The 112399-nt window shown below is 38.8% G+C and overlaps 3 protein-coding genes across 5 annotated transcripts; 1 reads left to right on the top strand and 2 right to left on the bottom strand.

Annotated features, from left to right (window-relative positions):
• The first annotated feature begins 23554 nt into the window (after positions 1-23554).
• shha (sonic hedgehog signaling molecule a) lies at positions 23555-31959 on the top strand. The gene is made up of 3 exons (XM_030123155.1): positions 23555-24194; positions 28005-28266; positions 30153-31959. The coding sequence occupies exons 1-3, from the start codon at positions 23895-23897 to the stop codon at positions 30836-30838; spliced, it is 1248 nt and encodes a 415-aa protein (XP_029979015.1). The 5' UTR covers positions 23555-23894; the 3' UTR covers positions 30839-31959.
• Positions 31960-36441: 4482 nt separating this feature from the next.
• rbm33a (RNA binding motif protein 33a) lies at positions 36442-69018 on the bottom strand. 3 transcript variants are annotated; one of them, XM_030123107.1, is made up of 19 exons: positions 68821-69018; positions 60376-60454; positions 58639-58687; positions 58184-58257; positions 57728-58037; positions 55910-56068; positions 55613-55781; positions 55279-55499; positions 54086-54419; positions 52484-52545; positions 49214-49343; positions 48467-48825; positions 47591-47815; positions 47058-47360; positions 45905-46645; positions 43040-43216; positions 42057-42242; positions 41569-41657; positions 36442-41440 (listed from the first exon to the last, which is right to left on the bottom strand). In XM_030123107.1, exons 1-19 carry the CDS (start codon positions 68837-68839, stop codon positions 41392-41394), a joined length of 3735 nt encoding a protein of 1244 aa, XP_029978967.1. In that variant the 5' UTR covers positions 68840-69018; the 3' UTR covers positions 36442-41391. The 3 variants fall into 3 exon arrangements, with proteins under 3 accessions (XP_029978967.1, XP_029978968.1, XP_029978969.1); XM_030123108.1 differs by having other exon boundaries at positions 48479-48825; XM_030123109.1 differs by having other exon boundaries at positions 55928-56068.
• Positions 69019-95116: 26098 nt separating this feature from the next.
• en2a (engrailed homeobox 2a) lies at positions 95117-97902 on the bottom strand. Its single transcript, XM_030123171.1, has 2 exons — positions 97416-97902; positions 95117-95436 (listed from the first exon to the last, which is right to left on the bottom strand). The coding sequence occupies exons 1-2, from the start codon at positions 97900-97902 to the stop codon at positions 95117-95119; spliced, it is 807 nt and encodes a 268-aa protein (XP_029979031.1).
• Positions 97903-112399: the final 14497 nt, after the last annotated feature.

Raw genomic sequence — 112399 nt, 5'->3', positions numbered from 1 at the left:
TTGTGAATGCATTAATATAGATGGTTGTCGACCCCGAGTGCATCAGCGCAGACCGTAAACAAGCCCGGTCCTGCGTCTGAGCTCAAACCTACAGGAATTATGAGGGGCAGAACTTAAAATGTGCTGCCACGCTTATACCCACAGACACCATCAACCACACAGGCATAATTAATACTGTATTCCCAAGCAGCTGCCTTTATGAGGAGCAGATGCAGGCAAGATGACCCGATATTGGGAAACCACATGTGAAGAGGCAGCATGGAAGTGCAGTATCATGTTTACTTTCATAAATATGGCAATCCCCCCCAACTCAGCCCCCACCCCAACACACACACACACACACCTACACACACACACACACACACACCCATTCTCCACCTAGCAATTAAATCCAGTTAGAGCTTACGAGAGCTCTCAGCTGCATCCCGGTCTTCACAGGAGTCTCAGCCTCCAGCCTGGACTGATAATAACTATGGTCTGCCGTGTTTCAGCCATTCATTTGATAAAGTGCTTTTCACCTTGCAGCTTTCATTACCCACACACCAGAAAGTGTGCGCATACATATCAGTGTGTGTCTGTGTGAGTGAGCGTGTGTACGTGTGCTTTTTATTTGCATGGTTCTGAGTAAGTTGATTAAACAGGTGTCATGTCATTATTCTATAATCAGTTTTTCAATTATGATTCAAGCCTTGTGTTGCAGTAATGGAAGGTTAACTCACATCTATACCAGAGGACCGAGGTGATTAGACATTGCTGGAAGCTATCCAGAGGAGAAAAAAAGGGAGAGGGAGAGACTTTTTTTTTTTTTTCTGAGTTAGATCGATCCTGTTGACTGAAATGGCCTTGGTTCATAACACACCATGTCTGCTAGCAACAGCTTAGCTGCTCCACTGAGGCGTCTGTCCACACATCTTTTGGGGGTTTCTTTAAAGAAGGTGAGTAAAGAAGTCTCTCTGAGAAAGAAGGAGAAAAAGATGTTTATTGTGATGACCCCGCTTGACACGGTGAAGCTGCTTCCAGGGTGTAAAAACATGCTACTCCAGAGCTTGACTTTCAGACAAACTACACACACATACTTTAGGAATCTTATCAATGTGTCGTATTCATGGTTCACTACATGACAAATCCTTTAATACTAAACTTCAAATCAAGAGCAACAATAACAGGAGTGTTATAGTGATATAGTGATATACCAGAATATAGGTGTCAAACATGCGGCCCGGGGGCCAAATCCGGCCCACTAAAGGGTCCAGTCCGGCCCTTTGGATGAATTTGTCAAATGCAAAAATTACACTGAGATATTAATAATCCTTTTAGTTCAGGTTCCACATTCAGACTAAATGAATCTCAAGTGGGCAGGATTTAGTAAAATACTATCATAATAACATATAGATAATGACAAATCAAATTTTTCTCTTTCTAAATGTAAATATTTTCATGTATTTACGCTAAAACAAAGTATAATTTTACAAAAAATGTGAATAACCACAACAAATATGAACAACCTGAAATGTCTTAAGAGAGGTCAGTACAATTTTAACAATATTCTGCCTGTTACTAAATGTTTTGTGTGTTTGTAGATCCACTGTAATCTGTTAGTTATAATGTACATGTGTAAATGATAAACTGAGGCCTAATATTGTTAAAATTACACAGATTTTTTCAGTTTGTTCATGTTATTCACATTGTTTGAAAGGATAGTTTGTAGATGTAAACCTGTTCATAACGTAAATGCAGTTTTTTTACTTTAAAACATAGAGAAAAGTTTGGAGATTACATTATTTCTATATTATTATATTATAATTTTACTGGTTCAGCTCACTTCAGATCAAATTTATCTGAATGTGGCCCCTGAACTAAGATGAGTTTGACACCCCTGTACCAGAACAAGGCAATATATTTACAGTATTGTACAGGAAGATGTTTAGAGTAAGTTTTTTTAGCAGTAAATTTTCTATCAAGAGTGTATACTGACCTTAATTTCAATGTTAATCTGGTTACTAACCTGCCTGTTATGTTTTGTCTTCTTGTGCTGTATGCAAAGCTGCTGAATACTTGAATTTCCCCCGGGATTAATAAATCTATCTATCTATCTATCTATCTATCTATCTATCTATCTATCTATCTACACTGTAAAAAAAATCTGTAATTTAACAGAATTTTCACTGTTTATTTTACAGATTTTTCCTGTATTTTTAAGATACAGGAAAATATCATTGAAATGACAAAAATAGACTGTGATTTTACATGTCAAATGGAAAATAACACGAAAAAACTGTAACTGTGAATAACCAAAAAATTTCAATTTTTTTAAAGAATTTTTTTTCTTTTTTCACAGAAAATACAGTTAAAATACATTTGCAAATGTATCATAATTTCACAAATATTTCTTTTCTATATATGAGAATAAACTGTTAATTTAAAGTTTAATACTGTAAAAAAAAAAAATAATAAAATGAGATAAAATTACTGACAAGTAACCGTAAAAGACGTATTTGTTCTGTAAGTTTAACAAGACTTGTTTGTTAATTGACAAATATCTTGTGTAATTACGGGAGGTTTCACTACAAAAATGTTGAATAAGTGTATTTTTGTGAGTGTATAACATGTATAAGCGCTGATAAACTGTCCAAATACAGTTTTTATCAGTGGATTGTACAACTTAGTCTCATTGGAAATTATTTATATGTATATATTTATAGGTAATTTGATTGTTTTAATACATGGAAATATTCTTTATTAAACATTAAAAAGTCAAAAAATATGCAAAATCTGATGTTAAGTTAGGGCAAAAAACTGTATTTTAATTATGGAAAATTACTGTATTTTTATGAGATGGTTATTTTCGGTTATTTTACAGTATTTTTTTTGGCACCCCTGCTGCCAGAATATTACCGGTTTTTTTTTACGAGGTTTTTTTTTTTTTTTTTTTTTTACAGTGTATCTATCTATCTGTCTATCTATCTGTCTGTCTGTCTGTCTACTGAATATACTTTAGGTACTGCTGTCTGTTTATTCTTTATGAATAAGGTGTATACACTGTCACATTATTTTTTAAGACAACAGGATGAGTCTTACTGTGCTGTTGTACTGTTCATGCCCACAAAACAATGGATTGTGGGTAATTTGTTTTATTATTGTTGCTACCAAGTGTATTTAATCCATAAAGATCTAAACATCCACCACTGAACAAAATCATCAAAAATGTATAATAACTGTTGATCCACCAATCTTATCAATAGATGAAAATGATTGGTGTAAAATGCAGTTTTTCATCTTTTCATGGTCATCAGATATGACCCATTTAGACATTCAGAGGCTCCGTAGTGAACGTGGAAACACCATCATCTTCTACAACATTGATTCATCGGTAAAACCCATGGAGTTTGATCAATGACAGTAGATGAACACACTTGGTTTATGTTCAGTTATTGATATTTTTGCTGAAAAAGTCACTTTTTCTTCAGTTTTCTCTGTTTTTGAAATAATAACCCTCAACTTTGATCTGAGTTTTCATGAACATCTACATCAGGGGTGTCAAACTCAGTTTAGTTCAGGCGCCACATTCAGCCTAATATGATCTAAAGTGGGCCGGACCAGTAAAATAATATAAATAATAGGTTAAGACCTTAAAAATAATGTCCACACTAAAGTTTTCTCTATGTTTTTGAGTGAAAAAAGTAAAATTCTGTAATGAAAATGTTCACATCTACAAACCGTACTTGAACATAACATGAAAAAATATGAACAACCTGAAAATTCTTAAGAAAAATAAGTGCAATTTTAACATTATGCCTTAGTTTATCATTTATACATGTGCATCACAACTTGCAGATCACAGTGGATCTACAAATACACAAAATATTTAGTAACAGGCAGAATATTGGTAAAATTCTACATGCGTCTCTTAAGAAATTTCATATTGTTCATATTTGTTCAGGTTATTCACATTTTTTGTAAAAGGATAGTCAGTAAATATGAACATTTTTGTGCACTAAAAAAAGGACAAAAATTTATGTTTTTCATTATTTATAGGTTGTTAGGATTGTATTTTACTGGTCTGACCCACTTCAGATTGAATTGACCTAAAATGATTTTCACATCCTTGATTGTTAATATCTTCATTATAATTTTTGCATTTCACAGATTCATCCGAGGGGCTGGATTGGACCCTGTGGGGAGCCGGTTTTGGCCCCCGGGCCACATGTTTGACACCTGTGATCTACATGATCAGAAAATTAAATATTAAAAAATTCATGATTTTCACACAAAAAATAATGCAAAGTACAGAGGATGACATTATAATAAACGGTGATAAATCATCATAAATCTCTCAAATATAGAGAAAAAAATCACCTCGGAACTGTCATAAAAGTAGCACTGGGTCTTTACGGGTTAAGCCTGATTACATTGATTCTTTAGTCTTTCAGCACTTAAAATTTTGATTGGTTCATTTTTATCAGCAGGAGATTGAGTGAAAAAATATCAGACTGTGTACATTTATGTTTAGGACGAATTTGTTAAGATTAGAGCTGGTCCCTTGCTGATAATTAAGAGTGAATATGCAAAGCTTTGTATAAAAGGTAATTCATATTACAGTGGAATGTAAGTACTGCAGTGAATGTATTTGTGGTGACAGGGCTTCATCAATCCAGTGTACATCTATATAACATTGTAAGGTGAATGGTAATGATAATAAAACAGACCATAGAACCACATAAAGTGGCAAAATGAGTAATACTTTAATCTCCACAGCTTGTTGATGCGCTTCGTAAACCGCTATGTCTTTGACACACCCACTGGAGATCAGATGGTCACTCATCTGCAGTTGACTGTCATCCAAATGTGTTTTAAGTCCGACATCATGACTTCACAATGGCATCAAACACTTTACACAAATGTCTACAGGTGAAGGTGGATGAACTCAACCAACACTTTTAGTGCTGACAGACTCTTAAGAATGACTATAAACCTGGTAGCCTGGACACAGTGGTGCAGTGAAGTCTAGACATGAGTGGAAAGTACTGGGCTGAAGATGATGAAGATGAAGATGTGGGAGGCAAAATGCACCATGTGTTGTTTAACTTAAACACTAGTATGAAAATATCTAGAGGTGACTTCTGCACAAAGTAAATGTTTGAATATTTAAATGTCTACCTGCCAAATAAGTACCTCAACAGTCAAACATTTGGGTCCAGCTTTAACCCTTTCCTGCATAATGGTCACTACAGTGGACTGCTATTCTATAGCTGTTCTTTTGTATATTCTTGGATTTTGTTGTTTTATTGCATATCAGCCACCACAGTGGACTTATTGGTCAAAACACAGTAATATCTGGTCAGAGAGCAAACTTTAATTGACTGCCATTCCAACATTTATTTCAACAGTTCCTTGTTTTCAATAATCCCTTATGGTCCAACTAAAGGAAAAATGAATTTAAAAGTAAAACTGTGGGTCATTTAGCAACACTAATCTGTCAAATTGTCTCTAAAATGTCCCGTCAGAGAGATTTCGAATTCTGTGTTTTGACCCTTATGCACCATCCCATACACTGTAATTCATACCATTACTATAACTTTCCTGTTCTCGATAAACCTGATCTGCAGAAACAAATTTGAGTGTAAATAAATTGCTAATTGTTATTAGACTGTAATTTTTTTTTGAACACTTTTTTTTGTTGTATATTATCTTAGTGAGTAATAACTAGTATTATGTTTAAAATGTGAGAAAACATCAGATTTGCAGCATTTAAAAAAAAAATATTTCATGGTTTCAGTCAGTAAATGCATGCTTTTTTGCTACAAGAGTTTAACACATGGCGTCCAGCTGAATGGACATTTTTGTAACTCCATGAAAAATAGGTTCATAGAAAAAAATTCAATCACATTGTTTTTTTTATGCATAAAGAGCAATAAAATTACTCAGGAAAAAAAATCTTGAATGAGATTCTCATAATTCATGCATGAAAGGGTTAATTGAGATTTGATTAATTTGTCCATATCAGCCCCACACAGTAGGAAGGAAGCAGTGAGTTCGCAGTAGAGCTGTCTCAGTGATTTGCTCTCTCAGAGGGGGGTTCATATATATGGACAGAGGCACAAACTGCAACATAAAAAAGAAAAAAAATGCAGCTCAGTACTTTCTGCGACTACACTGTAATTCTTCTGAACAGCAGTGATTAGGAAGTACAAAGGTGCAAACAGATGTCAGGACAGTCAAATAACTTTTCCCGTTATCATTTATAACTCTATTAACCCCCTGAACAGACACACACATCCACCTCACACGTAACAAGTTTCTCCTGAGATATATTGCTCACTGTACTGGCATGAGTTAGCAAATAATTGCTAGTCAGGGGAGGAGGTAGCTTATAATATGCAATGGGAATTTTAATCTTGACTTTTAATAAGCTTTTGACCTTCTTGCGTCTGCAGCCTATAATTAGAAATTCTGGCTGGGCTAGATTGACAGAATACTGTGTCTTAGGGAGGTAAAACCTTGTGCAACTGCGGTCAGCAGACCTTCTAAATCATGTGGCTGCATGAGATATGTTTAATCTAACAAATTGGTTTCTGTTTCCGCTCCTTTTTTTATTCTTTCATGCAGTAGGTATTCTGAATATGGAGGTGATGTCATCGTCTCATCCTTTTAAGAGTGACTGTGGACCATATATTCTGAGGGGGAGGCAGAGAATCAGGACCTAATGGTTTCTCCTCCTTCAGCCAAATCTAATTGTGCCCTTATCTTCTTCAAGTTTAACTGCCCCATTGAAGACGGTCGAGTTGTCTGGACTTAACTGTTGACTTGCCTATGTGTGTTTTTACATCCTGGATATTTCTGCTATTGGCAGCACACATTTTACTGGACTTGAACCTCCACAAACTGCAGCAGTGGTGTTCTTTCTGCATCTCTTCCTGTATCCTCTCTCTTCTTCTTCTTCTTCTTCTTCTTCTTCTTCTTCTTCTTCTTCGGGTCTTTGCATCTGTCAGGCAGCACTAAATTTAGCGGCTGGCGTTTATTTACTTTATGTCCTTGCTGGTGTGTCCTTGCTAAATGAAGGCGAACAGGACTGTCACCATCCAGAGGACAGCAGTGCCCAGCCCCTCGGGAGTTGATGGATAACGTGGGGATACGCACGCCTGTGTATGTGTATGTGTGTGTGTGTGTGTGTGTGTGTGTGTGTGTGTGTGTATGTGTGTGTGTGTGTAGGTGTGTGTGTATGTGTGTGTGTGTGTGAGAGAGAGAGATAGTACACAGGTGCCTATATATGAATGCACACAAAACAGACCTACTTAAGCAGAAGTGCTGGTTGCAGAAATCCACTCAGATCATACAGTGCAGGACGGTGTGTGCATGACCAGCCATCATAATGTTACTTTGAACAACAGGCCTGTGTGCCTGCAGTCATACAGGTATTTGAGTTTGCAGCCTGTGAAGGTATTTGGGCTTCTATGTGGCATAGTGGTATTTGCACCTTTGCTGTTTCAGTGTGTCAGTGTTGAGCGCTACACAGTCCTATGGATCAGTGCCTCTGTATGGATCCCCTGGAGCAGCCTCTTGTTCCTTTAACATTCCAGGTACATCCACACCAGCTCCTTCCTGTCGCTCCCCTTGTGTGGCGCTGATTGACAAGCGTCCGCTTCTCTCAGGCGCGTAATCAATCTGCTAATTGGTGTCGGAGGGTCGGTTGCTGTTGAAGCATCCCCCGTTCTTTCTTTGGCTAATTTATCTTTGTCACCACAGACTCACAAGGTACATTAGTTGGGAAAGCTCAGTCTCTGCAGAGCCTCCCTCTCTCTCTCTCTCTCTCTCTCACAGACACAGAGTATGCTACTGTGCTTTGTTCATCTATTTTTTGCTGCAATACATCACACAAAAGAGTGAGGGTAAATGTTAGCCTTGCACTGTTTCCATTGGTAACCACAGCTCAGGAGGTAGAGAAGGAGAGCAGGTCAGTCTCTCTGTGCAGGATAATTGGCAACAACAATGTACTTTATCATAATTCACTACAGGAGAAAAGCAGGATTGCAATTAGTAAGATCTTCTCAAAGTTGTAAAATCTGTTAAGTACTATATGATAATGAATAGACAAAAAATGTTCAACTGCATGCATGTTGAAAATGAGTATGAAAACGCACTGAATGCATGTGATTCCTGCCACACTTGCAGGGAAGCAGACTGAGCCCTTGAAAACAGCACTTCACATCTGATTGATTTACAGGCCGTTTCAACCCAGGGTGCCAATCAAGCTCTGATTAGACATGACTGACTCGCTGATGATGTTTCAGACAGCAGCCTTGTCCGTGGTCTCACCGAGAACACAAGATTGATTGCATGAGGCTTTTTTAACCCAGATTAATCTCAAATAGCAAATAACACAAGAGTCATAAAGTTTCTATCTCTCCCAGTTCACAGTCTTTTCAGTGTAGTAACAGCGGTGAAGAGAAACATGTGCTTGCTCCCAAACTTGTGGATTAGGCCCCCAGTGCCCCCTATTGGCCCCCAAATCATCTGTTGATCCTTTCATACACTTATTCTCCACTCATTATACAAGGAACACCCAGGAGTTAACGGAGAAAATGTATATTTAATGCTCATAACTCCTTTGGTTTTTACACCAGTATAAAATACATTAAGAAAGAGTATTGCTTTTATCTATTCTTGTCTTTTACAGCTGCATCTGTACTGTTTCACTCCCTTTCTACCTTTTTTTCCTTTTTCCTCTTCTGTTCCACTCTCTTTTTTCCAGTATATAGGTGCAGACGTGCAGTAAGGTGTTCTGATGAGGAGAAATTATGGCGAGCAGCCGGGGAGAAGTCCATATTCTAGCCATATTCAACCTGCTCGCTCACTCCCTACACGACAAGAACAGCGGCTGCACACTGATCATACCCTCATTAAAGTTGTTCTCTTTCTCCTTTTTCACACTTTTTTTTTTTTTTTCTTTGATGCACTCACTGCTCTTTAAGTGCTTTAAGCACCGTGGCAGCCTTCTCTGGAAAAGTCTGTCTCTCGGCTGTTAACAACCACCTTTTCAACAATGACAGAACTATCAAAAAGTAATTTTATGCAAACTTCTTCTGAGATCGATCCACCTCCATTACATCCACTTTTATTCATTTACTACTTTTACATTAGTGCCGTAATGTCTTTTCAATGCAAAATAAGGCTTTTAACATAGTTCAGAGATCAGAACAGAGACGAGGAACATTATTCGTTGTCTGATCTTTGCATTATTATTCACTGCTGTCTTTGAAAAGTCTTCTCTCCAATTTTCAGTTTTCATTTTCAGGTTTTAATTCAATTCTAAACCTAATCATAAACTCTTATATAATCTATAAAACAAATTAATGTAGTTACAAATAGTTACTAAATAAAGAGACTGTGATTTTTCTAGTTAAATTACTGCTATACAATAATCTGATGGCATAAGATAACAGCAGTTTTATGTTTTACTGCCAAACCTTAAAGTACAGAGTACAATAAGATAAGGCTGAAAATAGCCTCAGATTCTATCTCTGATTTCTGATGAGTTCTCTGTCTTTTTAATGAGTTTTACAGATTAGATTTTAGAAGGAAGTCGAGGTGCTTCTTGTTCGATCAAAGGAATGGGACACAAACCACCTGAGACCCCCACAGGTCACGACCAACGTCATGAGACCGGATCGCTTCAACACACCTTCTAATCAGTCCATCTGTGATGTTGCTCACTACACTGGCCTGCTGTGCGTCACACTGCACGTTGTTTCAACCCTGACCCAGACATGCAGCCGGACAAACACTCTGACAGATACAAAACAAGTGGATGATCTGAATGAAGCTCAAGCACCACTTTTTTTTTTACAAATCAGTTTGTGTTCACTTTTTGTTCTTTTCACGATGTTCTTCTTATTCACATTAACTTTGCTGACACTTAGAACTTTGCAGTCAGTGTCATTATAACATAAGAGAAGCATCTAAAGAGTCTGAGTGGCTGTTTAGATGATTTCTGCTTTTCCTCTCTGTCTCTGACTTTCTATATTTGTAAAAGAAAAGCTTTAAGGGTTGTAAATTCAACACATTTTTGAGTGCTGAGCTCCAGTCTGGTCGGCAGCTTACTTGACAATATAGCGGCTGGGTGAGCTTTTACACACTGCCCTGTCAGTTTTCAGGGATCTTTGCAAGCAGAGGATGTGGTGAAGTCTCACATCGGACCCGACCTTCCAAAAAACTCCAGCGGTGGAGGCCGGCTTCTGATAGTTTGGTGAGATTATAGAGAAACAGAACAGGGCCTACACTGAATAAAACATTAAAGAGGCAATGACTAAATGGAACTACTGAAAAAAACAGTAGGATAGGATAATAATGTGAAATTTCCTTCGGTGAAATGGCGTGAGGTGAGGCTGTTCAAGAAACAAAACAGGATCTCAGGTGGGAAAACACCCTCTCTGCAGGAACAGAGTATAAACATCAATTTGAGCACCGCTAAACAATAATCAATCGGTGCTACTATTAAATAATAGGAGCCTTGAGTGAGATAATCTCTGTGAGATTGGCTGTGCAGCAAAGTGTAACCATCGTCCCCACTGTGAGCCAGTCCGTTTCCTGTGCTTTTGATCTGTTGATAGAACACGTCTTCACAAAGCCGAAAGATAATGTACGATATGATATTATGTTCATATGTACTCTGCGCTAAAACAGCCTTCAGTAAAGTGCTCAAACACCTGCACAGTCTCCTCTGTGATCCCCTCACCTGTGATCTAAGCCTTTTATAAACCTCTCCACCCTGCAGTAGCACAGTCAAAAAAAAAAAAAAAAACCCTTCAACTCATAAACTCCTCCCTCTGCCTCTGACGGGGCAGCCATTCTCTGAGGTTGTAAAGATAAAGGACGAGGAGTTTCCCACCTGAAGGGAGGAAGTAGGGATAAGGTCAATGGCAAGTGCAGCTGACAATCTGGCTCTTGACTCCACATTTTAACCCAGTACACATACCCAAATCAACCCCTAAAACAGCTGTTTGACCCACGATGAAGAGTGACATCCCTGATAACAGAAATATGGTGAATTGGACTACTGACGTGTTCTGACATGTCCACGCAGCCCCTTCCTCTGCGTGTTTTGCGTGTGTGCCAACTACAGCAATCTCTCATTTTTTGGATTGTGTTGTCTGAATATATTTAGTGCTTAGTGTTCTGTTTGCAGGAGCAGGATAAGATTAGTCCCAGCTGACAAAGATAACCCCTACAACCTCAATTCAAAAACGTTGGAAATATGTGTAGATTTATGAGATTTGCAAATCTCATAAATCTGCATGTAATTCACAATAAAACTGAAAATGTTTAATCAGAGAAAATGTTGATGACAGTAAACCATTTCCAAACTGTAAGGACAGGGGAAACAAAAAGCTGAAAAAGAAAAAAAGAAAGAGATGGATGAATATTTTGTGACTAATAAGATGAAAGGGTAACAGATCAGTAATATGATTGGGTGTAAACATCACCTTAGAGAGGCAGAGTCCCACAAAAGTATGCAGAGGTTCACCAGTCTATGAAATATTGTCTAAAAATAGTGGAACAATTTAAGAACAAGAGTTCAGAAAACGCAAACCTCCGCCAAGCACCCCGAACGGTGTGCACGTGTGGATCGACTATTTCTTTTTAAACTAGGTCATCCGAGGTCAACAAAAATGGCGCCATATGAAAGCTCATATACGACTTCCTATATGTCGATAATGTAACTGTGTTGGCTGACTGGTGTCATTTTTGAGTTATTACTTAGCATTTGAATGTAAGAGAAAACAAATTGTGACCCCCCAGAAATTCCCTGTGTAACTGCTTCCATAATTTTCATTGAACAGCAAAATCTGGACTTTATGTCATAGAACATATGTCTGTGGATGTGCAAAACAAATTTCATAATGATATTTCACAAATTGCATTTTTTATGAATTTTTGAAAATGGTGCATAAAAAATAAAAGTCAACAGAACATAACAGAAGAGAAATGGAGCGGAACGATATTTCGTACAAAGTTGAAGCTTGGTACCAGTCATGTTTATGTCAAATTATTTTAAATTCCAATCAATATTTGTTGAGTTATAATGAAAAATGTGTGGTAAATGGGATTTTCAATGTTAAATTGAAATGTCCACAGAGTCCACATTCCACAGTGAATTTTGTGCCAGATACAAGATATTGTTATAACGTGTATCAAATTGGAGGCTAATCTGAGTAGTTTTGAATTTTTTATGAATTTTCAAAAATTGCTCAATGATGAGAGATAGGATAATTTGAGATTTTGTGACCTTGCTGTGAAGCTCTATCATGCAAAGAAGCAGCCCATTGCATAAGCACTAATGCACCCCCATAACATCGCACATGCATCGTGAGCCACTTATACACAGAGATCCTGGAAAAAAGGTGAGATGGTGATTGCACCTTTTTGCCACCACTGAGCGATTTCCACAGCCAAGACAAAGGAATAGCAGAGGTGAAACAGACTGGACTTTTACACAGTGGACCTGTGTTATGGATTCAAAGGGGCGGTGACGCGGCGCAGTGTTTAGTGTGACGTATAACTGAGCATAGTGGTGTTGGCTCTCAAAACAACAATGGAAGACTTTCACTGTTCCACAAATGTTAGCATGGATAGATTCCTCCACCCAATGTGACAACAGCTCGACGTCTCCCCAATTCTACATCTTTCTGGTTGCGTTGATATGTTTGTTGACTGTACACTCATTTTTAAATCCTCCAAAACGTCACACCTTGTTTGCGTAACAAGAGGTGTTCCTTTTACACAGCGTTCCAGAGTCATGATTCCACCTTTATCACAGCTCTGTTACTACCTCCAGAGGTGTTACAGAGCCGTGACAGTGGTGGGACCAAATGATCCCACCATTTCATTTACATAAACGTTGTTCCAGAATAAAGGTGAAATGTTCCCGGAACAGAAGGGTTGTGTAACAGGGGCTAGGGTCATATACGGCTTTAACCACCATTTGTGAATTATCCAATTTAATTCAATTCAGTTTTATTTGTAGAGCCCTATATCACAACAAGGTTACCTCACAGGGCTTTACAGAATTAGCTGGATATGAAAACAAACAACAGTCAAATAAACAGTAGATGAAGGAAATGATTTAATGTCCCTGGCATCCCTTGTCCTTAGACCAGGGGTGTCAAACTCATTTTAGTTCCACATTCAGCTAAATTCGATCTGAAATGGGCCAAACCAGTAAAATAATAATATATAAATAATGTCAACTCCAAACTTTTCTGTACGTTTTAGAGCGAAAAAAGTAAATTTACATTATGAAAAGGTTTACATCTACAAACTACCCTTTCAACAGATGCAAATAACATGAACAAACTGAAAAAATAAGTGTAATTTTAACAATATCATGCCTCAGTTTATCATTTACACATGTACATTATAACTTCCAGATCACAGTGGATCTACAAATACACAAAACATTTAATAGCAGGCAGAATATTGTTTAAATTGTATTTACTTCTCTTAAGACATTTCAGGTTGTTCATATTTGTTCAGGTTATTCACATTTTTTGTGAAATTATACTTTGTTTTGGTGTAAATGCATAAAAATATTTACATTTACAAAGAGAAAAAATTGGAGTTGTCATTATTTATATGTTATTATGATAGTATTTAACTGGTCCTGCCCACTTGAGATTGAATTGGTCTGAATGTGGAACCTAAACTAAAAGGATTGTTAATATCTTAGTGTAATTTTTGCATTTCACAAATTCATCCCAAGGGCCGGACTGGATCCTTTGGCGGGCCAGATTTGGCCCCCGGGCCACATGTTTGACACCTGTGCCTTAGACCGTCCTTCTCAGCAAGGAAAAACTCCAAAAACCCAGTGGGAGAAGAGAAACGTCGGGGAGAACCACAGTGAAGTGATCCACTCCCATGGATCCACATACCTGTATTTCTGTCCGTCTGTCTGTCTATAGTCTGTCAGTGTAATCTGTCCGTCCAGACATCAAAAGACTTTTAATGCAGGTCACATTTTCTCTCAGGGGACACAAACAGAAGCCTCTGCCTTGGAAGACAATGAAACCAGAGCACACGTAACTACAATGGCCAAACAAATCATAAAAATAAGAGATGAGAGCCCGGCGGCCGATGAAGGCGTTCAGTCAGTCTGTGATTCATGTGAAGTATTTGGAGTGAGTTTCTGTCTGAGTGGGGATGTCTCAAGGTGGATTTTGTCATTCTGGATGTCGGCTGAGGAGGAGTGGGTGAGTGAGTGAGTGGCAGGGGTCATCAGCGAGGTGTGAGCGGGCGGGCGCTGCAGTGCAGTATGGGTGCTTATCAGACTGGTCCTCCGGAGCAGCTTTTGACATTTCTAATCAACACGGGGCTCCCGGCTGGCTCACTCCTCACCTGGCCTCTCAGATCCTCTCAGCTCCCAAACCAGACTGTCTTCCATAGTGTGTTGACACAGGCAGCCTGCTCCGTCAGTCACTCGCCTCATTAACTCCTGTTGGGCTGTTATTCCCACTGCTACACTCATAAACACACGTGCCCTTGCATATGCACACTCGTATACATCCACTGAGTCAAAGCTTTTCCTGTTTGTCAGTCTGTGCATTTTTCGCATGTTTTTGACATTTTTTTGTGAATTACTACAGCTGTCTGTCTGATCAAATGAATTGATTTGGAGTGCTGGCAGGATAACTGTTTACTTTTTTCTTGCCTGTGCCTGTATGGATTAAAACTCAATAGATACATCACTTTTCACTGTCACTTAGATTCAGTAGCTGAAGCCTGTTGAGCAGCAAGTTCAGACTGAGGTTTGGGTCATATTTATATAAAAGAAACTGCCAAAGCATGAGTGCATTAGCAGTAAACCATTGGTTTGACTCACGGGATGTGAGTAATACACACACAATAACTCAACAGGTATAATTTGCAAACTATACTGATGGTCAATAGAAACTTTGAGGTAGAAATGTCTGCATCTTTCTACTTGTAGGGGGGTTGTAATTATTCATTGTGGATTTATTGATGACTTAGTGCTCGGTTCATTGAGATAATGATGAGTTGTCATGTTGTCACAGTTCATTGCACATAGGTTGGTCTCTTTGCAAAAGTGGACCAAATACACATTGAGCAATACTCAGTGGGTATCTGCACAATTTGAGGATTGGTTTTGAAGGCCTATATAAAGGCCCAAAAAAGGCCACCATTATTAGTCCAGTGAACGGCATCATGCCACGTCTATCACATGAACAACATCTCCGGGTACTGGGTATGGTGGAGGCCGGTTTGAGCTACAGTGATAGAGCCTGGTGTATGTATGGGCTGTTCCCAACCCACAATCAGAAACCTGGTTGAACACCACAACACCACAGGCTCTGTTGACCATAGACCGCATCCAGGGCGAGAGAGAGTGACAACTGCAGACCAGGACCTCTACTGTTGTGACTTTGTGTTTGGCAGGTGCCATTTTCTTTTGTTAAGTTTTTTGTTTTGAAATTATTCTTGAAACTTTAGATTTTTGTTTCTGTATGCCAATATCCTAAACAAATGATTCATATGAAAAAATTCCAGTTTAGGATTTCAAAATAAAAATTATGTCAAAAAATATGGTCTCAAAGTTTTCATTGACTGTGAGTGTAGAAGAAAATATTTGCATTGTAGGTTTCTCATCTTTGCTTATCATTTCTTACTCACAGAGAGCATTGGTCACTGCAGCGCCTGTTGGACGCTAAATTTATTACTGCTTTCACTCTGATACGCTATCAAACATCCAGCTGACAAAGATCTGTATCCATCTAAGGCCACAACTCATAATAAGATATGAGGCAGTGTCACTTTTTTCCAGCTTCCTCGTTCCTTCCAGGCAATAACTTTGATCAGTGGCTGCAATTTCCTGGATTGGTTAAGTTTGAATGAAGGCGAAAAGCGGGAAGGAGATAGAAGCTGAGCTGGAACTGATCATTATCGACTCTGATTTAAACACAAACTCTGACACCACAGACCGTGACGGCACTTCCTCTTTTTGATAAATTAGGATGTCGCTGTCAAGATCAACCTGGAAACTGGCGTAGATAAAAAAAAAAAAAAAAAAGTGTAATGTCACAAAGAGGAAATGATGTTGAACTATCACTGAAGAAATGTGAAATAAACTTCATTTAGACATCCAGACTGACAAATACACTGAAGTCACTCTGATGACAGATGCAGTGTTTTGCAGATATCATTAAAGCAGATGAGAAAGAGCTGATTGAGGAGAGGCAGCCTGAGCAATAAGTTAGCATATCATAACTGACTATGAGACACACTGGTGGTTAGTGTGGTCGCCATGGGTAGTGTAGTAGCCTGCTTGGTGGGCGTGGTTAAGTTTTTCGGCTGTTTGTTGTGTTCCTGCGCCTCATTTTAGTCACAGGGAAATTATAACCTGCATTTTTGTAGCCTGAGGTGAAATGGCACACACTCTAAGCACTCAGGGCTCATTAGAGAGATAGAATCAGTGTCCTCCCCTCAGTTTAATAGCAACACTGAAGAGTTCATGTTGAAGCAGATTACTTGTCTCTTAGAAGAATATTTGCATAGAATTGAATGTTTCAGTCAGTTGTGGACCGTTTCACAATGTTGTTTCTTTGAATCACTGCTGGTTTGTGTTTTGACTGAAAGAAGCAACTGAACTCATACTCTACTTCCACAAATAATGTAGACACTGTATTATGAGATTAAGCAACATGATTTGAGATCAGTTCCAACACTACCACATTAGGCCCATGGGCCACATTTGGTTGATTTCTATGCTCTCATTATAGCAAATGTTTCTAGAGAATTATGGCATTATGTTCAATGTAACGGCACATTTCATTTGCTCACCTGTCAATGGCATCAACAAAACTTCAATCCATGTATATTCTGTAATGAGTACTATGTGTAAAAAAAAAAAAAAAAAAAAAAAAAAGTGTAGGTTTCTGTTGATGATGATGTCACCAGAGTGAACATCAGACTGGATCAAGCTTGGGAGAAACAACACTTGAGGCATTGAAACCAGGAAATCAAAATATGGAGGACCAAGGAGACATATGTGGAATTCCTGGCAGATTTTTGAGTCTGTAAGTCACAATTTTGTTGTGTTCCAGGCATATCACGCCAAATTACCTGAGGGCAAGGAATTGTGGTAGTTAGGTGTAAACACACCAGCATGGCGGCCCATACGGGGTTTATGAACATTTACAATAATTTCTATCGCCAGAGGTGCTTGTTCCTTGTTTTTTTGAGGGAAACAGAGGACAAAAGATAAGATAAGATAAGATAAGATAAGATAAGATAAGATAAGATAAGATAAGATAAGATAAGATAAGATAAGATAAGATAAGATAAGATAAGATAAGATAAGATAAGATAAGACTGGTCTACAAGGAAAATGCTTCCAGAATAAAAGTAATGAAATTTTACCACATGAGAGTCACTGATGAAGAAAAATCAAGTAAAAAATGCTGGTTGGCTGAACTTTCCAAGATACAGCCTTGGGTCAAAATGTGAAATTCAAGAATTAACGAGAGAATGGGTTTGACTCAAAAGGAATATTTGTCTCAGAGTTACGAGATCTACTTCAAAACACAGTCTGCACATTAGAATACATTCACTTTACAGGTTCTATTTAGTGGAAGATTTATAAAACTATTATATAAATGTACATAAACCAATATATATGTGTAATAACACTTTATCATATACCTTGAAAACATCAGCAAACCGGCACTTTTGTCATTTATTTTCCAATTAATCTTATTAAAATACGGAACATTTAGCACATTTAATCTCTGAAGCAAATAATTTCTAAAAAATTGAAGACCAGTGTATTCTGTTACGAGTACTATGTGTAAAAAAAAAAATTTTTAAAGTGTGTGGGTTTCTGTTGATGATGATGTCACCAGAGTGATCGTCAGCCTGGATCAGGCTTGGGAGAAACACCACTTGAGGCATTGAAACCAGGAAATCAAAATATGAAGGACCAAGGAGACACATGTGGCATTCCTGGCAGATTTTTGAGCCCGTAAGTCACGATTTTGTAGTGTTCCAGGCAAGTCACGCCAAAGTACCTGAGGGCAAGGAATTGTGGTAGCTAGATGTAAACACACCAGCATGGCGGCCCATACAGGACTTACGAACATTTCCAATCATTTCTATCGCCAGAGGTGCTTGTTCCTTGCTTTTTTGAGGGGAACAGAGAACGAAAGATAAGATAAGATAAGATAAGATAAGATAAGATAAGATAAGATAAGATAAGATAAGATAAGATAAGATAAGATAAGATAAGATAAGACAATAATCCAATCCAACTTTATTTATAAAGCACGTTAAAACAACCACAGTGGACCAAAGTGCTGTACAGAAGACTAAAAGCACAATCAAAATTACTAAAAGCATTGAAAAAAACAAACAAACATACAAGATAACAAGAGCAAGATATAATAGCAAATAAAAAGATAAGATAAGATATGCCTTTATTAATCCCACAAGGGGGAATTCCAGATGGCCCATAAGGCAACAGAAGCTGTTATACCTTTTATGTGGCCTTATTTGTATACTTGGATACGTATTTGGTATTAACCCAGCTAGCATTCCCACAATTTTGGCAAATATTCCCTGTAAGTTCTGTTAACAGTTTAAAGAAAACATTTTCATGCAATGTTAAAAGATCATTTTTAGAAAGTTTGCAGGGAATGTTATCCAGCATAAAAAAATTTCCTGCTCAGAACGTTTTTAAGAACATTAGGGCATAATGTTCTAACAATGTTGTCCCCAAACATGTTAAGAAGCATATCACCAAACATTTTTAGAATGTTTTGAGAGAACGTTATCCTGGAACATCCTGGGAACTTAAAGAAAACTTACCACTGAAAGCATTATGAGAACATTCTTGGCCACATTTTCAGTTTTCAGAACAAAAGATTGCTCACTGGGAATTTATTCTTGAACTTAATGGACTGAAAACTAACTAACCCTAGAGTAACTGCTGATTTTGCATGACATTTGCAGATAAATAATGTTAGAGCAATAAAAATTTGCATAAACACTGCATCCATGGGGGCCGCCATTGTTGTTTCACGGGCTATATGTGACGTCAGAGCGCGGAACTGGGAGTACATCGATCTAGTACAGCTTCACCGGTGGGAAGTCACAGGTTTGACTGCCATTCCAGTGCATGTTCACCAGTAGAAGGTTGGAAAAGCATGGGTTACAGGTTGCCTGGAATGCAGCAACAGTCTATTGGAAGATAATACTAAGTAGCATTATGGGAAATGTAGTGTTTAGTGTTTGTGGAGAATGGTGCGTGTTTGATGTTGTCAGGAAATATGTCTCCTGTGACATCTCCAACGCAAAACCATTTAGGAAAGTAAGTTTTTTACAGCTTAAATAATAGAAAAAACACCCCTTTAAGGTGTAGAATTCATTCATTCAGGTATCCTCAGTGGCACCAATGTTTACTTTCAACCTGCATTTAGAAATTAATGACTATCCTGATTCTCCGTAACAGAAGAAAACACTTGTTAAGATGTTGATTTCACATGCCAACAAGGCCCCTCCCTTCTCCGTCACCATTGCTTCAGACTGTGATGGTGTTGCACTGCACGGCGGCCGGCGCTGACTCACCTATATCACACACACACACACACACACACACACACACACACACACACATGCACACGCATATACACACATATACACGCCAGCCCCCTGCTCTTCACTCACTCACCTCCTTCCCCTCCCACTGTGTTCACCCTGCACTGCAGTACAAAGTGGTTTTGCCTGTCTAGCCTTGGCGTTTAATGTTTAAGTATTGGGAGCGGCTGGAGAGTGCAAATAAAATGCCTTTACAGACTCCGGGGCACGCTGAGGGCTGTGATTCCAGATACTGTATTGTGAAATTTCCATTGTGCTTGACAGTGTAGCCTCAGGGCACCTGAATCTGTTGAGCTGAATTCTGACTCTTTACTTGTTCATAATGCTTGATGCGTGCGGCTTAGATAAACCATTTAGACGAAGATTGTTCCAACTTTATTACACAAACAAAAGAGGACACATGTTCACGGGTTAGACGGCAACATGTCCGTGCTATAAAGTGTTTGTCAAAAGTTCAGAACAGGATAAAGGTTTGAATGCAGACCCCACCTGCAAGAGAAAACCACAAACTGCACAATGAGTTTGTGGTAGGGCTGGCTTACTGTTGGCTGGAAGAAAGGAAACCCTATTTGCTGCAAAGGAAAACAACAAGGAAAGCCTGACACTACTTATATGTTTGTGCGTGATTATTCTGTAGTCCTAATCCGTCTAACAATGTTACAAAACATTCAGACAGGAGGAGGCTTTAAAGCAGTAATTGGGGGGACTTAACACTGGTAAAACTCTGCTCAACCGCTTCTAGTTGCATCTCGCTCGTGCTTGATCGAGACTGTGGCACAAGAAATCAAACATGGGTGTGGGTTTAGTCTGATTCTGAGCAACATCTTTTAATTTCTTTGGAACTCAACAGGGGCATTTCATGCAAAAGACAGTGGTCTACGTGTGGGGAGAAGGTAGAAGGGTGTAAAGTATGTGTAGTATGGAGAACAGGTTTGAATACAACATCAAAAAAGCTGATGACTCATTGGCCATTTTTATGCCTCACATTGGATTAGCCATCACATGCAACAGGCTCCTTAATATGAATTGTGCAATGCCCTCAATCCCTCCAGAATTATTTCATAAAATCTGCTCCTGTTTTGCTGTGTCACCGTCATATGCAAAGACAGAGTCAGTGACAATGAAGAAACAGCTGAGCGTCACATAATGGTTCACATTTGACATTTCAGGAGCTTTTAATTATGAGAAAGTCTTTACAGAGTCATGTATTTGAGTAAGCTGTCAGGCCAAAGGCGTCTAATAAGGCTTTATGATAGTATTGTCTGGGGAAAACATCCAGTTTGACTCTGAAATTACATTAATGGGTCTATAAAATCCCATTTGGCAAACTGAAAACTGTTTTTTAAAGCAGAGGTACTAATACTAAATGGAATATAAGTGCATGGGATTCGTGCCTGTATATCAGATCTACACCGAACTGGAAACCATCCAGGGTGTTTACATCTCAGTCTGCAGGAATATCCCCAGGTAGGTCCCCAAACACAGTCGACAAACACCACGAGCATAATTTTTTAGTGTTTGCTTTGTGATGTTTTGCATTTTTCAGACGTGTCAAATAACTTTTTAATCACAAGTATATACACTCAATTGACCTTTAGACAATGCTTTGATTAATTGTCTAAACTGTCTGCTGTGATTTCCATTGCCTTAAGTGTCAAACTCCACCCATCTGGCACCGAAGGAGGCCAAAACCAAACAATGAAGTGTAATGTTTGCGAATGCTATTTGCCCCAGGTCTGGCTGATAGATGGTTGGTTACCTCTGTGGGAGAAACTCAAGTTCAAATCCAGTCTGTCACATCAGCACACCTTGCTCTTTAGTCTGCATTATTCATCACACTCTCTGCATTATTCATTTCTCTTGCCATTGCATTTTGTCACTTGGTTTTATTACAAGAACCTCCTCATAACCACTTTTTTATCATAATTATTATTTATTTTTCTTCCGCCTTGTATTCTGTGAAGCATGGGGGCGAACTCGGTGAACTCTGTATCTCCACGTCCTCTGTGGTTTTGAGGTGTTTGTGTGGGATGCCAAGTTTTATCTCAGAGCTGTGACACCTGAACCAAAGCTCTGACCTGGAGGCCAAACAGTTCCTCTGGTGTCCCTCAAGGCATCACCGCTGCTGTCAGTTCTGTGTTTGGACAGTGGTTTCCCTAAAAAAAAAAATGACATCCTCAGAGTCTCCATGACATTTAGCAAAAAACAGATGAAATTCAGTGATGTAGACTGAAAGCTGTCAGTGGCTGTGGAGGGTTTTGGTCAGCCTGCCATGTACAGAAGCCATCTTTTGGCCAAGACTAGACGTTCACGGTTACAGTGAGCGGCAGGTAGTCTCACCTGCCCTGGTTGCTGTGCCACGAGTCTGGCATAGACAGTGAATGCCAGACTGGAGGTCAGCCAGAGCGAGGTTTTAATGAGACTGAAGCCACACCAAAGGCTGGCATATCTGTCCTCACTTCAGAGCACCTGTGCCACACTGTCAGTGTGATTAGAGTTGCCTCAAAACAGCCCCTCTTCCTGTAATTACTCTAACAGTTGGTTTGTTATCCCACAAATAATTTGCCTTCCTGAAACATTTAAAATATGTTTTTGTCTGAGCTGATGTGCCTTGAATGTGGATTTCAGTGCTGTTTAATGTGTCACAGTGCCATGCAGTTTGTAATCAACACAACACATTACTAATACATCATAATTGACTCTAATCACAGGAATACAAATAATCTGTGTCAGGCTGAAAACAACACAGGAAGTTTGATGATGGAAACGTCTTTTTTTTTAAGCCAAAGAATTCTGGGATTGGAGAAATCGTTAGTTTAGGTAGATAATTAATGACAGAATACTTTATATAAATCCCTTCCTCCTTCCGTTCTAATGCCAGTGAATGGTGGCAGTGGTGGTGGTGGTGGGGGGGGGGGGCGTTGACTGTTGAATATGTCCATTAAGGGGACTGTGAGAGGGTAAAAGGTTCAGGGGACTCCACGGGTGATCCTTGGCTCTAAACACACACGCAGTCCATTTTACGCACCGAATAAGCTGGTTCCAATTAGAAAAAATGCCTGGGATGAGTCGGACAGGCCTGGGAAACACCTTCTTAAACCTCATCTGCTACTTTACGGCCTGTCCCGTTCACAACCTCAGAGACACTTCATGACCGTGACAGATGAAACAATACACGACGTGCTACTTATAAGCTGAATATGGGCCTTGACGTGGAAAGGTTATGCTTGTGCGCTGTTACGCGCAAAGACAGAGAGCGCAACAAGGGAGCACGGTGCACTGCAAACGCGCACAATATCTGTTATTAAAGTTTGGTAAAGTTTCAGACAGTTTGATGGTTTTATATTATCTCTGTGTTATGCTTTCTCCAAAAAAAAAAAAAAAAAAAAAAGTCCAAGAGTTTGTTTAATCTACATAGTGAAAAATTATTCCAAATCCAATCTTGTGCGTATACAGTCCCGTTTATCAAAGAGACAATGCCCACAACTAGAGACTGCATTTTCAGATATAATAGGAAGGATACTGAGTAAAATGTGGATAATGTTTATTTATTGGATGTATGTATCTTCACACAGAAATCATCCAAGACGTGCGTGCGCAATGCGGGCACATGAGCTCCATTATTCTCTTGGGAAAAGCTTTTTGTGCCAAAGTTATCCCAGACGCACTCCAATAACGGCTCACGTACTGAAATCACTTCACCTAACTACACTGCTTCAGATTTGAGCCCCGCACTGTGCAAGTGCTCCTGTCTGTCCTGAGTTTCCTGTGAAATCTGGAAAATGGGAGGGAGAAAAAAAAACCGACGGTGTATAATTGATGTTTTCCCATGGAACAGCCCCTCCTCCCTGCAACACAAGCTAACCCTCAGGTGGAAGAAATCTTTTAAGATTTTTTTGTGGGATAACAGGAGGGTTTGTCTAAGCGAACCAATCAAGTCCCTCCCCTGCTATAGATCGGTGCTATAATACAAAGCAGTAAAAGCGGTCGCCTCACACAAGCGGCTGCAGCTCGACTAGAGATCCCGTGGCTTTTAATTCCCTCACTACTTTTTTTTAACCCTCATTCGATGTGCCCCGTTATTACCATTTGTCCGAGGCGTTCATTTCCGCACCTGCCACGGTAGAGACCAGGCGAAGGCGAAGTAGAGGAGGAGACAAGGACATTGCGAGAGCCGGGAGAGGCAGACGGCAGAGATAGCAGCGGCGACTCGTTGAGATCTTAAAGGACAAAAAATGCTGCTCTGGACCAGAATCGTATTGGTCGGTCTCATCTGCTTGTCCTTGGTGTCCTCTGGGATGGGATGCGGACCCGGCAGGGGCTACGGCAGGAGAAGACACCCGAAAAAGCTGACACCTCTTGCGTATAAGCAGTTCATCCCCAACGTGGCGGAGAAGACCCTTGGGGCAAGCGGCAGATACGAAGGCAAGATCACAAGAAACTCCGAGCGATTTAAAGAACTGACTCCCAACTATAACACAGACATCATATTCAAGGATGAGGAGAACACCGGTGCCGACAGGCTAATGACTCAGGTAAGGAGACAGAAAAGCCCTTTTCCCCTCATGCCCGTCTCCTAACGCACCATCACTGCGCACTGCAACAACCTCCTTGTCAGACTGTGATTGCGCACCTTAAGCCAAGTCTGTTTTAGCCGCTGCTGAACTCTTCACACTGAGCCTTTTTAACTTCACTGTAAAAGCAGATGCGCTTTATGCACCAGGATAAGACTTTTTTTAAAAAAAAAGGCTGTAGGCTTGAAGCGAATGTAGAAATCCAGCTGGAGAAGTGATGTGCAAGCGGACAGTCAGGACACTCGGCCTTCATGATTGTGACAGTATATTTAAAATATTAATGTGGCCCCGTCCTCATATCTATATTTGTATCTTTGTGATGCTCTATTTGTTGTTTTACAGGCGCACTTTCATGGTACCTTTAATTTCATGAAGGCTTGCAGTATTTCTTGTCTATTCCAGATTTAGATTGATTGAAGCGCCTTTTTTTTTTTTTTTTTTTTTTTTTTTTTTTTTTTTTTTAATTCTAGCTCTGAATTCAGAGCTGGGGATGCGCACCGTTTCAAACAGCCGGGCTTATTCAGGCATGATGTGGCTCATTCAGACATTTTCTCGCACAGGCTGCTGTAATTTAGCCGTTTGCATGGTCTGCATCAGTGCATGAAACAGTGACATTTCTCTGAGAGTCTTCTGAACATTACCAAGGACTTGATACTTGGGTGGAACTCGGTCATTTACATATTCGGTCTAATACAAACGTTGCTTGCATGGAAGATGACATCCTTTTTAAATAGTCCATGCTCATGTAGGCAGTTATCAAGCATCACAGCTCGTTCTGTGCACATAAGACGAGCCTCACAATACGTCGGAGAGATGCCTTGGTGTCTCTCCAAGAGGCTGCAGGATGCCACGTCTCTTCAGCATGACTTTTAGCACTCAGATGTTGGTGAATTATTAAAAGCGCTTGGGTGATATTGGCTCAGTAATAATAAAATGCCGGTGGTGATGGTGGTGATGGTGGTGGTGGTGGTGATGAAGCCAGGCGCGCGCAGGAGTCCCTGAACCCGTGCCTCGCACCAAGGGTGAGCACGAGCTCCGATGAAATATTCACTGTGCGTGCGGTCTCGGTGTCCCTCTCAACCCCCCCCCCCCCTCCCCATCCCCTCTGTCATACACTTATAGGGTCTCAAACACTAACATCCCATCATTTCTGTCTCGTGGTGCTGGTTCTGCAGAATGCACACAGGCTTCAGCCCAAACAGAAGCAGGAACAGTTGAATTTCAAGACTCATCTGAAGTAAAATGCCCCACCTGCTGTAAGCTGTGTTTACAGGTCTGCATAGGGGGGTTGGGGGGGTGGGAGGTCATCACACAGAATAGGATTCATTGTTACATCAGTGGTCTAGGTTTGTCTAATTCAGTGTTGTATGAAGAAGAATATTGGCTTCCGTTTGTCTTATTCTCTAGTTTTGGCTTCGTTTCTCATTCTGCATCCAAGCCTTTACAGAAAACACTACAGGATCTAAGTGTGAATTGTACATGAAAGGGCTTTTAGGCACCTCTCACCGGGCTCGAAACGCAATGTGAACTTATGACCCCTGGTCAGCGGGAGACCACAGTAAGTTAAAACAGGTGAGGTGGTCTTCATATATGACAGTGCAGATTCAAGGATGAACATCCAAGACAGCAGGACTGTGACTGTTAGCCTTTTCTGCCGGTTGCATAAGCGTTATCACATGGGCATATACGCTGTGTCGACGCTCCTCAGGCAGTACCACGGCTTTACGCATAAACCCAGTAAGCTTTTACGCACAGGTTTTACGCATGGACGCAGTGGATTTTACTCATTATCTTACCTTTTAAAACACAGATGTTGTATTTACACACGAATCAAAGCACATGTCTGTGTTGTAGCTTCAGTGGGTGTGTGAAATAAATGAATTAATCAATTAATTCTTTCAGTGAAGTCTAGCAAAGACGAAAATACTCAATATTTTTGATTTGATGGCGCGCTCGATCCAGTAACTACTTCTGAGACAGAGCTGGAAAGTTTCCAAAAGCTGCGTTTGTATGAATTATCATAAACTGGGGTTTTCTGAAGTAACGGGACCTGGTGAGAACAGGAGCATCTCTCTGTTTAAGTGTCGTTTGGGTGAATAAATATTAGCCCTTTTAACTCACAAAGTAATGTTTGTCATTAAATAATTGGACTTTACCGCATGTGGAGGAAGATAAATCTGCGTTTACTTTGATTTATTGCGATAATTAAAGTCCAAAACTTCCACAACAGAATAGACTATCTATATTTTTAAACTATACAACTTACAGTAACCAGGATAGAAGATGTATGATGTACTTTTAAGGAAAAAAATGTTAAGACCCAACACTTATTAAAGGCTTTAAAGTGATTTTTTCACGGTTAGGGGATTGCAGTCTCAGCCCGCAGTGCAAACGAGTTGGAAAAGCGATGAGCTGGCAGCTGTTTGCACTGACAGGTAGCTGATAAGTGTTTCCTCTAACCAAATCATTTGTGAAAAGATTAAGAGGGAGGCTGTTGAACAACTTTACCCCGAGCACAAAGCGCCGGTCCAGGGCGCCCTGCTGGGCTTCACGGTGGCTGAGCAGAATTTGGCTTGATTTGCGGCACACGACCTAATGAATTAATAAATAGGTTAAGCTTTACGGCTCTTGACTCTGACAATCCCACTCAGAATGTGGGAGGTTTTGGGGAGGTTTTATTCACTACATTCTACAAGTGTGATATCCTCATAAAACAGCCACTAATATATGTGAATCCTCCCTTTTTTTTTCTTTTTGGGTTATACGAGTTTTTTAGGTGTATGTGAACATTCCAGCTTTAGGACACATGACAGGAGAGGACAGTGGGTCACACACAGACGCTCCTCTGTACCCGGACCATCCGTGGATATTTCACAAGTCTGTCCGTCAGCAACTAAAACACCTCGACTTAAGGAGGCATGTCACGTTTCCAAGACTTTGCAGCAGAAGAATAATGAAAGTTTCCCTCCGCGGTTGGACTGAAAAGACTCTTTGTGATGTTTTATTTGACATATTGCTTGAGTGTTGAGAATAGTTGTCTTGGAGAAGGCCAAGCATCTTCATTGAGAGCGCAGAGAGGTTGGGGTGCGACGATTTATTTATAGGACAAACTCCAGATATTTTAAGGCAGCAGCTGCTCTTGAAGATCATCTTCATATCATCTGCATATCAATTATTTATTTAAAGAAAACAGACAACTTGCAACCAACAAAAGGACTCGCTCATTTCATGGCCTAATACAAGCTCATGAATTTATGATGCACGCATGTTGGGCTCGACGCCGCACTATTTGATAGAAAGGAACGCTGCTCGCACCTTTCATAGACGAAAAGACCCCATACTGTATGTTATAGGCCAGTGAAGCGAATGCGGTGCCTTATCAATATTTCATCAGCAGCTTTCTTATCCGAGATGTGCCCTCTGACGCTGCTGCTCAACACTGAGAAATGCAAGCTCACATACAGGATCAGGAGCTGCAGTGTTTCACCTCAGCTGAGAGGAATCAAGGGGCGTCGAGTGGGGGTGGGGGTAGAGAGGTGTGGGCAAGGGTCACATCTGATCTGGACATTTGTATCACTGTAATGGACTGAAGAGATTAGGTACATGAAAGAGGGATCCATCAGGGAGTGGGGTAAAAACTCGAACTTGTCTGGATTTACAGGGAGATGTGAGCGCGTCATGCGTAAATGTTGCTCCAATTACTATTAATGAGCCATAGAACAACCAATATGAGAATCCACGTGACTAACCGGTCCATTTGTCCTTCCACAGAGATGTAAAGACAAGTTAAACTCTCTGGCCATCTCCGTGATGAACCAGTGGCCCGGGGTGAAGCTGCGGGTCACCGAGGGCTGGGATGAGGACGGGCACCACTTCGAGGAGTCGCTTCATTACGAAGGCAGAGCTGTGGACATCACCACCTCCGACAGGGACAAAAGCAAATACGGCACTTTGTCCAGACTGGCGGTGGAAGCCGGATTCGACTGGGTCTATTACGAATCCAAAGCCCACATCCACTGCTCCGTGAAAGCAGGTATGGATGCGAACAAAGAGAGGAAAGTCTGCACTGTTGTACCTGCAGAAAAGAGCAGGTGCAGGTCAGAGAAGGCCTGGTTTGGGTATGAAAAGTAGGAGATTAGGCAGGGAAAAAGAGAGAAATAATAGAGGGAAATGTGAGAAATCTATATACCATGAGGCCAAAACCTAATATCAATGGTTTAAATGAGCTGCAACATAGAATAAAGTATAAGAGGTTCAATAGACATTCAACTGATTTAACTCAAACTGTTCATTTTGACTGATTCAATGATGAGACCTGATGGAAGTTTCTCCTCCAATTAGTGATTAATCACAAGAATAGGCTCCAAATGCCGATCTAATAACTGCACAGACCACCTGCTGGTTCATCTTTTGATGAGATAAAATGGAAAATATACATTTGTGCGCCTGACGCAGGGGCTCATCTCAGCCTGTGGCGGTGTGAGCATTTCCCATGCAGCGTATTTCTTGATCTTACATCGCCCCACACCGTCTCCTGGTGGGAAACACGACCATAATCCAACAAAGATCCTTGATGTGATCATCTAGGAATGGAAAACATATGGGATTTACAGTGTTTTTTACGCACATTGAGAAGACAAAAAATAAAATACAGTAAGTTCTACCTTTTATGAGGTTTCATTCTGTATTTCTGGGCTTAACAGAAACACACACTAGTATCTTATCCTTTATTTTATCCATATTTCACTCATTTTAACTTTCGTGTTTAATTATTTCGTTTTTATTGCTGCTTATTTTTAGTTTAAATTCTTCTCCTCACAGGCCTCCAAAACAGGAGGACACCTATCTCGGAAAAAAAAAAAAAAAAAAGATTTGTCCACAAATGATTGATGAACCATGGCTGTTGTTTCTGGACCGAAAGTTTATTGATAAATCCCTCATTTGTCATTCAACACACACTTTTTGAGATCACAGCGTAGGCCGGGCTGACGTGTCATTAGGGGTCATGCGACTTTACCAAAAGGATTTGGCGGAACAATGTTGAATTGGTTGGGGTAAATCTGGTTTTCAGTTGTCACCTTATTTCATGCTCGGGAATCTTAAAAGAAGATTAAAAGCCCCAAATTCTGAGGAGCCCACCCCCACCCCCCTTCCAACCCTCCTCCTCCTCCTTTCTGTGTGCAGGACAGTGTGATCCCAGAGACTGGTATGTGAAGAGCTCCACCAAGGCCAAAATTATTGTCATCAAGACGGACAACAAAGCAGGGAGAGGTGGTAGAAAGAGGGACATTGATGTTGCACAACAGAAAGCATTTAAGAGTCCGGGCCCTCATTTATATTCAAATCTACAACTCGAGAGGCTTGGAAAAGTGGCTCCACTGGGTAAATAGTAGTTGTGAGTCGCCTATTTGTGTGAATTGTCACATAGAGGTTTCTGCACCTGAGTAAATATGGGAAGAGTAGCTGGGAAAGGCGTAAGTGTTCTTTACCAAGAGTAGCTCGATCCACAAGCTGATTTAGAATAACAATGCCTGCTCTTTATTGGGTTTTTTAATTAAGAATAGATGAGCCAAGGCTTTCAGTTCTCTCGCCTCAGACAACGTGGGCCAAGCCAATACGCATTTGGCATGGAGGAGACGACAGGCATCATTATGCAAAATGCATATGGCCCACCATGATGTGGAGGAAGGAAAAATACAAATACACGCAAAAAAAACAGAAGAGTTGTTGAATGGTTTTTCAATGAGACGCTGGTTTTGATGCGTAAAGACGCAAAGCGCGTAAAGTTTATTATTGAAAAGTTCAAACATTGTTGGATGTCAGATATTTAAAAGCCCGCACAAGTATTTTATTCCCCACTGTGTATGTTCTGATGATGTAAAAAGATGTTTTCTAAAGGGTTTTAATTTATTTCAACAGAAAACTCTGTGGCGGCAAAGTCAGGCGGATGCTTCCCGGGCTCCTCCACGGTCACCCTCCAGGACGGAACCAAGAAGGCGGTCCAAGATCTCCGAACCGGCGACCGGATCCTGGCAGCGGATGACGACGGACACCCCATTTTCACCGACTTCATCATGTTCATCGATCAAGACTCGACGACCAGACGGATGTTTTACGTGATCGAAACAGATTGGGGCCAGAAAATCACCCTGACCGCCGCGCATCTCCTCTTCGTGGGCCACAACTCCACAGAGGAAGAGGAGGGGCTGATGTCTGCGGTGTTCGCCAGCCAAGTCCGACCTGGACAAAAGGTGTTGGTCTTTGACGAGAGGCGACGTGGACTCGAGCCCGTGACCGTAAAACGGATTTACACGCAAGAGCACGAGGGCTCCTTTGCGCCGGTGACCGTGCAGGGGACCGTGGTGGTGGATGAGGTCCTTGCGTCCTGTTACGCAGTGATCCAAGACCACGACCTGGCGCACTGGGCCCTGGCACCTGTCAGGCTCGCCTACTGGGTGTCCACGTTGTTTTCCAGTTCTCCGCCTCCAGTCAGTGCACAGAAGGACGGGGTGCACTGGTACTCCAAGATCCTTTATCAATTAGGAACATGGCTCTTGGACAGCCACTCGATCCATCCACTGGGGATGTCAGTATCCCCGAGTTGAAACCTCTACCACAGGAGCAGAATGAGACTAAATGTAGGAAACACGAACTGTTCAGTAGATTAAAAATAAAAATAAAAAATAATAATAATGAAAAAAACAAACAAACAAACAAACAAACAAAACGAACAAACAGACAGACAAAGGCCCCAGCGGAGTTGGGATATTTATTTCAGTGACTTTTCCATGATGTGTCCCCTTTCAAAGAATGAATGGAGCCTTAAAAAGTTTCTCTTTGAATAATTTATTCTCATGTGAACTCGCTGCTGTCACACAAATGGATTCTCAAATGGTGTGACCAGCAAATTGTGCATAATCTATTTTTGTATATCTCAAATGCAAAAAAACACAAAACAACACAAACATACAAAAAAAAAGAACAAAGAAAAAAAAAAGAAAAAAAGAAAAGAAAAACAGCGCAAAGAGAAAGAAGACCATGTAGAAAGGAGCTAACTTTGACAGGTTGTAATGTTCATATGTGCATATATGTGCAACTGACTGTTATATTTTGGGGAGAACAAACTTCGCGGGGTTCCATAAATTATATTTTTATACACAGAATTGTAAATTAGATTTTGACAGATCGCTACCGAATCACATTTCGTTATTTGAAATAGTGTAAGATATGAGAATATATTTTAATTTAAATACAGTAGTTGGGAAAGTATTGGAAAATCTTGTACTGCTTGGTTTATTAAGAATTTTATTATTTTGGAAACTGTTCGTTTAAGTTGTCGGAGAGGGACAGATATTCTGCCTCATGTCTGCATTCTCTGCTTTTTTTTTTTTTTTTTTGTGTTTCTACTTTTGTTTTCTTTTGAGAAAAATATTAAATGCAGATTCTGACAATTCAGTAACAGTAAAAGTAGTACTGAAAGTTTCGTTAAATAAATTAATAAGTAACTCCTGTAAATGTACTAAAATGTATTTTTCTTTTCATATTTTGTAATAGGGAAATAGTTTTATAGAAATGACCTGCGGCAGATGCACAGTTTGGATAGTCTATATAGCCAGACCATACCAGTTAACTTTCATAACAGGGCGATGTGTCAAAAAAAAATGTCTAGAGTTTATTATTTATATGTTTATTACAAAATGAGATAAAGAAAATCTTCAAACCTGCAGTTGTTACATGTGTTTGTGTGACTGATGAGCTCCACAGGAAACAGAGGAACATCTGAACGGCATTTTCAGGATTTTCACAACAAAATTAAATATTGTTGGAACAGATAATCAATCAATAAATCAATAATTAAATAAATGAGCTGGGCCTGGATCCAGCTAAAAGGGATTATTATGTCTGAAAACGAACAAGCATTTATTTGACTGATTATACTGAATTTATATGAATGAGCTACTAATATTTTTTGCACTGTTTGGAAACTTTTTTTTTTTTAACCTTTCCAAAATGGAGAATCCTGCGCTTTGAACTATCTATTGCATGCTTGCGAAATGTTGAGAGCCCATGTCGAATTTAACGAGGTTTGCCCACCGCAAATAACTCCTAACTTGCAGACAAATTAAACAGAAGTGTGTTTGTTGGCCCTAAATCTGCTTCTCGGTGTCTGCTGCTGAGGTCAGATTACTCCATCAGCCTCCGTTTACATGAGTGACAGTCCGGTCTGACACACTTTAGTCTCAATCACATTTACAAAAACATGTTATTCTTTACAAATCACTATAATCTCCCAATATTTTCACAGGGATTCGGGATGGGCAGGCAGTGGGGAGGTTATAGACATGTACTGGTGTCCGCTTGAGGTGCTGTGGTGTCGATGCGTTTGGGAAAAAAAAAAAAAAAAAAAATGATTAGACCAGACCAGGATCGGATCCCTCTGGTGGATCAGGTTTTAAAGTTGCGCAAGTGCGACACCAAGTGGTGACTGAAGGGAAGCGACATGAGAATGATTCACCAAGTACTGCAAGAGTTTCACAAATAGGCCTCAAACTTCTAAATAAGTATTATAATAATGTGACAAAGTGGCTGCAGTGGAGGGATGGTGTAGTTTCTTAGTTTCAGACACTGAAGGATCTTGGGAATTGGAGTCCAAATGAAAGTCACATGATTAAACAAAGCACCACATTTAAAAAATCAACATGGATATGACTAGACAAAGGCATTAAGGGTTTATTTTGGACAAAGATTGGCAAAACACACATTTTTGCTCTACTAATTAAATAAATAAGCTATTTTTTTTAATGAATGACAACAGAAAAAGTTTAAATTAAATGATGGGGAAAACAATCTAGGCACACATTTAAAAAAACAAAACAAAAAAAACAAGTTGTCTATTCATTGACAGATTAGAATTTTAATAGAAAATCACTAATAATCTAACAACAGTAAAATGTCTCAAGTTTAAAAGTAGTTTGAGTCACTAATAAAGAAAAATTCAGTCAAAAATGCTGTAGTTTCTTAGTTTCAGACACTGACGGATCTTGGGAATTGGATTCCAAATGAAAGTCAGATGATTAAACAAAGCACCACATTTAAAAATCAACATGGATGTGACTTGACAAAGGCATTAAGGGTTTATTTTGGACAAACATAGGCAAAACACACGTTTGACACACATTTGCTCATCTAATTAAATAAATAAGCTATTTTTTTTAAACGAATGACAACAGAAAAAGTTGAATTTAAATGATGAAAATGTGTGAGGAAAAAAGATCTCGGCACATATTTAAAAAAAAAAAAAAAAAAAAGACAAAAAAACAAGCTGTCTATTCATTGACAGATTAGAATTTTTATAGAAAATCACTAATAATCTAACAACAGTAAAATGTCCCAAGATTAACCCTTTCATGCATGAATTATGAGAACCTTAATCAAAAATTTTTCCTGAGTGTTTTTATTCCTCTTTATGCACGAAAAAAACAATGCGATTGAAAAATTTCCTCTGAAAAATAAATTTAAAAAAATAAATAAAATAAAATAAAAATAATTTTAAAAATTCAAAAATACATAAAAAAAAGTAATGAAAAAAAAAAAAATCTTATGAACCTATTTTTCATTAAGTTGCAAAAATGTCCACTCAGCTGGACACCACATGTTTAATTTTTGATGCACAGAAACATGTATTTACTGATAAACTATGTGAAAACTATGGGGAGGGCTTGTGACTCTGGGGGTTTATGCTCAGGAGAGATCTACATAATGTTACCAATTCATGTCAGAAAAGATATGTAGTGTCTTAAAACTTTAATAAAGTCTAAAAAAAAAAAAAAAAAAAAAAAAAAAAAAAAAGCAAACAAACAAAAAAAAAACAACGAAAAGATCAACAAAATCCATGAATATACAAGAGAACAGCTATAGAATAGCTGTCCACTGTAGTGACCAGTATGCATGAAAGGGTTAAAAGTAGTTTGAGTCACTAATAAAGAAAAATTCAGTAAAAAATGCTGTAGTTTCTTAGTTTCAGACACTGAAGGATCTTGGGAATTGGAGTCCAAATGAAAGTCACATGATTAAACAAAGCACCACATTGAAAAAATCAGCATGGATGTGACTTGACAAAGGCATTAAGGGTTTATTTTGGACAAACATAGGCAAAACACACGTTTGCTCTTCTAACTAAATAAATAAGGTATTTTTTTTTTAATGAATGACAACAGAAAAAGTTGAATTTAAATGATGAAAATGTGTGGGGAAAACAATCTAGGCACATATTAAAAAAAAAAAAAACAAAAAACAAAAAAAAACAAAAAACAAAAAAAAAAAACAAGCTGTCTATTCATTGACAGATTAGAATTTTTATAGAAAATCACTAATAATCTGAGAACAGTAAAATGTCTCAAGATTAAAAGTAGTTTGAGTCACTAATAAAGAAAAATTCAGTCAAAAATGCTGTAGTTTCTTAGTTTCAGACACTGAAGGATCTTGGGAATTGGAGTCCAAATGAAAGTAAGATGATTAAACAAAGCACCACATTTAAAAATCAACATGGATGTGACTTGACAGAGGCATTAGGGGTTTATTTTGGACAAACATAGGCAAAACACATATTTTTGCTCTACTAATTAAATAAATAAGGTATTTTTTAATGAATGACAACAGAAAAAGTTGAATTTAAATGATGGAAATGTTTGGGAAAAACAATCTAGGCACACATAAAAAAAGCTGTCTATTCATTGACAGATTAGAATTTTTATAGAGTCACAGTAAAATGTCTCGAGAATAAAAGTAGTTTGAGTTACTAATAAAGAAAAATTCAGCCAAAAATGCTGTTTGGCTGGGTCAAAACGTGCAATTCCAAGACTTAATGATAGAATGGGTTTTCCTCAAAAGGAATGTTTGTCTCAAAGTTACAGGATCGACTTCAAAAAACTGTCTGTGCATTATAATACATTCACTTTACAATTGTGGAACATTTATAATTCTATTGTATAAATGTGCATAAACTAATACGTGTGTAATAGACACTGAAAACATCAGCTAATATCACTTGTCATTTATTTTGCAATTCATAAAGTATGTAAAACTTAGCACATTTAGGCAAAATATTTCTAAAAAAAAAAAATAATAATAATAATTGTAGACCAGTGTAATTGGTTCCAAAGCTGAATATGAGTAAAATAAGCTAAGATTAAAGCTGTAGTGACACTTTGACTATTTAAGATGCACAATTCCATCTACAGAAGTACAAATGAGGATATGAAATACATAAAAAGACAAACCACAGTCGTTAATATTCTATAAGATTACTAAAACCATGAAAGCCATCCTTCACCTACAAAGGTAAAAGAGGCCATTGAACGCTCGTTTCTGAACACTGTTGCAACATGAGCAGGAATTCCATTTTCGTTCTCCCAGGTCGCCCACATTGTGTTTTGTTGTTGATATTGTGAGGTGGAAACTTGGGGAGGGACAAAGCGGCCCATCTCTGCCGGCGCTGTGACCTTGGGTCCCTGACAGATACAAAAGCGTCCGTGCAGGGCAGCATTCCTCAGAGCAGGTAAACAGAGCCTCCTCTAATCCCTCTGGGGCCCTCAGTCTGCTGGAGCTCAACAACGGCTTTTACAAATGTTGACATTTGCAAACATGAACAGTCTGGCATTCTGGAAAACAAAACTCCTCGTCTCTAAGCGAGTTCTGCAAATGGCAGCGCTCCTTCTTCTTTAAAGGCAGCGTTTACTTCTGTGGCGGAGACCAGGGGAGCGCTCCAGACACGAGTGGTAAGTTGGGAGAAGGAAAAAACCAAGATGAGCCAGTGCTGAACAGGATGGTTTTATTAATACGCCTGTGTTTAATGTCATTATATGAAGAAACACGAAGGAGACAACTAAGTAGAAACAGAGGTAAATGTGGATGTGGCTTAAAACTGCAGTTACTTTTTCTTACTATGTGGCTTGAGGTGCAAAAATATGACAATTACGATCTAAGAAAAGGCTGACAAAAATATTAATCTTTCAATACATCCTGTTTCTGAAGTGTTGTATTTTTTGAGTATAAATACAGTAAATGTAAGGGTGCAGGTTTAGGTTTTCTCCTTAGATTCCATGCAACTGTTTCAGACACTGACGGATTTTAAATGTCAGAGTCCAAATTAAAGTCATAAAAAGCACCACACGCTCAAAACTCCACAATAAAAGACAAATCAAAGCTGTTTCATGTTTAATTTTCTATTTTATTTTCCAGTTTCTTGTATCAAATGTTACACATTCCACTTCTTTCTTTGACAACCATTCTGTTTCTTTGGGACAATCACAAACGTTTGCAGTATCAGTACAAATTGCGTGGTGATACAGTGAGATCATCAGACTCAAAACAGTGTTACGTCACATCACACATCCCAGTATGAAAACACACGGTAGAAAGGGTGGTCAACAGTTTCAGTTAAAACCCACAGAGGTTGGATTGGCAGCGATCGGAGTCATTATTTACTGCACCATAATGTTCAAGATGAAGAAACTCTGCAGTGTCTTTTTTGTTTTTTTTCTCTAAATCCAACCAAACAATAACTGTCAGAAGCCGGGATGACCCTTTGGTGCAGTGAAAGCCATAAAGCGCTTTTAGAGTTTACGTCTGCTCTGTGAACCCGACGGTCGTCACAGAGATGGAAACCTCCATCCACTGGGTTAACAAACAATGGTAATCCAGGTGGGCCACCCTGCTCGATACAAAAGTCTTAAAAGTGCAGCATCAAGTCAACATCAAGTTATGCAACGGCAGCAGTGGTAGAAAAAGCAGCGATGGAAGGAAATGTGGGGGAAATCGGAAAACTGAGTGCATTTATTTAGTCAGGGTGCGATCTTCCGTCTGAGCTCCGAGGCTGCGTTGCTGTGAAAGTACTTAAAAGTATTAGAGTTAAGAAAGAACAACAGAGACGGGTCGGCACCGGGGCTCCTCACACTAAGGAAAGGTTGAGTTAAAAGCAATGTGTTAAAAGGTGGAGTAAGTCAGGTGTGGTAACCGTGGCAACAGTGGTCACATCAGGTGTTTGGTCATAGTCGAACGTACTTCTGATCAAATCTTTATATAAATAATCACACTGTCACTGCACTCTTATCACACAATAGGATGATAATGGAAATGGCTAGTGCAATAAATAAATAAATAAATAAAAATTTTTACCAAAAACAAACACCCATACCAGACCATACCAGTGGTTTTGGAAGATTTCATCTGACTCAAAGCCACAGTTTGTACCTTTCGTGCAATCAAATAAACTCTTTCTTTGAACACTTTTGCTCTGATCACTATGTCATAGCCAAACCCAAATCCATATCTACCAAACTTTCATCACCGGAGAAAACTCTGCACTGCTTTTTGCCGTTACAAAAATTCTCATTTAGTGCCGCCAATTTCAATGATTTTCAAAAGGCAAAAGCTATTCCAAGTAAAGAAGTTTGTTAAATACCAAATTAAAATCAATTAAGTGGAGAAAAACAGCAGATACAAAGTTTTCAGGAGTTTAAGAATACATTAAAATTACTGTCAGATAAGGATTTTATTAAAAAGGCACAAACTGTGGGCAATTCCAGCTCATACACTATGAAACACCCAACAAGCAGCTAACAGCATCATCAGTCAACTATAAAAGCATCAGCCAGCTGAAACTAAACTGAGCGAACTACTGCTATGAACCCCAGACTGGAGCTAAAATCATATCATTATCTAATCACTGCTAAATCCCATCGCATGTCTTCCCCAAATCTGATCACTAAACTAAACTAAACTAAACTAAACTAAACTAAACCCCTGGTATGGTCTTTGCTTTTAAAGCCTTTTGAAGCAACAACATTCAGCACTGTCTGTTCTGCTGCACAGGACATGACCTAAGAAACATAAAAGAATGAGAAGGTTATTTCAGCGCTCCTCTTTCACCAAACGGACCTGCTGAAAAATAAAAACTAGAGCGTTAGTGTGGGGTAATAGCAGATGTAGTAGAACCAGTGTGAAAATAATCATTTTCAGCCATGATGATTTCTTATGCAATCACTAAATGAATCCCATTGAGAGAAACCTGAGTTGAATCAAATATGTCAGTGACCTCTACCGGCTCAGAAAACATTTAGGTCATTTCGTTCTATTGTAAACTAGCAAAGCAACATCACTGGATAGAAAATAGAACATCAAATCATACAGTTTCTAAACTTAAGATACAAATAGATTCAATATGAATCTGTTTTGGATTACAAGACTACTTGTCTTATAACATGTTTAACACTGGCATTGCTGATACGTTTGTCAAATCCACAGGATTTACCACATAACTGTGACTTAAGTGTAAAAATGCATAACATTTATAAACAGTGAGTTCACATTCTCAGGGCACAAAAACCTTCACATCAGTGCAACTCAAACAAAAGGAATAAAACACAAATTAAGTGATTTTAGAACAACTGTACAACATACAAAAGACTTTGAACCACACAACCAAGTTTCACAAGGACTTAAGGAGTTTTCGGACATTGTCTCACATCTCATTTGTCCAAATTAATAACCATCGGTGCTTCAAGCATGTGGACAATCTAGGATGTAGTCTAGTTATTTCTAACTGTATGTATCTGGTTAAGAAAAACAACTAATTTAAGGGAAATACCACTAAATTTCCAAATAAAATTGTCACATGCATGTCTCAAAACCAGAGACCTTTTAATCTGTGATGTCACCCAGATGCACAGCCAGGAGTCAATTCATTGAATGACATTAACCATCCAAATGACCTGTTTTAAAATGAGCTCTAACCCACATTCAAGTAAAGCCACTTCAGGTGTTCTTATATTCATTTAAGGCATGTTGTGTACTGAAATGGAGCAGTGCATTAGTACGACATCAAGGTTAAATGAGCAGGAAAAAAAAAACGCTCACTTCTGTCATTAAAGCAAATCATTTTGATGCCAAATTTAGCAGCATTCCCCTTAATCTGTGAGACTCATTATTTATAGACTACAGTTAATATTTAAAATAACAGAGGATCAATCTGTGCATTATTTAACTGTGTAACAGTTGTAAAAATGATGAGGTATGTAGCAAAGTGAATATCCAAGATTTTACAAAGTGTAAAAGTACTACTAATATTAATAACCCTGGTACAAATAATAAAAATACCTGATTGTAAAAGTACTGGACACATGGACACACAACCACACATCTTTGGGCTAAAGTTGAACCGGCTCCACATACCTGCATGTTGACGGTATATTGGCCATTTTTTTATTTTCTTTTGTCCCCCCTTCAACCTCTTCTCAAATGTCTTATAAACAGAAATGCGGTCCAGTCATTTTGGCTCTAAACTCAAAACAAAACACTTATAAAATGATTAATGTCTGGACACATCGGCATATCTTTACATATAAAAATGCTAACTTGATACAACATGAGTAAAGAATAACCCGAAAAACTGTTTGGACAGGATAAATATCGAAATATTGAGGTTATCATCTACTTATGTACATAATCACTAAACAGATAATGGTTGCCCCCTCACTTTCTATTGTCATATTCTTATGAATAATTCACATGAGATTCCCTTCTGCACTTCCGTTATGGATAAATATGCATGAATGTGACTGAAAATGAAAGAAATATGTTTGGTTTTTTTCACAAATTTATACCTGGGGTAGATAAAATGTAATGTGATGAGGAAAATCATGAGGAAAACATAAGTAAGCTTACCCTGTAGTGTTTAGTTTGATGAGTAATAATGAACCTTTCCAAGAATTCCAGTTATGTACTCACGCGGTAACACTTAAAGAACCAAATCTGCGCATATGCTCAAAGGATAACAAAACAAATTTACATATTTAAGTTCAAACAAGTGCCAAGTAAAATTCCTCACACATTAAGAAATGTGACACTATGTACACTCAGCAGCTCAGAATTCACAGCGGTGATCTTATTAAAACAAGTGACATTCATTAAACCAGGGGAATATGTTTATGTTTATCTACGGAACCAGGATAACCACATCCGAGGTACCAGTGCAGTGTCAAAGGTACGCCACGAAACTCGGTGATGAAGCACCCAATTATCAACTGTCACACAGATCCGGATCAATTACACCACAATGGAGTAATCATGTACATCCTGGATCCAAACTTTACAGACACTGATGCGAATTAACCAAACAAAACCAATATTAAATTACCATAATTAATATTTATGTTCAATTATTAAAAGTCTCAAAACCAATACAAACACACTTCTTCAAAGTCCACCTATCAGATCAGACATCCAATATCTGCCCAAAGCCCAGGATCAGACATGCACCTAAAACGTCTTTTCAAGAAGGGGTGGGGATTTTCCCAGAAACAGCTAATGTAACACTTAAAATATAACATTTATAATAGAGAGCAATGTTAACTGACCGGAATAACTGACCTAAAGTCCAGAGATTATCCGACACTGAAAAGCACCATGAAGTGGACAAACACAGTCGCAACATCCGCTATTCCAAAAACAAGTGGTCAATGTGTTGACATTCAAAACCCCAGGACATCTTCATGCCTGTATGCGAGTTCTCCACTAGGCGGCGCCATTCACCCAAAAGCCACTGATCCATACCTAAGCGTTGCCTTGGCTTGAAACTAATGAGTCGCCAAAACTGATGAAATACTGCCATCTACAGAGGGGGAGGCGCTAGTCACAGTCTGACACGTCCATTTCCTGCATCTGAAGCCAACAGTAAGCCTTCAATTAAAAAAAGAACTAATCTGTGTCTATTTAATTTGTTGCAATGAATATTACCGAGGAGGGGAGCAACCATTATCCCTTAAGGTTTACTTAGTGTCCGTGAAAGATGCACAAATATTCCTCACAAACTACTACATCTAAGATTAATCGTCCAGTGTCTCTCCAGTGCCTTTTACAACAGCGGACAATGGCAGACACAGTGTAACACAGTCATGCTTGCAGCTAATGTCTTTGTGTTCTGTGTCCCAGGGTGATCGGTGATGAGCGCTGCTTCTGTACGGAGACATCGACGGTTAAGTGGCCACGTTAAGGCTGAAGAAATATTCCTATGTGGCGCTGGAGCTGTGCACGCGAAGTCAAAACGTCAGACGGGAGTGACTTGTCGTCAACAGGACCCTCTCTGCTTCTAGTGTGCTCCTCATCCATCAATCAGCGACACGTCAATGTGGGATAAATCAATCATGTGCCTGTGGTAATTGTAATAATCATGTGTGTCAGTGTCTGAAATAGTAATGTACACTGATCTGGAGCTTTGTTAAATGCTTAAGATATTCATTTGTCAAAGAGACATAAAACAAGGAGAAATATTGATTACCTGTGGAAGCTCATCTGGAAACTTGCTGCATGCTGAGGAGAGGAAAATGTGGCAATCGCTTTCCTCTGCTGAGGCATCATTTTGAATGTCTGTAATACACACAAGTAAGATGAAGAGAAATTGAGATATTCTCCTCTCATCCACAAGAGGGAGTGAGGGTGGTGAACAGAAACAGACTTATTTATTCAGTCCTCTCCCTCTACCTACCCGACTGCAACAGCAGAGGGTGCTATGGGATCACATAGTCATATAGAACATCCATTATTGCTGCTCAAGTGGGTGCAAGTATCAATTTTTCATGTTTTCAATGGATGATTTGCAGCTTTAAATGCATGATATGTTTAAGAGCATACAGCTTTAACATTTGGATACAACTGAGAAACGACTACAAGTGAAAGCATTAAAAACAAAGTAAATAATGAGGAAAGAAGTGTAATTAAATAGTACTTTACACTCCAAATGATCAGGTTGCATTGGTGAATACACACCTCTATGGGCCCGATGGACCTGAGGAGGTTCTTCAGTTGAACATCAGTTGTAGAGCTTGAGAGGCCCTCTATGGACACGGTACACGGTTCGCCCTCCGCTCCTCTTTGGTTCTGCCTGGTGGACACTGGACGGCCTCGGCCCATCTGCCCACCCCCTCTACCTCGGCCCCGGCCCGAGACCACCACCTAAACCAACACAAGGGGTGAGTGGAGACAAAGACAATTGAGTATTCAGAGCAAAACACAAAAGTGCAGCATTTTTTTCCTTAAACAGGCGTGTTGACGTTTTCATCCTGCATTCAACGGCGTTCAGATGAGCTATACTGTTTCTGTGCACAAAGGGAAATTCTACAACGCTTTAACTACTGCCTGTGTTCCTCTCAGACGTGCTAGGCTTTGACCTGATTGACTCATCATATTTCTACATAGAACATCAATGTCAAATACATGTGGCATGGCATATCTTCATATGAGCTTGTGAGTGAGAGGTGTGTTTCTTCAGCAGCAGAGGAAGAGGAGGAGGAGGGAGAGACCCGGAAAAAAAGATGAGAGGAGGCAGTTGGAAGATGTGTGTTTGTGTGTGTGTTGGGAGGCGGGGGAGCATAAAGGGAGAGGAGCCATACAAGCGTTATGGTGGCTGCCTTACCCTGTCAGCGTCAGTGAGTATGGTAAGTGTGACAGCAGCCTGTTGGTGACAGGCGTGCAGAGAGGCCAAGGGACCTTGTGTAGCCCCCTGTGTTACACTGCTTTCAGCTTGTCAATACTCCTGCACCTGGCATACTGTCCTGTCTTATTACCTCTACTGCTCGATTGGTATGTCTACTGAATGCCAGGGTAACACCAGCGACGCAGGAGAACTTTACAGGCAACATTTCAACCCCATTTATTTCAGACTCACCGTTATGTTACATGCATAACGTTAATATACAGACATATTTGTAAATGATATGTACATAGCACACAAGAGAGCAAGGCTGACATACCCTGTTTTGCTGAGGGTTGCCCATGCCCCCTCGGCTAGCCTGCGGTGTTGCACTTGGTCCCTGTGGCTGCTGTCCTGTCATGGTAACCTTCCTTTGCACGCCTTGGTTGAGTGGTGTTGCCGACCAGGTGCCTTGTTGCTGCACAGGGACACCTGTGGCCTCAGGCCCCTTTCCACCCTGGATGGAGATGAAAAATAACGTTCATTACTCAAACGAAATTCCGGCTTGCATCTCTGTTTGCAAGCGACACAAAATGGTGCTGACAGTGCTGGGCAGTCTAACAGTGTGTCTGGTACATAGGTTTTAATTTCCCCATGAAGAAGAATTTTTCATGTACCAATATACAATTGTGTGGCTGAAACAGCTGTAGTGGTTCAATAGTAAGCTAATTATGTGATATTTTTCACTGAAACACCCTACGGAGAGCTGGGCATAGTAAATTGAGAGGTAACCCCTGTAAACTGCACCTCCTATCTTTTATCAAACAATTACCTATAATGTAATTAATTTCCTATAGAGATCTCTAATGCTGTGTTTTGTGTCTTGGCTTTAGTAAGGCATCAGTACTGGTGCACAGTTCGACATCCACAGCCCCCAGCTGCTCACCAAGGCACGTGTTTCTAAGTAATTTTCAATAATTGCACAAACTCCTGCAGGTTGAAGTGGAAAGCCATATACGGCCCATTTAATGTTAGTGTAGAGCCACCAAGTTTCTTTTTGCTCTAAAATCTTACTTATCTAGGGTTCAGGTTAAGTCCAGGATAGATCACCAGTATGCTTATTTAAGGGTCCATCATTTTTAGAGAGAATCTTAACGCAAGTCTATGGAAGCCAGCATCAAATAATCGTCAGCAGCTTTGGGCTTCATTTTAGAGCCCTGGCCACTTGGCACACATCTATAGTTCAAGTATTTATTAGTCACAAAGTCAAACAGTCAATCAAATATGAGCAGTGGAGCATCTCATATTTTCTATGGCATCATTTAATTAATAATCTAAGAAAACACAAGTAGATCTCATAACAAGCAGCACGAGTAATGGACCCAATTTCAGCCAATACTGATAACTGGGAAAATGTTCTGATCAGTCCGTCTTCCAGCACTTAAAAGACATACTACTGCACTGTGAAACGTGTCTTAATAATACAGTTAAGACGCCAGTATGGTTGAGCAACTGGAAAAATGTGATTTTATCATGATTTATACCATTACCATCTGGGCACTACAGTTACTTACCTACCTAGTCATACTATTCAAGTATTAGGACACAATGTCAGATTTAAAGACAGCAGTAACAATGCAAAATCACATCAACAAAACAAGCTGAAAATTTGCCAGTACTGGGGTAGGATTCCTATTGGACAGGTTGTAGAGAATAACGATCAACCCAAAAAGGTGGTGGTCTCATTATCAAATAAAGTCACAGCTCAACTCTGTTGACATGCGGGGAGAAATTGAAGGTCGTCTCTTCCCCGACTCAGCGGAGAGATGTGACAGATCAATACGTAGGAAGAAAAGAGGCGATATCTCTGACCTGTCCCCAGTTGAGAGTAAATGGATTAATCCCTCCTATAGAAATCACAGCTCCTGATTGCACCCATCAAATGCTAAGCTGCATTACACTAGAACGACAGAAGCTCGATGTGTACCCCATCCCCCCTCACACCCCCCTACAGCTTTTGTGTCTTGTGCTGCTTTGTATTATCCCTGATGAAAATATAATTTGGCTCTTATCTGTGTGTCTAAGCCATACAAATCCAAATCCTCAAAAGTGGCAACTTTCTTACACAGGTATTATGCCCCCCCTCCCTTAACCAAAAAAGATTAATTACAAGGAATTTGGATTGGCATTCTTTTGTTGCCTCGCACCTGAGAGATTGGCTGATGGAAAAAAGCATCCAAGGGAAGATGGAAAAAGAGAGTGAGAAAGAAAAAAAGAGAGAGGAGAGGAGATAACATTGTCAAGCTCTCGTTGATGACAGCAGAACAATGCGGAAGAGGGAGCATCTAGAGAATCTTCTTTTCAACAGGACTATGGGCCTTGGCTGTTTCTTTCTGTTTCCATCTCTCTTTCTTCACCTCACATCCCACTCCCCCCTTTTTTCCCCTCCAAGATGTGCTACATCAGATAGCTCTACGCAGGTTTCCATTAACGCACTGACACCCAGTTATCTTCATCTGCAGCCAGTCTGCGATTTTGGCTCTGCGGCTTGATCCTCGGGGATGGAGTCAGAAAGCGGCTTATTTCAAATACTATCACAGCTCAACAACATGTCTCTTCAGTGACAAGTATGAATGTTTAACATGCATGCTTTTGTGGTTTTTCAATAAAGATTAATGTCTAATTAAGGCCACAGCACTAACTTATCAAGCAAGTATAAAATTGCCGACAGTGATAATTCTGGACTTTTGTTGGCGTTACTGTCAGTCCTGTTTTACCCTCTCCAAGGCCTCTATCTTTAAAAGAATATCATCTGCCCTTAAAAGACGATATCAACCTTTAAGAGCAGTGATGAGGTGTCCCCAACTCAACAGATAAATGTCATATCGCGTTCTTTAATGCCTACAGCCTTTCTGTCTTCTAAAGGTAAAATGCTTTGTGGCTTAAATATCAGTTCCCAAAGCTTAAGGGAGGAAACTCTTAACAGATCAATTTTGCCAAAATGACACAGACATCACCTTGTCATTCCCATAGGTTAGATATCTTTTAGATAACAAAATAGACAGTGCAAGGGCAATCACTGGCATTTAAAACTATTTCATTTCAAAACTACGTCATTTCTTTTGGAGGTGAAACCAGCTGTCACAGATCAAATAAATGTCACACTAAAACAGAGGAAGGTGTGGAATAAGAATTCAATGCTTACAGCTCCAGAAAGTTTGACGACTCTGACTTTTTGTGGCACCTGCAGTCCATCGGCGCCTGGGTTTTTGGCCCGCTGCATCACAGTTCTTTTTGCTCCAGGTTTAGGTCCTTGAGGCTGAGCAAGGCCAGGCCCTGTTGAGGGAGTTACGGGTATGTTCTTTTGGGGGACTTGAGTGGACTGGATTTGAGTAATTGGTCTGTTTGTGTTCTGGAGAGCACTGTTCCTTCGCTGCTGCAGCTGCTGCTGCTGGTTTTGTTGGGGCTGCTTCCACTGGTCTGGGCCAATGGCAGGATGCTGCTGCTGCTGACCGCTACCCTTTACCATCTGCAGCCGTGTCTTGACATTAGGACGTGGTGTGGGGGTCTGAGTGGCACCACTGGGAGAAATAAACGTGCCTTGATTAGGACTCTTGAGTGGCTGATTTAAGGACTGAGGTGTTCTCTGTGGAATCTGTCTTTGCTGTTGTAGCTGCGGCTGTTGCTCCGGCTGCTGCTGTACTTGCGGTTGCTGTTGCACAGGGTGTGGCGTTGGCTGATTTGTTTGTGAGGGCTGAATCTGGGGAGGAACTGGGCCTTGGTTTGGAGTGTTTGATGCACTAAGCCTTTCCAGTAGCTCCTTCTTTCTGACCCCAGCCTGCATCTGTCGTCTCATCTCCTTTCTCTTCAGTATCTCCTCTCTCAGACGCTTTTGCTCCTCAATCTTCATACGATACTGACGTGTCTCCTCATCTTCATCAGGAATCTATTTCAAAAAACACAAGCTGACAATATCATTGCTTGTCCAAAGACTGGAATACAAATCCAGGTACCACACCGCTTCCTATCTGGGCCATATTACTCTGTGTGACTCAGATGTAATCAAACACAAAGCCCAAGAGAAAAAAACAATCGTATTGATCTGTCCTTTCCAATGAATCAAGGCTGCTGTCATTAATAACCTTATGATTGGGCTTTTAATAAATGAGAGTTCTTTTCAGCACACTAATAAGCTCAGCTGAGCTTACATTTTCTAGGTCACTGAATTGAGCAGAGATAAAATTATGAGCATAACACAGTTCACAGCAGCGTTTCAGAGGAATAGATAATAAAAACAAAAGTAGTTAAATAAAATATTTGTCGGAAAAGGACTACTCATTTGCTGTTAAAAGGCTGACCTGTGGTGCTGTGCCCGTTGGTGTGCTTGAGAGTTCCTTGCGAACCACTGTCCTGCCCGCTCCCCCAGGCTGTGATGCTGTCTTGGCAGCAACTTGGCCTCGTCCTCTGCCACCGTCAGGCATCGGCTGAGTGTTCTGCCCGGGACGCACCCCCTGTGTTGCCCTGGCAACAGGCCTGACGTTGCCGGCAGAGGTGGCGGGGCGGGCACTGTTCATGTTTGTGTTGCCAGGTGCGACAGGGACCTCCCGTAGGTTGCTGTTGCGCTGGGGTGGATTTTGCATTTGCTTGGACAGTGGTGTGTTCTAAAAAAAAAAAAAAAAAAAAAAAAAAAAAAGGGCAGATTTTATTAATTTTGAATTTTATTGACAATTAATGCTGTCATACATTACATTTATTTATTTCCTTTTCCATGAGATTTATTTATTGAAGAGGGTGTTACTAAAAAAATATATATATTTAGTTGTATAGAACAGGTCCCATGAGCATGTCTTTCATTAGTTTATACAGATTAGCAAATAAATTAATCTCTCACCATTCGTTGCCTGTTTGCCATGTTGCGCAGCTGGGGGTTCTGGGGGCGGGGAGTCATCTGCCTAGGGCTACCATGTGCCTGCTGTGAATGGAAGGGAATCTGGTCGTGGTGCATCATAGGACGAGGTTCATTGAGATTTACTGGTTGCTGATGATGGTGCTGCTGTTGCTGCTGATGCTGTTGGTGCATGGGCTGATGGGGTGGCAGTGGGTCATGATGGGGAAGCTGAAAAACAGAAGGACTATGCATCAAACTCATTAAAAAAAATGACATGCTATATGCATTAAAATCAGCACAATCAGAATTTAGTGTCACACGTCATGTCTATGAAAAGACAGCATCTGTATGAGCTAATATTTCTGAGCAGTGGATCAGACTATTTTCTCCATGTAATTAACCCCCACATAGTGCCCTCGTGTAGCCACACAGTAATACAAGCGTTAAACACTCACTAGAGGGAGCTGTTGTCTATGTCTCTTGACAAAACATTGAGATGCCAAATAAACATGAGTCTCTTTCCAAAGGCACTGGCAGTGAATATTGTCACTGGTCTTGTTTAGTTGTGTGTACAGTATTCCTGCAGCACCATTTCAACAGTGCAGAACAAAGCCAAGCAAATTCATAAACACACACTTATATTTATTATATTTGTATACACACAAAACACACACAAACAGGGAAGAGAAAGTGTGTGTTTGTTGGAAACGTGTACAAGAATTATGACCAGATTCAAGATGACTGAAGAAAAAAAGTAAAAACATAATAATATATAAGAGATTTCATAATAAGTAAATGCATAGCTCCAAACATAAATGCACAGACATACAGTATATTGGGTCTTCTAAAAAAAAAAAAAAAAAAAAAAAAATCACTTACTCTTAGTCGTACCTGCATCCCGAACTGAACCTGTGGAGGAGGGAACAGGTTCCGCGGTTGGCCAAACGGTTGGCGAGGGCCCATAAAGTGCCTGGGCTGGTTGGGAGGGCCTCCTTGTTGATTCAAGCCGACTATACCCTGGTGACCTTGGTGTGGAGGGAGGTGGGGTCTAGGGGGTTCTCTCTGAAACAATCCTAGCGGATCCTGGCCCTGCTGGTTGAAAGCGGGTCCTGGTGGGCCAAAGCCCATGTGCCCCTGGCTGGGCAGCTGCTGGTGGAGGTTGTTGTTGTTCATCAGAGGACTAGGGCTCTGATGATCAAACATGTGCTGCCCGGGAAACCGTGTTGACTCTGAACGTTCTGAGGAAGACCAAACAGAGACGTCAGTTTTTTGCAGTGTGAGCCCATTTCAATACATCAATTATTCCATCTCCAAATGTATAGTGGCAAGAGAAGCAAAAACAGACAGCTCTATCAAGGTAACCAGGTAAACAACTATGTGGGTTAAATTAAATTCTGCATTAAAACCTGGAATAGGAAATCACAAATGTATATGTTTAATGCAGTTTTCTGGGGCTCATTCTGATGTTTATACATACACATGCATATAACATGAGAATTGCTAATAGAGCAGCACCAGAAACCTAGCAGCATACCCTGTAGGTATACCGCCAGAGGTGATGTTGAATAGGGTTAAATATGCTAAGAAACCTTTGCAACCCTTGTCAAGGCTGGGTGTGAGACTCACCTCCCATAAAGAGAGGTTCTCTGTCCTGAGGGCCTTGAGGTGGCTGGTTCCTAAAGGGCTCCATGTGATGAGGGGGCCGCTGGGGTTGACCAAAATTACCAGACATGTGCTGCTGAAAATCTCCCGGTCCCTGTGAAAACAAGACTCATGAATTATATAGCTTACTGGGAACTCAATAATCAAACAAATTAAACTAATGAAAATGAGAACTTGTTGTCAAACATTGAATGGGGTAGAGTGCTTGTAACTGAAGAGCAAAGGTCATTATAAATGATGCAGAATCTTGACTTGCAAGCATCAATATGTATGCTGATATAAAGAAACCCTTCAGCATGAATTTGCAAGCAAACCTGTATTAATTCAACTGGAGGCTTTGTTGATAAAGCCCCCAACAACCAGGCTCTAACAAGGAAAGGGCATTTCAGATGGGGATAAGTGCCCTCATCTTTGTTTCAACCATTTTGCATCTTCAACAGCTTTTTACTCTTTGCATGCATGCTACTCCCCGCATCTATCTTTCAAGGAAAACTAGATAACAACCCTTTAATCCCTCCTTGGAATTCGAATCCCCCTCATAACTGTCTCCTTTATTCTTTTAAACATCCATCTCTGTTGAAAAATTAACCTGCTATTCAACACGTGGCACTTCCACAAATGGGCTTCTTGCCTCCTCCAAGCCTATTGTAAATTACTTAAGATGCTATCAAGGCTTAATCCATCTTTATTCCACTGCTGCATGGCGGTATTTAGAGAGGAGAGGCGTTGCAAAGCTAGAAGGCCAGAGTTCCAAAAACTTGCTTAATAGAAAGTTAATCAAAGGGGCTTACAAAGACAGGATCACAATGAGGGCACTATCATTCTGTTTTAAAAGGTCAAACAGACAGGTTTGCACAATGAGGACTCTGGTGTCCATATAATACCTATCAAACAGCACAGCTCATCCTCTCATCTAATCCGTGATAAACAGGCTGCAGGCTGTAACTGATGCAAGGACAGCTCTCGAAGACGAGGGGATAACCAGGTTAATACAGCAGAGAAGAGCCAATTGTCAAAGTATTAATAAAGCAGAAAAATTTGACTTTAAAAAGATGTTTTGGTTTAAGATTTCACATCAATTTCTTACATCAAGCGCCATTACACTCTAATAATTACAAAAAAGGAACCTATAACTTCTGCTTCTCATATGTGAATATTCACTTAATGTGTTAGTCCATCATAGCAGGCAATATAAACTCAATCAAATTAAAGTGATAAATAGTTTACGTAGAATAAGCTCATGAACAGGTCCATTTCTTATTTTATTTGGAATTATGTACTTTTTAAAAAAAATTTTTTAAACCATTGTTCAATTTTTTTCAATTCAGAAGGTAAGAAAATATAAATGTAATAAATATAAAATACTGGAAACACTATTCAGCTTTAATGGCAAAACAATATGAATATAATGTAAATAAAATAAAACTAACAGTATTATTATATGTATTATAAGAATAAAACTGGTTGGACTGTAAAGGTGATGAATGGGGTTGCTGGTGTCTGAGTCTACTGTGTTTGGCTTGTACTGTCTTTGACTTCTCACATCAAAACCATGTCCATGCTACAGATGTAGTAACACCATCTCATATTGTGTTTGTGTTGCTTTCATGCAAATGTTCTGCCTGTATCTGTACCATGTGGAAAAATGCTCAAAGTAGTTCAAATGATGAAAACTATTGGCCAACAATACTGTTATATAGTGTGTTAGTAGCAATACAAGGAAGCCAACATATATAGCCTCAAATTAAACTAAATACTAATGGATGTAAAATTGTTGTTAATCTAAATGTATTGTCACGTTATGCGACTTTCAATTATTCTTATATTATCATGTAGACCAATCAGTTGCTCCTGAAAGAAATCTATAGATACATACATAAAAATAATCAAGCTCTCCTTGGTAGGATCTTAATTTGGTTGAGACTGAATATTACTATCCCAGCAGATTAAATATTCTAATAACTTTAATTGGTACTGAGATTAATATTTCAATACCAGTCTTCACCAGGAAAAATTTTATGCCATGGTACTAGAGGCTATGACCCCCACTAGCCCAGCCTTTTAACAATTAAATTTGATGGGATGATAATGTATGATAATCATGAGTAATCAGGTGCCCATTGGTAAATGGAATGTTGCCGGCTGGAATGTCACCTGCATTTCAAATGGTGTCCTTGGCAACAGCAGCCTAAATGCAATTGACAGCTGGGGAATCCAACATTATGCTGTTCATCAGCTCAGTTGTCTGCATACCCTTCCAATCCCACTTTCCACTGTCTGATAAGAGACAAAACAGCTTCGCTTCTGTTACTCTATCAATATCTAGTACAATCACAGATGTCGGGGAACAAGAATTGCCCGACACTGGCACTGAAGGTTGAACAAGTAAATAAAAACCTACATTATGACAAAGATTGACTCCTGTTTGAAAGCCCAGCTCATTTGGCATCAGACTTGTAAATCCACATGAATTCAATTGGATGCAGCTATTTTCCATTGATTCATTTGCATAAATCCATATAAAATGCACTCTTCAGGATGATGTCAGTTAGTATCAGCACCACCTGATGCCTGGGCATCATTAACTAGAAGGATGGAATAACTTAAGGCACTTTCGCTGACTTGCTGGTGAACCGTTTCCCTCAATTCAGTGATTACTTTAAAAGGTATTTGTCATGTCTTGGATGGGTTCTTTGTGAGTGAAATAAAGAACCTTTTCTTACAGGAAATAACTGACTTACGATCCCTTTTCTCTGACGTGAAATTTGGCCTTCAAAATATATGGTGAAAAAAGGAAAGAGGCTCACGCCGCTTCATCCAACCCACACTATGTTTCATAAATTCAAATACCGTTCAAAAAAGGTCTATGTGCCTTTGGGACACAAACTTGCAGAGAGTGAATTTTAACTGGCAGTATATCCTGGTTTCACAATTCCATTATGTGCCAAGCCGGCTCGTCTGAGCCCCAGCCCATCCATGAAAAGTTGTTAACCAAGTCCCGCCACTGCAACCCTGACCTCCACAAGTCTACTGCCTAAAGCCCCTATCACGCATTTGCACTTGTGCAGCCAGAATCATATCAATGTTTACAGATTCGCTTAAACAGTATTTGGCCTGGGTGGGCAGTCTAATTGCCACAATGATAGTGCCCTCACAAAAGGGGACGTTAACCGTACGGAGACAGAGAGAAAGTGAGGCGAAAGGGGAGGGAGAAGAGGAGCAGCTGCTACTCACAGGGAACCTCGGAGGACCCACAGCAGGTCTGGGCTGGCTCTGAGCAGGAGGCATCAAGGGCACTGCAATGAGAGAGAGTGAGAGAGAGACAGAGGAAGAGTAGGGGGGTATAGGGAGGGGGAGGGGGAAATGAAAATGAGGGGCAGTAGGCAGAGAGGGTGATGAAAGTAGAAGAGAAGAGACCATTAGTCCCCTCTATGGACAGGCTGTTACCCTCCTCACATCTTCACAAAAAGAAGCTTGAGGTAATACTAGTTATGAGCATAAAGTTCCAAAATGAAAAATTATACACATTCTACAGATGACAATAATATAAACAGCAGCGTAATTTTGATGAAACTGAATATTATCTCAAGAAATTACAGTATTTTAATAACTTGAACTGGAATAATATTAGCTACTCGACAATAATTTAGCAAAATGGATTGCCTCTAAATAAAGGTTACTATGTGTAAACCTGGAAAACATTCAAATTGAGTGTATTACTTGAAATAAATAAATAAATACACACTGACATATATACAAACACATTCATGCACACTTAATCATGACCAGAGGCAATCCCTGATCTTTCCTGAACTCTTCAGAAGCAAAACCTAAACCCCCACATATACACTTGGACACCGTGACACACACAACCTGTGCACTAACATGCTTTACTAACAAAATTTCAATCTTGGCCTGGACAGACAGGCCAGATAAACCCATCTTTGGGAATGAAATGGTGATGCTGCCAGAAGAAAAAAATTGAGGATAAACCCATTACAGGCTGAGAGCGCTATTCACTTGTCGTTCAACGGAACAACAAAATGATATTCCAATCCAGACACCTTTCAGGATAGTAGGAGGATGAATGCCAGTAGAAAAAGAAAAAAACCCAAAACAAACGACAGTATGCACCTTAACTGCGCTCCCTAATGTTACTGAACTAAAGCTGTAGGATTCTGGATAAAATGAGAATGACTGTTTCTTAGTCATAACAGACACCATAAATCTATAATAATTTTACAGGTGCAGGTTGATATATATACAAACAGACTGAGGCTAACAGGGGTGACAGTAACAAGACAGTGATGTTCAAATTAAAAAAAATAAACTTGATTGACTAATCTTCTCATACTATAATGGTTATGATAGTTAAAAGTCAGTTATTGCCTTCACAAACCACCAAGTCATTGCCTCTACTTTAAATGCTACTAACATTTTTAACCAGAAGTGGTGCTGGATTAATTTATTTCCCTTAAAAAATTCTCAATTTAATACCCATTTAGATTCATATTTTTTGCTGTTGTGGTTTCTCAGAAACTTTTTTAAGCCATTCTATTTCTATTACACATATCTGATGCAGCACAGTTCTGTCATTTGTTGATGCAGCTTCGGGACATAATTAAGAAGAACTTGGTTTGGAGTAACAGATCTCCTTGGCAATGTGTAAGTGGCGGAATTGTTGTAAATGATGAATGAGATTGATTTTGCTTCACATCTATTTTCAAAGTTTTATTATTATAAATTGTGCATGTCTATGAAAACAAACACTGGAGAAAACAACCTGAAATCCTCACAATGTTTTCACCTTAACTCATCATAGATCGTCCTACATACCTTGTACAGATGATGACACTGGACCTCTGAAATGTGGGTTAATGTGGATGTTTTTGGGTTGTGGAGGCTGCTGCTGCGGAGGCTGCTGCTGCTGCTGGTGATGCGGGGGGAAGTTGGGTGGTGGGGAGCTCATCATTCGTGGCGGTGGCTCCATCTGGGGCCGCAATGGTGGAGAGCGGTGAGCCATGTGTGGAGGGATGAGGGGCTGAAGGGGCTGCTGGGCCAGCGGGCGCCCATGGTCTTGGAAGGGAGGAGGCCCTCTTGGACGAGAGGGGTGGTGCTGCTGGGACTGCAGTTGCTGCTGATGAGGAGGCGGCATTCGGGAAGACTGGTGCTAATTGGGAAGAGATGGGGAAATGGAGAGGAGGGAAAACCAAAATAACCTGTCAAAACACATTTCTTTCTGAAAATAATCTGAAGACTTTGCTCGCAGTCATGCACTGAAGCACCAATAAGTCAATTTACAAGTAAGACTGAAGATGGCATCGTGCTACCCTCTTCGGTAAAAAAAGTATATTGAAAACCTTAAGTACTATTGACTCTTAACACCATGTAAGTATTTAGTGCAGCATTTCAAAACCGTCCTGACTTCGAAAAAGAGACACATAACATCCCACTTAAATAGGACGTGATCATAAAAAATAGTTCCGAATACCAATAACCTTCTTCTGCATTGCTGAGGACCACAACTCTGGCTCGTTATATTTGGTTTACATGTTTAAAGTGACTTTTTCTCCTAAAGACCTTCAGATTCCTGGTATCAATTGATGTGCTATGTAAATTTAAGGATTAAATGCTTGAAGTGATATGTAATAATAAAAGCCCACAAGAAACTAAATCCTGAGTAAAGAACAAATTTAATTTTGTATAATACTGTCTAAATGGGCTACTGCCAAGCGACTTATTCTAATCCATATATCAACATTGATAAGGAGAGTGGAGGAGTGATTTTGATTGACTTTTTATGAGCACACAACCATAGACGTGGTGCAACGCAGCACCATATGCACATCGAGTACATTCTTGCTGCATCTGTGACAAATACAAAAAGGTATAAATCACCTTTTCCGACAGAGCACTCCCCTTTAGCAACTTTTTAGGAGGAATGGTTGAGGACCAAATTGATGAGTAATTCCATTTAGAGAGATGATCTCATTAAATGTTTTCAAGAGGATGACTGTACAAATGTTTACCATGCCCATGTTTCCCATCAAAGGAGGCCTATGGTCGTTCATTCTTCCTCTGTTTCCTCTGAATTCTGGGAATCCGAAACTTGGAAAGCCACCTCTTCCTCTGCCTCCTCGTCCTCCTCCTCCTCCTCCTCCTCTTCCTCGGCCTCCGTAGCGGCTTTGTCTCTTCTGACGTTCTTGTTCCTCATACTCCCTGAGATCTGCTTTGGCCTTTTCTGACAGTTCTGATTGGGAATGAAACAGGAAACCATACATTTTACATAAACCTTTGAAACATTTAAATGTGGTGGTGTTTCTGAATTCAGGTTCAATTATGCTCTGCAGGAATAAAATGTACCGAGTGTTTCAGGAATGTTCCTCCTTTTACCAGCCGCATCGGCCAAACGAACAACAACCCCATCCTTTCTTTCAGATTTGAACCTCATGCGACCAGACTCTTCATCTTCCTCATCCTCCTCATCTGATTCTTCCTTTGTTTCTTCTTCAGGCACAGCTTCATTTTCAACCTGAGGACATATTATGAGGTTCATTAGTGGTGACCTTTCTGTACCCCCCTCTGTTGCATCTCAACAGCAAATTCTGAATAAATTCAACCACTAAAAACTAGAGGTGTCATTTAAACATCTCGGCATACCTCCTCCGTGTGGCATACCTGAGTGCCCTCAGCGGTGTCTTCCTCCTCATCTTCCTGCTGCTCTACCCCCAACAACTCCACCTCCTCAGGGGCCTCCTCGTGTTGGACTCCATCTTCATCAAGGGGTTCATCATTATAGGTGGTCGAGTATTCATCATCCTTTAAAGACCATGCAAGAAAATGCGTATTGATTTGTGAAAGAGGTGAAACCGCACAGATAAGAATCAGTAACATGCATTTCACAATCAATCGAATTCCAAGTAATTTATTGTCCAAGAAAGGGTAGAAAGAAAATTAACCTTTATGGAAAAATGAAATAAAACCATACAGGCAAAATGGCAAAATGTTATGGAGAGGATTTTGGGGAGGTACCATGTTTCCGCCCCCCAACACAAATTACCATAACAGTGGGAGTAAGGCTTCATTACTATTCCTGACAGCATTTGAAATTCAATGAGATGTAAATGTTTGACATGATATACAGAAATGCAGGCGCAGATAAAAACACTCCTCCCCGGTTCAGTGATGGTGAAAATATCATTGACTGACTCCTCGCAAATCGCGCCTTTATTGGCTGCACTGTAAGCTCATGACTCCATGGCAAAAACATCAACCAGATGCAAAGGTTGTGAGAGTTGACAAATCATTTTTTACTACTCCACAACAGAATTTCTGTTTAACTTCTGATGCCATAATTGAATTTAAGTCCCAATAGTGATTGCAAAGTCAAGCTCCTATAGCGACAACAGGATTTGATAGAAAGCAATAACATGCTAACTGCATAACAGCTTCCAAAAACAAAACAAAATCATTGTAAAATAAGGTCAGACTGTAGGTCACACAGCAGTGTTTGATGTTGCGGTCCATTAACTTGCCAAACAGCAGCACATATTAATGCAGAAGAGAAAAACCCTCTCAGCAAACCAGACGGATGGACAGGATGCCCCAAGGGAACACAACAGCTTAATCCGTTAAACTGTTCCACGTAGTAGTAAATGAAAACCATAGTGAGCAAAATGTCAAGGCTGGGCAGTTTAGAGCACAATACAAATACACATTAACACCTGCAGATATTTCCGAAAATTCAAAACAGGAATCCATTTGTGCCGTGCACCCCAAGTAAGAAGGTCAAAAACTTATCTTTGTCTGGTAATAGGAGGTAGGCCAGTATATCTCTGTCAGGTGCCAAACACCATCACACCGTGGTAAATGGTCTATAAGGGACATTTGCACATGGATCTGCTCTTATCTTTGATCCTCTTGGATGTGTGCTGAGAGGGAACGGAAACGAATAAAAGGGAAACTCGCATCAATCATTAGAAAACTGTATGGGGTGTCCTCAGGAAGGTCAATAATCTTTTCACCTGCATGAGACTTTATCAGATCCAGTCTAAAGCCCGAGATAAAAGCCCCCCACATTAACCTCCGTCGATTGGCAGCACATCTCCAACACAAAGCAGCTTCTTACTCCCCCAATGATACAGGCCCCAAGGTCACAATGGCACAGGGATTTGGAGGCGACAGCAGAGCATTACCTAACGCCAAACAAGCTGTCAACACAAACTTTGTCAGCAAGATGGAGAAATTAACTGGCAGGGAGTGATAATGAATCTAATCCTCCCCTGGCCCAAAACGCCAACCTACATCTCCTTCTTCTGAATAGATTTTCAATCCTTGCTGTCCCCTTACCGAGACAAGAAAACTGACATTATCTCTTGGACACAATAGCGTTAGACAGAAAAGGGAGTGGGAGGATGTGTGATTGTGTGTGTGCATGTGCAGGCTTTTACATGTGTGGAAGCAAATGTGAGAACTCACTTGAAATTCGCTATCTATGGGTTCATTGATTTGGATGTCTAGCACTTCATCCTGGTAGCCATCATCACCCTCAGCTGGCTCTTCAGCGTAATCCATTTGGTCTTCAGGCATCTCGGTGTTATCGTCCTGGCTGTATTCCCCTGTGTACTCTCCCCCCTCCTGCTCATACTCCGCCTCTACATCCCCTTCCTCGCAGCCCTCTGCACCCAGGTTCACCACTTCATCTGGGTAGTCCGCTTCCCGCAAGTTGTCCTGCTGGTCATAGGATGTGCCCAAGGTGTATGTGGCATTTAAGCTCAAATCCTGGCCACTGAAGAGCAAACAAAATATTAACCTTTTGACCAAAAGAACAAACACAAACCCCACTAAAAAATATTTTATACAAGATTTTATATTATGTTGTTAAATGTGGGCGCTGAATTTGCTTTACAAAAGGCAGAGATGTAACTAGATTACCTTATATTATGATCTTCATCATCACTTTGGAGAAGGTCATCATTTAGCTCTTCATCTGATATTTCTGAAGGATTCTGAAAGAAAAACAAGTGGTCACAGTAACAACAAATGTTCAGTTTTCCCTTTTAGAAAACCTCATTCCACTCTGTCTCAGCTGTGTTTGTGTCCGTGTGGAAGGTGTGGGGGCAGGGGACCACCTCCAACCCCAAAGGATGCTTAATTCCCATGTGGAGAAGCCAATCTGGGCAGGTCAACACAGTTCTTTTTTGTCCACTGTACTTCCTCCTGGTTCACATCAACAATTCCCCCTGTGGAGGTGCCACCTGCTACATTTCCACTGTTCACTACTGTTTTCTAAATGTTTAGTATCTAATGTATTCCTCTTTCCTATACGAAAGCAATGTGTATTTTTGGTGGTTGATATAAAAGATTTGAAGGGTCTTCTTCAATCTTACCTTTTTACATGACAGCCAGTCCTCCTCCAGCAAGTCCTCTTCCAAATCACTTTAAAATAAAATAAAAAGGTGAGCAAAGGCAGATAAAAGTTGAGGCTGTTATATTTGCTCATGAATGATTGCATGTTGCTATGTTACTTCTGCTGCCAAATATGCAATGTAATTGCCCATGTCTGTTTTTTAGTTTATCTGACTATCAGCAGGATTAGGAGAAAAAAAAAAAAACTGCTCATATTTTCAAGTGCAGTGGTGGAGTAGTAGGGCATGGGCCAAGGGGGAACCCATTAAATCTTGGAAAAGATCCATAAAAAGGGGCAGAGGTTGGATTTTTTTTCTCTACTTTTTCTAGCAGTGTGAGATCAAGTGTTTGATAGATTTACAATACTGTGGGGCCTCGGCAGACGTATATGCTCTACTGAGTGCCTTTCTGCTGTGAAAATATCAAGCTCTCCATTCCACCATCAGAAAAAACTAGTAAACTGGAAAGCCCTGACTCCTAACAGTGGTAAGAAGAGTCAAGAACATCATATACAAAAATAAATGAATATCCATATATACACTTTCAGTACTTTTTTGTGCAATTCCCTGTGCCGTGTTTCAAATGTTGACTTTATAGAGTACTGACATATTTGTAAGTTGAAGACAGTTTTGTAAATTTTCAATAAATTAACCTTGAAGACTACTCTGGGAATACATACCTTTGCCATGGCATCAGTCATTCAAGTAAACTAACTAAAAACATTTAATAAAAGGGTGAAAAAAAAAAAAAAGTCTGCCCCTACTACTGGTTTCACGCCAACATGTGGTAGGTTCATCGTTGGCTCATGCCCTATTCTTCCACCTAGTTTAAAAAAAAAAATGGTGCTCTTGTTTGCACAATGATACTAACAGACAAAGAACAGTAGCAAAACCAAACATCTTTGTTAAAGGTGCGGGAGACTTTCATGACCAACTTTTCATCAAATCTGTAAAACCTCAGTCGTAGCCTAAGTATCACGAATCTGTAAGTCTTTCTGTGATTACTCACCTGAATCTCTTGCATTACAGAGAACAATTTTGAAGTGTCATCCACTATAAACAGTCCATGTGTTTACAAACAGAGCTGGGAGGTAACTCGGGCATCTTCGGAATTTTGTTGCGACGTGCATTGTGGGAAAGGGAGGTTCGCGCTGCCGCTGCACCGTATGATATTATATGGATGAAACAAACATGACGCAGAAACGGCTGAAACGGTGGATGAATATGCAAAGAGAGAAGGGAGCCCCTGCCGTTTCTGCATCATGTCTGACAGGCGGCAGCGCGAGCCTTTGCTTCCCACAATGCACGTCGCGACAAAATTCCAAAGATGCCCGAGTTACCTCCCAGCTCTGTTTGCAAACACATGGACTGTTTATAGTGGATGACACTTCAAAATTGTTCACCGTAATGCAAGAGATTCAGGTGAGTAATCACAGAAAGACTTACAGATTCGTGATACTGAGGCTATGACTGAGGTTTTACAGATTTGATGAAAAACTGGTCACGAAAGTCTCCCGCACCTTTAAGTAAACATTGTAAAAACACTGTACTTGTGCACATCAAAAGTCACAAGTCATTCAGTTCCCCAGAAGTTAAGGTCTTTTAATACAATTCGATTTTTGACTGAAATTAGATGATTTTTTTTTTTTTCCAATTTTGACAGTTTGCATATTTCATTCTGTTGTTGAAGAGACAGGTGAACATGACAAAATTACTCACCTATCAATATCATCATTTTCACCCCTTCTCCTGCGTGAGCGCTCGGCACCGGGTTTATCATATTCATCAAAGTCGAAATCTGCAAGAGAACAGATATCTCATTTACTACAATTGTTTTCAACTACACAAAAATCTATGCTAATAAATCACACAACACCACTGTCCTTGTATGTCAGTTATAAATACCAAACTCACTGACACTTTAAGACACAGTAGTAACTAGTATATATACAGTTCAGATACTCTATTGGGTAGGATCACACAATGGAACAAAATTAAAGTGTGTTATAATTGATAAAGCTGCAGAGATTGGACAGATCCAAAACATGCAGATTCATGTAGTTGCCCTCCCACACGTCCTTCCATACCTTTTTCACCTTCAAAGACTGACTGAAAGACAGAACCAAAGTCTAAACCATTATCCTCATATTCCAACAATAACATCTCTCCTCTTTCTATCACCACCGTTAACCCGCCCTCCACTGTGGCCATTCAGAGAGGTTAAAACATTTGCCACTTGACAGGGTTGGAGAAAGTATTACAAAGGGAAATGAGAAAAAGTGGGAAAATTAAGATTGGTATTTGAATGACAGAAGACTTTAGATATTCTCAGAACACCTTTAAGAGAGAAAAGGCCTCTTGTCCTTAATTCCAAGTGTAGCTGCTCAAACAAGAGAATTTGAGTCTGTCTTTGCCAGTCAGAGACATTGTGGTATAACAAAGAGGTGAATAAAGTTGCATTTGTTGAAAGTGACCAAACTCAAACTGGAAACACATGAAAAAATGGGGGACACATTAAATGTAAACCTCTCTCTGCTTCTCTCCTACAATGACAATGCCCCCCCCATCCATACATACTAGGGATGGGAAGATTATCCAATACACATCGATACGCTAACATGTGCGTGCACGATCCGAGTGCACCGGTAGAGAAGCTGCGAGTGAATGAAAAGTTGGGAATGATATTGCGATGCATTGGTTATTGAATATTTGTATCGATAAAATTCGATCCATTCAATAGAATACATTTTTACATGCATTTAAAAGTGTTACTATTTATTTGGGTAAAGTTTTTCTTCCCTTCAGACCCACGTTAACGTGCGCCGCAGATTTGCAGATGTGTACACTGCACACTAACAGTCTGAGCTCCGTGCATGGACTGTGGCACAGCCGCCGCAGATGAATACTGTAATGTCCATATTTGAAACTGACAGGCATAGAAGGAAGGTGACCACATGTGGCTTCTGAACGTGTACTTCTTACTATATCAGTTGTACTCAATACTGCCATACATACAGAGATACTTCCTTAAACAGTGTCATACATATCCAACTGCGCATCCCAGAATACCTTGCGCGGGTGTCTCTTAAAGTGACAGAATCTTTTTCTGTTTTACCTACATTACAAATACATTACATCACAAATTGATTCAGCGAGGGAGCAAGAAGTTGAGTGTTAGAAACATGCAGAGAAATGACTTTGGAAACAAAGTCCTAACTTTTTCACCTGACTGAATGTGAGGCATGTGTTCTGAAATTGAACTAAAGCCACTTTGTAAAAAGTCATGGTCTTATTTGATAAATAAATAATCAAGCTCATTGAATTGCACTGCATTTTTTTTCCCAGAATGAATGTGTTCAATCAGAATGTGCTTAATTGCTCTGTATCGTGATTTGGGTGTGAATCGTACCGCTTCGCATTGTGAGATGCCACAAACGTACTTTTAATATATATAGGATTGGAGATGCTGTGTCGAGATGCGTATCGTAGCGGCCTTACAACTAAGATTCCCAACCTTAATACATACATAATTACTTGGTGACACTTTAGAGTTATACTAAGAGTCAGAGAATGTTTTTTATTCATTATAAAAGTCTGGTGGGACAAATGGGACCACCTCAGCCTATGTTATTAATGTAAACTCAGCAGCAGTATGTACACAAAAGTCTCATGTAAACCTCATCTATATATGATACTATAATAATAATCTGGGTCCCTACAGGTTTCTACAGGTTAAATTTACAACTTTTTAAGACCTTTTTAAGACTACTTAGAACAGAATTTAATGTCCATTTCACCGCTATACTGGAAAAATTTGAGACACCTAGTATTTAGGAAAAGTATTTATTTCCTCCAATGCCTTGATTTCCACTGTTCCAAGTCATTTCTGACCAGGGCTGTAAACTTAGTGAAAATTGGTTCCAAATTTCAATAGGAATTGTCGGGTTGGAACAAGTGGAACTGAGTAGATTAACGTTACTTTCTTTGCAACTTCGGCATTTCATAGATACATTTAAGCAATGTATGGCAGTTTATAACAACATAACGTAAGACCTACCATATCAAATTTAAAATCTTTTAAAGACTTTTTTATGACATTAAATGTAGATTTGTATATTTAAGTCTTTTAAGACTTTAAGACTCTGCAGGAACCCTGAATAATGGTCGAAAATGACGCAAAAATGCAGTTTTCTAGTGAGATAATAACAAATAATAATAATAATAATAATGATAATTATACAGAACCGAAGAATGCAGAATCTACAGGGAAATAGGTTGTAGTTTGGTTGTAACTCACCTACATTTTACAAGAAGTGAGAAAATAGTGATTCAGATTGTAGATCATGATTCTATCTCGAGTCATAGCCTATGTTGTTCTGGCCAAACCCTACAGTCTCACTCTCCACGTAACAATGTAAAACATTTCAAGACAATTTTGGAATGTTCAGCTCACAGTAAATTGAACAACAAAAATTAAAACCACATATTAAATCTTTTCATAAGATACATTTGTATGTACACACAAGCATGACTGACCCTTGTTATACACCTGTTTTTGCTGTCAGAGTGATACACAACAAAATGTACAACAGAGCCAAACCTTGAACCATTTGCCTCTGAAACTACAAGAATGCAATCGGAACCCAACAAAGATAAGCTTGGAATTAATGTAAACATCACAAAGTTTGATGCTACTGTAAAGGTTTACATGCCAACTACTCAGTAACCAATGTTTGCTTTTAAGTACAAAGCAAACGTCATTTTATCTGTTCTCAAGCTAAAAACTGCACTGTGTGCTTGCACCTTTGTCCCAGTAACAGACTGGTCTGTACGTACTTACAGCATTTCTGCATACATCTCTGCCCACAAAAGCATTGAATCCGATGCTCTCAAAGATCCACATTGTTTGTATTGCCCTGCACATTTAACACAGGTCACTGCGGTCTGAATAGGACCGATCAACAAGAAAGGGAGGAACAGTAGAGTCTCTTAATCTAACTCCATTTTAACAACACAGCAAAAAAGGATCTTGTTAAGTAAAGTGTCACAGAGTGGATTATATAGTACAGGACATAGTACATAGTACAGTACATATAGCATAGGAGTTGAGAGGTATGCAAAGTATGGAGGAAACAATAGTGTTGGAATGGTGAAGAGAACCAAGGCAACTTTGCGAGACTCTGTGATACAAAAGCAACCTAAAGTCACGAGAATACAAAATTATAAGCAACGTTTCAAGGACAATTTTCTTCAAATAATTGAAAGGCAGCTAATGGATAGCCACTTATTCCTCAGGCATGAGCCAATTAATTTCCTAGGGGGCAGCCCAAGTTCTGGCCCAAATGGTCAACAGAAGCTGGCCCTGTTGATTGTTCATTATAATGTCCTCTTTTAGTGAGGTACCAGTTCAGGTTCAGAAGGTGTTAAATTCATTTATTTAAGACAAATACAATGATTAGTGTAATTTTCCACAGTCTGTGTTTTAGCTGCTATTAGATCTCAGCTCATAGGGCCATGATTAGGAGACAGACACAGGAAAATCACTACTAAATAAAAAATGTAAATATTGTAAATTTTGGGTACAGTTAAACTGACAATGTTTTTAGTTGATTATTTGTAGGCATCTATAATGTCATTTCAACTTACGGTCTGTTTACAGCAGTGCATCACTTCATGAACTGCTGTGTTTGTCCCCTAAATTAGACCATATTATGTAAATTGCTAATTTATCTTCACCTGAACAGGCCAACACAGATAAAGAATGGACAACAGAAACACAAGGTGTAAAAATGTGAAATACCTCATTAAAGCTATATTCTATATCAAGGGGGATCCATAATGAGCCGATTTGGCAGATGCAGCTGGAACTAATGCTACTTAGCTAATGACCTTTAGTTATCCAATAACAGACTTGTTTTTTTCTCCCATTTGTTTTCAAATCGTAACCACTTACTAGGGATGCTCCGATACCGATACGCGTATCGGGCATCGGCTCCGTTACTCAGTGTGTGTACTCGTACTCGTAAAAGTAATCTGATACAAATGCACCGATACCACTTACGGCTGTGTGACATTCACAGTTCAGTGCAGCAGGTGCACGGCGGTGGAATAATGTGTGGGGAGTGTGAAGAGTGTGGAGATTTTTCGAAATAAGCGACGGTGATAAAAGTAACGCTGAGTGCAAGTAACGTTAAAGACACAGACAGATACGGACGCAGCGTTCTGTCCATCCCCTGCGTACATTCCATCCGTTTTCCAGGTGCTGGTGGAGCCAGAGAATACCACCGGGTGTACAGAGCGGTGTGGACCGCCGCCAGCAGAAGTGAAAACGAAACTTATCACTCATTTCACTTTTCTCTACCTGCTGAAGCTAAGCTTTTAAACCTTACTAGTGAAAACGCTGCAATATTAGTATCACATAAGAGTTGCCTCTGTCGTCTCCATGTTTGTTATTACTGACTTTCTTCTTCTTCTTCTCAAAAAAACTTTACTCTTCTTCGTGGTATTTGTCCAGTATGGTTAATTAAGAGCAGCGCCCCCTGGTGGATTAATTGAGAAACACTCATTCCAACACATTACATGTCAGTAGCAGCACTTTTTTTCCAGTCAGACTAATGACAACGACAATAAAGCACATTCACAAAAGGAACTAACAACTGGAATGGGATTATTAAGTACTCATATCAGTACTCGGTATCATCAAGTACTTATACTCAGTCTGGAAAAAAGTGGTATCGGTGCATCCCTACCACTTACCAACTTCATCCACTTCCTTTGCGGTTTCTCATCACATGGAAAGTGGCAGAATGACAAGTGAACATATTTTTTGGACTCTGGGACATAGTACTGCACCATATTAGATACAGGGTAATCCGTATATGTGTACCCAGAAACAATAAATGCCACAGCTTAAAAATCAAACACCCTCTGATTCTAACACATTTTTTCCTGACAGTAGGTACTGTTCTTGCTGGTAAATTCCAACAGCAAAGGCTGACACATTTTCAAAACCTCTGACCATGTGTGTAAATGAAAATAAAATAGTCTTTTTTCTGTATTTGGCACAAGTTGCTTCATATTTATTTTGTTTTTAACCCAGCTGCATATTCTTATACTTCTGTTTTTAGTTGCATCTGTTATTCTTGATTTGATTTGACCATAAACCTGAGAGTGATGTGCAGTTGTGCTTGTTACAATGACTGAGAAAAATGCCTCTGGATCAAGAGTGGTATGCTGATGAAAAATATGTCCCATCTTGCCACACTTACGAGGGCGATTCACACTCACTGCAAACCCAGTGCTGGAATTTACTGTCTGGTGGAACTGATACCATCATACACTGTCATGATGACAGAGGATCTGGAGATAGGTGGGAACAGCTGTGGCGTGTAAGAAAAAACAACTGACTTAGGCTACAGCATCTTATTACAATTATTGAAGTAAGTTAATACAGTGGAAGTCATTTATAGTGATCAAATTCTTATATGGAACAAAATCCCTGGGACAGAAACATTCCTGGACAAATGCTGTTCAAATATTACACTTATAGTAATTAAATAGTTTACTTACAGTATTCATTTTGTCTCTTTTCATACCTGATGCTACTGCATGTGTGCGTCACAACTATTTTCTCTTTGCGAAAAATGAATGTGCAATTGTGGATTTTTTAAAAATGGTTTGATAATGTGAGATGCAATGTGTTTATGCTGTAGGAAGAAGGCTAAAAAGTTGACAACAAGCACAAAAGAGAACACTTAAGGTTTCCACTGTCTTGATGTGTTTAAGAAACTGCACAAGGAGGCTGCTGACACAACAATCAAACTAACCCTGTATTGATGTCATCGCCTATGACCAGGTAAGGAGGAAAAATATAAGCACTTGTATTCAGTTGGTGATCATCAGGTATTTCATTTGTATTTCATTATACATATGCTTACATGCATAACAGGTACAAAAACTGATATTTATCCACATTTCCCTTATTTGACACTACCAACTGCATAACGTAACTAGAAAAGCATTCAGAGAGCGCAGACCTCCACCAAGACAGATCTGTCTGCCCTCCCATCACCACCAAAATTTAATCATTTGTTCCTTGTGCCAGTATAAACATTTCCTGAAAATTTCATGAAAATCCATCCATAACTTTTTGAGTTATCTTGCTAACAAACAAACAAACACGCAAACACACAAAGCAAAGTGATCACAATACCTCCTGGTGGAGGTAATTAAACTCTATCAGCCATTTATCTTTTTTAGTAGACTTTCTGAGAGAAAACAAATGGAAGGTTTAGCTACACTCATCTATGTTACCAATATTGGTACAGTGACCAATCTGACCAGAGCAGATGTGAGCACTAAACGGTTTCCACTGTATATCATTTCCGTTCCTTAAGTGAAACAAATCAAAACAAAGGCAAGATCCAAATGTAGTGTAAATACAGCTATTAGGTTGGTTTGACATCAATTACCTAGCCTGATGACACTTGCTAGTTTATCCACAGCAATATTAGCTTAAGGTAGCCACTGAATTACCTATAGACCTATTGCCAAACATACTCTGTAGTCATATCAAATTCATTGCATATTGCCTTCTGTTACGCCACTAAAAAAGCAGAGGCACAAGAATATACACCAGGGCAAAATGCACATGTATAATATGGCACATATGCAAACAAATAAAAGTAATAGTTTTATTTGACATACTCTTAAATGATAAATGTCACTGTCAAAAGAGTATGTCCCTCCATAGCGGTTATCTATGCACCATAAACACCTGCTTTTGTATAAGTTCAAGATAATGATGCATACATATTCCCCTCTGCTTAATGGTCATAACAACGCAAAATAGATACATCTTAATTTGTGAGATATATATATATATATATATATATATATATATATATTTATTTATTTATATATATACACACACACATATACATACACATATACATACACACACACATATATATATATATATATATATATATATATATATATATATATATATAAAATGAAGCTTATATCAACAAGCAGCTTTTCAACAAATCAAACCGTTGAAAAATTGTTCATGCAACTGCTGAGAAATGAATCAACTTTAATCCAGAGGTCTTGTTTTCAGCAAGTATGTTCACAGCTTCTTGACATGTATTCCACAACAGACTCTGATGAAAACTAGCATGACAGTTCTCTGTAGTCCAGACACTGCTGTCCCTTTAATGAACTGTACAATGGCACATGTATACACTACAACATGTCTGCGTTGCGTGTGTTGTAATGAATTGTTTATATCGTGTCTATGCTATTTTACAGCTGCTAAATCTGTAAAAAAAACAAACAAAAAAAAAAAAAACAATAATTCCAACACATATTTTCATGCTATCTTACTTTAAATCAAGAGCACTGTGTCAAAGCTCCAGGGATACAAAAATCCAGGAACCATATTAGTTTGAGAAGATTACACAATAGACAACATTGCTGGCAAATAACTTTGTTCTTGCGTAAATAGGGGACAACTATAAACATTACCACGACTAATGTTAAGACCAGAAGACACCTAATACTTAAGAGATAGTGCTAATTTAAGACGGTATTAAACCAATGTAATCACGCGTAAATTAACAAACACTGTGTCAACATAAATCTTGATCAATCAATCAAATTTGTAAGCGAGTTTAATGTTTTCCTTTCCTAGCTAGTTGGCTATCAGTTAGCGTTAGCTGAGCGTTAGCTCAGTGGCTAACTATTTTTGCAACGCAGCTGCCGACAACCTCACACAGAAACATGAAACTTGTACTGCAAATGAATATGAATAAAATGGTTTAGGTTATCAACATTCTCCACGCTGCTTGATCATTATTTCATTTGCGGATAATTCGACCATCCAAGGATAAACTTCACCACAAGAGCTAATTGCGCCAAGCTAACATCCTCCACTTAGCAAGCTCACCGTCCATTTTAAGATGTATTTGATAACAAACTTAGTGTATCTTGCACTAGCATCGTTATATATTCATGTTTGTTGAAGGTAGCTAAAGCTAACTTGAGCTAACTAAGGAGTGTGTCCACTTTGGGCCTACTGTTACCCGTGCCTTAGTTTGCCTGCTAGCTCATTAGCTACATAGCTAACTTAGTATTCTCGACAAAGGCTGTTGAACTACTTACCCTGAGCTTTGGCTGTCATGATGCAAAACGCCTCCCACTTAACGCTGGAGTTTGACTACAAATCTGGAAACGGCATTTAATCTTTAGTATATCTCCGTCATGACTAGACAAAACGTGCGACTAGCTAAGTAACAGCTCCTATGCGGCAACGACATCTACCTACGACCAGAGTCCAAACATGGCAGATGTGTGTATGCAGCGATGATGCATTGTGGGTGGGAAACACCAGCTCCCCGGTTGGTTTGCCGCACAAGACACTGGCTGAGCATCAACCGTATGTGATGTAGGTTGTCTAGACTATAACAGGTATTTGCTGTAGATAATAACCTTTTTTCTGCAAATATAAGGCTTTACATTTCAGGACAATGAACGCGTCATTAAGTAAGATGTTTATAAGAGGATATACATTAGCTTACGAAACAGTTTACAAATCTAGAAATTCTGGTAGACAAATGTTATGAATATGGTTATATAGCCTGGAACACCCCCCTCTATGATATTAGAAATCAAATGTAGTTGATTACAACATTCATCTTCCATGGCCCTCGTTTTAATTATGTGTCTATTTAATGGCTCTCCCGAGTAAATAACTGTACTGGGCATTTCTGATTTCACACTGAAACAGTAACCTACTGACATTACTCCCACCTTTGTCCTCTCAACTCTCACTTTCTGAAAATTGGTTGCATTTAAAAGTAAAAATATGCCCTTCTTGATTTCAAATTTTCATGCTCCATCCAAGTTTACATAAATGCTTGGCCTCTTGGATTAATGGCCACTTTGGCTGGATTTCAAAATTGTGCTTAATCTTTATTCAAGTCACTCCTTTGATTTTTCTTCCCTGTAAGGTCAAATCCTTTTTATCTCTGAACAAATTTTTTCCTCTTTCGTGCCTGAGTCTGGGAGTCAGAGTTGTTGTCTGCGTCTACAGATAGACTGCAGCAGAATTCGAACCCCCAAATTCCTCCTGGGCTGACAAACGTCAACAAAGACCCCGAGAGACACCAAAGAGAGGTGAGCAGTGAACTGAAGCCTCATTGTATTGGCTCATTATGGGGTCCCGCAGTGAGGAAGAAGCTATTTTGTAGCACCACAAGGTCAATATCTGAAAGCCAGGGCGATGGAGGGGATCAGCCGTGAGATTTTTAATTTGAGAAAGCGTAAAGGGACTTTCCTTGTGAAAGACCGTCTGTGAATTCTAATGGACTTTGGGGATTGTACAGACAAGATGTTGAGTTGGCATATGTTTTTCTTCCTCTCTTTTAAAGTAATATGAAATATAATTTATTCACAGTATTGAAAGCTTCCTGACACTTCTGTGTTGCAGCATGCCGTATAAGTAACTGCTATATAGGTTGTCAGATATGTATTGAGTCCACAAGAAATTACATGCAATACCAACAAACTATTCAACCTATAGTTTGTAAAGAATATTTTATATATAGCAAAAAAAAAAGGCAAAATAAAAATACTCTCATAGGCATTTTTTTTCCCAGCTTCTCAAACTTAGACCTTTGTCATCCTGCATGCATCTTATAATGAATGAAGGTGAAACTCATATCAATATGTATTGTACAGCTTATTGATATTCAGTCTAAACAGCTGTTTCCAAAGCTGTAAAAGATATTTCTATGCTCCTTGGATTCACTTTCCCAGGAATTTAGATTTTACTTCCAAATAGATGTGAAAAGGGGAGCTGTCACACTCTATTATGGTGACCTCAATGATTCTGTGCCCTATCCAAATCCAGCGGTTTTCCATAACAATGCAAATTAAAGGGGGCAAAGCTGAAGGAGACAAGACTTATTTTCCAGCCAAAGGACAGAGGTTCTTTACAACAAACTTTGTCTGTACGCCTTGTATAGACTTTGATAGAATTGAAATGGTAACTTGGAGGTTGTTTTGAGACAATACTTTTTTGATGTCAATTCATAAGCATCAGCAACTTGAGAAAGAGATACTGAAACTTTGGAGTCACTGTAGATGTAGGACTGCAACTGATTCTGTTTTACATTAGAAAATATCTAATAATTTATAAATTCTTTATGCATTGTCTTAAGGGTGAGGGCTAGTGCTTTCTAAGACCTTCAAAATATTGCTTTCCTGTCAACAACAAGATGAGATTTCAACCTGATCTGGTGTCCCAAGTGGGAGTAAGTGAGCTGGAAGTAGTATGTAATCATGTAGCTTTGTCCAGAGCTTGTATTAGAGGAGACTTGATGTAAATAGTGGGATCATGGTAGAAATTGCAGTCAACTGTTGTTGCATGCAACAATGTAGTTACCTATTGAATATTTCAACCAGATGGCCCCTCAGTACTCTGCTATTGTACTCACTGAGAAAAACAGCATCAATTTGATTTGCCATGTTATTCTTTAAACAAAGGGTATAATAGTGTTGCATTATTAAATCTATTTAATTAAACAAGGCAGAATATTATTGTGGTTAATTGCAACCATGTATAAATTCATATGCAAAGCCTAGGCTATTTATTAATTATTCTCTTCATTTATGCACATAGAGATCAATATTTGACCATATTTCTTAAACATACTATATAAGCATCTGCTTCATTTTCCCAGAGAGAATAGGATGCAGTCAGTGACCCACATCTCAGTGCAATGAACTGCTTAACTCAGACTGTTGTTTTATTCAGTGCACTGTCAACAGACGGCTGCGGAGGAGGATGGGTGGTTGAAAAATACGTATCGCTCATTGTGATTGGATGCCAGATTGTGTTTCGCATCACTATTGGCTGTTTCCCCTGTCACTCTAGAAATGTTATCGCCGCTTTCCGCGCCATTCGGCGTGCACGCGCAAGACAACCAGGCACGTAACCGTTTTGAGACTGTCTGGAGTCTGTCTGAAATTGATAAAATTGGAGATGGAGTTTTACATGTCTTTGCTCATTTATAAGAAAGCCGCCGGTGGGAAATGGGAATTTTGCTCTCCTCCTGAAACGCCTTCGCCGGTGAGCCGCCAGGCTGAGCCAAAATGTTTTTTAGATAAATGCTGTGAAAGTTTTTTCTTCTGCAGTCTGTCAGCAGACAGCTCTTTATGCACAGGTAGGTGAGGAGAGCGCCACAGTGCAAGTTGTCTTCCGTACAGTGGATACCGCAGTAGGCTATTACCGACTGCAAAGTAAGATAGCCTTTAATTGTGAACATTAGCGGTGTGTATTTGGGGGCAAGCGGCATCTCGTCTCCGAATTTTAAAAACGCAGTTGTTCCGTAACAAACTCCCAAGTGAAGCTGCTAAATATTTTGCTGTTAATGTACCCTAATGCGACTGACATGTTTTAATTCCTTGTGAAATCGCACTGTAGCTCATTTGTTTTGGAGTCTTGACCTCATTCACTCCACTTCTGGAGGATGCGCAGGTGACGCACCTTTGCTGACGTTGTTGATTAACCCCGCGCGCGCTTAAGCTACCTGTTACTCAGCAGACACCTGAAGGCAGACTGGATCTGTGCACTCATCATCTCAAATTTCCCCCTTTTAGCCTCTACAGTTTACCATTAGAAAACACAGAGCAGTCCCTTTGCCGTGTATTACCTCATATTACCTGTGTAGTGAAGCAGTGTGAATTTGGGCTGAAATATTTTTTCTCCCTTTTCTGTCCTTGTTTATGTTTTAGAGAGGAGCAGCCTTTTGCTCTAGAGTTCAAGAAGAGTGCACTGTTCACAAAACAGCGTGGACCAGCACAGAAAGGTTGGTTGTTGTGCACATTATGTGTTGAAAAGGTTCAGTTTTAGGCTGAAGGGCCAGGCTTTACATTGTACATAAGCAGCTGCCTGTTTACCTTGGCAAATGTACATACAGGGTATATATAGGGTACATGATACAGCATGTTTTTTTTGTTCCTTGTAAACAAAACGTAAGTTATTTTATATTTGTTTTAAATATCCTAATTAAAAGTGCAGTATATACATATTGTAGATGCTGCCTGTCAGATTAATAACATAGAAAACATATGCTTTAATATATTGGATTTGCAACTTATTTAAATATAAATGAATAAATAACAAATATTTTAAAGTAATTAGACTTCTATCCATATCATTACACCGAATGGCAAATTGTACATTTTTTGTGCACAGTCTATCTTAACAGGCTTAAGTATACATATGTGCTTATCACTATTATTATTATTATTATTATTATTATTATTGTTATAAGAATTTTACTTATAGTAAATATACTAATACTTTATGTACATATGTACGCAGAAGTCTTCCAGTCTTGAACTAATTCACTCCTCTGTCCATAAGGAGAGATTAATCACTATTATTGGCAGCTTAAAGACACACATTTTTGCATTTCATGTTGCAGAAATGGAAAACCGATATTTTGAACTAAAATAATGTGTAAATTGAAGTAAATTTAGGCCGGCAGTGCATATATTACCTGATGTGTTGCTGCCTCAGACTTGTCTAGACGCTTTTGCTCTGTCACTGCAGTTGTTTGCAGACAGTGCAGTCATATGACTTGGGGAAGCTTCCTCCCTCCCCTCATGTCTGCTCTTTTGGGGCAAGATGGCTGCAAGAATTATTGTTACTATGACATATGGGGAATTTATTGATGAGAGGAAGCAGGTTGGTGTTTCATGAAATTCACTGAAGCCTGTATTACACACATGGGGAACGATGACCGTTATCTGTGTACGAGATTTGTTTAACACAGCTTTGTTCTGTTAAATGGTGGACGGTTTGTTGTTAATTACTACTTGAATTACTCTGGTCACAACGCAGTAGCTATATAGTTTGATATGTCTTAGTGTAATATCTGTCATTTATTTCCCTTATTTATTTATTTTTTCCTTTTACCAATATTCATCTTTCTATTATTGGCATATTTGGAAGCCATTTTGTTTGATTCAGGTTTGACAAAGGCTTTCCAGAGTATCTCAGAAAGTACTGTTGTGCTTTACTGCATCTTATGAATGTAGAATTTGTTGTATCAAACAAATGTACTTTAGTATATTATTGACTCAAGAATTTGCTCAAAGTTAAAAGAGATAGGGTTAAATTAAAAACTCATCAGCGTTTCTGAACAGTTTGTAGAGGTAATTGTGTAGAAAAAGGATCATGTTATCCAACTTTGAAAAATGTAACATTGGGGAAATAGAAGATCATTATTAAGACCTATACATGCTATATATTTAGAGTGTATATATGTATAAGAACTATACTATATATATTCATTCATATAAATAATCACATTATTGGTGCATTCTTATGTGTAACTAAAAATAAATAAGTTGCATATCTTAGACATTTATCAGACACTCAGAAGAGAAAAAGTTTGTCTTTTTTTTTTTTCAACCTACTCATTCAGTACTTAGATGTGTTTAAAGTATGTCGAAGCAGCTGCACTGTTCCTTCCACATTTTCTGTCAGAGCAGAGGTAATATTAACTTTGGCTTTCCAAAGCGCTCCAAGCTCATTTTGACATTACAAGTTACTTTCAGTGCGTGAGTCTGTGATGTTTATCTGTTTGCCATATCAGTGACCAGCCTGGACAGATCTCTTCATTATCACCTTCTTAGTGCATACTCCTTCGCTGTCAGACAGCTCCTTTAGTCTTGCCTTGCCATAATCCCTAATGGTTTTTAAGTGCTTGTATTTATGTTTTCACTGGAGCGCACACAGCCACTCTTAAACATGCAGTATTTTTGCAGGCCTGTTCCACACCTGAACCAGTGTCTGACAAAAAATGACTGGAATTGCAATTGGGAAGGTAAGGAGGACACAGAAAGCAGAGAATTAGGGTCACACATTCCCTTTGTGGTAACTTGTTATAAGTTTCAGTTATTGCTCTCAACTTGTGTATTTTTTTTGAACTCCTCAAATTATACTCGATAGAGTTTTTAAGTTTACTCCTAATTATTGTGTTTTTGAAATGAATGAGTGAAACAGATAAAGGTATAATGTGTTATGCATGCATAATGCGTTATATTAATGATTATATTTTGTAATAAGGAAAGTATCGATCTAAGAATTACATTTTACTGCAGCTTAAATGTATATCAAAACTAAAGCAATGATTCGACCTAACTAATTTGTACTACTCAAAATGATCTCACAGTGAATTTTATATTAATTAACTATAACATTTTTGTTGTTTAAAATGTCAGACACTTTAAAAAAAAATGCCGTTCACACTCTAACAACTTTTTTCAGCATTACATGCATTTTATTTATTTATATTTTGTAACTTTTTAATCGTTAATGTACTTAGCTGTCTTTAACCAAGACAAATACAGTCATTTTGTTTCATGTTCTTCATATATTCTCTTGTCTGGGACAAGGCAGTGTGTATCTTGAGTATTCCTCAGCCACATTTGTTTGATGACTTTCTTTTTCTCTTTTGTTTTTGCAGGAGATCCCTGTCCTCTTGCAGCCTGTTGTGCCTTCGTGTCTTCAGTACTGGAGTGTGTCTGCCTGCATGGTAGGATCTGTGTTGGCCTGTTGACCTGCTGCACATTTAGGCACGTTTAAAGTTGAGGAAAGCAATTCAAGGAATGCTTGAAGGTGCTGCAGTAGGTGAATGTGATTGCCTGGGGGAAATATCAGTCCGCTGCACAAACCAGTGTTTACAGAGTGTGAGCTCTGGCTTTCTTGCCAAATCTAGATGATATGATGCTGAGAAATGGGTAATCAAATCCAGTGCTGTCATTCACTCGTCAACAGCAATCATTTTTTATTAACACTGATTTTTGATCTCTTCATAAGATAATCATGGATATGGATCTCGTAACTTTCACTTGAGGCTTAGCTGGAAAATGCTGATGCAACGACGGTTCAGAATCTTCATCCTGTGTCGCTATTGGCTCTTTGTCTCCACCCACATTGCAGTCACGAGGTCTAACATCATGATGATGTCTAGAAAAAACAGGCTTTCATCTAGGCTCTAATGCTGCTTGAGCTATAATGAAAAGATTTCCTGGGTTATTTCTGTGCACGTAGAGTCAAATTTGAGCACGTTTCAAAGCATTTCTGTGTACAACAGCAGCACCTGCTATTGTCTGTTGTAAGTGGTGGGTTGTTTATCCCACCAGCCTCTGCTGCGTAATGACGCAGTTTCCTTTGACATTGGTGTGGCATATTTTAAATCAAGGCCTTCACTGTATTTTAAGGAGTCTTCTGGCAGCCTGCCAAGGCATGGGACCATTTGCCTCCTCTCTCATGCAATCACAACTGCACAGCTGTGACCCTCAGCTGGTCCTAGCCTTCGATAACTAAACACAGCGTCCATTTTGGGTTTAGGCAGTGGCAGAAGAGATGAAATATTATGTAGCTTGTAGAAAACAGAATCTAAAATCATATCGCACATGCTGGTAGAAAACGGCACGGCCATTATAGGTGAAACCAAGTCCAAGAAATGTCTTCACAGCTTTGAAAATCAACGGATACGTGCCGAATTTTATCTGTTGAATTTTGAATTATAGAAATTTGCAATTAATATATTTTCTTTTTGAAAAATGATATGCGATCATTGTTTTTAGGATGAATGTTTCAATTTAACCATAAAATATTTTTGAACATTTTTACACTAAGACACAGATGGTTTTGAGAAGGTATTTAATATAATTTTACACAAATACACATCTTGGTGTAAGGCCTCTTAAATTATATTCTACATGTACAACAGTATCCTGCACTAACACGATATTTGAAATATAAAGTAAAATTATTTATACGACGTTGCTTATGGTACGTAGTTTATGTTACTTATTTAGTATTTTCAAGCTTCAGATCCATCACACAAGATGGAGATTAAATCATGCATCGTTCTTGAATTAAAATATTTTTCAAAACAAGGAGCGCATACGTTTTTTTAAGAAGTATGGTTGGTCTTGTATTCATTTCCATTTTTGGGATATGACATTTTTCTTTAATTACAAACAATTATGTTTTCGCGACGTAAATAATTTATTTTCTCAAAAGATACCTTACAGTAATTTTTATGCACAAAATAAAATGCCATTTAATTTAGAATATCGCATCGTAAACTGTTAACGAAAACAATTCGGTGCTTAATCAATAATAAACAAAATAAAATGATCAGTATCTATTTTGTGCCCAATTTATATGCATGTATTTTAATATTATTTCAGTTCATACATATAGTTTAATTATCAAGAATACTGTTATAATTACTGCCAAGTGAATTATGTACTTAAATGTCGATGCGTAATTAATTTTTATAATACATTAAAATATTTAAATTTTCTATATTGCGTTTCGGCAAAAAACAGTATAATTTAAGCAGTATCAGTCAGAATTATTTGTTCATTGCATCAATTTTAATTGCAATCTTATATGTACATTTTTTTGTGATGTTTCACAGGATTTAAATACTTAAAACTGAAGTCCACCAATAGCGTTTATTTAAATCACAGTGTAGGGTGATGTTCAGTCTACTAACAGGACACACTGAAAGCTTTAAGTGACCTTTAACCTCTCGAATGCTTGTTTTCGTTCACTGTTTAAGGTCTCATGTGAAAGCTTAACTGTGTTCTGATGCTGGAAACACATCAGTGGGAACATATTAAGCTGAACCGCAGCCCTGTGGTCACATAAACACAGAGAGAGAGAGAGAAAAGCACTTTGAGTTTATGCTTGTGTTGTGGTGTCATGATGAACCGAAGCGTATTGGACTAATTATTTTTCAAAAAATGTTCAAACACTTAAACCTGTTGACCTTACTGCATGGGACAACGGAGGTAAAGTTCACTGCACCAACCAAAGTCACCACATTTGATAATGAACTTATTACATTTGCTCACTTCATATTTTTACTAATTGGTGACGATAAAATACGTTTCCTGTTATTGATACTTGTGTACATAATATTATATTTAATTACGGGCTTGTCCTCTGAGTGTATGTAGGTCTGTTCGAAGTATTAAAGGGATCTTGGGTCAAAGGTAAATTATTTGCCTATAATCATAAAAAATAATCGCGTTTCTGTTGCAAGTAGATATTTGGAAACTGAAGTACAGCAGTATCACCCTTACATAATTATTAGGTGCTCATTAGAAGAAAGCTGCCACGCTGAGAACATTTTATGATAGTGCCCAATTACAGTATTTTTGAATCATCATTATTTTGGAACTTCATGAAAGGTAAGTAAATAACCTGCTTTCACTGACTGCAGTTTTCAGTGGGAATGACTCGTGTTTTCCTGTGTTTTTCCCAATGTTTGTGGTCCAACCTGTCTTCAGATGCACACATGTAGCATGTCCGTTCCCACTCTGCTGCGTAGCACTGACAGCTTCAGCAATACTTCCTGTTTTCATTTGACTGCAAATCCACCAGTGCTTTTTAAATGGAGTGTGCTCATCTATAACACTCTCATAAATGGTACAAAGAAGGCTATAGGCCTGGATGACCACTGTTTGACTGCACTACAAGGCTGCATGCCTGCTTTAACTGAACCAGCAGCCTGAGCAAACACTTAAGGAAACTTTTGGCCTGAGATGAACTCCTGCTATTTTATTTAACTCTTAACTTTCACTGAGTTCTCAACACAGGGAAAAGTAAATGCATATTGCTGGGTTAAGGCCATGTATGTTACAGCAGTCATGCAATCTCTGCTATTTTTATTCTATAACATAATTAATATACTCACATATTCAATTCATACACATTGTTTGATGAAGGATCCACTGTCTTAAATCAAATCATCGATATAGTGAAATTATCATTGTGCTATATATGAATTTTGGAATACAATTATGAATTCTAAGATTATATTTAGCTTTTTCTTGCCTTTCTTGCACAGCTAGGGGCAGCTGTTGGAAGTGATCAACATGACATCCACATGTATTTTTATTTTAGCGATTTACTGATCTTGGTCTGCTTCTATCTCAGCCACAGTTTTATACAGATCACACACTAATCATCTTTGGTGAAAGGGTGAACATGTGTAGTATTACTTCTGTTGACAATGCCCATATTAATTGTAAAATTGTTGATGAATGCAATGATTTTTATTACTAGAATTAGCAAAACCATCTGAGCAGACTGCAGTAAAGAACTATGGAACTACCATTTACAGCTGCTACAATTAATCCAATGCAGTAAAAATAATTGCCTTGTAGTTTGATGATTAATTTAAAGCAGTGTAAAAATGTTAATCATTGGCAAGATTTAGCTTCTCAAGTGTGAACATTGTTTTTTCAGACTGACTTGAATGGCAAAAAATATGAACTTCTGTAGGATCTAGGAAAATTTTTTGGCTGTTTACATTTAACATTTTATAGACTACATTATTAATCAGTTGATCAGAAAAATAATCAACAGTGTAACAGGATGTTCTTGCAGCCCTACCATTTAATGTACCACTGAATTAATTATATTTTAGAAATTTTTCTAATTCATTGAAAACCCCTCATGTTCAAGTTTGAAATTCTCTCTTTTTTTTTTTTTTTTTTTTTTTTTACTACTTCTTGGTTCATTAAACAGGAGTATAGTGTTTCTTTCACAAAGACATAAAGCAACAAGTAATATGAAGCTGTGGGTGTTTCACTCTCACCTTGCTGAATTTCAGGTTGATTAGCAGTTACAGACACAGAATACAGATGCAGACTTACTCTTGTACAAACAACTTGACTTGTATTTATGTGATCTATCAGGCATAAAAATCAAGTAGGTTGTATGAAATCTTCCCCTCTATTGTCTCATTTCTCTCTATTTTTGTAAATGAATGTAAAACATACTCAAATATGTCAGAACATTAAAATGGACCCAATGCAGGGGATTTACCAAGTTTCCTTCTAAGTCAGATATGTGAGACTTGAGGGTGTGCTTGCATTTTTCCCTAATTGGGGCTTATTCTAACACACCTGGAGTACCTGCTTTCACGTTGCCATTTGACCTTTTGTGAATTAAGATGGAAAGGCGAAGTTGGAGCTGGTCAACCCTGTGGAACATCATAGAAAGGGGAGGCTCCATGACTAATTAGTAAATCTCACTTTTCTCTAAGGTAAAAAAATTATTTCCTTTGCAGGGAGGGGGGTGGTTAGTAAATACCCACGTCTACCAAGTTGCAGTAACCTAATAAGTCTCACTGGACTTTAAAGGTGAATATTTCATATTTCACTGATCACTAACAGCTTTTCTGCATGTCTCATACTTGGCTCTCTGTAAGCCATCTTAGATGGGTAAAGGGGAAACATAGACCGTGGGGTCTCTTTCCTGTCACACAATGGCGTGGAAAGGTCAGCACTAATGAAGTCGGGGGAGTGACCCCTAGTATTCAGTGACTTTGCATGGGCCCCCATCCCACCGCTGCAACCATGCCGGTTAATCCCTTTTTGATCCTAATTGATAGGCATTAACATGATCCTTATCCAGGAGCTGTGTTTTGTCTTCCACAGCCCTTCTCTCTGGGTGTCAGTGACACAAAGTGTGAAAGCGTTAAACCAAATGTGAAATTGATATTTTTCGTGTTTGTGTGCTTAAAATCTGGCTGTGTTTCTAAACACTCACACAAAAGTGCTCAATGTTCAGTGTTTGCCTTTGAGGTTCTTAGCAGGACTTAGCACATGACCTCTAGAATCCAACTGTGATGTGAATGGTAGCAGCCCATTTCCAGTTTGTTTTCCTCAGAGTCCTTTTATGTTCATCGCTAAGTGATTACTGCCTTTAACTGTTGACTAATTACCCTCTTTGAAATGTTTGGATTGACTTTAAGTCAGGGCTGCTTTACACCCACTGCAAGGTTTGCAGTTACAGGTGGTGTTCACATTCATGTGGACTTTTCTACATTTTAATTGTACATTATTTTATGTTATTTCTTAAGGTTTATTTTGTTGACGGTCCGGTTTTGTTTCCATTAATTAAATGATTACTCCAAGTTAAGACACAAACAAATCACAGCTGATACTGATAGTTTACTTTATATTGTTTAATGGAGATGACACCTTATTAGTCATTTTAGGCAAAAATGGTAATTATTATTACAAAATATATCAAGGTAATGCAGTAATTGATTTTATCATTAGAGTTTGATCAAAGTATTTCAAAACACCCCTTCATTTTAACATAATGAATCTTTAATTGACAGCATTTAAAGTACTAATTATATGTAGTTTTAATTGTCCTTCCAACCATTTTCAAAGGTTTTTTTTTTTTTTCTTTGTAAATGTTTAATTTAAAATCGGCTGATTGTTAATGTAATAAGTGTTTAGTGTGTGAGGACTGCTTTTAGTCGATGAAGTCTTAAGGGGAAAAGATCTGAGTAAACAGTCAGTCGGTAGCTTTTTAAAGACATGACAGGTAGGTCCCATTTGCCATGTTTATACCTTAGCAGATTCTGTAAATGTGTGTTTTTCCACTACAGTAGTGCTTTTAAATCCTGGATTGTCATATTTTTACCTCCACACTCCATTACAGCAAGGTGTAGAGGCATTTTATTTCTCTCTTACAGTAAAAATATATGTTGTTTCAAAGAGCAAATTAAAGATAACTTGATTAGTGTTTATAGAGCAAATTATACCAAAAAGTCAAAAATTATTCAATTGTAAACCTTTGGATATCTTCTGGCTTTGGGTCTTATATTTATGTTTGACTTTGACGTTCCCCTTTTGCTACTTCAGAGTCAATTTTCTCTGTTTTTTCATTAAATGGTGTTGGGCATTTCCTTAAAATGAAAAATATACTGATATGAAGGCTAGGTACCTTCTCTAAAAGGGCATCACTTACATATTCACATATTAGCTTTGCCCCTGAGCACATTAACTTGTAGTAAATTTAGTGAAAAAAGTCTAAAGGTCAGTCAATTTCCTCACGTATACATGTTTATCACAGAGGTGCAGATTTTCAAGCCTTTAAGGAAAACTATATGCGTGATTTTTTTTTTTCTTGTTACACCCAAACCTGCACAATTAAGATCCAGTTCTTTCATTGTGCTCAGCAGTGTGCAACAGCCCACTTTAGCTGGAAAATGCCAGGTGTCGTGTTGGTTCTTGTTGGTTTCACACAGCGACTCAAGTCCCTCCCTGGAACGCAGTTCTCAGGTCTCCATAGAATTGAGTGTTGTTTCCAGCTTGTTTGTTGCACTGAATAATGAGTACTCTGTAAGGCCTGATGACATAATTTGGAGATTGCTATGGAAAAAGAACTAATTATGGAGCTCAGAAACTACAGATTGGCATTCTGCTCATGTACTTCACTTGACTGGCACCACCTGCCCTCTATATGTCACACTCACTTCACTTATCCCACAGTTGTGAAATCAAGCTGGTGCCTGCCAGTTATATGCAACCCCCAGAAGACACATGCAATAACCCAGTGGTGGGATGGACTTCATGATGCTGTTGTTGTTTAGATTCTCTTTACCAAGAAGCAAACCTCTGAAAGTAAATGTTTTGTGTAGGGCTGCAACTATTATTCTCATTGCAGTGTGATCTGTTGATTATTTTCTCCGTCAGTGAATTAGTTGTTTGGTTTATAAAAGGATGAAAATGTCAGTAAGTCCAAAGATAATCCCTCAGATGTCTTGTTTGGTCCACAGTCCATGGATATTCAGTTTCCTCTGGTTGGGGAAAGACACCAGAAAATATTTAAGGTTAAGTACTTGGGTAAGAAAATTACTCAGATGGTTCGATTTAATCAACAATCAAAGTAATCGGCAATTCATTTAATAGTTGAGAACGGATTCGTTAGTCAAATAACTGTTGCTAAGTGAGAATTTGGAAGAAGATTCAGTATGCAGCAGCCAGAGAAGTCATTTCAGTGTTGCTATCCTCAAGTTGGGAGGGGCAAAGCATTGGAGAAAAATCTGTATATATAGATTTAGGCCAGTAGTTGTGCATGTGTTTCTCTGGACATTGTTTTTCAGGTGTTGTAGCTTGACCCGCTGGCACTTCTGGTTTTTCTGCAGTTGCATCTACTCCAAATGTTTAGGGAATGGACCAACATTTAACATGTACAAGCATATAGGCTACTATTTTAGGATTTTTCTTCAGCTGTGGTTGTGGCTGCACATTTCTTTCCTGCATGTATTTTTCTCCTCTCCACACACCCTGTTTGAAAACCTGCCAAAGTAGATCATGACTGTAATAATACAGCATTCTGACTTCTGTGTAAGAGTGCCTGAGCTTTGTTGTTCTGATAAATTAACTGATTTTCTGAAAGTGTCAGAGGTGTGAATAACAATTAGCTGATAGCTACAGTGTGCAACTGCCTCCCACACATTCAAAGCATTGTTTTACCTTTGTATGAGTCACAAGTGTATTTAACAATAAACTGTCATCTTGAAGCATTCTCAAATCAGCTCCAGAACAGTTGCCCTGATATTTTGTATTCTCTTCGGGTGGACAAGTTTTTTTTTTTCCCTACTGTTTTTTTTTTTTTTTTATTTTTTATTTTTTATTTATCAATAATTGCAAGGCCAGAAAGTACTTTTTTTGAGGAAACAATGAAAACAACATCAGCCTACATTGGTTGTTGTTTGTGTGTGTTAGAGGCTAAAGAAACAGTTTCAAGTGTGCAACATTATTTAACTGAAATAGCTAATATGGCTGACAACTGATTGTTCAAGAAATGTTTATGCAAGAAAAGTTCTGGTTTGAATGCAAGTCAATTCACACAATCACAAGAAGAGCAGCAGCTCCCATGAGTTGACTCCCTCCATATTAGTTTAATAGAAGTGTCTGTGCTACAAGTGACACAGATAAAAAACGGGGATGTTAAAGATGTTACTGCATCACAGCAGGGATCAGAAGAGCATGTTGTCATGTGTATAGTAGATCTGTGAGAATGGATTGAAGCCTACAGTATTTTACACTCTTCTCAGGATATAGTTTTGAAGGATCTCACCTGTCATTCCTATTCTGCTCACGTTAAAGAAGCTTGTTAATCATACAATTTTGGCTACTTAGACATGCATCAGCATTTTACTTGCGTTCCTTCATGTCACTTCTTTTTTGCCGATTAATATCAGAACTTGAAACACAAACAAAGTTTTAAGCCTGGATCTAATTTATTCAGTTGTATAAGAGGATAAAAAGAATGTAGGTAGAAAAGCAGACAGAAAAAGAGGTTGAAAGTTAGGAGCAGTCGAAAATAAAAAGGTAAATGCATTGACACTATGTGGGGAAATATTGCATTAAAACGCTTATTCAACAGGATATCAAGTATTTAAATTATATTGTAATAATTTCTCAGCTGTTAACAAGATGATTTAAATGATATTTTATCTACTGATATCATACTTATATAATTTATTGAAACATTGACTTCCTTTTCTAATACTAAAATACTTAATTTTACAAATTTCATGTCGTGGACTTATCATAAATGTCTTCCTATACTTATACTGCAGTAGATTCTGACTGGTTATGACTCTCATTTTAGATATAGAAACTACTACCCACACAATGTTTTGCTGCCAAGTTCTGAATGTACATTTTTATGAGTTTTTTATGAAATAACTTTTCATAAGCTTGTCTCACATGGCCAGGCTACTCAATCTAACTTTGTTTGTCAGTGCTTCACATTCACCTTTCCTCCTGACAAAACCATTCAGAATCAAGGGCAGCATCACCTTTGCCACTAATGAGGTTGTTTATTTACTAAATTTCCTTGTGGACTTAAACTGTGAGAGAAAAACAGGCCATGCATAGCGGAGTATATAATTAGCATTAGCAAAACAGAGCTCCAAGAGCTCCATAAGATGTACATTTTGTGACATTATAACACCCTGCAGCCCATCTGAAACATTCCAATGTTGAACATTTCAGGTGAGCAAAAAGCTTGTCCAAAAAACAAAGCGATTTTCTATTTTTAATTGGACATCATACTCAGAGGAAAGCTACGATGACTTCATAATTGGTCTCATCCCGTGTGCACTTTTAAGGCTATTATTTAAAATGTGTAGACAAATGCTTCTTAAAATTAATCTTGTGTTTTCTTCAAGCACAGGCGATTATGTCAGATAATCAGTGTTTTTGACAGCAAAGTGACTGTTAAATTTAACCATAATGCCTTCGGAAACAGATTTGATTATCCACATGTTGGGATGCGACTTACACAGCACATAAATGCAACACAAGAAACAGACAATGGAAAAATTAATAAACAAATACTTAATGAACAATGTCAGAATGGCTGGTAACAAGCAGCATTTATCAGCTTGTTTCAGCATGAACAGAGGTCTGATAATCAGCAGTAGGATTTTTTTTTTTTTTTTTTTAGAAATGTTAGTGCCTATTAGGCTTAACTATCTGTACCCAAACCACAGCTGCACACATAAAAATATGGCAACTTCATCAATATATGAAAATGGCAGTAACCATTCAAAACAGCCTGTCAAAGCACTGACAATGTGCTTTGATGAGAGGACCAATCCCAAGTTTCATCTAACTAATGTGATCAACATGGTCTATACTGTGTGTAGTTCCAAACAGGCTACTGCTCACAGGCAGTAGACCAAATATGATGCACCTGTGCAACACAATGCTAACTTGCTTCATAGTAAAAACCCTTTTTGCTTTGTTAGTGGTGGTTATGTCTTACATTTTTTTGTTCTGAATCTATAAATTATTCCATATTTTTGTGCTTGTCCTCCTCTTCCCATCATAAGTCTCTCCACGTGGTCCACTGGTAGACATCCTGGATTTGTGTAAACTAATGGAAGAGCCCCTGGGTGTTGAGAGTTTGCAGTAATGATGATGTATGTGTGGCATGGTTGAAGGTGCATTGTCTATTTGGTGAACAGCAGAATTCTATTTTTGCTTAAATCCGCCAATGATTTGCCTGTGTGCTCATCAGAGCCCATGCACACTGCTTTATTTGCTGATGTAGATTGGCTTCCAATCTCTGCGTAAATGTGTGAGGCTTTACTGTATGTTTGCTTATCTGTCCAGCCATCCCATCTATTCAAACAGCGTTCCTTTCATTTAAGGCTGTGTGCTGGCTGGGTTTTTTTTTTTTCCCTGGGACCTTTTCTGTTATTTTGGGACCAGATGGCGAGGGGCACGGAAGCACCTCTTTTGTCCGGGCGCCCCTGTGAAAAGAGGCTGTCCTCCTTAATGTAATCAGCGGCACCGGAAGGGTCCATTTTGGGCTGTGAAAGAAGACAATTGGGTCTGGACACGTCTCGATTACAGAAATGCAGAGTTCATCTTCCGACCCTGCCCCCTTTGACCAAGGCCCTGGCATGGAGGATCCTCATCTTTGATCAGTGGAGGGTGGAGGTACTGATCCGACCTCACAAGGGCCAAAGGCCACCCCCCTGCCCTGTTTACCGTGCACTTGGCTGCTGTTGACACCTCCTTCCGGAAGGATCCAGGGGATGGTGGGGTGGTGTGGGCAAGGGGAGGGATACCATGACCTGTCTAGACACTGTTCCTTGTTGCCCCGGTGTTGCCAAGGGGATATTATGAACTTTGACCTCAAATGTAGTTGGTTAGAAGCCACTCTGGTCATCCAAGGAAGATTTTTTTTTTCTTTTAATTTTCAGGGCTGGGGGTGGGGAAACAAGGCGGGATATGGCTGTAACCCACATAATACACAATCTACTTGAAGGGACCAAGAGCATGACAATGTTGGCAAAACTTATTTTATTAATTTAATAATTTTGTGGCATAAGGTAAGAAAAGGATAACTAGATAGTTGCTCTAAATATATCATAGCATTGCTGACTAATGTTTTTTCTTCTGACTTTGACTCTATGTTACAATTTTTTTTTTTTTGCTTGTAAACTTTATTTCATCTTCGATCATAATGACACTCATAGAAGGACTAGTTTGGCTTTTAATGTCTGACATATTCTCACTTAAATTCTGTTGGTTTTTTTTGTTTTGTTTTTTAAATTGGAAATCTTTTTGGATGCACCTTTTCCTCATTTGCAGTAAGTAATGTTCCTGTTTCACATTTGTTTAATCTGGTAATATATATATATATATATATATATATATATATATATATATATATATATATATATATATATATATATATATATATAATTTGAAAACTCTGGGGAAAATTGTTACTTAGAGTATGCTGTATTATATAGTATGCTATGTTTCATTGTTTCAGGTTTTTTGGATTTTGTGCAGTTTATTAATTTTAAGCTTATCGGCACATATAGCCTACTTATACAAGAGAGAATATTTAGTAAAGTCATGATATAAAAATATTCTGAATATTTGAAATAGAGACCTTAAAGTGCATTGCAACAAATAATCCTGCTAATCCAAGTCTATTTGAAACCAGCAAACCAACACTGCGACATTCAGTGTCAAGGATTACTGAGTGTTTTGGCCTTAAACATGCGATTAGTGACTTTTTTTGTGCTGCCTTACATATTTTTAGAGAAATGAATAGATTTTTTTTCAGCAGACATCATGATAATGTCCATATTTGCTTTTAAATTAGAATATGTGATTAGTATTTTTATCCGCAATAGGATATTGTGTTCGCCATGTACGTAGTGAGACGTTTATTTTGTTCATATTTCTCGAGTCACATCATTACCAGCACTTAGTCACCCCCACTGTTGGCCTGAACCACAACAGAGCCTACTATGCGAATTGGCTTTGATGTTGAGGCTGTTCCTCAGGAGAGGGTGTAGTGAATCCACCATCATGGCCGCCACTACCAACAACGCCCTCTCGCCTGCCACTCAGGAACAGTTAAAATGGCAGCATGCAGCAAAATGAGTGAGTGGGAGAAAGAGACGCCCACTACTGTGAGCTAAGACACGGTCGACTGAGCCGTAGCTCGCCTTGTACGCCAACTCAAACTGATCTGATTATTTTTTGTGTTTGGCCGTCCGAGAGCGATGTAAAATCTGGAGAGGTCTAGACAGGTAGATAGTACTGAAATCAGTCAAGGGTTAGCTTTTGTCAACGATTTCTCCTTGTTTTACAAAAATCAGCTGCTGGCGTTAGTGCTCGATATTCATTCAACAATTTTCTATGATAGAAAAACAAATGAGAATGCATAACCTTTTTCAGAATGTTGGAGTTGCACAAAATGGAGCCAGGGCGGAAACCATCGCTCCACTGCTATAGAATTGCAGACATAATTAAACACAAATATACACAATCAAACTAACTATACTTTTTGGGCTTTGGTATCATCATTTCTACATTGTAATAGATAGTACAAACATCTTTTTAATTGTTTACTTAGGTCGCTGGTGGCCAGCCATTTAATTCTACAGATTACCGGTTGCAGTTTGGCACAAAGGAAACGCACACTTTTTGATTATCACACAATTTTATACTCAGTTACTTTTATGATTTAAAAACTAACTGTATTTTCATAAACTGTACAGAAATCGTAGTAATGTGCCATAAGGTTGTCAATGTTGGCCACAGCATCATTTGTATTCGGAGGCGGTACAGTAGGCTACAGTATTTCTGTAACTGTATTCATTTTTAATGTAAGAAGAACAAAGTGCTGTGATCAGTGATCATTGAAACCCTTTGCTCTCGGATCTTAATGTGTCATCTACTAACCAATATCAATTAAAGGCTCTGCACTACACCAAACCAGCCCTCTGCCAGTGAACCAGAAACCCCCTCAAAATGGCTCATAGTGTGCAGATGTATGTCCAGCTTGAGTTAACCATCTTAAATTAAGTATCACACCTCATCATTTTAAACCTTTGCAGGGCTGGCTGCCACTTTATAACATCTCTATTGCAAGGCATTCCCCATCCATGCTGCAGTGTGGAGAATTTTAAGGTAAATGTCCAAATCTTCTATTTTTAGGTCTTCCTACTCAGCCTGGATGACATTTTATTATTGGTTCTTGGTGTGAATATCTTTTTTTTTCCGCCTTCCTTGCAGTGCAGAGAGCTGGTGGTGGACTAGGAGGAAGATGTCATGCTAAGGATGGGTTTTGGTGATGATGTTGCTTCTGTTGATGCAGCATCGAGCTCTCACTTTGTGCCTCTGTCAGCCATGATGCGTAACCACAGAGTGAGTGACAGGCCAGTCTCCAGGGACAACAGGGGGCCTGAGGTGAGTCAGATGTATCCTTGACCCTGTCTAGCTGTGTGTCAACAAGCAACACAAACACAGTAAAAAAAAAAAAACTCTAGAAATGGCATGAGTGTACATTGTACATCTTAATTTAGTATGTAGAGAGAGAAACTAGAAAATATAAGAAACATCTTTTGTAGAAACACTAAAAAACATCAACCCAAAATGAATCTTTTTGTTCAAGAGAGCCCATAGACTCCCTTAACTTATGAATTATGAACTCATAATGTACCATCACATTCCAACTCATACCTTTGATACTTTTTCTTGCATGTTCTCCAGAGTCGTGAATTTGTTACCCTAAGCTCCTTGTTATTGTTACAAACTTGTCTACCTTTAACTCAGTAGAGATTTTGGTTGATCATTAACAGTGTTTAGCTCAGTGTATGACAAATGCAGCAAAAATATGCAATAAAACCCTAAAACTTTTGAAAAAAAAAAAAAAAAAGATGGTGGTGAGAGAGAGATTTTTTACTCATTGTATGCAATCAGAACTTGTGTTTTAAAAACTTATTATGAAAGTTTTGTTTTTCAGCCTAAACTTATCTTTGTAAACTTTTAGTCATGCTTACCATTGTATGATGGAAGGCATACATGGAAAAAAACAACAGTTGAAATTCTACATATAATGTACAGTATGGTGAAGCAGCCACAAAACTACAAGTGCTCATCTGGACGAATAATGTTATTATCTGAAAAGCATGCACGTGATCCTGTGTCCAAAGCATTAGGGAATGTAAAATACATGTAAAGATTTTTTTTTTGCTAAAAGATGAAGCTCAAAATCTTTCCAAACCAAAGTAGAGTTTAATATAAAACTTATTTATGTATTGAGAAATGATGTAAAAAAAAAAAAAAAAAAAAAAGTATAAAATTAACAAACCATGACAGAATGTTGTGGGTCAAAATTAATAAAATCTGCTTTGTGTTGAGTGAAGGATACCTCTAACAAAAGAAGTTTGTGTTCGTTTTCAGAGTTCAGAGAGAACTTTTTCTTGGTTAGTTTTTCTGACCCAAATTGCAGTTTAACATAAAATTTATTTATGGAAGAATTCATTTTTATTCGTTGTGTAATTCATACATGGGAAAGAACATGTAAGAATGTCACACAATAGCACAAACTATAGTCTTAATGTAATATGCTCATTTTCAATGCAATTTCAAGATTCAAGATTTTTATTTGTTACATGTGGATGTACAGGTACACTCAGCAAAATGAAATAGCAACAAGCGCCCCTGTGCAAACTGTGCTTGACGTAGAAATAGTTTGGATATGACAGTTAGTCTTAATAATAGTGTATGACTGAAGGTGTTAAAAGCATTGGAGTTTTATTGTTCTGCACAAAAAATGCAAGCACTTAATAATTCTGGCTTTTCAAATGTGAGAATTAACTATATTTAGATATTTTGATGATCATATCTTACAAGAAATTTTCAAGGCCTCCCCTTACGAGCTCAGAGATGCTGTTTCCATATTTTCTTACATTTTAAAAACCACAAGAAATTTTGAAAGTATTAACATTTTCAGTCATACATAAATATAATTAACTAAATACGACACATTTTCAAAGGCTAAAATTAACAAAAATTGCTGTGTGTTCAGTTTCCAAAAACTTTTTGTTAGTTTTCAAGGTTCAGTGAAGGCTTTTTATTCCATTTGTTTGACTCAGTTTTTAATAAAACTTGTGGTTTGTCTTGTATCAGTGAATGTGTGCAACATTATACTAATGAGTTGAACTGAATGTGACCGTCATCTTTATTCCTTCATAGTAAACACTGAAATGTCTCCTGTAGTGTCGTGTCATTATTCATTTATTTTTAAATCCATGATTTAGCCTGTGCGTTGACGCCTCACTTTATGAATAACTCTGAGTCCAACTGAACACAAGCTTAGCGCTACATGGGAAAAAGTACATGCATGTTTTTCCTGAATTTCGTTAAGCAAACAAAGAGAATCCTTATTGAAAAGTTTTGCATCTTTTTTCAAGGGTCACTCAAACACAGTGTGTGAAATGAGAGTTGCCTGGGTGTGACTTTTCCAGAAAGCATCCGCTTGCTATTGTCTGACTAGTCAACTTCTGCAGGCCCCAGTGCCCTGACTTCCATACATGAGAGATCAAGGGTTACCAAGGTGCTTTTGAGAAGAAGGGCTCAATGCGAGAGGGGACAAACCAGTTCACAAAATACTCATTTCCTTTGCATGTTAGGTGCCCTAGTGGGGTTTCAGACAGGGTCACTGACACAGCCACTGGGGTTGGGCTTTTTTCCATCCTTGTTCTTAATGAAAACTGTTGCTTGCCTTTTCAGTGGCTTGCGACTGCTAGCTGCTCCCTGTACAGTATGGAGCTTGATAATGTGCAGTGTTTGGCCAAAAGAAAGTTTGTTCAGACTCTGGCTGTTTATCCGGTCCCAGACAGGGCCACCTCATGTAGAAAAGGTAAAAGTAGTTCTGTCCACCTCTCATTCTTGCCAGAAAGTTCAGTCACTGAGCCACGGCATTAACTTGTATTCTAACAAGATTAAAATATATTCGTCCTGGGGATTAGCATAGTTAGGTGTCCTTTTGCCTCTTTTTTCCTGCACTGGTGCGATGACAGTGGGCTTTGATCTGTGTTGCAAGGCAAGAGTCCTGGCTTGGACCTAGCCATTCGAGTGCCAAGTGTGAAATTGGCCTGATGTCATCCCCATTCTTCACCTTTTACATCTTTCACCACTTTAATTATGTTTCCGCCACAAAGCCCAGGCACCTCTGAGCAGATTCCACTCTGGCCGTAGGAAGCATTTAGAAACTGTGGGTAAATGACACAGTAGGGGAGGGGGAGGATGGTAAGAGAGGTCATAGCAGGATGGGGGCCCTTTTGTGTTTAGAGGTAGACATTGATACTTCCCTGATGTATCCTCTGCACACTTCCATTTTACAGCATGAGAACTTTCTGAAATCGTCAGCGCTGCCTAAATGACAGCTCCTGAAAATGGCTCTCATATTCAGCATTTTTATCATTTTTGCACCAAGAGATACTTATTTGGCATTGTTTTCCAGTAACCACTGATTCACGGCATCGTAAACTGGAGAATGATGGAGTAAACATCAAGGAAGACTTTCTGTTGTGTAAAGAAGTTTAGAGTTCTGAACAAGGATCTCTTCACCTGAATCTCACTTCCCGAGATGAGACAAATTATTCTTAGGTAAAACCTCTCCTGTTCCATGAGAATATGCACATGCAGCGTACAGCTTTACCTATTGTTCATGCATTGGTGTCCCAATCTGAACTTCTGGGAGCTTCTCTGCCAGTGAATATTTTGATCAAGGTTCCTATTGATGCACTGAATGAAGGACCAAAACAACAGGGGTATGCGCGCTCCTCGGATGTGCGAGGAGGGACAAAAATGAATGAAGTGTGTTGGTGTGTGCAGGGATGTGTGCGTGCCAAGCAAGAATAAAATAAAACCCGAGTGATAGTAAGATGTGTGTGTGTGTGTGTGTGTGTGTGTGTGTGTGTGTGTGTGTGAAGGAGAGGGAGAAAAGGGGAAGAGAGAGAGAGATCGAGTTAGCGAGTGAGAAAGCTCTGTGTGGAGAATGGGTTACTGAGGGGTGGGAGGGGGGAAACCAGCCACCTGCAGCCATGACAGGCTTTGACCTTCATTGCTCTCTCTCTCTTTCTGTCTCTCTCTTTCTCATCCCCCCTCCCTCCCTCCCTCCTTCTCTCACTCTCTCCTTTCGACTCCCATTTCTGCCTTGTGATAGAAGCACAGGGCTTCTTTTCAGAAGCGGCGAGGAAGACTGACCGTCTTGAAGACAGTGCTGGGAGCAGCCCCGATCTGCTCTAATGCTAGTCACTGGCCGTTAGACATGGCGTTCAAAGACTAGTGGTGCAAGTATGGAAATGAAGATAAGGCATTGTTGAGGAAACATGCCTGGGAATTGTTCAAGGCTTTCCCTTGCATAATGTTTGGATGCTTTTGCACATGTTTTAATCTCAAAACCCATGAATCTGATCCTCCATGAATCTGATCCTGAACCCATAGAATAAATGAGTGGGTGTTTGCATGGAAAAGGATTGTCATGCTATGCAAATTAACAATGTTTGTCATTACATTTGTGAATATTTGACATTTGGCAGCATTTATTTAAACTGTTCAATGAATTTAAAATCATTGCATGTTGTTTTTTTTTTCCAAATAGTAATAGCTTTTGGATTTTTCTGTGACTTAAAATGCCAGCAGCAGCTAATACTGCAAGAGGTAAATATATTTGTACTGTTTGCTTCATATAAAGATGGTAGAGACTTGTTTGTGTATAATCTTCAAGGTTTATTTACTCTTCTTTTGCAGTTTTCAGGAGGCAGTTAATTACACAATTAATACATGATACAAATTATGTACATTTATACCAAAGAATACTCCCAACATAAAATAAAAAATAGCATTGTATTCTACAACTCTGTGTTGTAATTTCATTTAAACATGTTCATATATAGATAGATATACGCTGATGAGTAAATTCATAATGTCGTACCAGCAGTTTTCATAAAGGCATTAAACTTGAATAGTCTGCATTTGAAGTAATACTGCTTCTCTGATTCGGCACAGTTCTGTTTCATAAAAAGTTCACACTTGAACTTTAAGGCAAAGTGTGTTTCTGTTTGGTGGATTTTAATTCACACACACTTTTTGCAGATACACAACAAAACACTTTGAAAGGCAAAAAGTCCACAATTTGGTATGGATACAGTCTAAAACTTAGCTCGATCACACTTTCGTCGATAAAGACCAAAGTTTATAAACACAGTTATTTGCCCAAGTACAACAAATTGCAGCTTTCATGCAAAGGCCCCATAAACTATTTTCATTCACAAAAAAAGAAAAACAAAAGAAGTTATTGCAAGATAAACAAGCAGTGTAAACACCTCAGATATCTACTCTAAAGCAACACTGGTCATTGGATAGATTTTTTTTCTCAATATAATCTATATAAATACACATATGAAGTCCTTTCAACAACGATAAGAGATTTCCAACATTTGTAATACAGTCACTGACGGATTTGCGTTCTTTTTATGATATATGGATATGTAATAAAAAAAATGTATATAGAGAAAGATTTAACAAGAACATCCAATAACCTGCATTTATAGTCTATACTCAATAGTGCGTAAAATGGTTGTCATCATTGTCTTTATGCTACAGAGTTGTTTCTGTGACTTTAAAGGCAGCTTTATAGCCTTCAGTTCATTTAGCTACAAAAAATGATTTATATTGCTATCTTCAAAACTATAATAGCTGCACTGATGCATTGGTATAACGAAGGAAATACGCACATGATATTCGTTTAAAGGCTATGAGACGACCACAGACATAGAAGCAAGGCCTAACTTAGCATTTAAGTTAAGTGGCGTGTTAGGAAAAAAAAATCGCTACCTCTCTCAGTCACGTAGGCCTGTACAGAATTAGAAACTTTTCCTGTTTTTTTTTTTTTTTTTTTCCTTGTTTTAAAAAAATCCGTATCAAAATTCATGTTGTGCCCAATTAGGTCTGCAACTGACAATCAAAACACCTTCCTCTGCCCATTTTACACCAAACACAACCAAGGAAACCAACAAGCATGGAAATAAAAATCGTGTTAGCATTTATTTAAATTCACAGTAGCCTGGATGCAGCAGAAAAATACTCTTTGGACTTAGGTTTGCTCACTTCACTGACAGATCTAAATGTCCAGTGCCAGTTGTATGTAAAATGACAATCATGGGTATAGCAGTAGGCCTATAAAATGAAGTATGTAAGCATTTGTACCTCCTGGGGTGGGATATGGGGGGTGGGGGGGCGAGAACGACAAACAATGAAAACATACCTTTATACAACATCTTTTATAGACGTGATATTGCAGAAATATCTCTCTCTATTATTTTTTAAAACAATTTATGCTGGTATACTCTATACACTGGCCCTTTATTCGATGAAATTATTGCATTGTAGGCTTGATTAAACCTCCCACATAACGAAAAATCACTATAATATTCCTATAGGAACCTATAGAGAAATATTCCTGCAGGGACTCGTGGTGCAATAACCTCCTAGTCCCTATTTTTGTAGGATTTTCTATGGAGGACCTGTGGTTTCTGTGGGTCAGCAGTGAGTAATAGTATTAATACTTTGTGGTATTTTTTTCTGACGTGGTTTCATTAAATATTCCTGTAGGTAAAAGATTTGCTGTGATATCTCTATAAAAATCTGTGATAGGATTACTATAGGAGCTTTTTCGTCTGGAGGCTGCTGTTTACATCTCTGGAAATCAATCGCTGTCTGATTTTTCGTCCTTCGACGTGACGGTGGCGTGATTGTACAGTCCCTGTGCCATCAGGTGCAAGGCCAGAGAGTTTTTAGTGCCGCTGGCCTTCTTGATTTTGGCCCTCTTGTTCTGAAACCAGATCTTGATCTGGGACTCGTTCAGGCCCAGTTCCTGTGCCAGGTTCTGCCGCCTCTGCTCGGTCAGATACCGATTTGTCTGAAACTCCGATTTTAGTCTTTGCAGCTGTTCTGCTGTGAAGGCCGTCCGTGGTCGCTTGTCCTCTTTGCTGGTCGATTTCTTCTTTGGTTTGCGTGATCTGGGCCCTGGAGTGTAGGGGATTGGGGGTTAGGGGTCACAGACACATATACATTGATCTGTCAATATCAAATCATCATAATCATCAGCCTAAAATATTAAAATATGCACTTTAACAGCAGCTTTATAAACAAAAACAGATTCATCTGAGAGATTTATACTCTAAAAACAATCTGTGGTTATTAGGATGAATAGTTTCCTACTTTGCATAAAGTATCGAGCCCACAGAGTTATCCAAAATAGATGCGTAAAGCTTTTGTAGAAGAAAAAGTAGCTTTTTTAGAACTTACTTTAACCTTCGCCATTAAAACAGAAAAAATATTAAATGTAAATTAACTGCCGAAAAAAAGCTGTTGTCACTTTATAGTAAGCGTTTGGGTGCAAAGAATTAATTAAAAAAAAAAAATAACGCTTTTCTAGGGCCCCAAAGTATTATAGGCCAAACTGTAAAAAAGGAGGAGGAGGAATGATTGAAAATGTTGACACATTGACTGAAGAAAACAACCGAGAAGCAGCAAAAACCTCCCCTCCCTCCCTGTATTTCTCACGCACACACACACACACACACACACACACACAAATATACACATGCATCACACTGACACTGTGAAGTAATAAGGAATTATGAACCAACAAGTACAACACTGGAAAAAAACAGCACTCTTTATCCATTTTAGTGCCAAAGAGTTGAACTAAGGATACATTTCAATGCAGCTACTTTACATTCTTGTTTTTGTGGCCCACTTCAAATACTCACTGAGCAAACGTGAAGTGAATTTGAGCAGAAGCTACACATTCATTTTCCAGCCGGATACAGGCCTGTATTTGGTGGAGTTTTAGCTCAAGTGTTGGGCTTCCCCCTCCAAACACTGTCCCATCAGTGGAAAAATATAAACAAAACCACATCATATAGGCCGAGGCTTTTACTGATGAAGCTTTGGCTTATGTGTGTGTGTGTAAGTGTGTGTGTGTGTGTAAGTGTGTGTGTACGTGTATGTGTGTGTATGTGTGTGTGTGTGTGTGTGTGTTTTTCCCATGCAGCCCATATAAAAACTGTGCAGCTCTACAACTCGTAGTAGTCTCCTACGCCACTCCATACTGCGTTACATAATGCACTAGAACAAGTTGTACTCCACTTTAGATATGGACCAAGAAAAATACAGAACCTAAATATACACCTGCTGTCATGTGAAAAGTTGTATTTTCTCCTAGAGACATAAATAGGGTAATAATAACAAAAAGTCTCATCAGATGTATCACTACTACCACAACATATACAGGCAAGTGTCCATTATGAAAACAAACTAATTTAATTCATCCTAAACTAAACTCCCATGCTCGTTTTTAAGTAGCAAGTTTGCAACGTGCATTAAATTATTTAGATTTGCAGATTCTCTTAAAACGTGCAACCTGATCTACACGCGATGATGTAGCCCAGTATTATCATATTCATAACCCGAGGAAATATACGAGAGCACTGCCTGTATTTCTAAAAATCAGACTGAATTTTTTTAAAAATGTGGGTCATATTTACCAACAAATAAAAATTCACTTATTTTATTTTATTTGGCTGATATATTTTTATTTCTCATTTTGATTTTTTTTTCAAGTGGCATATCCTTATAAATATATAATAAAAAAGTCACATTTCATTGCCTTTTTTTTTTTTTTTTTAAATGTGTGTTGTTTATTTTTTTTTATTACATCCTGCAAAGATGTAAAGCTAATCCTGTTTGCTACTGTTTCTGTGTTGCATTCAGTGGGTTTTGTAATTGTCATTTCTCAGTGTGATATGTGATGGATGCATGTGTCGTATTTGCTCCACTCGCACTTTGCGCAGCTCAGCACTGCTTTCGCTCTACTCCGGAGAAGTCGGTCAAGGCATCCGGGGTCAGTGTTACAGGGTATTTCAGGTTACAAGAATACGTATAGTAAAGAAAAAAAAAGAAAAAAAAAAAAACAAGATGCATGCACGGTGTTGACCAACCTGAAGAAGGCCTGTCCGAGTAGCGGGTGCAGTAGACCCAGGCTGGCCACAGCATGGGCTTAGACACGGCTTGGTTTGAGCTGGCTTGGGAACTGTCTGAGTCTGAGCTTAGGCACTGGTCTCCGTTCTCCCCGCGGGATTTCAGGGGCTCCTCGGCGGGTATAGCCTGCTTCTTGGCCCCGGTAACGGTGTGCGGAGTGGACGTCCCCTCCGCCGGCACCGTGCTCCCCACCGGCTCGGTCTGAGGGGCCGCCGGGCTGCTGTGGCTCTCCCGCGATGCCAAGCTGTTCTCTTCGCGGTTTGCGCCCCCGTCCTTTTTCCGGCCGAAATCCGGCCGCAGGATGTTATCGATGAAGAAATTGGTGACCCGGTGTGGGATCTGCAGGTTCCCCGGCGCCTGTAACAGCGGAAGGATGGCTCTATTTGATTCATCCGCCGATTCCTGCCGCTCCACCACGTCTCTGTTGCCGTGATCATTTTCTTCCATACTGATTCACTTTCCCCCGCTTTTACGCTCTTTTAACCCCTTTATCGCTCTCGCGGCTGCAATAAAAAATCGCAAGGAACTTCGAGGAAATTAAACTGCAGAAAAAAAAACTGCACGCGTAAAAATAAATAAAAAAAAATAGAACTCAAATAAGAGTGAGTGCCTTGGACACCATGCAAAGCCTTGCGGTAGTGTCCTCTGAGAAAAGCATACTTTTGGACATATATCCCCTCAATGTCGGGTTATAGCTGATATCATAGACCTAAAACATTTGCCATTTGCGCACCGTCCAATTTAATGTTATCCGATTTCAGTGTATTCAGTATTGGCTACACCTAAACTAAACTAAGGGTAAATAAAGAGGCTCCTAAACTGATGCTCTAATACTCTCACTCTGGAGTTTTGTTCTTATTTTCAATACGAGCCCCCCGAGTGACGTTTTCCCACCGTCCTCCCAGACACGTGCCTTGGACCAATAGGATGGGAGGAACCATGCCACGTGACGTGGACTCCAAAGCAGTCCACAAACGCCCATCTTCGCCTTAGTAAAGGGAAAGAGTCCTGGACTCACAGAGAAGAAGCCTAATTTAAATCCAGTGCATGCTCCCACATACTCCACATAATTCATCTGTGTTTATCAACCTGTAACTTAATTTTTTGAGCGAGTTTTTAGTTTGGAAAGGAAAGCACGAATCCCTCAAGAGTGTAAGTGTTCATTAAAACAATAGCTGATTGAAGCATTATTTGTCAAAGTGGGTTGCGGGGACCCCCGGGGTTCCTTGTTTGCAGGGCAGGGAGGGATTCCCAACAAAAAGAGAAATAGGCTATCACTGTATTTTTTTGCACTATAAGAAAGAGAAATAAGATATTTATACAGAAATTTCATTCCAATTAACACAGCTTTTAAGTAACTGCAGTTTTCAACTCAATTTTACTAAAAAAAACAAACAAACTATCTTCTGTTAATAGTGTGTGAATGAGACAAAATATTAATCAAATGAGTTTAAAATGGCTTAAGTGAATCTGTTTTGGGGGTTTTTAACATGGAAATCAGGCCTCATTGCAGCAAAATATAGCTAAAAAAAATACTCAACTGACAGTGTTGAAACGACAATGAATTTATTGCAGTTTGTTGGAAATATTCCACAATATTATGTAAAGTAAAGCTTCTAACACCTGTAAGGTCAAATAGACTCAGAGTAACTTAAAAACACTTTGTCCTGGCCAAGGTTAAATGCGCAAAGCAGAATTACAGGGTGTGTAGGCTACATACTCACATTTTAAGAAAAAACTAAGTGTATTTGCTCAAATTTTAATCCAAATCTATGTGTTTGTATCTAATCTACAGCAGGATGTTGTTGGTTATATCATGAAAATGAAGCCTTCTGATTCGTGTCCACATTTGTCCACTGTGCCATGTCGCTCGGTCGCCTCATACTTGGCAAACAAAATGCAGCAAAACATGAATTTTGACAGCCCCAAAAGTGTTTCCCGTCTGATTTCCAAAGCGCAGGGATGCGTGTTAAGTATTTTTTGATGTTCTCATGTTCGCCTGTCGTGACGCTGCGGTCGACCCAGAACTGGGTCCATATCCCTTTAAAAGGAATCAGTGATGCAAACAAACTGTTTTGTGCACGGTGCTCGGATACTGAGTCGCGCCAAAGACAAAACTTTGAGTAACTTTGGTGACCAGCGTTAAGTTTGTCTTTCTCCTCCCAGGACGCCACGGGGCAGCAGGGATGGATGAGCCGGTTCTGCGCCGGCGTTTGAAACTGGCTGCGCGTAAAAGGACGGAGCACCGAGGAGGACCAGGAGCAGCAGGACCGACAGTGAGTGAGCAGCGTTTGCACAATTCAGTTACAAAGTCAGCTGCTTTTCTTTGCTACTATTAACACGGATTTCCATGTGGTTTGTAGTTAGGTGGAGTAACTTAGATTCAGGAGAAACTTAGTCAAAAGCGCGTAATTCTGTCTAATGTTATTATTGTCTATACTTTCCATTATCATAAACATGGGCCAGTCACTTTTATATAAGTTTTCCATTTTAACTTCTTTTTGTAAGCAATGGAATCTGGGTTTGTGGCAACACTCTGCTTCCTCAAATCTGTTGTTTTCATTTGTATTTGTGTCACGTAAAAACCCTGTAATTTAAGATGGAGTTTAAGTCAGCTATTGTCCTGCGGGAAACAACCAATCCTTGACTTTTCACTTGGAAAATACAGGCCTCTGCAAATTGCAACACAATTATGGCCAGGTCTAAAATATTTGTTTGGGGTTAATCTGGAGTTTGTGCTTAAACGCGTCTCGACAGCTTGCATCCAAACATATTCACATAAAGCCACTTCTCAAGCTTATAACGCACCTTGGAATATAATTAAAAGTGATTTTCTTTTTTTTCCAATACGGGTAGATTTCAGCATTCTCCTTGTGCATGTACCTGAATATCACCCAGTGCTGCCTCCTTCACATGTGCCCATCATAAAGGGCCCATCCAAGCTCTCACATCGGCTTCTGAAGTGAAAGTTGGGAGTGAAAGATGTAATTAGACAGGCCACTCTCATGCTGCGATTGTTTCTCACTTGTGAGGGGAAGCGCAGATTAATGTTGAGCGCTAAATAAGCAGCAGACAATGGAGGCACAGACAGGCCGCTACCGCCTGGGCTTGGCCTCTAACCCCACAGCAAAACAGGGATGTCTGGAGGAAATGACACCATCTCAAGCTCTGAATTATAATCAGAGCACATGTGCACTGCAAAAACCATACATTTCAATAAGCCGTAGTCTGCTGCAGAGCCCCCACATGGCATGCTTTTCATCATAAAACATAAGGAATTTCTTAGATTTCTTGGTAAATTGCAAGATTCTGCAAGATTTTAAACCAGAATTTCTAAAAGTGACAGCGAATGGAGTTTTTTTTTTTCCTTTGGCGCACGCACTCTGAAAAATAAAATATCTGCAAGACATGTAAACAGTAATCGTCCTCTGAAGCAGCATTTACAAGAGAAAACAAGCTTTTGGGACTTGAAATATGTGCTTTATGCAGTGTCGTCCTTACAAGCACATAATCCCACTATTGTGGACTGTTGGTTCAATATTGTCAGATCAGTCTGACTTGTTTTTGGTCTCTGATGAAAGGAGAAGATGTTCTGTTTTAGGTGAAAACACGTCATCCTAATAGTGACTATTTCTACTTTTACTTAGTGGATTTATGCGGTTCGATGCGTATAAAGTGAGTTTATGGTTTATATTTATGGTGGTAATTTAAAATACCTGCTGGGACAGTTACATTATTCTGCAGCATTCAGTTGGTTTTGGCTATGGTATGTTTTTGTTTTCTTTTTTTAATTTTTAAATTTTTTTTCTACCAAGTGTATTCAGGCTTTATAGATTCATATAAAGCTGTTAGAAAGTCAATGAGGCAGTCTTAGCATTATTTGGGTTGTTTTGCATGCTTGCTTTGTAGACCATTGTCTTGCTCTGTATCGGCTGATGGGTTGTTTTAGATTGGGAAGCTCCTCATTATTCGGCTTTGGGTGTTTTTTTTTATTTTGCTTGAAAATATATGTATATTCTCATAATTTCACAATAGAAGCTGTTATAATCGGATAATTGTAACCCATTTTTTCTCTGCATAAGTCTAGGCCTTTGCCTCTCTGTCGCTGTCAACTAAGCATGAGGTTTATTTCTCTTTTTTTAATATTTTACGTGCATGCGCATAGTGCAAAAGCCACATTTGACTGTATTTCAGACTAATTTTTTTTGTTAAGTAGACTTTGAACGTGTGCATGCATATCCTACTGCTCAAACAATCACATATGGATATTTTTCCCAAATGCAACCATTGATATTCGGATATTTCCAAACCTAGAAGCCTGAGCATTCATTAAAAATGAGCAGTTTATATATGAACATGTTTGCTATATTTTTCTAAACATGACTTGCACATAACAGCCGGCAGTACCACGTCAGACCTCGTGCTATGAAGTTTTTATACCAACATAAGACCACCTCATGTCTATTAAAGCACGTTAGATGTACTGTTTTTTTTGCAGTATACGTGGAAACATATAATGGCAAGATAACATTATTATTTACATGAATTTATTGCGCTCTTGTTTGTGGAAGCAGGAAATATTGATTATCTTCCATGTCACATCTGTCAGGTTTGACTAAATAAATAAATCCCTCATCTTTAGTCAGTTTTTTTTTTTTTGTTTTGTTTTGTTTTGTTTTTTATCTTGTTTGGTTCAAAAAGCATTGGAGCGTCTCTTTATGTCGTGCAGGGAAGGGTTAATATATCCTGTTTTTGGAGGAAAAAAAACTGGTAGCGCACTGTTTGAATGATTTTGCATCCATGCAGCTTAGAAATCTAGCAACTCAGTCTATTTCATTTTCACTTATAGCTCTATACCCCCAACCCCACCCTCTCCCTCCTCCTCTTCCTCTTCCTCCTCCTCTTCCTCCTCTTCCTCCGCACACACCGACACGCACGGTACACGCATACACCCCCCCCCCCACTACTATAATAACTCGCATGCATTGTGCGCATGTGTCCTGTCCTTGAGTTCCTATAACCTATTTTTTTTCCCTTCTGTATTTTCCTTGGTAGGATTGTCTTACACGTCACCAGCGCTCAGTACTATGGAGTACTACAAAAGGTGACGCGCAGAAGGAGGATTTGTGAATGGACGCGGTGATATGTGCCAGCTCACAGATCAGAGGGCGGTGGGACCTCTGCAGATGCACCCTGAGCACCCCCTCAGCTCAGCAGCAGCAGCAGCAGCAGCAGTAGTACTAGTAATAGTAGTAGTAGTCGCACCCCTCCCTTCTCCTCCCGGTCACCGTCCCTCCCCTCCAGGATGAATGGGGGTCTCTAAAAGATATCAGCTCTGTCTCCATGCAGGGGTCGGACCAAATCCTCGAGCTTCCTGTGCCTTTCAAAACCTGAAAGCGCCGTCTCTCCTATTTGATGATCCTGTATGATTTTTTTTGTTGCGCTTTTGTGGGCCTGGAAGCTCTCTGCCCCCTTTTATTCAGCCCGGGTCAGCCAAGAGCATGGCGACCGAATTAGAGAAGATTAGAAGGCAGCCTAATTGCATATAGTCTAGGCTGCAAAAAGTCACACAACAAAGTCATTTTAATATATTTTAACATTCTGAAATGGAAGTTTCAACAGCCCTTTATTGTTTTTTTTTAAGTTATTTTCTACAAACAACAAGCAAAGAGTCTGTTTAATGAAGGCAGAACGTGGGGAGATTTTAGAAAAAGAGCATTTGGATTAGAAACGATTCCCACTATTATTATTATTACTATTATTATTATGCATTGGCACACATTTGCAAGTTGTGGCAAGATCTAATATTTTGCTGGATAATATGCATCTGCCCTCTCACTGAGGTAACACTATATATATATATATATATATAATTTCTTGTCTAAGTACAGATAAAGCCCTCCAGTGTTTATTCATCTTACATCATACTATAGGTGATGTCCTTTTTTTTTTTTTTCTGTGATGTGAATGTGTTTACAGAGAAATCCTCTCGAGTCTCCACGCAGCGGACTTTGAGGCTACTGAATATTCTGGTTTGAGCCTTTATAGGTTTTAATAACTCTTAATCCGTCTGATCGGTCTGGCGTAGATAAGTCTCATTTGAATTGGGATTGTTCTTAAGGAGCGGCTCGTATTTCTCTCCACAGAAGTCTCAAACAGAGCTTAGCACAAACAACTGCACCACCCTGAGCGCAATTAAGGCCTCAGCCAAATGAGATGAAGGCTAATTGAATGCAGCTGAGTTCCCACCAGCAAACTCTTCAACGCACCAATAATGGGAGAAAAACGTTGAGTTGCGTAGGAATTGTTTTTCTTCAGCTTCTATAACCTGATATTTAGCAAATGTCAATAGCAGTACAATTTTAACCCTTCCATGCATGAATTATTAGAACCTTAATCAAGATTTTTTTTCCTGAGTGTTTTTATTTCTCTTTAGGCATGAAAAAAGAAAACAATGTAATTGAATTATTTTTTTTAAATCAACCTGTTTTTCATGGAGTTACAAAAATGTCCACTCAGCTACACCATGAATTTTATTCTTGAAGCAAAGAAACATGTATTTAAAACCCAATATCATAAAGTGATATGAAAACAGTGAAATGAAACCATGTTTAATGCAGCTAATCTGATGTTTTCTCATATTTTAACAAATTCTAATACTAGTTATTACTCACTTCATGGAGATAATATGCAAAAAATAAATATTAACAATTGATTTCCACTCAAGAACCAACCAAGAACAGCAAAGTTACAATAATGGTATGAATTGCAGTTTATGAGATGATGCATAAGTGTCCACTGTGTTGGTTGATATGGAACTAAAACAACAAAACCCATTAGATTAAAGCTGTAGAGTAACTGTCCACTGTAGTGATCACTATGCATGAAAGGGTTAAAGACCGGTGCGCAGCGACATTAATCCATGCGTCCTGGAAAGTTCTTACAGTTTTTTTTTTTTGTTTGTTTTAGTTTTGAATTTTTTTTTTTTTTTACACAACTTAAAGTCAATAAAATTGAGTAAATCTGCAGCTTATTCATTCTCTGCAAACATGATGGTAATCTCAACTGTCCAATGTATACATTCTTAAACAGGTTATTAAATTTTGATAAATTGTACAGTATGCGTACCAACGTGCATTGGTTTCATTTTAAACTGTCAGCCTTGAATACTTCATCTGAAATATAAACGCACAACCAGTACCGTTTATATTGAGGGAGTCTGAAACTCAGCTCTAATAGGATAATATATTGTCTAATCTGCTGCCCTAAAACCAAATGATAATGGGAATTGAAAGGAAAAGCAGCTTGTTTTAGAATAACTCCGTTTATTGTAGATAATCAGATTTTGATTGGCTGAAGATTTAGAATCTGCGTTTATCTCAGAAGTTTTCTCTTTTTGACACATGTAGTTTTGTAAAACTGGAGAAAAAAGTGTCAGATAGGTCACATGTTAGTCTACCGACCAAAATAATCTACTGATCTAAAATGTTTAATAGCTTTTGATCCACTAATTCTATCAATACATGCGAATAATTGGTATAAAATACAGTTTGTCATCTTTTCATGGTCATCAGATATGACAGATTTGGACGTTCAGAGGTTCTGAAGTGAATGTGGAAACACTGTTATCTTCTACAACACAGGTGTCAAACATGTGGCCCGGGGACCAAATCCGGCCCGCCAAAGGGTCCAGTCTGGCCCCTGGGATGAATTTGTGAAATGCAAAAATTACACTGAAGATATTAATCATTTTAGTTCAGGGACCACAAGCAGACAAATTTAATCTCCAGTGGGTCAGACCAGTAAAATACTATCATAATAACCTATAAATACACACAACTCCAAATTTTTCCCTTTGTAAATGTAAACATTTTCATGTCATTTTACTGTATATACACTAAAATAAACTAACTTTTCACAAAAACACAAATAACCGCAACAAATATGAACATTTTGAAATGTCTGAAGTCTAATTTTAACAATATTCTACCTGTTATTAGATGTTTTGTGTATTTGTTGATCCACTGTGATCTGTACATTGTAATTCACAGTGCATGTGTAAATGATAAACTGAGACATAATATTGTTAAAATTGCACTTAGTTTTCTCAAGAACTTTCAGTTTGTTCATGTTATTCATATTGTTTTAAAGGATAGCTGGTAAATGCAAACATTTTCATTGCGTAATTTAACTTTTTTGCTCTAAAACATAGAGGAAAGTTTGGATTTGACATTATTTATATGTTATTATGTTATTTTTTTCACTGGTCCGGCCCACTTCAGGTCAAATTTGGCTTAATGTGGCCCCTGAACTAAAATGAGTTTGACACCCCTGTTCTACAACATTGATTCAGCAGTAAAACCCATGGAGCTGGATCAATGACAGTGGATGGAGACACTAAGTTTATGATATATTTTTCTAAAAAAAAAAAAAAAAAAGTCACCTTTTCTTCAGTTTTCTCTGTTTTGATATAATAACCCTTAACTTTAACCTGAGCCTTTATGAACATCTGCATGATCAGTAAATTAAATATAGGGAGATACCTGATTTATACTTGAAAATGCAAAATACAGAGCATAATATTAGAATAAAGGATGATAAATCTGTTAGGAAAGGTTAAAAAGAGAGGAATAATGACTTGGGAACTGCCACAAAAGTAACACAGGGTCTTTATGGGTTAATGTGGTTCCAGAATCCTCACAGGGATGATTCAGATTCAGTTTTTGTCGCTTATTCTTTAGTTTGGTGGTGTTTTGTGCGTGGCCTACACTCAACTGGTGTCAGGCCCATGTTGTTATTCACGTATAGTGTGGGTTCTCCAGCTGCTCCCCAGGACTTTTCACGTCTTACTTGTGACTGCAAAGAATGAACTCCACGCGGTGGCTATTTCAGTAAGGTTAATGGGTTTACATTCTAAGACATACAGAACAAATAGATCCACATTCAATCTACCTATATTGCATGTAAAAAAAGGACGGAGTGGGGGGGGGGTTTCAGAGGGACTGGAGAGTATTTATTTATTAATGAAATTGAAAACGCGCCTCTAAACAGACTCCAGATGAAGCCATGGTAACGCAGAACGCACCAAAGCAGCAGAGTCGTGCGCCACGGTGTACCTGATGCCCACGCACCCACGCTTTTAGCTCAGCTCAGTGGCCCTCAAGTTTTCGGTCCCCCATGCAGCAACTAGATGCTTTTCGGGGTTTGGATTTTCCACATGTCTTGTGCACCTGTCCACGGCTCCTGCGTGCGTTTATGAGGAGGAAGGAACAAGTGGCACAGAGACAGGTGGAAAGCACTTGCTGCAAAATAAACACATTTTTCAGGATCTGAGAGCAACTTTCAGTGACAAACCAGGCAGATCATCAATACGAGACAATCGATTTAAAGTTAATTTGGTATTCTCAGGCAAAGGCTTTTACTTTAGTCTTTAAAGAGCTTATGAGGAAGAAATCAGGACATGTCTGAGAAGCGCGCATCGCCCCAAAAGTTTAGAATCATATGGAAATAATGCATTATTTTCAGCTCAGCTTTTAAAAAAAAAAATACCCCATCAACCTGTATCTTATTTGAGTTTTTTTTTTTTTTTTTTTTTTTTTTTTTTTTTATAAGTGGTAAAAAAAATAAAAAAAAAATATTCAGGTGCGCTCATACAGTATGTGGCGCAAAAAGTCGAATAAATCCAGCTTCTGTTTTCAGACGGACGCGTAAGCTTTCTAAATCGGAGAAACAATTTATGTTATGTCTTTCCTTACAGCTCGGAACTTTAATTATAGGGGAAAGAGGTCAGTCATAAGCGGTTACACGACCCCTCTCCCTGTGTGGCATTGCGCCCTGTGCCGTTTAACTCGCCAAAATAGTGCTGGACTCCCCTGAAAGCGCCATGTGCGACAGAGTCCCTTTCACCTTTGTGCACCTGAGTTGTTTTTACCCCCAGTAGCGATTATGTAGTGAATTTGTCACTTCTCAGGGCGGGCTGTCAAAGGCCATTTTAGGCGCAATAACTTTCCCAAATGGATTTAGCCTGCCAACTTTGTGCATCTATCAGCAGCGAGATATGAGCTTGTGCACGCCTGTTGCTTCTCAGACATGTCTCATACGCCTACTAATGAAGACTAATTAAAACATAACAAGCATCGACCTGGAGTGCATCACAAATAAGGCTCATAGCATGACTTGGATTATGCAAATGTGAAAAGGGACGACATGAAGTCCCCTTTCTTATAGGACATACTCTTTGGATGTGCATCAGATTAGTGTCTTAAATGTGCTCTAAATCTGTCTGACTCCTGCTCTGCATGGCCACATGTGTCTCAGAGTTTGGGATTAAAGGAATCTGTAGGTTGAGTAATTGAAAAATAAGTCGTAATATTTAGATAAATTACATACTAAATCCCATATATTGACACATAGCTTTTTAAAATGCTTGTTAAACAGACCAGACCCACATGTTTCAGTGTATATATCCATGTTGTAGGGCAGGGGTGTCAAACTCATTATAGTTCAGGGGCCACATTCAGTTAAATTTGATCTGAAGTGGGCCGGATCAGTAAAATAATATAACATATATAACAATATAACATAATAATATATTAAAAAAAAAAGTCAACTCCAAACTTTTTTCTATGTTTTAGAGTGAAAAAAGTACATTTACATTATGAAAAGGTTTACATCTACTAACTATCCTTTCAAACAATGTGAATAACATGAACAAACTGAAAAAATAAGTGTAATGTTAACAATATGTCTCAGTTTATCATTTACACATGTACATTATAACGTACAGATCACAGTGGATCTACAAAAACACAAAACATTTAATAACAGACAGAATCTTGTTAGAATTGCACTTACTTCTCTTAAGACATTACCTTTGTTTTAGTGTAAATACATGAAAATATTTACATTTACAAACAGAAAAATTTGGAGTTGTCATTATTTCTATGTTATTATGAAAGTATTTTACTGGTCCCGCCCATTTGAGATTGAATTGGTCTGAATGTGGAACCTGAACTAAAAGGATCGTTAATAGCTTAGTGTAATTTTTGCATTTCACAAATTCATCCCAAGGGCCGGACTGGACCCTTTGGCGGGCCGGATTTGGCCCCCGGGCCGCATGTTTAACCCCTGTGTTTTAGGGTGTGGTGTATGGGTGTGTAAGGGATTAAGCCTAATATTGACCTGTGGTGTGAACATTACAAACTGCATTTCAAACCCTCTGTCTGTTCGTTAGTTGCCAAAAGATGCAGACTTTTTCATTGTGTGCCTCTCAGAACAGATTTTACGATGGAAATGCTCACCTTGATTTATTCCATTACCTTTGATTCGGTTATTATTACCCTGGTCGATTTACAGAGTCTGATCTGGGCTGTAAGATGCATGCACTGGGTGTGTTTAATTTACACTGGGAAGGATTTGTTTGGATGGCATGCATAATTTGCCATCACCTGAGGTTTATGCTGTCATTTTATTATTGTCCTGCGGAGGAAGAGGAGGAATCAACAGGAATGGCACACAAGGCTGAGCATGCTGACTGAACTGATAAATCCCACTGAGACATGAACTGTTGTTTACACAGTTAAATGTGATTCTGTATCTTCCATCAGCCTGTGTTTTTATGTAAATGTATTTGCTTTTATTCTTTTGGCTTACCTGTGTTTTTTTTTTTTTTTCTTTCTTTCTTTCTTTACCTAGAGCGCTGAAGGACTGGCCACTGAAAAAGCTGGAGGCAGAGCTAAATGACTGAAGCAGTAAATAAAGAAAAGGTGTGATCAGGCGGATCAGTTCACCCTCTGAGAGGACCACGTACAGGGATGGCAGGGTGCAGCCTGAGACTGCCATTTGAATGGGATCTGAGAGGTAATTTGAGCTAAAATGGAGTCCACTTCTGAGCCACTCACTCAGCCCCCCCATGGCATCCACTGTAATTCATTATTCCTGGCCAGCACTGGGAGAGGCAATGAGCGAGGGCAAGAGGACAGGAGTGGACCCCGCTCTGGTGTAATGAAGACTCAGTAGACCTAACACGCTCACACACTCACACAAGCACACACACACATACACACAATCTTTTATTATATATCACAGAGAGCAGGACATTAATGCCACTGAAGACCTTTTGGCAGAGAAATAAGAGTGTGCAATGATTTTCTCCACACTAAATCCATTTCATTGACCTTTTCTATCATGCATGTGACTCTGCTGCTCACTGCAGTGTGAGATAAATATTCCAAGAATAATATTACTGTCACTGTTTAATAAATTATCTTGTTGAATCTGATTTTCATTTTCATCAGTGGTTTTAAAGAAAATCCATATTTGGAAAAAAAAAAAAAAGTTTTACTGCTATTTGATGATATCTTCTCCCTCTCTTTTCATTGCTTATTAAGGCCGTGTTGGCATGCTTTAACATGTACATTTAAAGTGCACTGGGTCTCTTCTCTTAGATATACTGCATATTTTTTGCATGTTGTCTAATGGTTCATAATACTTATATGATCTATATTAGACTGAACTGCAGAATTGCAAGCCTTTTGCATTGTCAAGTCAGACCCTGAAAGGCGTTGCAGTTACTTATCCCACCACTAGGGGTCCGTAGATGTCACGATAACAATGTCCAGACAAGCAGAGAGGATAAATACTGTCATCTGGTGGCAACAAAAGCCATCACTACTGACTAGACAGCGTTGTTATTATTTCATATGGTGCTGTATGACTTACTCTCCCAGCAGAAGTGCATCTTAATGCCTTCAGCAAGTGCCTCTGTCACCTTTGTGTATTGTATTTTTAAATACAATCTGCTGGATTTTACTGTTAAATGCAAAAAGAAGGTGTTTAGGTTCAAGTCAGGGCTGAATATCAGTGCAGCTCTGGAGTTTAGATGCTAATACTTGTCAAGATATCCATGTGCGAGCCCACGAGAGGCTTAGATATGTGTGAGGTGACAGCAGCTCCCTCAGCCAGGACGCTTACAGTTGAGACTCACAGAAAGAACACAGTCAGGATCTGATGTGGGCAAAAAGGTGGTGGAGTATCAGGGCTTCAGATGACTTTATAATCCAGTAGTTCCCAGCCTTTTTTGGCTCGTGATCCTGTTTTAACATCAGAAATTTCTGGTGACCCCAGACATTCAAAACGAAGACTGTTTTTTTTTTTAGCTAAAATTAATTTGTTTTTGATCATGTCATAGTTTGCTATACTATGTTGCAAATAAACATTCATTTTAGAGGACATTTAGTCTATATAATGTATATTATTATGGACGGAGGCAGAAAAGCCAGGTGTAGATTACAGCACAAAGTGAGACTTTTCTTTTCCTTGGTCAGGATATGTACAGTCAGTCCAGCTTGGATTTACAAGGCTGACAATTAAAACTGAACAAACAAGAACTCAAACTATGAATTATGAAAGAGCAGCAGCATCTGAAACCGACCACAATGAACATTTGAAAGATAAACAGAACCACAGTTTATCTTTCAATCATTGATCATTCAGGAATATTACGTGGAGATGGTAGATATGTCTTTGTTTTGTTATTGATTCTTTTGTTATAATGACAATGATGGGTGATAAACACATTTAAATTAATGTAAGCAGTGTGTCAGGTGAAAAGGACAGGCAAAAAATAAGCTTCTGCTTCTGGACTTTTCCTTTTTTAGTTTTTGTGTTTATTGTGGTTGTTGTACTGTGTGTAGTGATTACTGTACAAACCAAAAATAAACCATTCATTTATTCATTCATTCATTCTTTCATTCATTCATTCATTCACAGTGCTTCAGTTTCAGCTTCAGAGTTTGTCATGTCTTTTATGTATTGTGATTATCTCTCTCATTTTACCATATATTTTTTATTAGTAAATTTTTTTAAAATTATTATTATTATTTTTATCAATTACTAGAAATTTCAGGCCATTTGAATCCCAGGTGACCCCACGTGTGGTCCCGACCCCAAGGTTGAAAAACACTGTTATAATACCTTCCTGTGTGAAATTGGAGAGGGGCTAAAATTAAGGGTGCACACTATTTTTGCCATATTGTAATTTCAGTGATAAAACAGCAAATCTTAGATAAGGGTAAGAAAAGCTCATGGTACAAAACTACCATGGTAAATTTCCCAGTGTTGGTATCTTGCTCGGGTGATTCTGCCATAGTTGACACATTGCAAAGACAATCAAACTGCCTTGATTCTGTCTGCTTTATTGTTTACTGCTTTTTTATGTTTTCCTCCCTCCTCTTCCTCCCTCCTGTCACTGTGTTCTGGAACTTGCCTGCCTGACTTTGTAAATAAAGAACCCATGTCTGGTTAAATAACTGTCAGAGAAAGCAAAACCCCTAAAGCACAGGAGTCAAACATGTGGCCCCGGGGCCAAAACCAGCCCCCCAAAGGGTCCAGTTTGGCCCCTGGGATGAATTTGTAAGGTGCAAAAATTACACTGACGATATTAACAATCAAGGATGTTAGAATCATTTTAGGTCAATTCAATCTAAAGTGGACCAGACCAGTAAAATGCTATCATAATAACCTATAAATAATGAAAACTACAATTTTTTCTCTTTGTTTTAGTATATAAAAAAGTAAAATTACACAAAAATGTTTATATTTACAGACTAGCCTTTTAGAAACAATGTGAATAACCTGAAATTTCTTAAGAGAAGTATGTCTAATTTTAACAATATTCTGCCTCTTACTAAATGTTGTGTGTATTTGTAGATCCACTGTGATCTGTAAATTGTGATGCACATGTATAAATGATAAACTAAGGCGTAATATTGTTAAAATTGCACTGATTTTTCTGAAGAATTTTCAGGTTCAAATTTGTTCATGTTCAAGTACAGTTCATAGATGTAAACATTTTCATTACAGAATTTGACTTTTTTCACTCAAAAACACAGAAAAAACCTTTGGAGTTGACATTATTTGAAAGTTCTTATCCTATTATTTATAA

Source organism: Sphaeramia orbicularis, chromosome 20 (assembly GCF_902148855.1).
Source record: "Sphaeramia orbicularis chromosome 20, fSphaOr1.1, whole genome shotgun sequence".
In the NCBI taxonomy this organism is placed as follows: Eukaryota; Metazoa; Chordata; class Actinopteri; order Kurtiformes; family Apogonidae; genus Sphaeramia; species Sphaeramia orbicularis.
This window is presented reverse-complemented; position numbering and strand designations above follow the sequence as displayed.

Excerpts from the sequence above, each read along its gene's own strand:
- shha (XM_030123155.1), top strand. The coding sequence starts at position 23,895 with ATGCTGCTCTGGACCAGAATCGTATTGGTCGGTCTCATCTGCTTGTCC. Across the intron at positions 24,195-28,004 it reads CCGACAGGCTAATGACTCAG|AGATGTAAAGACAAGTTAAA; the intron begins GTAAGGAGACAG and ends GTCCTTCCACAG. Across the intron at positions 28,267-30,152 it reads CCACTGCTCCGTGAAAGCAG|AAAACTCTGTGGCGGCAAAG; the intron begins GTATGGATGCGA and ends TTATTTCAACAG.
- en2a (XM_030123171.1), bottom strand. The coding sequence starts at position 97,902 with ATGGAAGAAAATGATCACGGCAACAGAGACGTGGTGGAGCGGCAGGAA. Across the intron at positions 95,437-97,415 it reads CTCGGACAGGCCTTCTTCAG|GGCCCAGATCACGCAAACCA; the intron begins GTTGGTCAACAC and ends CCTACACTCCAG.
- rbm33a (XM_030123107.1), bottom strand. Across the intron at positions 46,646-47,057 it reads CAACGGGCACAGCACCACAG|ATTCCTGATGAAGATGAGGA; the intron begins GTCAGCCTTTTA and ends TTTTTGAAATAG. Across the intron at positions 41,658-42,056 it reads GGTCCATCGGGCCCATAGAG|ACATTCAAAATGATGCCTCA; the intron begins GTGTGTATTCAC and ends TGTGTATTACAG.